The sequence below is a fragment of the Dendrobates tinctorius genome, unplaced genomic scaffold, assembly GCF_039654945.1.
Source record: "Dendrobates tinctorius isolate UK_male_01 unplaced genomic scaffold, ASM3965494v1 ptg000015l, whole genome shotgun sequence".
In the NCBI taxonomy this organism is placed as follows: Eukaryota; Metazoa; Chordata; class Amphibia; order Anura; family Dendrobatidae; genus Dendrobates; species Dendrobates tinctorius.
This window is the reverse complement of record NW_027361683.1, coordinates 22,250,801-22,394,979: the sequence shown is the minus strand read 5'-3', so window position 1 is coordinate 22,394,979 and position 144,179 is coordinate 22,250,801. Positions and strand designations below refer to the sequence as shown.

Genomic DNA, 144,179 nt, shown 5'->3' with positions numbered 1-144,179 from the left:
ACGCATCGGTGGTCAGGTGGACCTTGCTACTGACGGCGTTTAGTAGCGCATTTTTAATTTTTCCCTCCACATGCTTTTGCAGGGCAGGGACGGCTTGCCTGCTGAAATAAAAGCGGCTGGGCACATTGTATTGTGGAACTGCCAATGACATCAAGTTCCGGAAGGTGTCAGTCTCCACCAGCCTGAATGCCCGCATCTCAAGGGCCAGTAGTTTGGCAATGCCGGCATTCAGAGCCAGTGCTTGGGGATGGTTTGCCGAGTATGGCCGCTTTTTCTCCCATGCCTGTGCTACCGATTGCTGGTGAGTGGCCTGGGAGTGTGATGATGACTGAGAATGTGGTTCAGTGGGTGGAATTTCACTGGGTCTCTGGACAACAGTGGCAGACGTTCTTCCATGGTATTACAGTGAGGAAGCTGAACAAGCTGTGTGTGAGCTGGAGGAAGAGGCCCCAACACGAGCTGAAGAGGTGGTAGGTGTTGCTGAAGGTTGGCCTACATCTTCAGTTTGTCTGTGTAACGCCACCTCGTGCTTGGTATGCACATGTTTCCACATATTTGTGGTATTGAGGTTGCTCACATTTTTCCCTCGTTTATCTTTCTGATGACACAGCTTGCATTTTACAAAGCAAATGTTATCTGCAACTGTGTCAAAAAAAGACCACGCACTGCAAGTCCTGTGAGCGCCCGTTTTGTTTTTTGGAAGAGGATTGCTCCTCACGGGTGCCAAAGTGGAGGCTACAGGAAACCAAGTCTGCCCCCGCCCTCTCCCTCCTGTTTTGGCCATTTGGGGAATCTCTTCCTCAGAGCTGCTCCCACCACCTTCCTGTGGCTGACGCCATGATGGGTCAAGGACCTCATCATCTACTCTCCCCTCTTCAAGCACCGGCTGGTCCTGGGTTGTCTCGCCAGCACTGTACGCACCAGAAATTGGCAACTGAGTCTCATCATCATCAGATGAGTACTGAGGTGTGCTGACAATAGGCACTGGCCCACCCGCCTCTTCAGATTCAGAGGGACAAAGCAGTTGCGCATCACTGCATACTCCCTCTTCTTCACGCTCTAGAATGCTGCTTGGCTGGCCACCTCTTTCCAAGCCAACAGATTCTGAGAACAGAAGTAACGATTGAGATGGCTCCTGTCCAGGGCTCTCTGACTGCCTGGGCAATTTGGCAGGTGGTGAAGAGACAGATGGTTGCTCTTCAGTGCTCTGGCCCTGAGAGGATGCGGAAGTCATTTGAAGTGGATGCGTTAGCTGCCATCCATCCGACAACTGCTTCAATTTGTTCGTCACGCAGCAGTGGGGTACGGCGGGGTCTTACAAAGCTGCGCATGAAGGACTGTTGCCTGGTAAAAGTGGGGGATGCCGGGTCACTGGTGGCCGCAGCAGACACCGAATCCCCACATCCTCTCCCTGCTGAAACTCCACGGCCACGACCACGTGCCTTACTCCCTGCCTTCTTCATCTTGGTAGACTGATAAAGATAGGCAGAAAAGTAAAAAAAGGGGGGGCTTAGTGTTCTTATTCCTGAACACCTGCTAACCAGTATAATAAACACTAATTTTGACAAGAGTGTGTGTACTACACTTTAATATGATCTAATGTGGCCTACACAACTCTAAAGTGGAGTGTTGGGTGAACTTCCTTTTTTTTTTTTGGGAAAAAGAAAAGGATGTGACCAAAGTTTGAAAGCTATAGTATCACAAACATTTTTGGAGCGATTACAATGCAGGAAGCTAACCTACAATGCAATCGATGAGGCTCCAAAAAATAGGGTGTACTAGTCTGGCTGGCCCTGAAGGGCACAAGCCAGCAAAAAGGCTCCTCTATCTAATCCTATATAGTGTTTGCAACCAACCAATGACAATGGATGCGGATGGAAGCACACTAATATAGGAGCAAAAATCTGGACAAATTTGCTGCTATAAATAAAAAAAAAAAAGGACTGTGTATGAGGCAGTGATGCACACTGAGCGGACTACAACCAGCGGTGGCTGTAGAACCCACTGCAACGTGAGCTGCACTCACACACAGAGAGACCTATCAGACAGCCAAAAACAGTGCAGAGAAATGGGCTATAGCACTGAAAGGCTGCTGAAAGGCTCCGCTGTCCACTCCTTTAGTGTTTGCAACCAACGTATATGGATACGTATGGAAGCACACTGTGCAGGAGAAAAAAAAAAGCAGAAATAAAAGAAAAATGTGTATGAGGCAGACACACACGCTGGGCGGCCTACAAGCAAACGTGCCTGCAGGACATGCTACACAGCGTGGGTCTGCACTCACACAGCCCTTGCAGACAGCTATTAAAACAGCGCTGCTGGGCTACAAAAATGCTACAGTGGTGGATTATGTAGCCTGGGTAGAGCAATAGAAATAGCGATCATCAAAAATATCTAACTGTCCCTCAGTCTTCAACAGCAGCCTGTCCCTAACTGAATTCACAGCAGAGTGACCAGAAATGGCAGCTGCAGCGGTTTTTATAGTGCATCATGACATCATTTCAGCAGCTAATCACAGCCATGCCAGTAGTTAACATGCCTACATGCCTAACAGGATGTGCCCACACTTCTGAGGATCCCCATTGGCTGAATCAAATCGAGCGGGCTCCTAGCATTATGGGAACTTCCGATTCTGGTATTCGATATGAAAAAAGTATCGGAACTAAGTATCGGAATTCCGATACAGCTAATATCGGCCGATACCCGATACTTGCGGTATCGGAATGCTCAACACTACTAATGACGTACTACTCCATCCACGGGAATTAAGTCCCAGGTCACATGGATGGAATAGTAAGTTTAATGGCAGAGAGGGGTTAATATGTTTGGACACAGCACTCTGTGAACAGCCAGCTATTTAGTAATGATCTTTTGTGGCTTGCCCTCCTTGTGGAGTGTGTGAATGTCTGGCTTCTGGACATCTGTCAGTCTTCCCCATGATTGTAGAGCCTACTCAAACAGACTAAGGCTACTTTCACACTTGTGTTTTTTTGCGCTGCGCACCGTGCGCAGTGGAAACGCTCATAAAAACGCATCATGCGTTTGTGTGCTTTTTTTGTGGGTTTGGGTGCGTTTAAAAATAAACCGCATGCATTTTTTGCGCATACGTGTGCATTACCATGCGCACCCATAGACTATAATGGGTGTTTGGCTGTAAAAAAATTTATTTGCATGCGCAAGCTTTTTTGGGGGCAAGTCGGACGCACAAAAATGCAACAGGATGCATTTTGTGTGCCCGAGCGCACACTACAAAAAAACACATGCGCATACAAATGCATGTGTATGCGAATCCATGTAAAAGATAGGGAAAAAAACGCATGCGCTTTTTTGCGCTAAAAAGCAGCGCAAAAAAACGCAAGTGTGAAACCAGCCTTAGGGACCTTTATAAAATATAGGAAGCCTTTTGCAGGTGTTGTTTGTTAATTATTCTTATTTACTGAGAAAATGACTTTTGGGTTTTCATTGGCTATAAGCCATAATCATTAACAGAAATAAACACTTGAAATAGATCACTCTGTTTGTAATGACTGTATATACAGTGCCTTGCGAAAGAATTCGGCCCCCTGGAACTTTTCAACCTTTTCCCACATATCATGCTTCAAATATAAAGATACCAAATGTAAATTTTGGTGAAGAATCAACAACAAATGGGACACAATCTTGAAGTTGATCGAAATTTATTGGTTATTTTAAATTTTTGTGGAAATTCAAAAACTGAAAAGTGGGGCGTGCAATATTATTTGGCTCCTCTAATTTAAGTGCAGCAAACTCACTCAAGAAGTTCATTGTGGATCTATGAATGATCCAGTGTTGCCCTAAATGACTAATGATGATGATTACACATAGGTGGATTATATTTAAGTCTCCGTATAAATGCACCTGCTCTGTGATTGTCTCAGGGCTCTGTTTGATGCAGAGAGCATCATGAAGACCAAGGAACACAACAGGCAGGTACGTGATACTGTTGTGGAGAAATTTAAAGCTGGATTTGGATACAAAATGATTTCCAAAACTTTAAACATCGCAAGGAGCACCGTGCAAGCGATCATATTGAAATGAAAGGAGTATCATACCATTGTAAATCTACCAAGACCCGGCCGTCCCTCTAAACTTTCATCTGAAACAAGGAGAAGACTGATCAAAGATACAGCCAAGAGGCCCATGATCACTCTGGATGAACTGCAGAGATCTACAGCTGAGGTGGGACAGTCTGTCCATAGGACAACAATCAGTCGTACACTGCACAAATTAATTTTTCAGTCCTGAAAGTTTAGCATTTAGAGAAACTGATTTGTAATTCCAGTTTTCAAATTGAAGACTGTCATGTTATATAATTTATACATGATAGAAGCTGACAGCTGTAAAGCAAGTTTTATTAAGCAGCAACTGTGATAAACGAGGGCTATTAGCATCAGCCCCAGAAATTGGCTGACCTAAGCATAGGACGGCAAGGCCAAGGATTGTGCCAGTGTTAAAACAATCTTTCCATCTGTGAAAACAAGTTCTCTTTACACGAGGAGTTATTACTTTTAGTAAGTGCTGTCTGGAAATCTTAGAGCTTCAAATATTTCTTCCAAAAGGGTAAAGTACTATGTGAGCAAAGCACTACACATTTCACTTTTTACCCCTCCTACATATAAAAGGGTAATAAGAGGAATATATACATACATTTTTAATATCTAAAATATATATATATATATATGTACTGTATATGTGTGGGGAAGGTGACTTGACGGACAGACGTGACTGGCAGAAGGAGGGGACGGTTTGTGCACTAGTGACAGAGATGGACAGATTAGAAAGGTAACAGCAGGGAAAGACAGAAAAGGGAGTGCAGTACCGTGAAATGACCACAAGATGGCAGGGGAGAGTAGTACAGGACTTATCAGCTTAAAGCTTGGGAATCCGCTTAGTCATGGGGTGCGGGGAGATAGGAGCCCGGGTGGGAAATTCCCCTGTGAGAGAGGGGATAAATAGAAGGCGGGGCTCCAGGAGAGTTTTAGTCCCGGGAGGAGCTCAGAAGAAGACGGAGAAAGTGAGAAGAGCTCGGCCAGGGGGACGGACAAAGGAGAGACAGTCAGGGGGGTGGCCCTGACCCGACGGACTGCAGGACAGGCAAGGAGAAGAGGCAGCCAGGGGGGAGACCCTGACTCGACGTACCGCAAGACAGACGAGGCCCCGGGGGTACCAATTGTAAGACGACCTCGGGCAGGTGAAGCGCTGGGGGTAGATTGGTCTAGGACAGCCCCCAGTGAAAGATCCGCGAGGTGCGTTACTGTGACTGGAGCTGAAGAATAGGTACCCGGGCCTGGCAATACAGTGGTGTGAAGAAGCTGCGGTGCGTGTTTGGTGGTCGTCAGGAGGACGACAAATAAATCCGGAACTGTTACAAGTGGAAGCTGTCTCCGTCTCATCTTAGCCTCGTCTGGTAAGCAGTGGTCCACCCCCCTAGCCTGGCCAGCCCCTACTACATATATACAGTAGGGAAAAAAGTATTTAGTCAGCTACCAATTGTGCAAGTTCTCTCACTTAAAAAGATGAGAGGCCTGTAGTTGACATCATAGGTAGACCACAACTATGAGAGTCAAAATGAGAAAGCAAATCCAGAAAATAACCTTGTCTGATTTAGCAAGATTTAGTTAGCAAATTATGGTGGAAAATAAGTATTTGGTCACCTAAAAACATGCAAGATTTCTGGCTCTCACAGACCTGTAACTTCTTCTTTAAGAGGCTCCTCTGTCTTCCTCATAACCTGTAGTAATGGCACCTGTTTGAACTTGTTATTAGTATAAAATACACCTGTCCACAACCTCAATCAGTCACACTCCAAACTTCACTATGGTCAAAGAATACCAGAAACAAAATTGTAGCCCTGCACCAGGCTGGAAACACTGAATCTGCAATAGGCAAGCAGCTTGATGTGATGAAATCAATTGTGGGAGCAATAATGAGAAAATGGAAGACATACAAGACCACTGATAATCTCCCTCGATCTGCGGCTCCATGCAAGATCTCACCCCCGTGGTGTCAAAATGATCACAAGAATGGTGAGCAAAAATCCCAGAAGCACAGGGGGGACCTAGTGAATGACCTGCATAGAGCTGGGACCACCATAACACAGCCTACTATCACTAACACACTACGCCACCAGGGACTCAGATCCTGCAGTGCCAGATGTGTCCCCCTGCTTAAGCCAGTACATGTCTGGGCCCATCTGAAGTTTTCTAGAGAGTATTTGGATTATCCAGAAGAGTATTCGGAGAATGTCATATGGTCTGATGAAATCAAAGTAGAACTGTTTGGTAGAAACCTCATTGTGTTTGGAGGAGATTGGATGCAACTCAGCATTCTAAGAACACCATACCTACTGTGAAGCATGGGTGTGGAAACATCATGCTTTGTGGCTGTTTCCCTGCAAAGGGACCAGGACGACTGATCCATGTGCAGGAAAGAATGAGTTGGGCCATGTATCGTGAGATTTGAGTGCAAACCTCCTGCCATCACCAAGGGCATTGAAAAAGAAACGTGGATGGGTCTTTCAGCATAATGATCCCAAGCATAGCACCAGGGCAACGAAGGAGTGGCTTTGTAAGAAGCATATAAAGGTCCTGGAGTGGCCTAGCCAGTCTCCAGATCTCAACCCCATAGAAAACCTCTGGAGGAATTTCAAAGTCCTTGTTGCCCAGCGACGAGCCCAAACAACACTGCTCTAGAGGAGATTTGCATGGAGGAATTGGCCAAAATACCACCAACAGTGTGTGCCAACCTTGTGAAGACTTATAGAAAACGTTTGACCTCTGTCATTGCCAACAAAAGATATATAACAAAATATAAAGATGAACTTTGATTAATGACCAAATACTTATTTGCCACCATAACTTGCAAAATAAATATTGCCAAATCAGACAAGGTGATTTTCTGGACTTGTTTTCTCATTTTTACTCTCATAGTTGTGGTCTACCTATGATGTCAATTACAGGCCTCTCTCATCTTTTTAAGTGTTAGAATTTTCACAATTGGTGGCTGACTAAATACTTTTTCCCCCTCTGTGTGTGAGTGTGTATATATATATATATATATATATATATATATATATATATATATATATATATATATATATATATATATATATATAACACAGTAGTTTGACAATAAGTGGCTTAACCCAACCACTAACCATGAGCGGAGATAAAGTTTTGGTGTTATCATTCATATTCTCTGAAAAAAGGCCAAGAAAGCAAAACTTCTGCTGGGGTATGTAAACTTTTGAGCATAACTGTACAGAAGTCATTTTCTCTCAAAAAATGTTCACAAATTGGTCTAAATGTGTGTTGGTGAGCTCTTCTCCTTTGCTGAGACAATCCATCCAACTCACATGTGTGTCATATCAAGACAGCATGATTATTGCACAGTTGTGCCTTAGACTGGCCACAATAAAGGGCCACTCTAAAATGTGCAGATTTACAGTATTGGAGATATCCATGAGGAGCAGAAAACCAGTCAGTATCTGGTGTGACCTCCATTTGCCTCACGCAGTGAAACACATCTCCTTCGGATAGAGTTAAGGTTGTCGATTGAGGCCTGTGGAATGTGGATCAACTCCTCTTCAAGGGCTGTTCTTGCATGGCCAACATAATCATCGGACATGTCACCCATTGAGCGTGTTTCAAATGCTCTGGATCGGTGTATACAAAAGCGTGTTCAAGTTCCTGCCAAAATCTGGCAACTTTTTGCTCAGTATATTTATATATACACACATAAATACTGTATATACAAATCACAGTCTAGTTGCAGTGTTTGCATTGCGCTGTGGACTAACTTCAGTGTTTTTACAGAAAACTAGCCATAAACTGCTCATTGATTGCCTTACAGGAGCATCAATGATTGTTTGATCTTTTTTGGACCGTTGAACTTTGGAACACATTTGAGGAAACCAAAAGAGAGAATCAGTATATTCCTGATTGGAAGAGGACAACATTGATCTCTCTGGTAATGATATTTAATAAATTTATTATGTATACAATCTCTGAAGGATGGTGAATTGTGTGTCACAACTGTAATGCGCATGCTCACTGTGTTGTTGCTCTACTCCTTGTGTGAGGCTGTGTCGCTGAGTCCTTGTGCAGCTCTTCAAACTCTGCTGCATATCCCTTCTATCTTCCCTTGGCTACAGGTAGGTGTAAGGGATGTAAGGAGAAGGTATGACCCTGGCACGTGCTGAAGGCCGTAGGAGAGAGTACAGGGAAAGTAAAGAATGTGGACTGTATGGAACCCTATGCTGATGTTGTGTTAAGGATGTGCTGTGAAGAGAAAGAAGTTCTATGTTTTAAGTTACAATTGGACTGTGTCTCTGTTTGTACCCAAATGACCAGAGGCGGTCTTAAGCCATATAGAGAAGACTCAAAGGTGTGGAAAGTAAAGAAACAGGTACCCTGACATTGGGACATTATTTGTATGTGACGGGAGACCAGGGTACGCAAGAGACATTAGTCTCAGCCATGACTATGGCCCTGATGCTCCCTCACATTTGGTGTAGTTCAATAAATTTTACACCAGGCTATTTGCCCTCCCGTAGGTGTAGAATCCAAGGCTTCTTATTATCCAAAAAAGGTTTTTAATATTTATCAAGAAAAAGCACATACAACGCGGTTCGACAGTATAAAATGTCTTACTCAGGTATATTGTGATAAGTGTTCCAAAACTGTGGATTGCTTTATAAGAAATAGTATTATGCTAAAGAGGGTGTGGACCACTGAAATGAGTTCCTAACACACCCACTATAGAGCTGCTATATAAGTTAGAATTTTATAAGAGGACATAATGGTAGTAAAAGCGAATGCATTATATAAATAACATGATAAAATTAGATTACAACAGATAATATATAAAATATGTTGATGAATATCTTAAAATTACAATATAATTATATAGCGAATTTAAATGGTTATGTGACTAAAATACATTTAAAACACATAGATTATAAAAGTTATGGAAAACACCTTTTTTTTTTTTTTTTTTTTTTTTATATATATATACTCCCTCAATGATTTCATTTAATCCGTTCGGATGTAAAGTCCCCATTCTAAAAATTCAATAGGATTCTTCGCGATTTAATTTATCAGTGCGGCTAGAGCAGTTCACCGGCATTTGCTCAACTGGTGTAACTTTTATGTTGAATTTTTTGTTGTGCTTCAAACATAAATGCATTATATAATGCATTTGCTTTTACTATCATTATGTCCTCTTGTAGATTTCTAACTTGTATAGCAGTTCTATAGTGGGTGTGTTAGGAACTCATTTCAGTATTCCACACCCTGTTTAGCATAATCCTACTTCTTATAAAGCTATCCACAATTTTGGAACATGTGCTTTCTTGAGAAATATTAAAAACCTTTTTTGGATAATAAGAAGCCTTGGATCCTACACCTACGGGAGCGCAAATAGCCTGGTCTAAAACTTATTGGATAACATTCCTATGGTTACTTGATCTGAGTGACTTACTAGCTACCAGAGATTTGCAGCATACCGACCACAGAAGAAATCCACCTTTGAACACCTAATGGTCCAAAGTGACCTATATGTAAGATATCAAGATTTATAAAAGGTGAGTGCCACCTATATTCGCCTACGATCTAATTATACATTTAGATCAGTGCACTTTCTTTCCTACTCTTTTACCAGAAATTTGGTGTAGTTGGCAGGATCCTGCAGCCTTGCAAGCGGCGATGCCATGAAGAAAGAAGATATTGCAAGTCTGGAGGTGACTATTGAAATTTTGGACTTGACTGACACTGTTCGTGACTAAGATGGCAGTCTTGCAGATGATGGAACATGATGCCATTAAGGAGAATGACAACTATGATGACACCCTTCATGGGCGTGTGCTTTGATTGGGTCACCGAGGAGGAAAACAAGACCAAGCTAAGCTACAGAAAACCAGAGAGGTTGGTAACTAAGCTGATTGCAGACCCCTGATGCTATCCACACAAATAGCAGTAGCTGTGGAGCGTGCCTATGATGATTCCAGACGCCTCGACACAGCCGGAGAACTAAATAAGCCTAAAACAAGAAAAGGGGGAATCTAAACTGCCACAGAGCAGACCCCCAAAGGAATAGACAGCCCCCAAACATATATTGTTGGTGAGACAAGATGAAAACAAACACAGGTAGGAAAATAGGCTGAGCAAACGATGGGGCCCACACTAACTAGAAAGGACAGGAAAGGTAAGACACTGTCTGCAATCACGCAAAAAACCCTGCAAAAATGTCCAACACTTCTGATAGCAAAAACTCTGAAGTCACTAGACTTCTCCCATTATATCAGCACTCTGGCATATTCTGAAAGCAGAACAAAAAGAGGCCAATCTAATAAGGGACAAAAAACAACCTGACACAAACAGTAACATAAGGATGGAAATTCAGCACAGCCCCAGCCAGGGCTGGCTGACCACACAAAACTGAATAGACAAAACCAAATCAAATGTGAACAATAGCAAAGAACATTTAGCTTGAGCATGCAGGGACTGAACTGGAAAGTAAGACCTCATGAGGCAGGAAAAATCACCAGCAGGGATAGAGGGAGTCGGCTGTCTTAAATCCAGTCAGAGACTCCAGATGTCCAATCGTCGTCCTCATTATCAGGTGGCAGGCCACTGTCAATTAGATCAGCTTCATTACCTCCTGTAACCACCAGAGGGAGCCCGGAAAGAGAACTCGCGGCTCCTCTGTCAATACAACCAGCTCCACTACCTTCACTAGCAACCAGAGGCAGGCCAGAAAGTGAATTCACAACAGTACCCCCCCCTTGAGGAGGGGGTCACCGTACTCTCATCCACGCCACCAGGCCGATCAGGATGGGCCCGGTGAAAAGCACAAACCAATCTATCGGCATGAATGTCAGAAGCAGAGACCCAAGAATTATCCTCCTGGCCATAACCCTTCCATTTGACCAAGTACTGGAGTCTCCGTCTAGCCAAACGAGAATCCAATATTTTCTCTACCTCATATTCCACATTGCCTTTAACCAATACAGGGTCAGAAGGTGCCGCCATAGGAACTTCTGGCTCTACAAACCTCTTCAACAGAGATTTATGAAACCCGTTATGGATCTTAAACGTAGCTGGAAGAGCCAATTGAAAAGAAACAGGATTAAGAATCTCCAAAATCTTATAAGGTCCAATGAATCTTGGCTTGAACTTTGGAGACGCAACCTTCATAGAAATATTCTTAGACGACAACCAAACCATATCACCCACTTTAAACCAGGGACCAATGGTCCTATGCCGGTTGGAAAACCACTGGGCTTTTTCCTGAGAGAGGGACAACTTATCCACCACTTGGTCCCAAATCTGCTGCATTCTTTCTACCACAGTGTCCACACTTGGGCAGGTCGAAGATTCCACCTGCCCTGAAGAAAATCGAGGATGAAACCCAAAGTTACAGAAAAAGGGCGACATCAAAGTGGCAGAACTAGCTCTATTGTTAAGCGCAAATTCTGCCAAGGGCAAAAATGAGACCCAATCATCCTGATCAGCATATATAAAACATCTCAAATAGGACTCCAAAGTCTGGTTTGTTCTCTCAGTCTGCCCATTGGTCTGAGGATGAAACGAAGAGGAGAAAGATAACTGAATTCCCAGATTGGAGCAAAAAGCTTTCCAAAATCTGGAAACAAACAGGACTCCTCTGTCCGATACGATGTTCTCAGGAATCCCATGCAACCGAACCACCTGTTGTATAAACAAGGGCACCAACTCAGAAGAAGATGGCAACTTTGGGAGTGGTACAAGATGGACCATCTTAGAAAATCTTATCACAAATCACCCAGATAAGTCATTCTCTGAGAGACAGGAAGATCAGAAATAAAATCCATTGAGATATGGGTCCATGGCCTCTTGGGCATCGGCGGGGGCATCAGCAACCCACTAGAACGAGAACAGGGTTTAGACCGAGAACAAGTCCCACAGGACTGCACAAAATTCCTGACATCACGAGATAAGGCAGGCCACCAAAAAGACCGACTCACCAAATCTCTGGTACCAAAAATACCTGGATTACCAGCCAACGCGGAGCAATGAATTTCAGACATTACTCTCTTCCTCCACTGGTCAGGAACATACAATTTTCCCATAGGACAACGCTCAGGTTTGTCCTCCTGAAATTCCTCCAGGGCACGTCTCAAATCGGGTGAGATGACGGAAAGAACTACCCCCTCATTTAGAATGGTAGTAGGCTCGGTCACAATAAGAGAATCCACAAAGAAACTCCTAGAAAGGGCATCCGCCTTAGCATTCTTAGTGCCCAGAAGAAAAGAGACCACAAAATTAAAATGCGTGAAAAGCAAGGCCCACCTAGCCTGTCTAGGATTCAAGCGTTTGGCTGATTCAAGATGAATCAAATTTTTGTGGTCGGTGAGGACCACAACTTGATGTCTAGCTCCCTCCAACCAATGTCTCCACTCTTCAAATGCCGATTTCATGGCCAACAATTCCTGATTCCCCACGTCATAGTTACGTTCAGATGGGGAGAATTTTTGAGAAAAGAAGGCACAGGGATTCATCTTAGAAGTCACCGGATCTTTTTGGGACAAAACGGCTCCTGCACCAATCTCAGAAGCATCTACTGCCACCTGAAATGGGAGTGAGACATCAGGTTGCCGTAGAACCGGAGCAGAAGTGAATCTCCGCTTAAGCTCCTGAAATGTCTCTGGAGACCAATTTACCACATCAGCGCTCTTTTTGGTCAGATCAGTCAGTGGTTTGACAATACCAGAAAAATTACTTATAAATTTACGATAGAAATTAGCAAAACCAAAAAACTTCTGGAGAGCCTTCAAAGTGGGCTGAACCCAATCATAAATGGCCTGTACCTTGGCCGGGTCCATTTCAATAGCCGATGGGGACAAAATGAATCCAATAAATGAAATCCTCCGTACACCAAAGAAGCACTTCGATCCCTTAATATACAGGGAATTTTCCATAAGGATCCAGAACACAGTCCGGACATGTTCCACATGAGAATCCCAATCACTGGAAAAGACCAAAATATCATCCAGATAAATGATCAAAAACTTATCCACAAAGTCCCAGAAAATATCGTTCATAAAAGATTGGAAGACAGAAGGGGAATTAGTGAGCTCAAAAGGCATCACCATGTCCTCAAAATGTCCCTCCGGAGTATTAAACGCCGTCTTCCATTCATCTCCGTGTTTGATGCGAATAAGATTATATGCCCCCCTGAGGTCAAGCTTGGTAAACCAGCAGGCACTTTTAACTCTGGAAAATAAATCAGAAATCAGGGGTAACGGGTACTGATATTAAACCGTGATTTTGTTAAGGGAACGATAGTCAATACAAGGCCTTAATGAACCATCTTTTTTGGCCACAAAAAAAACCCAGCACCTAAAGGTGAAGAGGATGGTCTAATATGAGCCTTCTCCAACGACTCCTTGATATACGATCGCATAGCATCATTCGGGTACCGATAAGTTGAAAAGCCGACCCTTGGAAAATTTACACCCGGGCATGAGCTCAATTGCATAACTCCTATGAGGAGGCCAAGACACACACTTACTCTCACTAAATACATCATAAAAATCAGCCAAATAATCAGGAATATCATGAGACTGGGGAGAGGTGGAGAAAACAGGAGTGTCAGTAAGAACACACTGACAACCCCAACTCACCACAGACACAGGATTCCAATCCAAGACAGGATTATGAGTTTGCAACCAGGGAAAACCCAGAACAATAGTATCATGCAAATTGTGCAACACCAAAAATTTACAATTTTCTTGGTGGTCCGGGGCGACCCGCATTATCACCTGGGTCCAAAACTGGGGTTTATTCTCCACCAAAGGAGTAGCATCAATACCCCTCAAAGGGATAGGAGTTCGCAGGGGTAACATGGGAAAACCACAATGTTTTGCAAAGTCTAATTCCATCAGATTCAAAGCTGCTCCTGAATCTACAAAAGCCTTAGCAGAAAATGTAGACAAGGAGCAGATCAGGGTAATTGCCAAAAGGAACTTAGGCTGTACACTGCCCACGGCAAATGTGTGCGCAAAACATTTTTCTCATTTAGGGCAGACAGAAATAGTATGAAAGACGTATCCACAGAAAAAATACAGCTTATTACGCCTTCTAAACTCCTGACGTTGCGCCCTAGACAAAACCCTATCACATTGCATGAGTTCAGACGTTCGTTCAAAAGGTGGCAACACCTCTCGTGTAGTTTTACGTTCACGTAAACGTCGATCCACTTGAATGGCTAATGACATAGAGTCGTCAAGACCAGAGGGAACAGGAAATCCCACCATAACATCTTTTACGGTTTCTCCAAACCCTTCCGAAAGAGAGCTGCTAGGGCATTTAGTAAGGACCGCCCACTTTTGGAATTTTTGACAGTATAAGGCTGGTTTCACACTTGCGTTTTTTTGCGATGTTTTTTAGCTCAAACGCATGCGTTTTTTCCCCCTATCTTTTACATGGGTGCGCATACACATGCGTTTGTACGCGTTTGTATGCGCATGCGTTTTTTGTAGTGTGCGCTCGGGCGCACAGAATGCATCCTGTTACATTTTTTGTGCGTCCGACTTGCCCCAAAAAAACGCATGAGCACGCAATGCGTTTCTTTTTACAGCAAAACACCCATTATAGTCTGAGTGTGCATACATGTGCATTGTAATGCGCACGTATGCGCAAAAAAAGCATGCTTTTTGGAAAAAAACACACCAAAACCCGCAAAAAAACGCACAAACGCATGATGCGTTTTTTTCATGCGTTTGTGTGCGCAAAAAACGCACCGCAAAAAAACGCAGGTGTGAAAGTAGCCTAACTCTGCATAATCCTGACCCTGGTTCAATGCCAATAAGGTTTTCTAAGCTTGACCAATAGCATTAGGTTCATCATACAACAACCCCAAGGCTTGAAAAAATGCATCCACATTAGTCAGAATAGGATTTCCAGGTGTCAGAGAAAAAACCCAATCCTGGGGATCGCCGCGCAGCAAGGAGATGACAATTTTAACCTGCTGCACAGAGCTCCCCGATGAGTTAGGCTTCAAAGCAAGAAATAACTTACAATTATTCTTAAAATTCAAAAATTTAGACCGATCTCCAGAAAACACATCAGGAGTAGGGATTTTTGGTTCAACAGCAGATTGAGCGAGATAGGCGGACATTCCCCGCACTTCAGCAGCGAGCTGTTCAACACGATCAGACAATTGCTTAATCTCCATTAAAGAAAAAAAAATCCTCCTACAGCCTCAGAGAAAAAAAAGAAAAAATATATATATAAAAAAAATTCTGACACTTTTTTTTTTTTTTCTTTTTACAATTCTTACCTGCTTTTGAGTACCCTAGAATCTGTGGTTTAGGCTGGTGATTCTGTTATGATTGGGTCACCGAGGAGGAGAGCAAGACCAAGCTAAGCCACAGAAAACCAGAGAGGTTGGTAACTAAGCGGTTTGCAGACCCCTGATCCTATCCACACAACTAGCAGTAGCCGTGGAGCGTCCCTACAATGATCCTAGATGCCTCAACGCAGCTGGAGAGCTAAATAAGCCTAAAGCAAAAAAAGGGGAAATCTAAACTGCCCCAGAGCAGACCCCAAAGGAATAGATAGCCCCCAAACATATATTGTCGGTGAAAACACAAATGCAGGTAGGAAAATAGACTGTGCAAACGATGGGGCCCACACTAACTAGACAGGACAGGAAAGGAAAGACATTGTCTGCAATCACGCAAAAAAACCTGCAAAAAATGTCCAACACGTCTGATAGAAAAATACTGAAGTCGTACGACTTCGCCCACTATATCAGCACTCTGATATATTCTGAAAGCAGAGCAAAAAGAGGCCAATCTAATAAGGGACAAAAACAAACTGGCACAAGTAGTAACATAAGGATGGAGATTCAGCACAGCCCCAGCCGGAGCTTGCTGACCACACAAAACTGAAATAGACAAAACCAGATCAAATGTGAACAATAGCAAAAGAACACTTAGCTGAGCATGCAGGGACTGAGCTGGAAACTAAGACCTCAGGAGGCAGGAAAAAATCACCAGCAGGGATATCGGCTGTCTTAAATCCAGTCAGAAACTCCAGATCTCCAATGTCGTCCTCATTATTAGGTGGCAACCCTCTGTTAATCAGATCAGCTCCATTACCGCCAGTAACCACAAGAGGGGGCCCAGAAAGAGAACTTGTGACCCCTCTGTCAATATAACCAGCTCCACTACCTTCACTAGTAACCAGAGGTACAGTAGGCCAGAAAGCGAATTCACAACAGCTTCCTGCTCTGTCCTTGCTACTTTGTGAGATGGTACAGTCTCCACAGCTCCCATCCAGACCAGGAACCATAAAAGTCCTTCTGAGGTCGGTCCTCAACAGCAGGATCCCTCCACGTTGCCCAGCAGTCCAAGGCAGCTAGTGTCCCCCTCGACCGGGATACCCTCTGCTCCTGGCAGTGAAGAGCATCCTGCCTCTGGCAAGTTTGCCCAGGCTCTGCTGCAGGAATAGGAAATTCTTTTCATGTCTGTCTTACACATAAAACATGAGGGAACCATAAGGGTGCCACATGGGCCCAGTGTGTAGGAGAGAGGAGGCAACTGAGGTTCCCCGCTACCTCCTTACATGTATTCCACTATTTTGCATGAGGGAGAAACCTCCCAAATTTAGGAGTGGGAGCTCTCCCAAATGTTTGATACAGGGCCAATTGAGGGCCCTTACCAAACTCAGGTTTCACAGCACCTGCTGGCACTCTGCAAATTGTCAGCAAGTGCCACATAATGACATGGCGGTGGATATAGTGGTGGTAGCGAGCGATACCCAAAATTCAAATGGGCATGTTTGAAATGGCATTGTAAAGGGATGAGGAATATGTATTCCACTATCTTTCTAAGTATTTGGCATGAGGGAGGGTCCTCACAAATGTAGGAGTGAGAGCCCTGACAAATGTTAAAGTAAAAAATCAAGCCAAAACGCTCCATGTGAACATATGCTAAAGGGGAGGTATATATTTTTTTATTTTGCGTTATATACACATGTAATTATGAAGGAGATACCGTATTTTTCGGACTATAAGACGCACCCCAAATTTTCAGAAGTAAAATAGGGGAAAAAAATGTGTCAAATGGGGGTCCATATTACAGTCCAAATTCAGCTTACTGGGGAAGGGGGAATCGGCACAGGTGGAGGAGTGGTCACAGGGGTAGTTCAGTGGTCCAGGCTGGTGTGGTGACCTCTGGTAAATCCCCTCCCAGGCTGGTGCAGCGGTTGTGCTTTGGGGTTGCCGGTGGTTCTGTGGTGCTCTGTGGTGCAGCAGGGCTCTGCTGACATTTTGCGACAGGTGCGTCGGGCTCCGCCTGCATTTTATGAAAGCCCAGAGGCCCCCACAGATCCATCGCTGCAAATACTGGGGCCTCCAGGAAAAAGGCCGTATAGGTGGCACATGCTCAGATTGAGATTTCAGCAACGAGATCTTGGGATGAGATCTCGTTTGCAGAGATCTCAATCTGCTGCGATGTGGTGGCCTCCAGGAAAATGGCCGCCTGGGGCAGCGCATGCTCAGATTCCGACCTTGGCATCATGATCTCGTCCAGAGATTTCGGCTCTCGAGATCTCTGTGCCGAGATCTCAATCTGAGCATGCGCCTCCCCCAGCGGCCATTTTCCCAGAGGCCACCCCATCGCAGCAATGGATCTGCGGGGGCCTCCGGGCTTTCACAAATTGCCAGCGGAGCCCCCCTCACCACAGAGCACAACTACCGCACCACTGCTGCACCAGCCTGGGAAGGCAGGCTGCATCACCCTGCAGTGTCAGACCTGGACTGTCGCCTCAGTATTTTGTAAGTATATTCCGACTAGAAGACGCACCCCCATTTTCCCCCTAAATGTTTTTGGCAAAAAGTGTGTCTTATAGTCCGAACAATATGGCAATGTTTCTTAGCATTTTTCTCTTTAAAAATAAGTGTTTGGTTTGGAACGTCTTTTTAAAAATTCGTAAAACAATAGTCTGACAAAATTATACCATATGTGAGTCAGAAAGGCATGCAGGCATCTTCTCCATGTTGTTCCCATATAGTTTTAGCTCTTTCCCATGCCACCAGACCTGTTTGTTGGGTCCAGCAGAAAAATATTCGGCTTTCCCATTGACTTGCTTTGGATTCATTATTCGGTACGAATACCCGGATAATAGAAATTATTCATGCCAATGTTTCAGAATCCAAATATTTCACTACTAGCTTGACCCGTGCAAAATTTTCACACATTAGTCATCGGGGGCGAAGGCACTTTCAGAAAAAGCAAGCTGGTCAAATATAAATGTATTTCATGAGCTGACGAACACATACAGGTATTTATATATGTAGATTGGTAATACAATAACATGGTTTGATAAGTAGGGGCCAAAAAATGTCTTCCGGTTGAGGTGCCACCTGTAGGTCATTGTGTCTTTTTGCAGGTTTATGAAAATGAATGTTTAAACTGTATTTAGTGATAAAATCGTGAATGTGTGGTTTGTTTGGCTCTTTTTTTGCTGAAGGAAGCACGTTTACCTTTCAAATGGTGTATCATTTTTTTTTTTAAAGAGAAAAATGCTAAGAAACATTACCGTATTGTTCGGACTATAAGACGCACTTTTTCCCAAAAACATTTAGGGGGAAAATGGGGGTGCGTCTTATAGTCGGAATATACTTACAAAATACTGAGGCAGCGGTCCAGGTCTGACACAGCAGGGTGATGCAGCCTGCCTTCCCAGGCTGGTGCAGTGGTGGTGCTCTGTGGTGCGGTAGTTGTGCTCTGTGGTGAGGGGGGCTCCGCCAGCAATTTGTGAAAGCCCGGAGGCCCCCGCAGATCCATTGCTGCGATGGGGTGGCCTCTGGGAAAATGGCCGCCGGGGGAGGCGTGAAGTATTCAGCGAAAAAACAGTGCATGTTTACAAATATGTTCGCATATGTGACTCACCATTTGTGTGTGTGTGGCGAAGTAATCAGCGAAAAAGCAGTGCATGTATACAAATGTGTTTGCATATGTGACTCACTTGCAGTGAAGTGTGCAATCCTCTAAAGTGCCTGAAATAGGCTGGGCAAGCACTTGAGCAAGCCGGAAAGACTCTAAGGCAAATGTTTGGATTTGTTTGTGATGTCTGTAAGCAGCTTTGTGGTAGTGTGCTTTGGGGTACTGTGGTGCCACCTGCAGATCATTTTTCCGTACTGCAGGGTTAGGAAAATGTTTAAACTGTATTTTGTGATCAAATCGTGGATGTGTGGTTTGCTTGGCTACTTTCTTGCTGAAGGGGGCAAGTTTACCTTTCAAATGGTGTTTCATTTGTGTGTGCAGTATGACCGGAGATACAAAGTAATCACCGAAAAAGTGTTTAGAAATAATAGAATAGATTCGATCATCACTACTCATTATCCTTCTTTTTTCTTTGGGGCTGTGATAATGAATCACGGGTAAGTTTTTTTTTTTTTTTTTACTCTAGAGTATCCTGTTCTGATAGCAATAGATCTAAATCCCCTGGTTTTGAACCTGTCATGGAAGTCTGTTGTTTGGGACTCAAATTGGGATTCGGAGGAGCAGTGTTACACCGCTCCGCCATACTCACCCGGCCTCCGCTCCCACGTCGCAGCCTCTCTCCACTCGAAGGCCGCGGCGGTCACCTGAGACGGGCTTGCGACCAATGCCTTCCCTGTATGCTATGTTCATGCGCCATAGGCCGCGGCCACGCCTCCCTCCTGCTTCTTATGCTCCGGCTGTGCCCTGACCCGGAAGCACCTTTGGACCAATGGCTGACCAGATGGGGCCATATCAGGCCGCTTCCCCCTGAGGGAGACGCCTGATCGTTGTGTTTCCTAACACTCTGGCCTCGCTTCATCGTGTGCACTCTGCTCCTGCAGTTCCAGTGTCGGCTGCTCCTCGCAGCAGCTCCTCAGTCCTGCTACCCGTGTTCCTTGTTCTCTTCAGCAGTTCAGTCTCCAGTGTTCCTGCCGTCCTACTCCAGTCCTGCTTTCAGTGTTCCTGCTGTCCTACTCCAGTCCCGCCTTCAGTGTTCCTGCTGTCCTACTCCAGTCCCACTGTCAGTGTTCCTACTGTCCTTCTCCAGTCCTGCCTTCAGTGTTCCTGCCGTCCTACTCCAGTCTCAGTCTTACTCCGGTCCATCCTGAGCCGCCCCTCTCGGTACCGGCTACCGTGGTACTCGAATCCCTGGGCCTGCTCCTAACGGTCCCTGTATAGGGGTCGGTTCCACCTGGCAGCTTGCCCGGGGATCCTCGGTGCCACGGTCCAGAGGGTCCACTCCCGGAGGTTCCTGCTCCAGACCACCCACGCTAACAGTACGATCAAGCCATGGACCCCGCCGGTACTACGGCTGCTACCCAGAAAGAGTTGCTATTCCTACGGGAGAATCAGGGGCGCATTATGTCAGTCATGAAGTCGATGGACACCCGTTTGTCGGCTTTACAGGTGGCCGATCCTGGAAATGCCACTCAGCTGGCCAGTCTCCAACAGGAGCTGGGTCAGCAGCAAGATACTCAAGCCCACATTTTGTCCTACATGGCCTCCTTTGATAGTCGCTTGTCGGCCCTCCAGGCTGCCACTGCAGTGCCGACTCCTCCTCCTGCGTCTACTGCTCTCCCGACGCCCCGCCTCACCAAGCCGCCTCGTTTCACCTGGGATCCCAAGCTCTGTAGGGGGTTCTTAAATCAGTGTAGTCTCCACCTTGAATGGCTGCAGCAGCAATATCCCTCGGATCGGGCCAAAGTTGCCTTCATCATGTCCCATTTGGTGGGAGAGGCCCTGTCTTGGGTAAACCCGCTCTGGGAACGTGACGACCCGGTCGTCTCGAGTCCCCCGGTTTTCCTGGATACGTTTCGTAAGGTTTTCGATGAGCTGGGTCGGTTAGCCTCTCTCACTGAGTCACTCTTTAACTTACACCAGGGCTCTCTCATGGTCAGACAGTACGCTATTCGCTTTCACACTATCTCCTCCAAGCTCGGCTGGAATAACGCAGCATTGGTGGGGGCATTCTGGCGCGGTCTTTCTAGTAGAATAAAGGATGAACTCACAGGTCGAGATACCCCGTCCACCTTAGAGGACCTTATCTCGCTGGCTACCGGCATTGATCTGCGCTTTCTGGAGCGTGCTCGGGAGTCAGCGAGAGACAGGCTGTCCTCTGGGTCAGTTTCTCCTTTCACCCGGTCTGCCAGCTCCCATTTGGTTGGGTCCTCTTCCTTCTCTTCGGGTGAGCCCATGCAGATAGATCGTCTCAGGTTGGCCGAGTTGCGTCAGAGAGAGAGACGGGCACAAGGTCTGTGCCTCTATTGCGGTGATTTGTCACACTGTATCCGCACCTGTCCTAAGAGACAGGGAAACGACTCCACCTAGGTCAGGTAAGAGAGGCCTTCCTAGGTGATGATGATCCCTCTCAACCCCTTACGATTTCTGTGCTTTTGGTTTCAGGAGGGAGGCGTGGATTCAGGCTCAGCGGGTAACTTCATTCGGCCGGAAGAGGTGGACAAATACCAAATTCCTGTAGTCACTCTATCTAACCCAATTCAGATTGCCACCGTGGATGGCAAACCGCTACAGGTGACCATCACCTTGGTCACTGAAGAGGTGGAGTTGCAAGTCGGAGCTTTACATCGAGAGAAGATAGCCTTTTACGTTTTACCTAAGCTCTCTCACGCTATTCTACTCAGTCTTCCATGGTTAAGGACTCATCAGCCTGTTCTCGACTGGTCTTCTGGGGAGATACTCCGCTGGGGGCACCCGTGCCAAGCTCGCTGTCTGACTCCTGTCCGCCTGGCGGCCGCTCCTCGGTCACCTCCAGACCTCCCGGGTCTTCCTCCAGCTTACAGCTCCTACGCCGATGTTTTTGATAAGAAGGAAGTGGAGGTCCTCCCTCCACACCGCCCGTTTGACTGCCCAATTGAACTTGCTCCCGGTTCAACCCCTCCAAGGGGCAGAATCTACCCTGTCTCCCGCAGAGACCACCGCCATGTCTGAATACGTCCGAGAGAACCTCGCCAAAGGCTTTATACGGAAATCCTCTTCGCCCGCGGGAGCCGGGTTCTTCTTCGTCAAAAAAGACGGAACTCTACGGCTATGCATTGACTATAGGGGCTTGAATGAGATTACCATCAAGAACAGGTACCCTCTTCCACTCATTCCGGAGCTGTTTGACCGTCTCAGAGGGGCTCGGGTCTTTTCCAAGCTGGACCTCAGGGGAGCCTACAACCTGGTCCGTATCCGTGCAGGTGACGAGTGGAAGATCGCTTTCAACACTCGAGATGGCCATTACGAGTACCTGGTCATGCCCTTCGGTCTTTGCAATGCTCCTGCAGTGTTTCAAGAGTTCGTCAATGAGATCTTCCGGGATCTCTTGTACTCCTGTGTGGTCGTGTACTTAGACGACATCCTCATCTTCTCACCGGACCTTTCGTCGCACAGAAAGAGTGTCCGCCTGGTGCTTCAGCGTCTTCGGGAGAACCGCCTGTATGCAAAGATCGAGAAATGTCTCTTTGAACAGACCTCTCTGCGGTTTCTGGGATTCATTATCTCCGATGCTGGTCTAAGGATGGATCCCGAGAAGTTGTCTGCCATCCTCAAATGGCCTCGCCCCGTCGGATTGAAGGTGATACAACGATTCCTCGGGTTCGCTAACTATTACTGGCAATTTGTCTCCCACTTCTCCACGATCACAAGACCCATTTATGCGCTCACCCGTAAAGGGTCTACATCCAAGGATTGGTCTCCTGAGGCAGAGGAGGCCTTTCTGACCATAAAACGGGCTTTCTCCACGGCTCCGGTCCTGCATCGCCCTGAGAGCGATCGACCTTTTGTACTCGAGGTGGATGCTTCCTCGACGGGTACCGGGGAGGTACTGTCCCAGAGAACCACCTCCGGTCGCCTGCACCCTGGTGGCTTCTTCTCGAAGGCCTTTTCTCTATCCGAGTGTAACTACTCGATCGGCGACCGGGAACTTTTGGCCATCAAGTTGGCCTTGGAGGAATGGCGACACCTCCTGGAAGGAGCTGTCCATCCTTTTGTCATCTTCTCAGGCCAGATTCTTGTGGTCCATCTCCAGTCTGCCCGTAGACTTAACCCTCACCAGGCCAGATGGTCCCTATTTTTCGCCCGATTTGATTTCAAGCTCCGATTCCATCCTGGCAACAAGAATTCCAAAGCCGACGCCATGTCCAGGGTCTTCCAGCCACACTAATCCACGGAAGAACCTTCGCACATCATTGATCCCACTAGGATCATCACCGTGGCTCCGGTGAACTGGCTTACTCCCCCACCTGGCAAGACGCTTGTGCCAGAGAATCTCAAGCAAAAGGTTCTTCTATGGGGGCACTCCTCCAAACTGGCCGGCCATCCCGGAACTAAGAAGACCCTTGATCTTATCACGCGTCACTACTGGTGGTCCACGCTTCGCCAAGATGTACTCGACTTTGTGGCTTCTTGTCCATCCTGTGCAAGAAACAAAGTGCCACGGAGACCTCCGTCCGGCTTGTAGCTTCCATTGCCCGTCCCTACGGTTCCTTGGGAAAACATCGCCATGGATTTCATCACCGACCTACCCTGCTCTGCGGGCTGCACAGTCATCCTGGTGGTGGTAGATCATTTTTCCAAGATGGCTCACTTCGTCCCTTTGCCCGGTCTTCCCTCAGTGCCAGAGCTGGCCAAAATCTTAATTCGTCAAATCTTCAGACTTCACGGATTACCTCGACGCATTGTGTCTGACGGAGGGGTTCAGTTTACCTCCAAGTTCTGGCGTTCGCTTTGTAAGCTCATGAACATTTCCCTCGACTTCTCCTCGGCCTACCATCCACAGTCCAACGGACTGGTAGAGCGTGCCAACCAGACGCTTACGGGGTACTTACGGCACTTCTCCAGAATGATTGGGTCAACTTACTCCCCTGGGCAGAGCTCGCTTATAACAACCATGCTGGTGAGTCTTCGGCCAAGTCTCCATTTTTCATTGTTTTTGGCAAACATCCTGGTGTTCCTCTTCCGATAACTCCTGCCTCCGAAGTACCCGTGGCCAACGCTTTGTCCTCCGAGTTTTCCAAGATCTGGGCCGAGACCAACACGTCACTCAAGAAGTCCGCTGATCGGATGAAGAATTTTGCCGACAAGAGATTGGAGCCTCCACCCTATCGTGTTGGGGACAAGGTCTGGCTCTCATCCAAATTCATCCAGTTGAAACTGCCCTCCTACAAGTTGGGGCCACGCTACATCGGTCCATTTGAAATTCTTGGACGTATCAACGAAGTCGCCTACAAATTGAGGTTGCCTGCTTCGCTCCGGGTCCCGAACACCTTCCATGTCTCTCTCCTGAAACTTGTGGTGCTGAATCTCTTCCATTCCTCGCTTGATCCTGGTCCTCAGCCGGTGGGTGCCGACGACGTTTTTGAAGTGCAGGATATTCTCGCTGTGAAAAGGGTTAGAGGTAGGACTTTCTTTCTTGTTGATTGGAAGGGTTTTGGTCCTGAGGAGAGATCCTGGGAGCCTCGAGAGAATATCAATGCTCCCCGTATCCTCAGGAGGTTTCTTGCTAACCTCCGGGGAGGGCGGCTTGGGGGGGGTACTGTTACACCACTTCGCCATACTTACCCGGCTTCCGCTCCCACGCCACAGTCGGCCTCCGCTCCCACGCCGCAGCCTCTCTCCAATCAAAGGCCGCGGCGGTCACCTGAGACGGACTCGCGACCGATGCCTTCCCTGCATGCTATGCGCATGCGCCATAGGCCGCGGCTGCGCCTCCCTCCTGCTTCTTATGCTCCGGCTGTGCCCTGACCCGGAAGCACCTTTGAACCAATGGCTGACCAGACGGGGCCATATCAGGCCGCTTCCCCCTGAGGGAGGCGCCTGATCGTTGTGTTTCCTAACACTCTGGCCTCGCTTCATCGTGTGCACTCTGCTCCTGCAGTTCCAGTGTCAGCTGCTCCTCGCAGCAGTTCCTCAGTCCTGCTACCCGTGTTCCTTGTTCTCTTCTGCAGTTCTGTCTCCAGTGTTCCTGCCTTCCTACTCCAGTCCTGCTTTCAGTGTTCCCGTCGTCCTACTCCAGTCCTGCCTTCAGTGTTCCCGTCGTCCTACTCCAGTCCTGCCTTCAGTGTTCCTGCCATCCTACTCCAGTCCTGCCTTCAGTGTTCCTGCTGTCCTACTCCAGTCCTGTCTTCAGTGTTCCTGCCGTCCTACTCCAGTCTCAGTCTTACTCCGGTAAATCCTGAGCCGCCCCTCTCGGTACTGGCTACCGTGGTACTCGAACCCCTGGGCCTGCTCCTAATGGTCCCTGTATAGGGGTCGGTTCCACCTGGCAGCTCGCCCGGGGATCCTCGGTGCCACGGTCCAGAGGGTCCACTCCCGGAGGTTCCTGCTCCAGACCACCCACGCTAACAAGCAGATCCGCCTCGCTCTGAGGAATTGACCAACTGAGGTAGCCTTGATGGTACTATAGGGATGGCTTGAACCGGCATGCAGCAATGAATTGACAGAAGTGTATTTCCGAAATACATCCCCCTGCAAGTGCAGAAGTTCATCTGCTTCAATTCGGATATCAAGGAAATCCACCTCTTTTTTGCTTGATATGTAGGTAAGCTTGATGTTAAACTCTGGGAAAGAGGCCGTGGAGCAGACAGGACTACTTAAACATAATGGATTAAAACACATGAGACATGCAGAAGAATGAACAGGTCAGTAAGAAACTGTTCACACCACCTAAAGACTGAAACACAAAGAAAAAACGCAGTATGACAAAGATGCAAAAATACTCTGTGGTAAAAAATACATAACAGTAGACAGCCAGTACTAGTAAAAAATGATAACAAGAGCAGGGTATTTAGTTGATACGGTTTTTGCAAAAAATGGATACGAAGCCACTCCACCACGTCACAGTAACCCTTTTCGGAGCAGTCCTATCTAATGTATTTAAAACCTGATCATGTGAACAGTACCTACATGAGTAGGATTCAGAAAGGCACTGCACAATATGGGCACACTGGGCAAAATGGCTCTTGTGCATGTCCCACAAGAGAGGCGGGGATCTCCCAAAGCTTGCATAAGCAAGAAATTAGTAGATTAAAAACACATGTGACATGCACAAGAATGAACAGCTCAGTAAGAAACTGTTCACACCACCTAAAGACTGAAACACAAAGAAGAAACACAAAGAAAAAACGCAGTACGTCAAACGTGCAAAAATACTCTGTTGTAAAAAATACAGAACAGTAGACAGCCAGTGCTAGTAAAAAACGATAACAAGAACAGGGTATTTAGTTGATACGTTTTTTGCAAAAAATGTCTATGAAGCCACTCCACCACGTCACGGTAACCTTTTTCGGAGCAGTCCTATCTAATGTATTTAAAACCTGATCATGTGAACAATACCTACATGAGTAGGATTCAGAAAGGCACTGCATGGTATGTATGTACTTATGTAGGTATTGTTCACATGATCAGGTTTTAAACCATTACCTTCTAAAGACATAATACGTCCAGCATGAACCTGCCTTTACTTTCTAACAGACATTGAGCTATTGCCTTATTATCTAAACCTTTCCTATCTATGGATTACATTTTTCATTGACATCAGATTACTCATACAGTATGTCTCTTTTTTGAAATTTCAGGATTTTTTGTTACACGTATCTTTCTTATTATGTCCTGATCTACTACTTGGTCAAAACCTTTTTTTACCTTGGGATTACATCACAATTGTACCTATAATTTTGTATTGATACAGGGGCGGGCTGGACCGGGTGGCAGAGAGGCATTTTCCCCCCGGGCCGGATAATTGGCAAAAAACAGGGCCATGCCACTCGCTCGCCCGCCCGCCCTGCAGCGTGTGTGCATACATGACAGCACAGTATCACATCAAACATGGCCGCCACGGCGGCGCAGCCCGCGGTAGCTGAGAGAGAAGGAGGAGATAGCACTCACTCAGACAGTGTGGCTGGGCGTGTGGGCGGGCCGCCTCTCATAGCAGTAGCAGACACAGGAGGGAGGCATGCGGGTGGGCGGGCCACCTCTCAGTCATAGCAATAGCAGACACAGGATGGGGCAGGTGGGAGGGCGGGCCGCATAGCAATAGCAGACACGGGGCGGGCGGGCCGCCTCTCATAGTCTTAGTAATAGCAGACACAGGAGGGGGTGGGCGGGTCGCATAAGCAATAGCAGACACGGGTGGGCGGGCCGCCTCTCATAGTCATAGCGATAGCAGACACAGGAGGGGGCGGGCCGCATAGCAATAGCAGACACGGGTGAGCGGGCCGCCTCACATAGCAATGCCAATATAGCAGACACAGGGGTGGGCGGGCCCGGCCGCCTCACAGCCATAGCAGACACAGGGGCGAGGGGCGGTTCTCAGTCACTGCACTGACTGCAGGCTGAGACTGTGTTGCCACGGCAGCCAGCGGCGTGCTGTGATTGGAGTCGTGGTTCAGAGAGGCATGTGTACGGCGTGCTACGTAAGCATGCCTCAGAACCCCAGCCAGATCTGAGGGAAGGGAGCGGCCACCATTGCTCCCAGACAGTGCAGAGACAGGCCACACTGAGTGCTGCTGCCTGCTGCTCACCTCAGGCCGTGACCAGGGGTCCCGTGTGTCCTCCAGCCCAGGCAGGCTCCTCCAGAAAGGACAAGTATGGGAAAAAGTTAACAATGTGGAATGTGTACTGTGACCCTTTGTAATGGCCTTGTCTGTGACAACTTCACATCCACATTTTAGAGGGCCACATCCACCACATTACAGAGTCTGACTCTGTATTGTGGATGTGGCCCTCTAAAATGTGGATGTGACTCTCTAAAATGTGGATGTGGGTGACATCATCCACATTTTAGAGGGTCACATCCACATTTTAGAGGGCCACATTCACATTACAGACTCTGTAATTTGGATGTGGCCCTCTAAAATGTGGATGAGTCATGTGACCCTCTAAAATGTGGATGTGGCCCTCTAAAATGTGGATGTAGGTGACATCATCCACATTTTAAAGGGCCACATCCCCATTAAAGAGGGCCACATCCCCATTGTAGAGAGTCACATCCACATTTTAGAAAGTCACATCATGTGACCCTCTGTATTGTGGATGTGACCCTCTGTAATGTGGATGTGACCCTCTGTAACAGGGGTGGGAAACAAAATTTTCCTGAGGGGCCACATGAGAGACTGACTGTTGTGGAAGGCCGATCCAATAGGCCAAAATTAATCTCAATATTAATATTGATATTTTATTATATTATTGATAATTTTATTATTAATTGTATTAGAATTTTATATATTGAGCAGAATTAAGTATGCTGACACCCCCCTATATATCGTTTGAACCCAAGCACAGTCCCTTCTGTATATTGTATGAGCCCCCCCAACAGCCCCTTATATGCGGCATGAGCCCCACACAGCCTCCCTATATACACTGCATGAGCCCCACACAGCCTCCCTATATATACAGCATGAGCCTCACACAGCCTTCCCATATAGAGCATGAGCCCCACACAGCCTCCCTATATACACTGCATGAGCCTCACACAGCCTTCCCATATACAGCATGAGCCCCACACAGCCTCCGTATATACACTGCATGAGCCTCACACAGCCTCCCTATATATACTGCATGAGCCTCACACAGCCTCCCTATATATACTGCATGAGCATCACACAGCCTCCCTATATAAACTGCATGAGCCCCACACAGCCTTCCTATATATACAGCATGAGCCTCACACAGCCTTCCCATATACAGCATGAGCCCCACACAGCCTCCCTATATACACTGCATGAGCCTCACACAGCCTCCCTATATACATTGCATGAGCCTCACACAGCCTCCCTATATACATTGCATGAGCCCCACACAGCCTCCCTATGTACACTGCATGAGCCCCACACAGCCTCCCTATGTACACTGCATGAGCCCCACACAGCCTCCCTATGTACACTGCATGAGCCCCACACAGCCTCCCTATGTACACTGCATGAGCCCCACACAGCCTCCCTATGTACACTGCATGAGCCCCACACAGCCTCCCTATGTACACTGCATGAGCTCCACACAGCCTCCCTATATACGGCATAAGCCTCACACAGCCTCCCTATATACGGCATAAGCCCCACACAGCCTCCCTATATACGGCATGAGCCCCACACAGCCTCCCTATATACGGCATGAGCCCCACACAGCCTCCCTATATACGGCATGAGCCCCACACAGCCTCCCTATATACGCCATGAGCCTCACACAGCCTCCCAATAAATGGCATAAGCCTCACACAGCCTCCCAATAAATGGCATGAGCCTCACACAGCCTCCCCATATACGGCATGAGCCCCACACAGCCTCCCTATATACACTGCATGTTGCCCCCATAGCCTCCCCATGTGCAGCTTGTCACCCCCATATGCAACACCATGTGCAGCAGCAGCACCATATCACCCCCTCATGTCACCCACCCGAGGTGTGCAGCACCATGTCGTCACCCACCCCAGGTGTTCGGCACCATGTCGTCACCCCATAGCCTCTCCATGCCCACCCAAATGGCCCATACACAAGGAAAAAACACCACATACCGGTACTCACCTCGTCCCATTCCCTGGCAGTGTGCTTCACTCCCTCCCTCCAGTGCGTGGACTCTCCGGAGTAAACAGCTGACGTGATGACGTCATTTCATCGTGTCAGCTGTTTCACACACTGGTGGAGGAAGTGGCTTGAGGCCCCACCTCCACCAAAGAAGTCAGCAGCACCGTGGCGCACATGGAAATAGCGAGTGGCCAGGCGGGCATTGTGCGGCCCGTGGACCTCTGATTTCCAGCCCCATGGCTGTCTCGTTCCCGGATGTGGCCGCAGGCTGCACTTTGCCCAGGTCTACTCTATAATGTGGATGTGACCGTCTGTAATGTGGATTTGAACGTCTGTAATGTGGATGTGACCCTCTAGGTTACAGTGTACCACAGGCCAGTCTGTGTCCCACTCCTACTCCAGTCCCTGCTGCACAGAGCCTGCGCCCTGTGATAAATGGTGTCCTTGTCCAATATTATCCTTATTTGTTAAATGGGTGATTCATTATTTTCTACCTGTAATATACATACTGATGTTTGGGGAACTTCCTTGAGTTCACGGTAGATGTTTAATCCCTGGTGCTGTGTGCACTTTGGCAGCGTGGCTATATTAGACTTGCACATGCACTTGCGTTAAACTGCATTTTGGTGCCACAATGCACACATAATGGCTTGTGATATTGTGACTTTATTGTAATGACATTTATTCCCGGACACCCATGCTTTATTACCAGGGTCAATTGTCCTTTTTTTATCTATATTAACTCTATTTGTAATTATTATTAAAGTATTGTTTTTGTACGTAATTGTATAGAACTCCTTTTTGGGGGGGTTTTATACATACATACTGCTCCAGAGTGCTGCTGGGGCCATCTTAGGGTAGCGTTACACTTAGCGATGCACCAGCGATCCCGACAATGATATGTATCGCTGGTGCATCGCTAAGTGGTCGCTAGTGAGCTGCCACACAGGCAGATCTCACCAGCGACATAGCAGAGGTCGGGGGGTCGCTACTTACCTGTCAGACGCGGCGATCCTGACGTCCTCCCGCCCGCGTCCACGCATCGCTCGTCTGCGTCACAGGAAGCCCAGCAGGAAGCACCCGACGAGAAATGGTCCAGGACGTTCTCGCGCGACCAACGATGAGCAGCGGGGGAGCCGGTCAGAGGTAAGTATCAGACATAGCGATATCGCTAGCAATATCGCTGCTACGTCACAAAATCGGTGACGTTACAGTGATATTGCTAGAGATATCGCTATGTGTAACGGGGGCTTTAGTCTGTAGCAGTGCAGTGCTCATGTGATATTGAATTCTCTATTCTCTCATGTAAAGAAAGTGATTTGATGTCCACATGGAGTGTAATTAAATAACTGACTGCCTCTGTAGTGTGTTATAGTCCCGTTGTCTGGACTTTGCAACCTCTTGCCCCGACACGGAGGCTGCAAAGTCCAGACAACAGCACAGTAAGGCTGTGTGCACATGTTGCCAATTTTAGATGCGTTTCTGCAGCATTTTTGGTCCCACGGATTTGCATCAAATCTGCAGTGTAGTGCACAAGCAATGTTAGTCTATGGGAGATTGAGAATTGGTGTGCACATGCTGTGGAAATAAAAAAGTGCAGATTTGCAGTGTTTTATTTTCTGCAGCATGTCAATTCTTTTAGCGGATCTGCAGTGCTACTACAGGAGACCCAAGCCTTAAGATGGGCCGCGGCCCGCGTAACAGTGGGCCACTGCATTGTGCTTGCCCCCCAAGGCTAAAAGTTGCCAGCCAGCCCCTGTATTGATATATACTTTGTGAAAATGTTCTTTTGTGACTAATGAACTTTGATTAGGCTAAAAGAATATCAAACTCTAGCCTTCCTTATAAACATATGTTAATATGAGTCATTGCAATATATAGGTGCGCTAAGAATGTGATACTGGTATCCGTATATAATGTTTGTAGCTGTTGAGCTCCAGTGGTTTTTTTTTTTTGGAAATGGCAATATCTGGATACCTTTCTTTTTTTTTATGGAGATCATCTGTCATGACAACAAGCAGAAAAGTTCATCTTTAGGTATTATCTAGGTCCTAATAATTTATTTGCAATACAGTGGATTTAAAAAATATATAAAAACTATATTTTTATACAGTGGATATAAAAAAAACATACTAAGAAGAATTATTTCAGATTTTTTTTCTGTCTCTTCTGTCATTCATAATTTGTACAATTCAATTGATAAACACACTGAAATCTCGAAATGAAAAATAATAAGCTAAAATAATATGGTTACATAAATATGCACACCCTTATCCCCTTCACTACCAAGGGTGGTTTGCACGTTAACTCCCGGGCCAATTTTTACAATTCTGACCACTGTACCTTTATGAGGTCATAACTCTGGAACGCTTCCATGGATCCCGGTGATTCTGACATTGTTTTCTCGTGACATATTGTACTTCATGTTAGTGGTAAAATTGCATTCAAATAACTTGCGTTTTTGTGAAAAAAACAGAAATTTGGCGAAAATTTTGAAAATTTCGCAATTTTCCAACTTTGAATTTTTATGCCCTTAAATCACAGCGATACGGCACACAAAAAACTTAATAGATAACATTTCTAACATGTTTACTTTACATCAGCACAATATTGGAACCAACATTTTTTTTTGTTAGGAAGTTATAAGGGTTAAAAATTGACCAGCGATTTCTCATTTTTGCAACACCATTTTATTTTTAGGGACCACTTCACATTTGAAGCCACTTTGAGGGGTCTATATGATAGAAAATACCCAAAAGTGACACCATTCTAAAAAATGCACCCCTTAAGGTGCTTAAAACCACATTCAAGAAGTTTATTAACCCTTTAGGTGCGTCACAGGAATTTTTTGAATATTAAAAAAAAAAATGAACATTTAACTTTTTTTCACAAAAAAAAATTTCAGGTTCAATTTTCTTTATTTTACCAAGGGTAACAGGAGAAATTGGACTGCAAAAGTTATTGTGCAATTTGTCCTGAGTACGCTGATACCTGATATGTGGGGGGGAACCACTCTTTCGGCGCATGGCAGACCTCAGTAGGGAAGGAGCGCCGTTTGACTTTTTCAATGCAAAATTGGCTGGAATTCAGATCGGACGCCATGTCACGTTTGGAGAGCCCCTGATGTACCTAAACAGTGGAAACCCCCCAAGTGACCCCATTTTGGAAACTAGACCCCCCAAGGAACTTATCTAGATATGTGGTGAGAACTTTGAACCCACAAGGGCTTCGCAGAAGTTTATAACGTACAGCGGTACAATTAAAAAATCATATTTTTTCCACAAAAATGATCTTTGCACCCCCAATTTTTATTTTTCCAAGGGTAACAGGACCCTACAAGTTATTGTGCAATTTGTCCTGAGTACACTGATACCCCATATGTGGGTGTAAACCACTATTTGGGCGCATGGCAGAGCTCGGAAGGGAAGCAGCTCCATTTGACGTTTTTGGCTGGAATTGAGATCGGACACCATGTCGCGTTAGGAAAGCCCCTGATGTACCAAAACAGTAGAAACCCCCCACAAATGACACCATTTTGGAAACTAGACCCCCCAAGGAACTTATCTAGATGTGTGGTGAGCACTTTGAACCCCCCCAGTGCTTCACTGAAGTTTATAACGTCCGGGCGTGAAAATAAAAAAATCGTATTTTTTCCACAAACATCATCTTTTAGTCCCCATTTTTTTATTTTCCCAAGGGTAACAGGAGAAATTGGACCCCAAAAGTTGTTGTCCAATTTGTCCTGAGTATGCTGACACCCCATATGTGGGAGAAAACTACTGTATGGGGACACGTCGGGGCTCGGAAGGGAAGTAGTGACGTTTTGGAATGCAGACTTTGATGGAATGGTCTGTGAGTGTCATGTTGCCTTTGGAGAGCCCCTGATGTACCTAAAAAGTGGAAACACCCCACAAGTGACCCCATTTTGGAAACTAGACCCCCTAATGAACTTATCTAGATGTGTGGTGAGCACTTTGAACCCCCCAGTGCTTCACAGAAGTTTATAACGACTGGGCGTGAAAATAAAAATATCGTATTTTTTCAACAAACATCATCTTTTAGTCCCCATTTTTTTTATTTTCCCAAGGGTAACAGGAGAAATTGGACCCCAAAAGTTGTTGTCCAATTTGTTCTGAGTATGCTGATACCTCATATGTGGGAGAAAACTACTGTATGGGCACACGTCAGGGCTCGGAAGGGAAGTAGTGACGTTTTGGAATGCAGACTTTGATGGATTGGTCTGCGGGTGTCATGTGCGTTTGGAGAGCCCCTGATGTACCTAAACTATTGAAACTCCCCACAAGTGACCCCATTTTGGAAACTAGACCCCCCACGGAGCTTATCTAGATGTGTGGAGAGCACTTTGAACCCCCAAGTGCTTCACAGAAGTTTATAACGCCTGGGCGTGAAAATAAAAAATACATTTTTTGCCCCCAATTTTTTATTTTCCTAAGGGTAACAGGAGAAATTGGACCCCAAAAGTTGTCTTGTAATTTGTCCTGAGTAGGCTGATATCCTACATGTGGGGGTAAAACACTGTTTGGGCGCATGGCAGAGCTTGGAAGGGAAGGAGCACCATTTGACTTTTTCAACGCAGAATTGGCTGGAATTGAGATCAGACGCCATGTTGCCTTTGGAGAGCACCTGATGTGCCCAAACAGTGGAAACCCCCCAATTATAACTCCAACCCTAACCTCAACACACCCCTAACCCTAATCTGAGCCCTAGCCCTAACCCTAGCCCTAGCCCTAGCGGGAAAATGGAAATAAATACATTTTCTTTTAGTTTTATTATTTTTCCCTAACTAAGGGGGTGATAACGGGGGGTTTTATTTACTATTTATGGCGGTTTTTATGTTTGGCAGCTGTCGCACGCTAAAAGACGCTTTTTATTGTAAAAATAGTTTTTGCATCACCACATATTGTGAGCTATAATTTTTCCGTATTTTGACCCACCGAGTCATGTGAGGTCTTATTTTTTGCGGGACGAGTTGACGTTTTTATTGGTACCATTTTCGGGCATGTGACATTTTTTGATCGCTTTTTATTCCGATTTTTGGGACGCAGAATGAACAAAAACCAGCGTTTCATGAATTTCTTTTGGGGGGTGCGTTTACACCGTTCCGCGTGCGGTAAAATTGATAAAGCGTTTTTATTCTTCGGGTCAGTAGGGTTACAGCGATACCTCATTTAGGTCGTTTTTTTATGTTTTGTCGGTTTTTTGCAATGAAAACAATTTTATATTTATTTATTATTCGCTTTATTCTGCGAGCTATAACTTTTTTATTTTTTTGCGGATGATGCTGTATGGCGGCTCGTTTTTTGCGGGACAAGATGATGTTTTCAGCGGTACCATGGATATTTATATGCGTCTTTTTGATCGCGCGTTATTGCACTTTTTGTTCGGTGGTATTATAATAAATCATTATTTTTTGCTTGGTTTTTTATTTTTATTTTTTAAGGGGTTCGCTAAAGGGGTTAACTAATGGGACAGTTTTATAGGGCAGGTCATCACGGACGCGGCGATACCAAATATGTGTACTTTTATTGTTTTGTTTTTTTTTATTTTGAAAAAATGGATTTATTGGGGAATATTTTTTTTTTTTTTTACTAATTTATTTAGCGATTTTTTTTTTTTTTTTTTTTTTTTTTTTTTTTTTTAATTATTTTTAACACTTTTTTTTTTTTTTTTTTTTACTTTATTACCTTGTCCCAGGTGGGACATCACTGTCCTGTGACAGGTCGCTGATCTGTCACATCACAGATCACTGTGACAGATCAGCGATCTGTCACAGGCACTGCTGCAGACTTCCTCATGCCTGCGCTTTGCAGGCAGTGAGGAAGTCAGCTCCCTGCAGGCCCCCGTCGCCATCTTGGATCCGGGGGCCTGTAGGGAAAGAGCCCTCCGCAGCAGCGCTGCACATTGCGCTGCCGTGGGGGGCTCAGGGAAGCACGGAGGGAGCCCCCTCCCTGCCGATGCTTCCCTTTAACCCCCGGTACACCGCGATTGCATTTGATCGCGGTGTGCAAGGGGTTAACGTGTCGGGGGCGGTCCGTGACCGCCCCTGACACATTGTGCCGGGTGTCAGCTATGATAATTAGCTGACACCCGGCCGCGATCAGCGGCGCTCACCACGTGGGCGCCGCTGATCGCTGGGACGTAATATTCCGTCCATGGTAGTTAGGTCCAGGGTCACATGGACGGAATATTACGTCCTTTTGTAGGTAAGGGGTTAAACTAAGACTTTGTTCAAGTACTCTTTGATTTTATGACAGCATGCAGTCTTTTTTTTGTAAAGGTCTATCAGCATGGCACATCTAGAAGTAGCAATCTCTAAACATTCTCCTTTGCAATACTGCTCCAAATAAGTCAGATTATAAGGGCATCTCCTGTGTACAGTCCTCTTAAGATCATCCCACAGATTTTCAATTGGACTTAGGTCTGTGCTCTGGCTGAGCTATTTCAAAACTTTGATCTTCAGTTGAATCCATTCTTTTGTTAATTTGGAGATATGATTTAGGTTGTTGTCGAGCTGGGAGGTGATATTCCTCTTCACATTTAGCTTTTTAGCTGAGGTCTAAAGATTTTTATATTAAATTGACTGATATTTAGAAATGTTCATAATTCCCTTGACTAAAGCCAAGTTCCACCTGCTGAAAATCAGCATCAAAGCATAACACTGCTACTTCCATGCTTCACTGAGGGTATATCTTTCTTTTGGTGGTGTGCAGTTTTTGCTATGCACCAAGCATACCTTTTGGAATAATGACCAAAAACATCAACTTTGGTTTCATCAGACTCTAACACAATTTCTCACATGCCTATGGCAGACTTGATTTATGTTTTGGAAAAACATAGCCATGCAATGATTGAGGACTTAGATGTGAAATGCGTTTGTGACTGCAGCCACTCTCTAGGCTCTGCAGATCTGCTTATGTAGAATTCATGATTTGCTGAGCTCATTGTTTGGCTGCAGTGGTGATGTGTGTTGTAAATGTGATGTCACCACTTATGCCAAATCAAAGTCAGAATCAGAAATGTAAGCTAACACTGGACCCAGGGAGGGTGAATACTATCTGATTTTGATACTTTACACAAGTTTTAGAAGTTGGATACCCATTTTTTCAAATGGAAATCCCCCTTAAGGTAAAATTTGCAAAGTGTGAAATGATGAACTGAGATTTCCCCCCAGTAACAATATATCTGTGTTGTTAAGAAATGAATTAAATAGTTAGCATTTTTTTTTACGTTATATGGCTAACCACTTTGAAATCTTACCTCCTGCATAGTCCAGGCTAAATGGAAGCTGAGATGTGTTTTTGTAATGTCCCCATGAAGCTGCTGAGTGATGTGAGAGTGGAAACTGAAGCCAACATCTCTAAGATTTCCATTAAGCTCCCCATAAATCCGCATTCCCTTTTGGTTCTTAACCTTGCCCCAAGTGTGAGAATGTCCCTGCACACTTGCTTCCTCTGTGTAGGTGACATATGTGAGTTATAGCTACGATATTCAACACTCGGCAGGGTTATAAGAAAAATAGCATATTAATTACACAGACTCTCATTCTTCTGCTGACATAATATCCTTTTCAGAGGGATTTGAAAGGAGAGTTTAAACTTAGTCCCTTTGGATCTTGTTAAAATGCAAAATCTGGAGAGGTGAATATAAAGTAATTGGTTTATTTTTAGAAAGTGGGACTTTTCATGTATTTCAAAGTACTGTACCTTCTCTTAATCTCTGGTTCTATAGTATCCATACCTTTATTTTTAGATATAAAGGCCTTCAGGCCATCTAGAGATTCTTACATATCATAAAAAGACAGTTCACGCACATGCAGTATATGTTAGCAAAACATCTATGAGAGAATCCTTCAAAACTTCCTTCAAAATCTTTGCCTATTACTTGTAATTACTGCTACATATCAAACATCTGCAAAGATTTCCTGGAATTTTCTGAAAAATTAGTCCTTAGATTCCCCTTGCATCATATATTTAAAACTTATTGCCAGAGACTAAAGAAAAACAGAAAACACAGTGATACTTCATTGAGACACTCACCCAATATTGTAGTGATCAGTGTCAAAATGTCTAGCCCTGTTTATTTTATCCCAAAATGCCTCAATTTGTTTTATTTTTAATTATATCAAATTATGAAATTTCTGCCAGTCCACTAACTCAATAGACTCATTAATATTTGATTCCCACTTCACAATGTAAGGCAATTCTACCTACAGCTCAATTAACGATCATAAATTAAAGAGAATTCTTTTGTCTCCAATCAATATGTCTCATGTTTAGATTGAGATTCAGTATCCCTATGACTCTCCATGGCATAGCAATATTGGGTAGACCATGAGTTGTTTTAAAATAATGAAGAATATGCTTATATTGTAATGTTCAATGAACCATTTTAGTACTTTCCGGGAGATTCTGCCAAAAACTACGCTTTCTTGTCTTGCTGGTAGTTAATAATAGCCAATCAAATTTCTCCTCTCAGGGAATGTAATGCAGTAGCACTGCTGCTATTTTAAGCTTGATAGCAGTTGTTTAGAAATACCATCAAATCATAGAATGTTGACTTGGAAGGGACCTAAAACCCCCCTGCTCAATGCAGGATTCACTAAACCATCTCAGACTGATGTCTGTCCAGCCTCTGTTTGAAGACTTCCATGGAAGGAGAACTCGCCACCTCTCATGGCAGCCTGTTCCACTCATTGATCATCCTGTCAAAAAAGGTTTTTCTAATATCTAATCCGCATCTTCTCCCTTTCAATTTCATTCTATTGCTTCTTGTGTTTCCATGTGCAAATGACAATAAAGATTATCCCTTTCTTGTGCTTTGCCAATGCAATGGACAGTTTGGGGGTCGTGGTTTCTTAGTTTCTCGACCATTGAAGCCACATTCACACTTTCAGCATAAGCTCTTGTCCCTTGAAATTTTGTGTGAGAGAGGAGGAGGGGGATTGTCTCCACACTGGTGTGTTATGGATCTTAAGGTTTTCTATGACACCAATAAATTATTTACACTGTGGAATGGTGAAAGTAGCACTTTAGCATGTTATTGTTAAATATTAAATACCTGAGTCTGAGACTTATCTGGTCTATAATGAGCATGCAATTGGAGGATGGTGAATCCTCCTCCTAGCCTTAGTCATAATGTGTAGATAAGGACATAACTGTTTACCATGACGTCCCACAGCAAAACCTGAAATGGCATGCCACCATGTCATGACTGCTGTAAGTAGGAATTGAGAAAATTGGAGGTATCTGTTCCTGGGGCCATAAAGTAAGTGTGCCAGGTCAGATGTCAATGTACAGTGGGGAAAAAAAGTATTTAGTCAGTCAGCAATAGTGCAAGTTCCACCACTTAAAAAGATGAGAGGCGTCTGTAATTTACATCATAGGTAGACCTCAACTATGGGAGACAAACCGAGAAAAAAAAATCCAGAAAATCACATTGTCTGTTTTTTTTCATTTTATTTGCATATTATGGTGGAAAATAAGTATTTGGTCAGAAATAAGCAATCAAGATTTCTGGCTCTCACAGACCTGTAACTTCTTCTTTAAGAGTCTCCTCTTTCCTCCACTCATTACCTGTAGTAATGGCACCTGTTTAAACTTGTTATCAGTATAAAAAGACACCTGTGCACACCCTCAAACAGTCTGACTCCAAACTCCACTATGGTGAAGACCAAAGAGCTGTCAAAGGACACCAGAAACAAAATTGTAGCCCTGCACCAGGCTGGGAAGACTGAATCTGCAATAGCCAACCAGCTTGGAGTGAAGAAATCAACTGTGGGAGCAATAATTAGAAAATGGAAGACATACAAGACCACTGATAATCTCCCTCGATCTGGTGCTCCACGCAAAATCCCAGCCCGTGGGGTCAGAATGATCACAAGAACGGTGAGCAAAAATCCCAGAACCACGCGGGGGGACCTAGTGAATGAACTGCAGAGAGCTGGGACCAATGTAACAAGGCCTACCATAAGTAACACACTACGCCACCATGGACTCAGATCCTGCAGTGCCAGACGTGTCCCACTGCTTAAGCCTGTACATGTCCGGGCCCGTCTGAAGTTTGCTAGAGAGCATTTGGATGACCCAGAGGAGTTTTGGGAGAATGTCCTATGATCTGATGAAACCAAACTGGAACTGTTTGGTAGAAACACAACTTGTCGTGTTTGGAGGAAAAAGAATACTGAGTTGCATCCATCAAACACCATACCTACTGTAAAGCATGGTGGTGGAAACATCATGCTTTGGGGCTGTTTCTCTGCAAAGGGGCCAGGACGACTGATCCGGGTACATGAAAGAATGAATGGGGCCATGTATCGTGAGATTTTGAGTGCAAACCTCCTTCCATCAGCAAGGGCATTGAAGATGAAACGTGGCTGGGTCTTTCAACATGACAATGATCCAAAGCACACCACCAGGGCAACGAAGGAGTGGCTTCGTAAGAAGCATTTCAAGGTCATGGAGTGGCCTAGCCAGTCTCCAGATCTCAACCCTATAGAAAACCTTTGGAGGGAGTTGAAAGTCCGTGTTGCCAAGCGAAAAGCCAAAAACATCACTGCTCTAGAGGAGATCTGCAAGGAGGAATGGGCCAACATACCAACAACAGTGTGTGGCAACCTTGTGAAGACTTACAGAAAACGTTTGACCTCTGTCATTGCCAACAAAGGATATATCACAAAGTATTGAGATGAAATTTTGTTTCTGACCAAATACTTATTTTCCACCATAATATGCAAATAAAATGAAAAAAAAACAGACAATGTGATTTTCTGGAATTTTTTTTCTCAGTTTGTCTCCCATAGTTGAGGTCTACCTATGATGTAAATTACAGACGCCTCTCATCTTTTTAAGTGGTGGAACTTGCACTATTGCTGACTGACTAAATACTTTTTTTCCCCACTGTATGTCTTATACATGGGTGGTATAAACCTGTACAAGGCACTCGCTCCATATGAACCTTCTGTTCCTTAATAAAAGTGTCATGATCCAGTGTTGGATCTGGCGGTATTAAAAGCACAAAGTGAACTTTTTTTACTTTGGTTAAGTTCAAAGGTATTTTGACTGTCCCCGGTGGTGGTTAGTGGTATTGCACCTTAGGTTAGGTTGCACTTAATTATGGTTCAGGTGTGACACTCTATAAATGGGTCTCAGGGTGTTCACTCACGGCTGGTGATATTTCTTGCTGAGTTGTTGGAGAGCCTGGTGGAAGGATGGAGCTGGATAGGAGTCCTGCGCAGTCAGCCAGAGAGAACGAGTGCCAGCTAATGGTGTCTGCAGGAAGGACTGGCATGGCCTGGTGGAGTCGCAGTTTATGGTGTCGGCGGGAAGTGCGGGCATGGCTTAGAGGAGTGGCGACTAGGAAGAGAGTTGCACTCAGCATGCTCGACTTGGTTGCTGAGAACTGGGCTCGAGCATGCTTGGATTCTTGGCAGAGGCTGGACTCATCTTGGGACTCTGCTCCTAGGCTCCTAGGCTGCACGATGGTGATGGATCCAGTTATGGTGATGGATCAGGGTGGAGGAGAAGATGCACACAGGTGGTGGGCTCTGTTGCTAGGAGCGTACGCAACAGAGCAAAGATAAGTGGTGTTTCCCCTGTATTGTCTCTTTCCTCATGTGTATTGTTAGTGCAGTGGTGGGATTAGTCTCCGCACCGACCTATTCCCTAGTGAGGGTTTAGAGGCAGGGCGAGCAAGGGGTTAAGGTTCGCGTGCGGCGACAGGTGCGGAGCCTGTATAGGGAACGTAAGGAGTGCAGGAACACTGGCTCAGGGGAGCTTAGGAGGTCTCCACGTCCCCCATTCCCTATCGCAGGGCCCACCATTGTTAAAGTTACCCAGGTTCCCCCCTTATTATTTAAATTCGCCGTACTGGAGGCGGTGTTTCCAGAAATGTATATGTTAACGTGTAAATCCTAAATTCGGCAGGTGGAGGCGGCGTATCCACCTGCACGTTCTATCATTTAAATTCGCCCCACTGGAGGCGGTGTATCCAGGGTCACGTGTGTTATGGGTTCGCCTTGCGGCATCATCTGCGACCAGACACACGTGATCATGACAAAAAGTAATAGGTTCACAAATCTTAGGTGAAGGTGCAGTGTCAGCAGTCATTTCTCTCTGAGGTTTCACAGCCGTCTATCAATATGCATTTCCAGGGACATGGCGGAGTCAGGAAAAGGGAACTGTACTAACATGTCTCTTATTTGGTCAGGAAGACCAGTACGAGACTGATGGTGAAGTGTCTGGTCATTCCAGTGTGAATCAGTGGCCAGTCGCCAAATTTTATTGCAATACTCCTCAGCAGTCGGTTGCCCCAGGCAGAGGACTTCTAATTTCCTTTGTGCAAAACCTGCTTGGGTAGGGTCGTCATATAGTAGCCTTAAGGCCTAAAAAATTGAGTCAACTGTGGATATTTCTAGACCATCAAGGGGTAAGAAAAATGTAGAATCCCGGTAAACGCCCTGCAGCATGGAAATGAAATCCACAAGTTGGCTGTCAGAACCAGACAAATGTGGGCAGAGCATAAAATACAGATGATAGCTTTCTGTAAAGAGAACTTTATTTTATGGTCACCTGAAAATTGATCAGGAAGGTTAACCTTAGACTCAGAAATGGTCAAAGGTTGTGCTGATGTTCCTTAGGTGTGAGAGGTTTCTTAACGCTGAAACTGCTCTGCAATGCCCTGTAATGACTGGGCCATGTCTTGCATTTGATCCAATACCACTTGGAAGGAATCCATAATTTGTCAGGCCACTTATAATGTTACGGGAACTATCTGGCAGCCTTCCACAAACATGCTTAGTGCTAGCCTCTCCAACCACCAGAACTCAGAGGTTGACTTATCATTTACCCTTTAACTCCGTACAGGATTGTGGACTTAAATGAGACCAGGGAGTAGGCTACTGGCAGGTGGCGTGAGCAGGCAAACCTGTGAAGTAATTAGCAGGAACAGAATTGCAAGGTCAAAAAATAATCAATAAATGGGCTAAGGTCACAATCAAGAATGTAAACAGACTAAAGCTTTTTACACACTGTGCCTGTTCCCACTGTCAAGAGCATATGTTCAAGAGGCATGCACCCAAAATTGTGCACATTCAGGATGGATGCAGAGATATCTGTCCTTAAAAGGGACCCGTGGTAAATAAACATATTCTGCATGGCATACATTGTTATGGGCTTGCGGAGCGCACCAAATAATAAACATGGATTAAGGTGCGTTTGCAGCCCAGGGTCCACCGTGCGAGATGTTAGTTCTCTGCCATTAACGTGCAGCAATTTAAGTGAACACCGGGGAGATATCCGCTGACCTGGTGTGCACAGGGGCGAACTCTATTACCTCACAGAGCCGCTGAAACAAATGCTGGAGCCTGTTAATAGTCACAGGGCTCGGCTGGGTGAGCACTAGCTAATGGTCACTGAATTCTGCCTCAGAGACTCGGGGCTAGAGTCCCTCTAGACCACTAGCGCTCAGCACCACAGCTGCGGTGCCAGCAAGAGCACGGAAAATATAAATCGTACCAAGTGCACACTGCACCGCTCCGGCGGACGCCACCTAGAGCAGGGAGGAAAGCTCTTAACTAGAGCATGGCGCCGCTGTAAGGAACACTGCTGCTCGTGCGCTGCAGAGGTGCCTTGTGCTGGATGGCACTATATGGCGCTAAAGCTCGTATGGTGAGCGGGATACTCTGTGGCACATAGACTATGCCACTACTGGCGCCGACTCTGACTCTGTAAGCCCTATACCATACACAACCAAAGGGAGGGGATCTTAATGAGTCAGTCACCAGTCTCATGCATCCATCTTTATACACACAACTACCCATAAGAGTCTATACTAGCACATGGATGAGCGGCCATGTGGCTCTTTTATAGCGGCGTCCTTCCGGGACCTTCCCAGTAGTGGACCAATCCGAGCAGGAACGGGACCTGCGCATTTGACCTCTGACCTCCAATGAGAGGTCGTCCCACGGGCATGCTCAGTACTCAAAAGACAGGACTTAGTGCCAGAAGCGTCTTCCTGCTGCTGATTCAAGCATGGAGTTATAGCAGAGCCAGAAGGAGCAAGCAGACGCCTAGCATCAGCCTGGGCAAGACATCTGGATCGACATCTCTGCTGAGCAGGAATCTCTGCGGCTGCAGAGGAATGGGAGACCGCAGAGAACATGGCTTGAGATTCCCGCTGTGCATTGTGGGAAACTTGACGCCTAACATACATTTCTTGGAAGTAGCCCTCTGGATAGGGAAGAAGTCTTCTGCACTTTTTTATGTAGAGGGCCTTCTGACTGGTAGATGGTTGCCTATGTTGATTGTGGAGACACGTGGGTGGTCGGCGGGCGCCTGAGTCCGCTAGTTGAAACCATATGGACCATGGATCGTCATGCTGAATACCTGCTTTCCTTTTAATGTGGGTATAACGCTACTCACACAACACAGGTGATGGTAAAACAGTGTGACAATGCTTTATTGAACCACAAAACAGGCATGTAACACTTAAACCAGTCCCAGCAAAATACTACAAAATGGTGCATATTACAGATTCTGCTGACTCGCCGGGATAATGACAGCTGTTACTTCGGAGCTCCCAGGTTCGACTGTCCTACCTGTGGCACACACACAGAGATAAGGTAACAACAAGCTTAGGAAGATGACAGTCCATTGAGGTACAAGGCCCGTTGACCCAAGGGTCATAACCTGGCTTCACTGCACATCTCCATGGAGCCAGGTGACCTGCGGGTCCCAATCCTGGCTTTCTCCAAACATATCCATGGTTCAGCGATGGTCAATGGAGCCGGTCTGTATTCTTCCAACCGGGGCCATGATCCATTAAATTGTTTCCTGTAGAATAATAGATCCGTGTCCCTCGTGATGGAGTCATGATGTATTGTCAGCAGTCCTGTAGGGTCCCCTGGATGTTTGGATGTCTTGGCAGAATCTCTCTCTCTCTCTCAGTATCTCTGTCTGTCTCTATAGAGGCATGTGACCTCTTTTTATTCTTAACAAGTGTCCTTCATTCAGTATTGACATAAAGGGTAATAATGGAGATGAGATCAAGCAACATTACTTGATTATTTAATCTATTTACATAGTTTTTTCTCCTGTCATCCAGATAGATGAGCGTGACCTCAAAGTTCAAATCACCTAAGCACCTCTCCATCAGTCGTTGGAACGTACCGAGGGCATTGGCCAGGCCGAACGGCATCCTATTTAACTCAAAGAGGCCCATGGGAAGTCTTTGCCCGATCCTTTTCTGACACGAGCACTTGCCAGTAGCCATTGGTGAGATCCAGCGTCGAAAAGAATTTGGCCTTCCCCAATGCGGACAGAGATTCCTCAATCCAGGGCAGAGGGTATGAGTCCCTTACAGTGCAGGCAATGAGCTTGTGGTAGTCCATGCAGAACCTCAGTCTCCCATCCTTCCTCAGCACCAGCACAATGCAAGCCGCCCACGGACTATGGCTTTCTCTAATGACGCCCGCCTGCAGCATCTGACCGAGCATCTCTCTCACTTTCCTGATATGACTGAGGGGGAATCTGCCACTAACACATGAGTGATCGCTGTGGTGCAGCCAAGGTCATCCTCATAATTTGCAAAAACAGACTGATATTGCCACGGTAACGCTTCCACTTGTTGCACTTGGGTGGGCGTGAGTTCAGACAGTTCAGCACGTAACTGTTCCAGTATGCGCCAATCCTCTTGGAAGTATTAAGGTTCAGCTGTTGGAAAAGTAGTGACTTTTACCGACCACGGGTCTTCCAGATTCATTGCCAACTGTATGACTTGGGGCGCTATGACTTCAGGCATGCCCACTACCCACGTGACTTCACCCTTGTGTGGAATGACAATCTCCTGGTTGGTCAAATTCATGCAACGTACAAGCACCATCCCTTCTCGTACCATGGCCAGCGTTCAGGCCACTAATAATCCTGCAGACAGTTGTTCCACTTCAGAGGGTTCCAATTATACTTCCACCCTCTCCAGTGGGGCATTTGCTCGGACCAGCAGGCTTTGTACGTTCTGTCCTGGTGATAGGGTTAGCTGAGTGGAGGCCAGCACAATCACTTTTCCTAATGTTTCCCCTTGACTGGAGACTTTCTGCACCCAAGCTGTATGGATTAACTGTTGGAACACCCGCCGCTGGGGAGGTGCACGGACTTCACTGGTTTAGAAACAAGTGAGATGGTTCATCACTCAGCAGTTTCCCGAATTCTTTCTTGATATTCATCCACAGCGTAACGATATGACCCTGGGTCAACACGATACCCCTCTGTCCAAGATCCTTCCCGCACAAGGAGACCTGCATCCACACCACTCCTGCGACTGGGATGGGCAGGTGATTTGCTGCCATCAGTTTTACTACCAGACCCCACTTAGGCCTGAGAGTCTCTGGGAAGTGTCAGCGGAAATATACTTCAGGCATCATTGTCCCTTGAGACCCAGAATCCATCAGGCAATGCCTGGCCATCAAACTCAGCCCAGACTAGGGGGCATGTAGATACCAGATTTGTGGGACTTTCACTACTCCTTCCTTTCCATTCTGGCTTCGGGTGAGGTTCCTCAGGTTCGGAGCCCGCTAGTTTAACGGGTGGTGCGATCGGGGCCCGGCCTGTCACGGACATTCCCTAGCCATATGTCTTATTTCTCCGCAGTTATAACAAGTGAAGGACCTCTGTCAATGGAACTTTCGGGCCTTGTTACCAACATTTGCTTCACCTTGGCTTCCGGCGGAGTCCTAAGTTACCCTACGTCAGTTGGGTCCCCATAGGTCGACTCCAGGATTTGGGCACTTTAGCAAATGTATCATGGTTAGTGTTGAGCAATGTCTTCCGATATTGGGAAATATCGGATCGGATTGGATCGGACTGATACCCCAAAAATATCGGATATCGCCAATTCCGATACCGGAAACCAATGCAAGTCAATGGGACACAAATATCGGAATAAAAATAAACCCTTACTTTCCTTGTAGGTTAATTCTACATGAAGAAAAACAACTAAGAATAATTAGAATGTATTGGGGGAGGTGGAGGAGACATTAAAGGCATAGAGGTTTAGCCCAATCAAATGGAATAGCAGGAATTAAATTTTTTTTTAAGGCTTTCAGAGTTACAAAGATATTTACTATTTTTTATATTTTGCCAGATATTTGTTTCACTACTTCCATGCTCTTCACCTTCTTTTTTCTTCTCCCATACTTTCTCCTTCATCATCCTCAGCAGCAGCATCTTTTTCATCAAGTTCTTCTTCACCTTATTCATCTTATTCTTCTTCACCTTCTTCCTATTATTCTTTTTTTTTTTTTTACATTCTTCATATTCTTCTTATTCAACTATTATTCTTCTTCATATTCTACTTCTTCATCTTCTTCATCATATTCTTATTTGTGACAGGCATTCCTGTAGTTATCTATAAAAGTTTGAAGATTACACCTTCCGTTCTGCCTGTCACAAAAGATTTACCACAGGATTGGTCCGCGTTCGGTTTTGCCTGCAGCAGCAGGTATTTTCCAGGGGCACCACGAGGAGGAATGGACTCACCCCCATACACCGCTTAATCTTCTTCTGCTTATAATTTAGATATCTTTTTGCTCTGATTTTTAGTCTTATGCTTAATGTTCTTCTGCATTTTGTTCTGCAGCTTCTTGTTCTTCTGCTTCTTGGTCTTCTATCTCTTGTTCTTCTGTATCTTGGTGGTTGTCGTCTTGTTCTTTGGCCTCTTGGTCATCTTCTTCAGGGTCATCTTCTTGGTCTTCTTCGGGGTGGTCTTCAGGGTCGTCTCCATGGTCGTCGTTTTCGGGGTCGTCGTCTTCTTCGGGGTGGTCTTCAGGGTCGTCGTCTTTAGGGTCGTCGTCAGGGAGATCCAGAGTGATTACCAAAAACCATTTCAAAAAGCTTGAACTTGGAAATGTAGCAGAAGGTACAAGAAGGCTGAGGAACTGCTGAGAACCAGCTGATGGTACTGGAACCTGGATGGGTAGCCGAAGGTACAAGAGCCAATGGAACTACCGAGAACCAGCTGATGGTACTGGAAACCGGTTACTAAGCAGGAGGTACCTGTGCCAGAAAGCACTACCAAGGACCAGCAGACGTGGTGGAACTCAGATACCGAGAAGGAGGCACCTAAGCCAAAGGCTCTGCCTGGAACCAGCTGACGTTACTGGAACCCAGGGGGACATATTCAAGATTGACTTCCAAAGAACCAGCTAATGGTACTGGAACTCAGATAGGCAGCAGAAGGTACACATGAAAAATAAAGTTGCAAAGCCGCGAGCTGGCCGGAGTTACCAAAACCCACAGTCCTACAGAGGGAGCTTGTCCTATTGGCACTACGGAACCAGCCTTCAATGCCAGATCCCACATAGGAAGCACCTAAACTGCAGGCACCATAGTCAGCTAACCCGACCGCAACACGACAGGACAACGTATTGGAGGCAAAGTGACATTGACACTACCCGGAAACAGCTGGCATGCTGGAACCAGGCTGGGCAGGAGGAAGTACCCGTGCCAAAGACACTTCTGAGCAGCAACTGGCGGTGTTGGAGCCCAGGGATTACAGTTCAGGTGGTAGAAACATGAACACAACAGGAGACCTGGATACTGTTGCCAACCAATTATTTAATCTGGAAGAGGACTGGCAAATTCCTGCGAGATCCAGGCCTTGTTCATTTTCAGAAAAGTAAGCCGATCAATGTTATCGGAGGATAGTTGCATGCGACGGTCTGTTAGTACACCACCTGCGGCACTAAAAACGTGTTCCGATAATACACTAGCAGCAGGGCAAGCCAGCACCTCCAATGCATACTGGCTAAGCGCTGGCCATGTATCCAGCTTAGAGACCCAAAACTTGAAGGGGGAAGAGCCATCTGGGAGTACACTGACAGGGCAAGACATGTAGTCTGTCACCATCTGACGGAAACGTTGCCTCCTGCTGACTGGAGCCATCTGTGATGGTGTAGACATTTGTGGCGGGGGCACAAAACTTTGCCACATTTGGGCCATACTGGTCTTGCCTTGTGCTGAGGCGCTGCTTCTGCTCCCTCTTTGTGCAGAGCTTCCTCCGCTGCCTCGACGCACTGAGCTGCTTTGTAAAGCACTAGCAGCACTGCTCTCGGGTGGAATGGAGAACATGATGGAATGCACCAGTGTGTCTTGGTACTCCCGCATTTTACGCTCCCGGTTCAACAGTGTCATGAGGCTTTGTAAGTTGTCCCGGTAGTGAGGATCTAGGAGGGTGTACACCCAATGATCAGCCATGTTGAGAATGTGGGCGATGCGGCGGTCGTTTCTCAGGCACTGCAGCATGAAATCAACCATGTGCTGCAGACTGCCAACTGGCCAAGAAACGCTGTCCCCTACTTGAGGCGTCATCTCTGCCTGCTCTGCATCACCCCACCCTCGCTCTACATACTGACTATTAGAGCAATGTGTACCTCCCTCCTCTGGACAGATGTCTTCCTCCTCTATTGACTCCTCCTCATCCTCCTCACAAAGTGTCCCCTGCCTAGGCCTTTGTGAGGAACCACGCTGCGCAGACTGTCTAGAAGCAGATGACATTTGTGACTCCTCATCCTCCACCTCTTCCACAACCTTCTCCCTTAGTGCTTGCAGTGTTTTTTTTTTTTCAAGCAGGCAGATAAGGGGGATAGTCATGCTGACTAGTGCATCATCTGCACTCGCCTTCTGCGTGGAATCATCGAAGGCACGCAAAATGTGGCAGATGTCCTTCATAGAGGCCCACTCAGTGGTGGTGAATAGAGTTGAGCGATACCGTCCGATACTTCAAAGTATCGTATCGGATGGTATCGGCCGATCTTTAAAAAAAGTATCGGTATCGCCGATTCCGATACCGGAAGTCCCATTCAAGTCTATGGGACTTCCGGTATCGGAATAAGAAAAACCCTTTCCTGCCCTTGTACAGCCTCTCTGGGGTCTGTACGGGCCTTTCGGGGGGCTGTGCCGGCCTGCCAGGGGGTCTGTGCAGGCTCCGGTGGTCTGTGCCGGCCTGCCGGTGGTCTGTGCAGGCTCCGGGGGGCTGTGCCGGCCTGCCGGGGGGCTGTGCAGGCTCCGGGGGGCTGTGCCGGCCTGCCGGGGGGCTGTGCCGGCCTGCCGGTGGTCTGTGCCGGCCTGCCGGTGGTCTGTGCAGGCTCCGGGGGTCTGTGCAGGCATCGTCCGATGGGACTACAAGTCCCATCGGGCGATGCCTGCTACCATGACAGTGATTGACACATTAGCCAATGATGGGACAGTAGTAGTCCCATCATTGGGACAAAAAAAAGTCCCTAGTCTCACTTTATGCCATTGCTGTGTGGGAATTTCCCACGCAGCAATGGCATAAAGTGAGACTAGGGACTTTTTTTTTTTTTAAGTGGCGGAGGAATACAGTGCGGAAGGATACCTACCTTCCGTCATTGGATTCCTGCAGCCCGTAGAGAACGGCAGCAACAGCTGATGCTGCAGTTCTCTACCCAAGATCGTCGTGGGACACACTCGTGGACTGCTTCGGATCGTGGGTGAGTATTTTTGTGGTTTGTTATGTTAATATTTATTCCGGAAAAGACAATGGCTTCGGGGAACAATGTGACAAGTATTGGTAAGTATGTTACTCTATGTTATATGTACTGTATGTCTATGTATGTATTGTATGAATGTATTGTATGTATGTAGTATATATGTGGTATGTATGTAGCATGTAGTATGTATGTAGTATGTATGTAGCATGCATGTAGCATGCAGTATGTATGTAGTATGTATGTGGTATGTATGTAGCATGTAGTATGTATGTAGTATGTATGTAGCATGCATGTAGCATGTAGTATATATGTTGTATGTATGTGGTATGTATGTAGCATGTAGTATGTATGTAGTATGTATGTAGCATGCATGTAGCATGTAGTATGTATGTAGCATGCATGTAGTATATATGTAGTATGTATGTAGCATGCATGTAGTATATATGTAGTATGTATGTAGCATGTAGCATGTATGTAGTATGTATGTAGTATGTATGTAGCATGCATGTAGCATGTAGTATGTATGTAGCATGCATGTAGTATATATGTAGTATGTATGTAGCATGCATGTAGTATATATGTAGTATGTATGTAGCATGTATGTAGTATGTATGTGGTATGTATGTAGCATGTAGTATGTATGTAGCATGCATGTAGTATATATGTAGTATGTATGTAGCATGTAGTATGTATGTAGTATGTATGTAGTATGTATGTGGCATGTAGTATGTATGTAGCATGCATGTAGTATGTATGTAGCATGCATGTAGTATGTATGTAGTATGTATGTAGTATGTATGTAGCATGCAGTATGTATGTAGTATGTATGTAGTATGTATGTAATATATATGTAGTATGTATGTAGTATATATGTAGTATGTATGTAGCATGTAGTATGTATGTAGCATGCATGTAGTATGTATGTAGTATTTTTTTTATTTTTTTTATTTTTTTTTTTTTAACATTTAACACATTAGCCGGATGATGGGACTACTACTGTCCCATCATTGGCTAATGTGTCAATCACTGTCATGGTAGCAGGCATCGCCCGATGGGACTTGTAGTCCCATCGGACGATGCTTGCACAGACCCCCGGACATCAGCACAGCCCCCCGGCAGGCCGGCACAGCCCCCCGGCAGGCCGGTACAGACCCCCACAGGGTGCACAGCCCCCCGGCAGGCCGGCACAGCCCCCCGGCAGGCCGGTACAGACCCCCACAGGGTGCACAGACCACCGGCAGGCCGGCACAGCCCCCCGGCAGGCCGGTACAGACCCCCACAGGGTGCACAGACCACCGGCAGGCCGGCACAGCCCCCCGGCAGGCCGGTACAGACCCCGGGCAGTCCGTACAGACCCCGGGCAGTCCACACAGCCCCCCGGCAGGCCGGCACAGCCCCCCGGCAGGCCGGCAGAGACCCCCGGAAGGCCCGAAATGACGGCGCATCATGATGCGCACACACCGCGCATCATGATGACGTCAGTCTGTCAATCAACTTTGAACTTCCGATTCCGATGCCGAATTCCGATATTGAAAAAATATCGGAAGTCGGTATCGGAATTCCGATACAGCAAGTATCGGCCGATACCCGATACTTGCGGTATCGGAATGCTCAACACTAGTGGTGAAGTGTGAACGGCGCGCAGTGTGACTTTTTTGCGCCTGATGCAGCTGGTACTCCATTACTGCTTGCTGCTGCTCATACAACCTCTCCAACATACGTAACATTGAATTCCACCTGGTGGGTAGGTCACATATGAAGCGATGTTCCGGACCTTGTGCAGCAGTGCATCAATATCTGGATAGTCCCTCAAAAAACTCTGCATGACCAAGTTGAGCACATGTGCCAGACATGGGATGTGAGTGAGGTTGCCTAGGCCCAGAGCTGCCACCAGATTTCGGCCATTGTCACACACTACCATGCCTGGCTGGAGATTCGCTGGCACAAACCACACGTCGCTCCCTGCTTGATGGCATTCCAGAGCTCCTGCGCTGTGTGGCTTTGATTCCCCAAAGAAATTAATTTCAATACGGCCTGTTGACGTTTGGCCACGGTTGTGCTCATATAGGTTGTAATAGGTAAACGTTCACGGGTCCATGTGGAGGTAGACTGTGACGGCTCCTGCAGCACTGATTCAGAGAAACTGGAGTATGAGAAGGAGTCATTGTGTACAGACTGGAGTCCTGCAATCCTTGGAGTTGGCAGAACACGTACAGCGCCACTCTCAAGATCTGTACCTGGCTCCACAACATTTACCCAATGGACAGTGAGGTTACTGGTCCACTCATCGGTGGTCAGGTGGACCTTGCTACTGACGGCGTTGAGCAGCGCATGTTTAATTTTTCCCTCCACATGCTTTTGCAGGGCAGGGACAGCTTGCCTGCTGAAATAAAAGCGGCTGGGCACATTGTATTGTGGGACTGCCAATGCCATGAAATTACGGAAGTGTCAGTCTCCACCAGCCTGAATGAGAGCATTTCAAGGGACAGTAGTTTTGCAATGCCAGCATTCAAAGCCTGTGCTCGGGGGTGGTTTGCCAAGTATGGGCGCCTTTTCTCCCATACCTGTGCTACCGATGGCTGTAGACTGGCCTGGGAGTGTGAGGATGACAGGGAATGTGGTGCTGTGGGTGGAATGACACTGTCTCTGTACAAACAGTGCCAGAGGTTCTTCCATGGCGATCCTGTGAGGAAGCCGAACCAGCTGTGTGTGAGCTGGAGGAAGAGGCTACAACACGAGCTGAAGAGGTGGTAGGTGGCGCTGTATATTGGCCTAGGTCTTCAGTGTGTCTGTAACTCCACCACGTGCTTGGTCCGCACATGTTTCCACATATTTGTGGTATTGAGGTTGCTGACACTTTTCCCTCTTTTCACTTTCTGATTACACAGCTTGCATTTGACAAGGCAAATGTCATCTGCAACCGTGTCAAAAAAGGACCAGGCACTGCAAGTCTTGGGAGCGCCCGTTTTGGGTTTTGGAAGAGGCATGCTCCTAATGGGTGCCGAAGTGGAGGCTACAGGCAACGGAGTCTGCCACCTCCGTCTCCCTCCTTTTTTGGCCGTTCGGGGAATCTCTTCCTCAGAGCTGCTCCCACCATCTTCCTGTACCTAACGCCATGATGGGTCAAGGACCTCATCATCTACACTACCCTCTTCAAACGACTGCTTCTCCTGGGTAGTCTCGACAGCACAGTACGCACCAGAAAGTGGCACCTGAGTCTCATCATCAGATGCATACTGAGGTGTGCTGACCATAGGCACTGACCCACCCGCCTCTTCAGATTCAGAGAGACAAAGCTGTTGTGCATCACTGAATACTACCTCTTCTTCAAATTCTCGAATGCTGCTTGGCTGGCCCCCTCTTTCCAAGCCAACAGATTCAGAGAACAGAAGTAGAGATGGCTTCTGTCCAGGGCTCTCTGACTGCCTGGGCAATTTGGCAGGTGGTGAAGAGACAGATTGGTGCTCTTCAATGCTCTGGACCTGAGAGGATCTGGAACTAATTGAAGTCGATGCGTTAGCTGCCATCCATCCGACAACGGCTTCAATTTGTTTGTCCCACAGCAGTGGGGTACGGCGAGCTCCTACAAAGCTGCGCATAAGACTGTTCCCTGGTAAAACTGGGGGATGCTGAGTCACTGGTGCACGCAGCAGGCACAGAATCCCCACGTCCTCTCCCTGCTGAAACTCCACGCCCACGACCACGTGCCTTACTCCCTGCCTTCTTCATCTTGGTAGACTGATAAAGATAGGCAGAAAAGTACTAAGGGCTTAGTGTGCTTATTTCTGAACAGCTGCTAACAGGTATAAGAAACACTAATTTTATATAGTGTGGACTAGACTTTAATATGAGCTAATGTGGCTTACACAACTGTAAAGTGGAGTGTTTGGTGAACTTTATTAAAAAAAATTTTTTCACAAAAAGGCACTGGATGTGCCCAAAGATGTAAAATCGATAGTATCACAAACTTTTTGTATCTATTACAATGCAGGAAGGTAACCTACAATGCAATAGATGAGGCTCCAAAAAATAGGCTAATACTAACCTGACTGGGGCTGCAGGGCATAAGCCAGCGGAAAGGCTCCTCAATCTACTCCTATATCGTGTTTGCAAATATTCTAGCTGGATACGGATAGAACCACACTAATAGGAGAAATCTGGAAAACTGAGCAGCACTAATGCAAAAAATGACAATGTATGAGGCAGTGACGTACGCTGAGCGGACTACAACCTGAGGTGGCTGCAGAACACACTACAGCATGAGCTGCACTCACACACAGACCTTGCAGACAGCCGTGAACAGCGCTGCAAGGCAAAAGAAAGCTTCTCACACAGCGGTTGCTAAAGTAGCTTGGGTAAAGCACAATAAAGCAAATTGCTAGCTCAAACTGTCCATCAGAATCAGAACAGCAGCGTCCTGTCCCTAAGTAAATTCACAGCAGAGTGAACCCAAAATGGTGGCTGTGGCTTTTATAGTGCATCATGACATCATTTCAGCAGCCAATTACAGACATGCCATTAGTTAACATGCCTAACATGCATAACAGGATGTGCCCACACTTCTTAGGATTCCTCATTGGCTGAATAAAATCAAACTGGCTCATTGCATTATGGGAGCTTCTGATTCCGGTATTTGATATTCTAAAAGTATTGGAACTCCGATACCGCGAATATCGGCCGATACCTGATATTGCAGTATCGGAATGCTCAACACTAATCATGGTCTCTGTGGGGTACGCAGCATCACAGAGTCTCGAGCCTCCCCATCCAAATCCATAATGGTGACCTCAGCCTCGAGTGCGGGGGTCATAGGGTGCATTCTCATCATACCCCTCATGTGCTCAGTCCAACTCCACAACATAGCATTGGACCCCGTTGATTTTGGCAAGTTACTCAGCATGGCCCCCAGCGAGATACTGGTTTGGGGCCATTCTGCCTGTTCTACCGCCTCAGTGCTATTAGACTGCATCCTGCCGACTACGACAAAATGTATAGGGAAAAGATTCGTTGGATGCAGTGAAGAGTCAGTGGTGGAGAAGGGGTTACCAGGATTTACTGCACAGGTATTTAAACAAGGAATACTCCACACAGGGAGGCAAGACTAAAAACGGCAACGACGGGAACTGCACACAAACACAATTCCTAGGGAGAAAGATATACAAAAACAAGATAACTTATCGCTTTCAGTTCTTGCAAGGGAAAGGCTGGAATATCTCCCGACGCCACCGCAAATCATGGGCAATGTCTCTGACTCTTTTGCAAAGGAATGAGAAGCACTGTGTCCCGACGGTGCTGATGTATTGGGTCCCACTTGGCTTAAGTGCGCTGTAATGTAGAAACAGTCCTTTGTGTAGATTCCTCATTGATGGTGCAGAACACGAACTGTGGGCATGCTCACAGACCGTGGCAGCTGGCGGTCCTCTGGAGTAGTCTTTAAGAATGGAGCAAGTCAGCTTATCTGCAACTACAGATGGGGAAAAAGCCATCCAGAAAGGCAGGGTCAGGAGATGGCTCAATCATGACACAGTGAACTTTAGAGTAAGTAGGCTGGGGGATGATTGGCGTGGAGTAGGCAATTGGAGCAGTGGAGAGGGAGACAACCTTCTCCTGTCGCTTTCCTGCCAAGTCTCTCCCGTTCCCACGCTCAGTCCCTTTAATATTCCCCATGCCCCCTGCTGTCCAGCGTGAAGGTCCTTTTCCCCCCAGAAGAACCCTCCCCCAGGCAACAGTGGCATTAGTCCCGATAGTTCCGGCCTCAAAGTGCACCGGAAACCGCTGACTGTCTTGGCTCATCTTCTTACATAATGTCTGTATACTATCTTTTTCTTCCCCAAGGAGCTGTGGTATGATCAGGTATGACCCTAGGGCACATTTATAAGATTATCTCAGCACAGGAACTTTTTTTAACATATCCCATTGTGGAAATTATTATTTCAAAATCTATTGATTAAAATGAACTTTTGTTCATGGGAAAACCCCTTTAATGCAATAGAGTTGTTTTTCCATAGGTTGGCCTAAGTTTAATAGTTCCTGAGAATTCCTGAAATCTTAGTTCTTCAGCATACCAAGATATTTTGGACAATTGTTAGCTTCCAACTTTGTGGGAACTGTTTGGCATTCGCTTTCCTGTTTCAGCATGACTGTGAGGCACATTGTGTCACAGTGAGTTTGGTGTGGAAGAACTTACTGTAACTAACACTCAAACAGCTCTGACCTCAACCCTATCAAAAACAGCCACTCTAAAATCTTGTAGAAAGCTTTCCCAGAAGAGTGCAAGCTATTATAACTGCAAAGGGGGACCAATTACACATTAATGATTGTGGAGGTAGAATGGGATGTCAGAAAAGTTCCTTTAGGTGTAATGTATACTTGTGCAGTACTCTTATCCATATATTGTCTATGGTAACATAGATGCAAATGCAGCTATGTAGAGATGTACCTTTTGTTCAATTACCATATCTCTTTATCCACTGCCTAAATGTTGATGATGTAGCTATGATAGTTCACATTAACCATATAAACTGTTAAATTCTTTACATTACTATGAATCTTTATTTTTGTGTTCATTACGTAATCCAGATTATATTTAATCAATTTAAAGCTTCTTTTACACTAACCGTGTTTTTGCGGCCCCAATAGATTTCTATGGGGCTGGAAAAACGGTCCGCAATAATTCCACGGAGAGCTGTGAGCCGTATGGCCATGAGGGCCGTATTTATGGCTGTGAAAAAAGATCGAGCCTGCTTGATCCTTTTCACGGCTTACGGACACGGCCCCCATTGAAAATCAATGGGGCCGCCAAAACAATGGAAGTTTGTTTTTGCGGTGCACCGTGATTTCCAGTTTTGCGGAACGCCGTTTTTTTTTTCCAATACTTTTTCCATAGTATTGGAAACCCGAAAAACAGTGATCCGCAAGTTTTTTGCATTCCGTTTTTGTGGCAGACCGTGAAAATTGCGGCGCTACGGCCCACAAAAAAGGCCCGCAATAACAGGACGCAAAAAAACGGTTAAGTGTAAAAGATACCTAAGACATAAAATTGGCAAATTATCTGTAATTTGATTGACAACTTCCATATAAATTAGGAAACAAGCATCAATTAAACAGATATATGAGTGGGTGATGTATGGGAATTTGAAGAAGCAACACATTTATTTTCTAATGGTGATGTTTGCTTCATCTTTAGGAAAGCAAATGACTCCAATAAGTGTTTATGAAATGACCTGATGATCTGTTACGGTTGTGAGCCCTTCCTTGTTGGTTCCATGAACTAATCTCTGTGCTCTGTGTAACTCAGTGTTTGACTGCAGAGACTAGTTAGGGAGTGTTCTCCAATTTTCATGCTTACTCTACATGTTTGTTTACTTTATTTTGTAAATCTTATTACCTCTACAAAAGAGAATATAGAAACAGGAGACGCTTTGCCAGCAGACATAGGAAAGAAACTCTGAAGGCACATTTGGGCCCTGTTTCTGTTGTGGTTTGACCTTTCATCCCAGATCCCGCCTGGTTTAAAATCCCATTATGAATTCTGAAAACTATTTTCATTTTAGAGGAGTGGATGGATTTCTTACTAGTTTGCTTGCCAGGCACCAAAAAAAGGGGTGGGTGCATTTTCTTTAAAAGAGGTTATGTTCTACAAGTTTTGACTGTTTGAAGCCCTTGTTTATATAAAATGAATGATGTATGTTTAGTGTTAGAATGGCAGGAAATACCATCCTCCCAGGAAACACAAATTAAAGCTTTCTTTATATTCACAACTAAAAATAACAAAATAAAATATAACATGAAATTTGTGATTATATTAGTGTGTGCTTACTCATTAGATTATCAAGATTGGTGATTTATCTTCAGGTAATTCTTCTACAATTAGGCTTTGTGCGCACATTGCGTATTTGCTTGCAGAAATTTCTGCAAGGTTTCTGCATCTCTTGGCAGAAAAACGCAGTGGAAAATCTGTGGGGTGTTTTTGTGCTTTTTATGCGTTTTTAATGCGGTTTTTCATGTGTTTTTTGTAAATCCATAGAGCTAAATAAAGATATCTTATTAAAAAAAAAAAAGAATTGTGATGTCATTTCCTTGTTCAATCTCTTCTTTTTCATTCTCCAAAGGTATCATTACATACCATGTTGAAATTTATAATGTTTACACACACACAAAACAAGTATATTTGAATATATATACACTGCTCACAAAAATAAAGGGAACACTTAAACAACAGAATATAACTCCAGGTAAATTAAACTTCTGTGAAATCAAACTGTCCACTTAGGAAACAACACTGATTGACAATCAATTTCACATGCTGTTGTGCAAATGGAATAGACAACAGATGGAAATTATTGGCAATTATCAAAACACACTCAATAAAGGAATTGTTCTGCAGATGGGGACCACAGACCACATCTGAGTACCAATGCTTTCTGGCTGATGTTTCGGTCACTTTTGAATGTTGGTATATAATACCAAGCCTGAGGTTTAATAATGAACAGGTTTCAGCCAGATACCTTCATTAATAAAATGGTACATAAAGAGTTAAATAAAGACACACACACACACACACACACACACACACACACACACACACACACACACCAGCCTATGTAGGAGCATTAACAGGAGCATTAACATAATTAACCTACATATGCTGAGACAGCTGCCAGAAATCTGTGTGAAATGCAACATCTGTTGTTTTTTAAAAAACAAAATTGCATGGGCTCCTGCATAATTTTCATAACCAGCGGAGGGAAAGCTGATGGCACCCCCCCAGGCTAAAAACAGTTCTCAGCCGCTTCAGAAATGGAGCATCTTATAGATGCACCATTTCTGGCACTTAGCCTTGCTCTTCCCACATGCCCTGTAGCGGTGACAAGTGGGGTTCATATTTGTGGGGTTGATGTCACCTTTGTATTGTCAAATGACATCAAGCCTACAGGTTAGTAATGGAGAGGCACCTACCCCTTGCTAATCCTATAGTTACATGGTAAATAAAGACACAGCCAGAATAAAGACCTTAATTCAAAATAATCACACAGACTCCTTTATTAAATCTAAATTTAACATACTTAATGAATACCTAATCCCCTCGTCTCCTGCAAACAATCAAAAAATAGTAAACCAACATATAATACTATCCTGTCCGACGTAGTCCACTTAATACCTAGTGTCCCATGGCGATCTCTCTTGTAGAACTGTCATATCTGGAGATTTGACTGCTCTACCCGGCCTCCGGAGATACACTGACAGGAGGTAATTGCTCCCGCAGTGTATCACTGCGCTGCCGTGAGAGTTCACAGGAGTTCTTCAGCTCCAGTGCTCTCACTAACGGCACTACTGCTGTGTGAGAACTTTATCACACAGCGGTGCCATAAGTGAGAGCACCACAGATGATCAGCTGATGTACTACGGTGAACTCTCACGGCGGCTAAGTGATACACTGCAGAAGCGATTACCTCCTGTCAGTGTATCGCCGGTGGCCGGGTGAGATCGCCGTGGGATACTCAGCATTTAATGGACTACAGCAGACAGGAAGTATATGTTGGTTTATTATTTTTGATTGCTCACAGGAGACGTGGGAGTCGGGGATTAGGTGTTCGGTGAGTATGTATATTGTATGTGATTATGTATGTAATTATGTCAGTGTTTTGATTGTTTTACAATTGAACTCAGGCGCCAGATGATGAGACTATTCTCCCATCATCGGCTCATGCTGTCTCTGTTATATGTGACAGCAGACCTAGCCGGATGGGAGTAGTAGCCACATCAGATGACGCCTAAGTACAATCACTATGGGCTGTTCGTCGCATGGGTACACAGACACAGACACCTGCAGACAGACAGACACCCGCAGACAGACCTAGACACACACACAGACATATGCAGACAGACACACAGACAACCACAGACAGACAGATGCAGACAGACACAGTCAGACACACACATTGTCCGCTCACACACCTATTCTTCACCCACACACTCTTCCGCCTTCTGACATCATTTCCTCTGACAATTCTGCAGAGTTTTTGGCAGAAAATCTGCAGCAAATACGCAAACCTTTTTATACCTGAGTTTTTGCTGCAGATTTGACTGACTCAATTGAAGTCAATGAGTCAAAAACGCTGCAGAAACGCAAAAGGAATTGACATACTGCAGAAAATAGAACGCTGCAAATACGGACGGAAATTTATGGATAATGTGCACAACACTTCGCGATTATCTTTGTATTACCTTGCTTTCGTATTCCATTGCATTTTTTGGAGCATTTCTGTGCATAAAAAAAGTTGCAAAAACACATCAAAAATGCATTGTGTGCACATAGCCTTAGAGGCGCAGATAGCGATACTGAACTTTTTATTAGTTTCATCAGCCAAGTTTGGATTCCCAAATCTGAAACATGTAATTGGTAACAGAGGATCCAAGCTGTAGAATTGTTGTGGGTGGAGTCATTACAGGAGATGTTTTCTATTATGCTTTCCATCGGAATCAATTGAAAAAGATTACCTCTTGTTACTTATTGTAGATGAAATTGTAAAAATGTGTATCTATACAGCGAACAACAGTTCAGATACCATGTACTTACATATTGTTACACCTCTCGTTGTAATTGACATCTCTCAGTTGTGTTCCAAAATGGTGCCTGATGCCGGTCAGATACTGACATTAAGCCCTGGGTTACACTTGCAAGTAAAATGCGAGAAACTCGCACAAGTCTCTTGCATCAATACCCAGCACTGCCGCCGGCACTCGGGACCGGGGTGTGCGGCTGCATGTATTTCTATGCAGCTGAACGCTGTGGTCTGAGTGCCAGCGGCAATGCTGGGTATAGATGCGAGAGACTCGCGTGAGTTTCTCGCATTGCACTCGCAAGTGTGACCCCGACCTAACAGCTGTACTCATACATTAGATCAGGGTATCTAACATTTTGGCATCTCTGGGCCACATCGGAAGAGGAACAGTTGTCTGGGGTTGTACATTAACCCCTTTTTGACATCAGACGTACTATCCCATCCATGGGACCTGGGCCTCTATGCCCATGGACGGGATAGTACGTCTAGAATCATAGAAACAGAATTGTAGAGTTGGAAGGGACCTCCTGGGCCATCTGGTCCAACCCCCTGCTCAAAGCAGGATTCGCTAAATCATCCCAGTCAGATGTCTGTCCAGCCTCTGTTTGAAGACTTCTATTGAAGGAGAACTCACCACCTCTCGTAGCAGCCTGTTCCACTCATTGATCAGTCTAACTGTCAAAAAGTTTTTTCTAATATCTAATCTGTCTCCTCCCATTCAGTTTCATCCCATTGCTTCTAGTCTTTCCTTGTGCAAATGAGAATAAAGATGATCCTTCTACAATGTGACAGCCCTTGAGATATTTGTAAACAGCTATTAAGTCACCTCTCAGTCTTCTCTTCTGCAAGCTAAACATTCCCAAATCCTGCAACCTTTCCTCATAAGACAGGGTTTGCAGACCGGTCACCATTCTGGTCGCTCTTTTCTGAACTTGCTCCAGTTTGTTGATGTCTTTTTTAAAATGTGGCGTCCAAAACTTGACACAGTATTCCAGATGAGGTCTGACCAAAGAGGAGTAGAGGGCAATAATGACTTCACGTGATCTAGACTGTATGCTTCTGTTAATACATCCTAGAATGGCATTTGCCTTTTTTGATGCTGCATCACACTGTTGACTCATATTCAGTCTGTGATCAATTAGTATACCCAAGTCTTTTTCACATGTGCTGTTGCTTAGCCCTATTCCTCCCATTTTGTATATGCTTTTTTCATTTTTATTGCCAAGATGTAGTACTTTGCATTTTTCCCTGTTAAAAACCATTCTGTTAGTTGCTGCCCACTGCTCCAGTTTATTTATATCTTTTTGAATCCTCTCTCTCTCTTCTCTAGTATTAGCTATTCCTCCTAGCTTTGTGTCATCAGCAAATTTAATCAGTTTACCCTCAATTCCTTCATCTAAATCGTTGATAAAGATGTTGAACAATACAGGGCCCAGGACAGAGCCCTGTGGTACCCCACTTGAGACATTCTTCCAACTGGATGTGCAGCCATTTATGACCACTCTTTGGGTCCGATCACTAAGCCAGTTATGAATCCACCTAACAGTTGCCTTGTCCATTCCATACTTAGCCATTTTTTCAATAAGGATTGTGTGAGATACTGTACTTTGTCAAATGCTTTGCTGAAGTCAAGATATACTATATCTACAGCATTTCCCTGATCCACCCAATCAGTGATTCTGTCATAGAAGGAAATTAAGTTAGTCTGACATGACTTATTAGTTACAAACCCATGCTGACTCTGTTTAATCACTTCATTCTTGTCCAGGTACTTGCATACATGTTGTTTAATAATTTGTTCAAAGATCTCTCCTGGTATAGAAGTCAAACTCACTGGCCTTTAGTTCCCTAGGTCCACCTTCTTCCCCTTTTTGAAGATAGGAACAACATTTGCTCTTCTCCAGTCTTCTGGGACTTCTCCTGTTCTCCAAGAATTTTCAAAGATTATGGAGAGGGCTTCAAAAATGTATTCTGCTATCTCCTTCAGAACTCTGGGGTGTAATTAATCTGGACCTGGAGACTTGAATTCATTAAGGTTAGCTGTTTCCTCACTAACTTTCTGTTTATAGATATCCTGGATTCTTCTATTCCCTTAATAGGACAGTGAAGAACCATTGATGTTACATTTCCTTTCTGAGAGAAAACAGATGCAAAATAGGAATTTAAAAGTTCGGCCTTCTCAACATCCTGCTGTTACAACCACTGGCCGCTCTCCCCCTGCGGCGGGTCACGCCACTGTTACCTCTGTGCCCGCTGCTGCCCACTCCTCTGTTCCTGTCCTTCGGTCCTGCCATGCTCCCCACACTGCTGGAGGCTCCAGGACTCGGCACTTGCGCTCTGGCACTCTTGGAGGGCAGTCACGCCTCCTCCAAGGTCCTGTAGCTTCTCTGATGTCCTGACCCGGATAGCCACGCCCCCTCCCAGGTCCTTTATACACTTGGATATGCTGACCCGGAAATCCCAGCAGCCAATCTGGGTGAGGTGGGGGTTATTGGAACCTGCTTCCTCTTTCCTATGGTGCCTGCTTATTGTTTAAGCTCCTGCTTCTGTGACCCAGGCCTGTGTCTATATTCTGTGTGCACTATCTGCATTTCCGTGTCGTTGCTCTCTGCCTGTTGCTCTGTTGTGCCACCTGGCACAAGCTCAATCCCTGTACTCTGCCTTGTGCTCTGTTGTGCCTCCTGGCACAAGCTCAATCCCTGTACTCTGCCTTGTAATCTGTTGTGCCTCCTGGCACAAGCTCAATCCCTGTACTCTGCTTTGTACTCTGTTGTGCCTCCTGGCACAAGCTCAATCCCTGTACTCTGTTGCTCTGTTGTGCCTCCTGGCACAAGCTCAATCCCTGTACTCTGCCTTGTGCTCTGTTGTGCCTCCTGGCACAAGCTCAGTCACTGTATTCTGTCTTGTACTCCGTTATGCCTCCTGGCACAAGCTCTGTCCCTGTACTCTGCCTGGTGCTCTGTTGTGCCTCCTGGCACAAGCTCAATCCCTGTACTCTGCTTGATGCTTTGCTGTGCCTCCTGGCACATGCTCTGCTATACTCCTGTGCTCTGTTCCGTATGTCCGTTCCTAGTGCTACTGTTTGTCAGTCTCCTCAGTTATCCTTCTGTTCTATGTCTTTCCCGCTATCTGAGCCGTCCCTCTTTGTACCAGCTACCGTGGTTTTAGAGAGCACTAGGCCTGTCCCTGACAATCCCTGTATAGGGGTGGGTCTTCACTAGGTCGGCTCGCCCTGGGCAATCTGTTTCACGGTCCAGAGGGTCCACTCTTATAGCTCGCCTCACTGAGGCGTTACAGAATAACCAGGCCATGGACCCCGCCGGCACCATGTTTTCTGTGGCTTCCGTTCAAGTAGCATCCCGTGACGCTGGCCTTGTCTCCCTGCCATATTTCCTGCCTCATCAGTGCAAGCCACCTAAGTTTTCTGAGGATCCCAAACAGTGCAGGGTTTTTTTGACTCAGTGTAGCATCCATTTTGAACTCTTGCCCCTGCAGTATCCCACCGACCGGGCAAAGGTGACTTTCATTGTATCTCTTCTAGAGGGAGAGGCCTTGGCTTGGGTGAATCCCCTGTGGGAGCATGATGACCCCATTGTCTCCCAATTGGCAACCTTTTTGGGAAATTTTCGCAGGGTCTTCGGTGAGCCGGGAAGGCTGGTCTCTATAACTGGGGCCCTTTTTAACCTTCACCAAGGTTCCCTGTCACTAGCTCAGTATGCCATCCGCTTCCGCATTCTAGCCTCCGAGTTGGGGTGGAATAATGAGGCTCTGGTTGGAGCCTTCTGGCATGGGTTGTCAGGCCAGATTAAGGATGAGCTCGCTGGACAAGATACTCCAATGTCCTTGGAGGATCTCATCTCCCTGGCCACACGCATAGATTTGCGTTTCCAGGAACGATCTTGCGAGGCTTCCAGAGAAGCTGGTTTACTTCTTCCCCTAGGACAGGTAGGGGGGCCCTTCTTGGGAGTTCCTGATTCCTCATCCCCCTGGACTTTGTCTATTTTGATATACCAGGAGCAGAGACGTTACTCCGTGGTGGCTTATGTGGATTCGGGTGCGGCAGGAAACTTCATTTGTCTCGAGACTGTCAGGAGGCTTCAGATTCCTGTTATTTCCCTGGACAGACCACGTCTCATTGAATCGGTGGACGTCAGACCTCGCCAAGAGTCCGTCACCATGGTGACTGAAGAAGTAGTACTACAAATTGGGGCCCTTCATCAGGAAAGCATTGCTCTGTACGTACTACCGAACCTCTCACATGCCCTGTTGCTTGGGTTGCCTTGACTCGGGCTCCATGAACCTATTCTTGATTGGCGCTTGGGTGAGGTGCTTCATTGCCAGAGACAGTGTCTGCAGCCAGTTCGTCCTGTTAATCCCCCACATTCCAACTCTGCTCCCGCAGGTCTTCCTTCGGCTTATTTGGGCTATGTGGATGTCTTCAATAAAAAGGAGGCTGAGGTCCTGCCTCCGCACCGCCCTTATGATTGCCTGATCGAGCTTGCTCCCGGGTCCTTGCTGCCTAGGGGAGGATTTACCCTTTGTCTCCGGCGGAGACTCAGGCCATGTCGGAGTATATTCATGAAAACTTGTCCAGAGGCTTCATCCAGAAATCATCCTCTCCTGCCGGAGCGGGATTTTTCTTCGTCAAGAAGGACGGTTCGCTCCAACCCTGCATTGACTACAGGGGACTGAATAACATCACAATCAAGAACAGATATCCTCTACCTCTTATCCCGGAACTCTTTGACCGGCTCAGAGGGGCTCGTATCTTCACTAAACTTGACCTCCGGGGCGCCTATAACTTGATTCGTATCTGCTCCGGGGACGAGTGGAAGACTGCTTTTAACACCCGAGACGGCCACTATGAGTATCTAGTTATGCCGTTTTGCCTCTGCACGCCCCAGCAGTCTTCCAAGAATTTGTCAATGATATTTTTTGGGACCTCCTATATTCCTTACCCTTCCTGGGTAACATCATGTCTGATACAGGGCTAAGGATGGATCCCGAGAAGGTGTCTGCTGTCCTCAACTGGCCCCGACCCTGCAGAGTGAAGGCTATTCAGCGATTTCTCGGCTTTGCAAATTACTACAGGCAGTTCATTCCCAATTTCTCCACCGTAACCAAGCCTATCTCATCGCTCACCTGTAAAGGTACCGGCTCCAAGGTTTGGACTCCGGAAGCAGAGGACGCCTTTCTTCTTTTAAAATGCTCTTTTTCTACGACTACTGTATTACATCGTCCCGAGTCTAATAAACCCTTTACTCTGGAAGTGGACGCTTCTTCTATGGGGGTCAGTGCCGTGCTCTCAGAGGACCTCGCAGGGTCGCTTGGTTCCTTGTGGCTTCTTCTCCAAAGCGTTTTCGGCAGTGGAACGTAACTATACCATCGGAGACTGCGAGCTGTTGGTCATTAAACTTGCGCTGGAAGAGTGGCGATATCTCCTCGAAGGTTCCGTATATCCGTTTGTAATTTTCACTGACCACAAGATTCTGGCCTATCTCCAATCTGCACAGAGACTTAACCCTCGTCAGGCCAGGTGGTCCCTGTTCTTCGCTCGGTTTGATTTCGAGCTTCGCTTCCGGCCAGGCGACAGGAATGCCAAGGCGGACGCACTTTCTAGGTCATTTCAGCCTGGGGATGTGGAGGAGGATCCAAGGATTGTGGATTCTTCTAAAGTCATCAATGTGGCTCCTTTAAAGTTGACCGTCCCACCGCCTGGTAAGACCTTTGTAGCTGAGAGCAACAGGAAGAATGTGTTACTCTGGGGACATTCTTCCAAGTTGGCCGGGCACGCCGGAGTAAAGCAGACTTTCCTTTTCATCGCTCGCTACTACTTGTGGCCCACCCTGTGCCAGGATATTAACGACTTTGTCGCCTCGTGCCCTTCCTGTGCCAAAAACAAAGTTCCTTGACATTTATGTGGCACCCCTGAGGCTCAGTCGCCACAGAGGTACTGCACCTTCTCCTAAGGTGTAGTGCCCCACCAACTAGGTAAGTTGGGAACTCCTTTACACACTCCAACACCTGCATCCCACACACAGAATAGTTCAGTAGGTCCACCTAGCAGCTTCAGGCTGGGGGTAGCAGAGCACCCTTCGTGAAACCCTGCTTCGTAACACGAGATGTGCTGGGAGGTGGGTGGAGTTAGTATAAAAGAGGGGGAAAGTGAAGAAGTGTAGGTCAGTCTGACAGGAGGTCAGGCGAGAGGAGATCAGTTCTGAAGTTAGTTTTGAGTTCAGTTTGAGTTCAGTTTAGAAAGAGTGCTGCAGCTGCTTCAGTGATCTGAGCCAGCTGGCACGGGAAAGAGAAGAGAAGGAGAAAGACGTAGACCTGCAACCTAAGCTTCCATAAGAGAGAGAAGGAACAGCGTGGAATGAAGGAGTAAGAGAACAGAGAGGAGTTGTACGTTGGAAGAGGAACCCTGCCTATAGGTTCTCAGTGCAAGGCCGGGGCCCGGTCCCTGAGGTTGTATGGACACTTATGGTTCTGCAGCAGACACCGGTGGAGTAGTTGGCTGTAAATGCACTACTCCCATCCAAGACTTGGGACACAACAGCAACCAATTTGCGAGCCAGGACTCTGAGAGGAGTCCCCGATAGAGGCTACAGCTGTCAGTCATACAAGTAAGGTTCTAGGAACATCTGACAGGAGGAATTCCAGAGAACTACGGTACTGGAGCTCTTCACATTAAAAGGCGCAATAGAGGAGTCGTTCAGGAAAGGCACATGTTGGCGGAGTTTTGGAGAGGAGAACCCTGACTTGCCCGGGAAGTTGATTGAGTCTCTATCCCGGAGGACACGGCACGGAGGCGGGCACCAGTGGGTACCATGAACTGTGAGTAAAGCTTTGAAACTACAAGCCCTGGTGTCCTATATTCATTTGTCGCTAACACCTTCAGCACCGCTACATCTGGGTACCAGCATCTATACCATTCTGCACCTCTCCTCATCCATTGCACCTACACTGCCCTGGGACTACAGCTCCACCTGTGGGGAGCTGCACCACACAATCAGTCCCAGTGGATCTGCATGCAGCGTTGGCTCAACATCTTACTTGCCAAACACCACGGGTGGCGTCACGAACTATTCAACTAAGCTATAACACTATTGACATCACTGCCATTGATATTGGGCGCCCAGGGCCACGGACCGGGTCGCCGCTGCTGTGACACATCCCCCTGACACCCGCCCGGTTCCGAGTACCCCGCTGCCCCGGGTGTGAGGGGCGACCCATTTACCTCATGGTTCCTTCTGCTCCTTGGCCAAATATTGCCATGGATTTCATTACCGACCTTCCGAATTCAGCTGGTTGCACAGTTATTCTCGTGGTTGTGGATCTGCTATACTCCTGTGCTCTGTTCTGTATCTCCGTTCCTAGTGCTCCTGTGCTTGTCAGTCTCCTCAGTTATCCTTCTGTTCCATGTCTCTCCCAATATCTGAGCCGTCCCTTTTGGTACCAGCTACTGTGGTTTTAGAGAGTCCTAGGCCTGTCCCTGACAATCCCTGTATAGTGGTCATTCTTCACTAGGTCGGCTCGCCCTGGGCAATCTGTTCCACGGTCCAGAGGGTCCACTCTTATAGGTCGCCTCACTGAGGTGTTACACCTGTCTTATCGTTTTCATCCTGTAAAAATCCTATAGCATCTTTGACTTTTCTTTTACTTTTGACATATCCCCAAAATCCTTTATTATTGCTTTTGACATCTCTTGCAAGCCTCAATTCATTGTCAGCTTTAGTAATCTGATTTGTACCCTGCAATTTCTGCAGACAGCATTATATTCTTCTTTAGATAGGCCTCCCTCTTTCCATTTTATAAACATTTCTTTCTTCCTTTTTAGCATGTGCTTAAGTTCTGTGTTCATCCATCCTGGTTTCCTTAAATGCTTCCTATTCTTCCCTCTTTTCGGAATTGTTAACAATTGTGCTTTGAGAATTTCATTTTTCAAGATTTCCCATCCTTCCTGGACATTTTTGTCCTTAAGGATATCCAGCCATTGGATCCCTCCAATTCTCTTTCTGAATCCCTTAAAATCTGCCTTACTGAAATCTAACCTTGAAGTCTGAGTCTTCACAGGTCTTCCTCCTCTAGTTATCCAAAATTTTAAAACAGCATGGTCGCTTCCTCCTAGGGTCCCAGCCACTTTTACCTCTTCAACCATTTCCTCCCTGTTTATAAGGATTAGATCCAAGGTAGCAGTTCCCCTTGTTTTCTCCCCTACCTTTTGGAAGATAAAGTTGTCAGCAAGAGAGGATAAGAATTTCCTTGACCTGTTAGTTTTGCCTGAGAGAGCTTCCCAACAAATGTCAGGATAGTTGAAATCTCCCATGACAACTATGTCATATTTTTTGGAGAACTTGGCCATTTGATGCATAAAGAGTTCATCCGTATCTTCAGCTTGAACAGGCGGCCTGTAGTAAATGCCTACAATGGTGTCCTTTCCATTGTTCTGTCCTTGTATTCTTACCCAAACAGTTTCCACAGAACTCTGTCTCTGAAGCTTCAATCTCTGTGCAGATATACGCATTTCTAACATACAATGCAACACCTCCTCCTCGTTTATCAAGTCTGTTTCTAGCAAGAAGGAGTGCCGTTTGACTTTTTCAACGCAAGATTGGCTGGAATTGAGATCAGACGCCATGTCGCATTTGGAGAGCCCCTGATGTGCCTAAACAGTGGAAACCCCCCACAAGTAACCCCATTTGGAAACTAGACCCCCCCATGTAACTTATCTAGATGCTGGTACACACATTCAACCCACAAGTGCTTCAAAGAAGTTTATAACGTAAAGCAATGAAAATAAAAAATCATATTTTTTCAACAAAAATGATCTTTTAGCCCCCAATTTTTTATTTTCCCAAGGGTGACTAGAAAAATTTGCACAACAACTTTTGTGGTCCATGTGTCCTGAGTACGCTAATACCCCATATGTGGGAGAAAACTACTGTTTGAGTGCACGGCAGAGCTCGGAAGGGAAGGAGCGCCGTTTGACTTTTTCAATGCAAAATTGGCTGGAATTGAGATTAGACACCATGTCGCAATTGGAGAGCCCCTGATGTGCCAAAGCAGTGGAAATCCCCCACAAGTGACCCCATTTTGGAAACCGCTTTGGAACTTTTAAACTTTTGCGAAATACTTGGAGGTTCAAAATACTCACCACACATCTTGATAACATATAGCAATTAGACCCCACACGTTGATGTGCAATTTCTCCTGAGTACGCTGATACCCCAAATGTAGGAGAAAACTACTGTTTGGGCGCATATCTGGCTCGGAAGGGACTTTTGGAATGCAGACCCCTGATGTGCCTAAACAATAGAAGCCTCCACAAGTGACCCCATTTTGGAAACTAGACCCCTTAAGGAACCCATCTAGATGTGCCTAAACAGTGGCAATGCCCAACAGCCTTTATCCAGCAGTGGGTGCACCAAATCACACACAATTTTCCCACTCACTTCCACTACAGGGGGGCATTCAGAGGGTTCAATACAGGTGTTATTCCCTTTATAAACTCTATACCTGTGGGTGTACCCTGAGGTACTCTCACACAGCTAATAGTTTAATTCCATACCTGGCCCTCATACTGGGCAGGTACTGACAGAATTTGAGCCTCCCATTGAAATGAATTAGGGACTCATCCACGCAGATGTCCCTTTGGGGCATGTAAACATTTTCAACAAACTTTTTGATGAAGTGTTTGATGACTGGCCGAACTTTGAACAGATGGTCATCTCGGGGAGGACACCGTGCCTTATCATTATAAATGCAGGAATTTGTGGATGGCCTTAAAACGTGTCCAGGCTGTTAGGAACGGCGGAATGCACTAAATAAAAATATTAATGTGCGTTCGCCACTCGGGGTCCACCGTGCAGTAAGTGTTACACCGCTGCTAGGTAATGACAGAGGAGCAATATGGCGGTATAAAGCACACGGATTCAACTTCACCCAGAGTGCGTAGAGCGGGCTCTGTTCACACACAGAGGTGCCGCAACAAAAACATACAAAATGCTGAGCCTGTTAGTGACACAGGCCTCAGGTAAATGCACACACGGTATCAGGCCACAGGAGCAGGACCCAAGACAGAGGAGCTGCGTCCCTCTAGACCTACTGTGTGTGCGGCGTCGCTTCTGCGAGTGCCAAGAAAGGCTGCAACTGCAGCGCGGCGTAGGTCACTGCCGCTCGACGACAAAGCCAGAAAGCAAGCACAATGTCGGATGCTACTGTAGCGGTGCGGTGTGCACAGTGGCTTAAGGCTTGCCACTAACTAGCGCTGACTGCTAAACTAATTCCCTATCCACATGCGTAATATCAGAGGGAAGGGGTTTTATAATGAGTCAGTCACCAGAAACATACATCCGTCACCATTCACACATAGCAAGTATAGTCTATACTAGCGCATGGCGGAACAGCCATGCGCACTTTTTAGAGCTGTGTGGAACCTTCCAGAACTCCGAGATGGACCAATGAGATCTGGAACAGGACCTGGACACATGACTCCCGATCTCCAATGGGAGATCATCTCGTGAGCATGCCCAGTAGGAGCACAGAGGGACTTAGTCTCTGGAGCGGTCTGCTGCAAAGTAATCTCCTCTGCAGTACAAAGACAGCAGGAGACCGCAGAATGTGAGGCTCTGGATTCCTGCAGAGCAGACGCAGAAACCTGACGCCTAACACAGGCCATGACCATTTGGAACACTGGAGTGTTGTATAAAACATCAACACTCCAATATTGCCAAAATTCTGGATTCTTCAGGATCCCCATGTTAACCCATTTACTCCCAAGGGTGGTTTGCACGTTGATGACCGAGCCAATTTTTACAATTCTGACAACTGTCCCTTTATGAGGTAATAACTCTGGAATACTTCCATGGATCCCAGTGATTCTGACATTGTTTTCTCATGACATATTGTACTTCATGTTAGTGGTAAAATTTCATTCATATAACTTGTGTTTTTTTGTGGAAAAAAATGTAAATTTGGCAAAAGTTTTGCAATTTTCCAACTTTGAATTTTTAGGCTGTGTGCACACGCTGCGGAAAAGGTGTGGATTCTTCCGCGCGGATTTTGTACAATCCGCAGGTGAAACCGCAGGTCAAAAGACCTGCGGTTTTACCTGCGGATTGCTCTGCGGTTTTGCCCTGCGGTTTTTCATCTCCTCAATGGAGGAGATGGCAAACCGCAGGAGAATCCGCAGAAAGAATTGACATGTCAATTCTTTCTGCGGATTGAAAACCGCAGATAATCCGCGCGGAAAATTCCGCACCGTCTGCACTGCGGTTTTTGATTCCCATAGGGAATCATTGTACTGTACACCGCAGCAGAAACTGCTGCGGGTCCGCAGCGGCCAAAACCGCTGCGGAACCGCAGCAAAATCCGCAGCGTGTGCACACAGCCTTATGCCCTTAAATCACAGAGATATGGCACACTAAAACTTAATAAGTAACATTTCCCACATGTTTACTTTACATCAGCACAATTTTGGAACCAAATTTTTTATTTTTTTAGGAAGTTATAAGGGTTAAAAGTTCACCAGCGATTTCTCATTTTTACAACACCTTTTTTTTGGGGGGAACACGTCACATTTGAAGACACTTTGAGGGGTCTATATGACAGAAAATTCCCAAAAATGACACCATTCTAAAAACTGCATCCCTCAAGGTGCTCAAAACCACATTCAAGAAGTTTAATAACCCTTCAGGTGCTTCACAGGAATTTTTTGAATGTTTAAAAAAAAAATGAACATTTAACTTTTTTCACAAAAAATTACTTCATGTCCAAGTTTTTTTATTTTACCAAGAGTAACAGAAGAAATTGGACAGCAAAAGTTATTGTACAATTTGTCGTGAATACACTGATACCTGATATGTGGTGGGGAACCACTGTTTCGCCGCATGGCAGAGCTCCGAAGGGAAGAAGCGCCGTTTGACTTTTTCAGTGCAAAATTGGCTGGAATTCAGATTGGACACCATGTCACGTTTGGAGAGCCCCTGATGTGCCTAAACAGTGGAAACCCCCCACAAGTGACTCCAGTTTGGAAACTAGACCCCCCCAAGGAACTTGCATAGATATGTGGTGAGAACTTTGAACCCCCTAGGGCTTCACAGAAGTTTATAACATACAGCTGTACAATTAAAAAAATCATATTTTTTCCACAAAAATCTTTTCACCCCCAATTTTTATTTTCCCAAGGGCAACAGGATCCCAAAAGTTATTGTGCAATTTGTCCACAATATGCTGATACCCCATATGTGTGGGTAGACCACTATTTGAGCGCATGGCAGAGCTTGGAGGGGAAGCAGCGCGATTTGATTTTTTTTGGCTAGAATTGAGATCGGATGCCATGCCGCATTTGGAAAGCCCCTGATGTACCTAAACAGTGGAAACCCCCCACAAATGACACCATTTTGGAAACCAGCCCCCCAAGGAACTTATCTAGATATGTGGTGAGCACTTTGAACCCCCCAAGGGCTTCACAGAAGCTTATAACTTAGAGCCATAAAAATAAAAAAATCATAATCTTTTTCCACAAAAATGATTTTTGCCCCCAATTTTTTATTTTCCCAAGGGTATCAGGAGAAATTGGACCCCAACAGATGTTGTGCAATTTGTCCTGAGTAGGCTGATGCACCATATGTGGGGGTAAACCACTGTTTGGGCGCATGGCAGAGCTTGGAAGGGAAGGAGCACCGTTTTACTTTTTCAACGCACAATTGGCTGGAATTGAGATCAGACGCCTTGTTGCATTTGGAGAGCCCCTGATGTGCCTAAACAGTGGAAACCCCCCAATTCTAACTCCAAAACTAACACCAACACACAACTAACCCTAACCCTAGCTCTAACCCTAACCCTAGCCCTAATGGGAAAATGGAAATAAATACATTTTTTTAATTTTATTATTTTTCCCTAACTAAGGGGGTGATAAAGGGGGGTTTGATTTACTATTTATGGCTGGTTTTTATGTTTGGCAGCTGTCACACTCTCTATAATATGCTTTTTATTGTAAAAATAGTTCTTGCATCATCACATTTTGAGAGCTATAAATTTTCCATATTTTGACCCACCAAGTCATGTGAGGTCTTATTTTTTGAGGGACGAGTTGCCGTTTTTATTTTATATCGGGCACGTGACTTTTTTTTGATCGCTTTTTATTTTGATTCTTGGGACGCAGAATGAACAAAAACCAGCATTTCTTGAATTTCTTATGGGGGGTGCATTTACACCGTTCCGCGTGTGGTAAAATTGATAAAGCGGTTTTATTCTTGGGGTTAATATGATGACAGCGATACCTCATTTACAGTCATATGTTAAAGTTTGGGCACCCCTATTAATGTTAACCTTTTTTCTTTATAACAATTTTGGTTTTTGCAACAGCTATTTCAGTTTCATATATCTAATAACAGATGGACTCAGTTATATTTCTGGATTCAAATGAGGTTTATTGTACTAACAGAAAATGTGCAATCTGCATTTAAACAAAATTTGACCGGTGCAAAAGTATGGGCACCCTTATCAGTTTCTTGATTTGAACACTCCTAACTAGGGTTGAGCGAAACGGGTCGAAAAGTTTCAAAAGTCGCCGACTTTTGGCAAAGTCGGGTTTCATGAAACGAAACCCCACCCTAGGATGAGGTTGGCCACGAGGTCGGCGACTTACGCGCCAAAGTCGCGTTTCAAAAGTTTGTTTTGCGCTCTTTTTCAGCCAATCAGGATCCACGGACACTGTGGGCAACGTGATGACATAGGCACGGGTCACCACCATCTTTCAGAAGGGCATGCAAGTGATTGGCTTGCTTTGGTGGGCGTCACAGGGGGTATAAAAGGGCGTGCACGCCGACCGCCATCTTACTTCTGCCGATCTTAGTATAGGGAGAGGTTGCTGCTGATTCTGTAGGGAGAGCGTTAGGCAGGGAAGAAGACAAAAAAACTGCTTCTGCTGCTAGCAATTTGGCCTGCACAACACACCAGTCACTGTGTGTGCAGTGCAAGGGGAGGCTATATAGTGGTGTATCAGTGGTGTTGGTTGTTGGGCTGCCTTCTAAGGCTTCCTGACATTCCTGCATTGCTGTTTACCCACTGCTCCGCAAACTGCTTTTTTAAAAGCAATCCAATCTCCCTTATCCTCTAGTCACTTTTGTCACAGCTGTGCCATCGAGCCTATCACATAGCGCTCAGATATTCATTGGGCCTCACACAATCCAAACGTGTCCAGTGTCCAAAAGTGTGTGCAGAGATTCAAAATCTCCCTTATCCTCTAGTCACTTTGGTCACAGCTGTGCCATCGAGCCTGTCACATAGCGCTCAGATATCAGTGGGCCTCACACAATCCAAAAGTGTCCATCCAGTGTCCAAAAGTGTGTGCAGAGATTCAAAATCTCCCTTATCCTCTAGTCACTTTTGTCACAGCTGTGCCATCGAGCCTGTCATATAGCGCTCAGATATTCATTGGGCCTCACACAATCCAAACGTGTCCAGTGTCCAAAAGTGTGTGCAGAGATTCAAAATCTCCCTTATCCTCTAGTCACTTTTGTCACAGCTGTGCCATCGAGCCTGTCACATAGCGCTCAGATATCAGTGGGCCTCACACAATCCAAAAGTGTCCATCCAGTGTCCAAAAGTGTGTGCAGAGATTCAAAATCTCCCTTATCCTCTAGTCACTTTTGTCACAGCTGTGCCATCGAGCCTGTCACATAGCGCTCAGATATTCATTGGGCCTCACACAATCCAAAAGTGTCCAGTGTCCAAAAGTGTGTGCAGAGATTCAAAATCTCCCTTATCCTCTAGTCACTTTTGTCACAGCTGTGCCATCGAGCCTGTCACATAGCGCTCAGATATTCATTGGGCCTCACACAATCAAAGTGTCCAGTGTCCAAAAGTGTGTGCAGAGATTCAAAATCTCCCTTATCCTCTAGTCACTTTGGTCACAGCTGTGCCATCGAGCCTGTCACATAGCGCTCAGATATCAGTGGGCCTCACACAATCCAAAAGTGTCCATCCAGTGTCCAAAAGTGTGTGCAGAGATTCAAAATCTCCCTTATCCTCTAGTCACTTTTGTCACAGCTGTGCCATCGAGCCTGTCACATAGCGCTCAGATATTCATTGGGCCTCACACAATCCAAAAGTGTCCAGTGTCCAAAAGTGTGTGCAGAGATTCAAAATCTCCCTTATCCTCTAGTCACTTTTGTCACAGCTGTGCCATCGAGCCTGTCACATAGCGCTCAGATATTCATTGGGCCTCACACAATCCAAAAGTGTCCAGTGTCCAAAAGTGTGTGCAGAGATTCAAAATCTCCCTTATCCTCTAGTCACTTTTGTCACAGCTGTGCCATCGAGCCTGTCACATAGCGCTCAGATATTCATTGGGCCTCACACAATCCAAAAGTGTCCAGTGTCCAAAAGTGTGTGCAGAGATTCAAAATCTCCCTTATTCTCTAGTCACTTTTGTCACAGCTGTGCCATCGAGCCTGTCACATAGCGCTCAGATATTCATTGGGCCTCACACAATCCAAAAGTGTCCAGTGTCCACAAGTGTCTGCAGAAATTCAAAATCTCCCCTGTCCTATAGACACCTTGTACCTTGTTTTACATTACTATATAGTTTGTTGGATTTTGTCTACATTTCTACCAAAAATGAGGAAGGCTGGTGGAAGAGGCCGTGGAATTGGGCGGGGGTTGGCAGCTGGTAATGATGGTGTTGGTGGTGGATCTGATGGTAGTGGCAAGAGCAAAATAGGACCGAATGCAGGAGGTGCTGACCCTGCATCATCGTCTGGCTACATAAGGCCTCGAACGCTTAGTTTTCTAGGAGTTGGCAAACCGCTTTTAAAGCCAGAGCATCAGGAAAAAGTTTTGTCTTACATTGCTGACTCAGCCTCCAGCTCTATCGCCTCCTCTTCTTCAGTTGTAAAAAGTAAAAGCACTGAGTCGTCATTGGAGGCTCATGTTCATGAACCACACCTTTCCTTGTGTCCTTCACCCCAACCAAGACTGAAGGATGACGCAGGCCATACTACTGATTACTCCATGGAGCTGTTTTCACATACCATGCCTGGATTATCAAGTGAAATGGTGAATTACCCAGGCCAAGATGAATCTGACATGGAGTGCACTGATGCACAGCCGCTGATGGATGATTCTGCTGGTACATTCACTCAGTGCACAACATTGTCCTCGCAGTGTACAGAGCCAGATTCTGACCCTGATGAGACTCAGGTGCCCCTTCCCGCACACTATACCACCATACACGGTGACACAGAGGAAGGTGCACATGACATAGAAGAGGAGGTGATGGATGACCCAGTTGTTGACCCAGATTGGCATCCATTGGGGGAAGAGGGTGCTGCTTCCAATAGCTCAGATGAGGAGCATCCACAGCAGACATCGGCATCGCAACAGCTGTTATCTGGCAGGCCCGGAGCACTCCAAAGACAGGTTCCAAACATCAAAAGAGTTGCTGGACAGCTTGTCCAGAGGGTCAAAAGATCACAGCGTGCTAGGCCGCAAAATGTCTGCCAAAGTAGGAAGAGTGCAGTGTGGCACTTTTTTGAACAAAATCCTCATGATCAGGCCAAGGTTATCTGTAAGAAGTGCGCAAAGACCTTTAGCCGAGGGAAAAATCTGAAAAATTTGAATACCAGTTGCATGCTTAGACATTTAACCAGCATGCACTTGCAAGCGTGGACACAACACCAAACCTCAAGTGCCACATGTGCAACTGATCACAACAAAGGTAGTCAGCAACGCTACATTGTTTCCCCCACTGTAAGCCCACCGGTTAGCACAGCAGCAAATGTTGAGGTGTCGTTGCAAGGCCACAGCAGTCAGGGAATCCCACTGTTATATCAACGAAAGACTGATTCTAGGCTATCAGAAAGAACACCAACTCCATCACCATCATCAACCCTCTCTCAGTCCGCCCTGTCCACTGCTACTTCCACCATATGCAGCTCTCAAGTCCAGCTCACCCTCCCAGACACTATGAGTAGGTCAAGAAAGTACTCAGTCTCTCATCTGCGTACACTGGGTTTGAACGCCCACATTGCCAAACTAATCTCGTTTGAGATGATGCCCTTTCGGTTGGTGGAAAGCACAGCTTTCCGCGAACTCATGGCCTATGCAGTACCACGCTATGACCTACCCAGTCGCCACTTCTTCTCTCGCAAAGCCATCCCAGCCCTCCACCATCATGTGAAAGACCGCATTGTCCATGCACTCAAGCAGTCAGTGAGCGGAAAGGTGCACCTCACAACTGATGCATGGTCCAGTCGGCATGGCCAGGGCCGTTACGTGTCCATCACTGCGCACTGGGTTAATGTGGTGGATGCAGGGTCCACAGGGGACAGCGGTGGTGGGACAGTGCTGCCTAGCCCACGGTATAGGAAACAGTTGGCTGTAGGCGTTCGACCCTCCTCCTCCTCCTCCTCCTCCAGAAGCGAAAGCTCGTCCACAGAGCGCCGTCGTACGAGCACTCCATCTGCAGCTGCCACTGTTGCACACGATGTGTCCCCCTATCGAGCAGCTAGTGGAAAGCGTCAGCAGGCTGTGTTGCAGATGATGTGTTTGGGCAACAGACACACCGCCGAGGTGCTGGCCGAGTACTTGAAGCGACAAACTGAGTCATGGCTGGGCAGTGTACATCTTGAGGCAGGCAAGGTAGTTAGTGATAACGGCCGTAATTTTGTGGCAGCCATAGCCCTTTCAAAACTCAGCCACATACCTTGCTTGGCTCACACCTTGAACCTGGTGGTGCAGTGCTTCCTCAAAAATTATCCGGAGTTAACAGCCCTGCTCCAGAAGGTGCGAAGACTGTGCGCGCACATCCGCCGGTCGCCTGTACACTCCGTTCGTATGCAGAAGCTGCAGCGATTGCTCCACTTTCCCAACCACCGCCTCATTATCGACATTGCAACAAGGTGGAACTCCACCCTGCACATAGTGGAGCGGCTGTGCGAGCAGAGGCAGGCCATAATGCATTTGTGGGAGGATACACGGCCAGGCACTTTGAGAGCAGACATGGAGTTGACAGGTGTGCAGTGGTCGAAGCTGAAAGACCCTTGTAAAGTCCTTCAGTGTTTTGAGGAATGCACACGGCTGGTAAGCGCAGACGACGCCATCCTAAGCATGAGCATCCCACTTATGCGTCTGCTCATGCAAACTTTGACGCACCTTAAGGAGCAGGCGTCTGCAGCCAATGTTGATGAGGAGGAAGAGGAGGAGAGAATCCTTCATGACATTCAGCCATTGTCTGCTCAGGGACCTCTCCTGGACGAGGTGGAGGAAGAAGAGGATGATGATGGGGATGATTACTTAGGGGAGGAGGATGCATCTCGTGGGGCAAGTGAAAATGTTGGCGTGGCAAGGTCTGGTACAGGGTTTGTGCGTGACTGGAGGGATGTGGATTTGCCAGAAAGTGCTCCTCCACCCAGCACTCGCAGTGCATCATTGACACCGGGAACATTGGCCCACATGTCAGATTATGCCTTGCGGATCCTAAAAAGGGACCCCCGCATTGCCAAAATGATGAACGATGATGACTACCGGTTGGCCAGCATCCTGGATCCACGCTATAAAGGCAAATTACAAAGCATCATGCCACAGGAGAACCTTGACCTAATATTGGCTAATAAACAAGCAACTCTGGTAAATCGGTTGCTTGAGGCATTCCCAGCACACAGCAGCGGTGATGGTTCTCACACGAGCCGTACGGGCCGGGGGCAGCTTGGCAGAGGTGTTCGTGGTGCACACAGCAGAAGTGGCGTTGGAGACAGGGGTTTCATGACAATGTTGTGGACTGATTTTTCAAATACCGCTCACACAACTGGTAATACTGCATCGATGGAAAGTGACAGGAGACAGCAGTTGTCAACTATGGTTACGAACTACTTTTCCTCCCATATCGATGTTCTCCCACACAGGTCATTCCCCTTTGACTATTGGGCCGCTAAACTGGACACCTGGCCTGAATTGGCCCAATATGCCTTACAGGAGCTCGCTTGCCCAGCTGCAAGTGTGCTATCGGAAAGAGTCTTCAGTGCAGCTGGATCAATCCTGACAGAAAAAAGGACCCGTCTGTCAACCCAAAATGTGGATGATCTAACCTTCATTAAAATGAACCACGCATGGGTTTCCAAGGATTTTGTCCCACCTTCCCCTGATGACACATAGGGTGACAGAAAAATGGCTTGCTTTGGTCCACCTCTTCCTGGTACTTCACCTATTTCGCCTTTTGCATCAGCTGAATGTCCAACATCAACATATGCCACTTTCTAAAACTCCCTAACTGTGCTGCCTCCCCCCCATGGCCGGGGTCACCACCTAGCGCACGACACCGTGCGAGTGCCGTTGCCCTGGACAGGTGGGTAGGCCGACTGTTGGGCGCGGGCACTGGCACAGGGTCCCTCATAGTGCAATCAAGTGTCTCTGACGGTGGTGGTGCACACCCGCCGTCAGACACACCGCTGTACTATGAGGGGCCCAGTGCCAGTACTGACGCCCACGAGTGGGCCCCCCTTGCTTGGGCAGGGCCCCAGCATTTGCAATCTTTACCTCTCCCTGCTCCTCCGCTGTGTAATCTGGGCCGTCAAATCCATACTGTGCCTGACACCGTCTGAGCCTGCCTCCTGATGTATAGACATATATTTTGAATGTGTACGCTATCTATACATGTTATCCGGGGATACGGTACCCTTTCTAACCTTTGTGCAATCACGTGCAATCCATACTGGGCCTAACACCGTCTGAGCCTGCCTCCTGAGACATATATTTTGAATGTGTACGCTATCCATACATGTTATCCGGGGATACGGTACCCTTTCTAACCTTTGTGCAATCACGTGCAATCCATACTGGGCCTAACACCGTCTGAGCCTGCCTCCTGAGACATATATTTTGAATGTGTACGCTATCCATACATGTTATCTGGGGATACGGTACCCTTTCTAACCTTTGTGCAATCACGTGCAATCCATACTGGGTCTAACACCGTCTGAGCCTGCCTCCTGAGACATATATTTTGAATGTGTACGCTATCCATACATGTTATCCGGGGATACGGTACCCTTTCTAACCTTTGTGCAATCACGTGCAATCCATACTGGGCCTAACACCGTCTGAGCCTGCCTCCTGAGACATATATTTTGAATGTGTACGCTATCCATACATGTTATCCGGGGATACGGTACCCTTTCTAACCTTTGTGCAATCACGTGCAATCCATACTGGGCCTAACACCGTCTGAGCCTGCCTCCTGAGACATATATTTTGAGTGTGTACGCTATCCATACATGTTATCCGGGGATACGGTACCCTTTCTAACCTTTGTGCAATCACGTGCAATCCATACTGGGCCTAACACCGTCTGAGCCTGCCTCCTGAGACATATATTTTGAATGTGTACGCTATCCATACATGTTATCTGGGGATACGGTACCCTTTCTAACCTTTGTGCAATCACGTGCAATCCATACTGGGCCTAACACCGTCTGAGCCTGCCTCCTGAGACATATATTTTGAATGTGTATGCTATCCATACATGTTATCTGGGGATACGGTACCCTTTCTAACCTTTGTGCAATCACGTGCAATCCATACTGGGCCTAACACCGTCTGAGCCTGCCTCCTGAGACATATATTTTGAGTGTGTACGCTATCCATACATGTTATCCGGGGATACGGTACCCTTTCTAACCTTTGTGCAATCACGTGCAATCCATACTGGGCCTAACACCGTCTGAGCCTGCCTCCTGAGACATATATTTTGAATGTGTACGCTATCCATACATGTTATCTGGGGATACGGTACCCTTTCTAACCTTTGTGCAATCACGTGCAATCCATACTGGGCCTAACACTGTCTGAGAATGATAGATGGGGCCCACCATACACTGGAACATTCCAAAGGTGGACATCAGACACTGGAGCAGCATTTACAGGGCCCATTATACACTAGAGCATTAGAAATGGGGCCCATTATGTTTGGAGCATTATTTGGGCCCATAAATCAGTGAAGCTTCATCCATGGGGACCAACATATACTGTAGCATTATGTGGAGCTCATCATATACTGTTTCAAACATTATATGGGACCAATGATTCTGTATGGAGAAATAGATGGGCCTCGTCATGAGATGTAAAAAGTGAGGTATTTTTCATTGTACTATACCGCTATTTCTCTGCCGTATCGGAGCATGATGAGTTGTGGTATGTGTTAAAGGGGCTCTCTTTCTCCCAGGGCACATGAAAACCTGGAGCCAGCCCTCCCCCCCCCCACAGTCTGTAGCCAAATAACCCCCATTTTTCAGTGCGTAACTTGTATTATGAAGTTAATTAAGGTTGACAAGCTTAAGTAAGAAGAATTGATGCTTTTGGCATTCAAATGGGCACTGTTGGTGTGTTTCCTGTCCTCCTCTCACTGCCGACTTTTATTCCCCATTGACTTACATTGGGTTTCGTGTTTCAGGACGACACCGACTTTTCCCTATAATCGGACGATCTTGCTCGACCCGACTTTTGGAAAAGTCGGGTTTCACGAAACGAAACGCGACCCTAAAAAAACAAAAGTCGCTCAACTCTACTCCTAACTACTTTTTACTGACTTCCTGAAGCACTAAATCGGTTTTGTAACCTCATTGAGCTTTGAACTTCATAGCCAGGTGTATCAAATCATGAGAATAGGTATTTAAGGTGGCCACTTGCAAGTAGTTCTCCTATTTGATTCTCCTATGAAGAGTGGCATCATGGGCTCCTCAAAACAACTCTCAAATGATCTGAAAACAAAGATTATTCAACATAGCTTTTCAGGGAAAGGATACAAAAAGTTGTCTCAGAGATTTAACCAGTCAGTTTCCACTGTGAGGAACATAGTAAGGAAATTGAAGAACACAGGTACAGTTCTTGTTAAGCCCAGAAGTGGCAGGCCAAGAAAATTATCAGAAAGGCAGAGAAGAAGAATGGTGAGAACAGTCAAGGACAATCCACAGACCACCTCCAAAGACCTGCAGCATCATCTTGCTGCAGATGGTGTCACTGTACATTGGTCAACAATACAGCGCACTTTGCACAAGGAGAAGCTGTATGGGAGAGTGATGCGAAAGAAGCCATTTCTGCAAGCACGCCACAGAGTCGCCTGAGGAATGCAAAAGCACATTTGGACAAGCCAGTTACATTTTGGAAGAAGGTCCTGTCGACTGATGAAACAAAGATTGAGTTGCTTGGTCATACAAAAAGGCGTTATGCATGGAGGTTAAAAAACACAGCATTCCAAGAAAAACACTTGCTACCCACAGTAAAATTTGGTGGAGGTTCCATCATGCTTTGGGGCTGCGTGGCCAATGCCGGCACTGGGAATCTTGTTAGAGTTGAGGGTCGCATGGATTCAACTCAGTATCAGCAGATTCTTGACAATAATGTGCAAGAATCAGTGACGAAGTTGAAGTTACACAGGGGATGGATATTTCAGCAAGACAATGATCCAAAACACCGCTCCAAATCTACTCAGGCATTCATGCAGAGGAACAATTACAATGTTCTGGAATGGCCATCCCAGTCCCCAGACCGGAATATCATTGAACATCTGTGGGATGATTTGAAGGGGGCTGTCCATGCTCGGCGACCATCAAACTTAACTGAACTGTAATTGTTTTGTAAACAGGAATGGTCACAAATACCTTCATCCAGGATCCAGGAACTCATTAATGGCTACAGGAAGCGACTAGAGGCTGTTATTTTTGCAAAAGGAGGATCTACGAAATATTAATGTCACTTTTATGTTGAGGTGCCCATACATTTGCACCAGTCAAATTTTGTTTAAATGCAGATTGCACATTTTCTGTTAGTACAATAAACCTCATTTGAATCCAGAAATATAACTGAGTCCATCAGTTATTAGATATATGAAACTGAAATAGCTGTTGCAAAAAAACCAAAATTGTTATAAAGAAAAAAGGTTAACATTAATAGGGGTGCCCAAACTTTAACATATGACTGTATATCTTTTTTTATGTTTTGTCGCTTTTATGCAATAAAAACAATTTTATATTAAAAAATAATTATTTTTGCATCGCTTTATTCTGCAAGCTATAACTTTTTAATTTTTTTTGCTGATGATGCTGTATGGCAGCTCGTTTTTTGCGGGAAAAGATGACATTTTTCAGTGGTACCATTTTTATTTATATACGTCTTTTTGATTGTGTGTTATTGCACTTTTTGTTCGGCGGTATGATAATAAAGCATTGTTTTTTGCTTTTGTTTTTATTTTTAAGAGGTTTTCTAAAGGGGTTAACTAGTGGGACAGTTTTATGGGGCAGGTCGTTACGGACGTGGCGATACTAAATATGTGTACTTTTATTGTTTTTTGTTTTTTTTTCCAAAAAATGAATTTATTAGGGAATATTTTTAATTTTTTTTTCTAAATTTATTTAGTGATTTTTTTTTTTTTATAAACTACTTTGACACTTTTTTTTTCGTTTTACTTTATTTTATTGTCCCGGGGGGACATCACTATCTAGTGTCAGATTGCTGATCTGACAGTTTGCACAGCACTCTGTCAGATCAGCGATCTGACTCGCGCTGCTGCAGGCTTTCTCAGTGCCTGCTCTCAGCAACCAACCAACCAACACAGCAACAATCCAATAGTGTGACCACCCTGCACAAATCCTCAGCTACTGTGATGATGTGCAAGGTGGTCACACACAGGTCACAGATCAGTCACACCACTTCTGTGCCCAGTAATTGGTGGGCCTGATGTTGGGATAGTAAAGATTTCTTAGAACACCTGATATATAGATCTGTGAAGTCATTTATAATGAAGGTTTTTTAAATCAAGACATGGGGATTTATGGTGTATTTATGCAGATAGTGTGCCACATGGTTAAAATCCACACTGTAAAACCATACATGATTCACCGCACTTTGCTGAGAGTTAGCAATGGGTTTTTGGCAACAGATTTTAGGGTGGACGACAGCCATGGTAGCAGTAGTATGCAATATAGTTTAGAGAGTTTTTTTTAGCAATAAACAAATAAGAAAATGAAACCCATCCAGTTCTATGATATATTAGAAATTTCTAGTATTTTGCACTGGCTTCTGATTTAGTTAAGTGAAACCTAATAAAAGATGTTTTTTACTGTATTACAGAAACATCTTTTCATGTTCATTATTATTTTTCAGCTGTATTTACTTCTGCATTTTTCTGCTCTATACGTTCTTTGTTAATTCTTTTATTATTCTCTCAATGGTCTGTGATGGAACCCACCTTCCCACTGAGAACCTTAGATAATTTACTTTCCCTCGGTGTCTGTATGGTCTATTTCCCTTCCTTTCAAAGGTTTGTGCAGCTGTTCTTAATATCTTTCTTCTTTACTAATAGCCAAATTTGTTCAGAAATACACAAGTTACCTTAAGGTACATGTATGTAGATGTTCAGTGCATTGTACTCCTCTACTTTACTTTGAACAGTAAATAATGCCTTATCAGGTCTATTTAGAAACTTTAACAAAGTTGTAAAGTGGTCGGTAGGCCATGATCTTCTGATGACATCATAACTCATTAGCATGTTTCATTTATTTTCTACCATGTCTATAAAAAATAAAGTTTTTAAAATAAGATTTTCTAATAGTTACTAACTATTGATTAACAGTGGCCATTGACATAGACAGATCTAGGTTTCCTGGCACCTGGACAAAAATTCAGTTTGGCACCCCTCCTATACACAGTTTAACTGGTTTGAGTAGCCTTGATGTGGCCTCTTATTTGTGATTTTCACACTTACAGGCATGTGCTGACTAGCTACATTTCAAAATTATTTCAATGTTTAGTGAAAAAGCTACACCCCCTGCTTTATTGAGTGAAACAGGAAGAAAACTAATTTACAAGTGAACATAAGCATGAAACTCATATATGAATGATCATGGAATGGCTGCTGCAACTGGCAAGCAGAGTCAAATCCTGACAGTGAATATATTATTCTTTGTTAGGATAGGGCATGATACAGGCCTTAGGCTACTTTCACACTTGCGTTTTTTTGCACTGCGCACCGTGCTCAGTGCAAACGCACATAAAAAACGCATCATGCGTTTGTGTGCTTTTTTTGCGGTTTTGAGCATTTTTTTTTGCGCTGCCGTGCGCTTTACCATGCGCACGGCAGCGCACCCATAGACTATAATGGGTGTTTGGGTGAGAAAAAACACATTGCGTGCGCATGCGGTTTTTAGGACAAGTCGGACGCACAAAAAATGCAACAGGATGCATTTTTTGCGCCCGAGCGCACACTACAAAAAAACGCATGTGCATACAAACGCGTACAAACGCATGTGTATGCGCACCCATGTAAAGTATAGGAAAAAAATGCATGCTTTTTTTGCGCAAAAGACAAGCGCAAAAAAACGCAAGTGTGAAACCAGCCTTAGTGTTATAATTAAAGGGTTGTCCAGGTTTGTGATGAAAGTCTGCAGTCACTCTGTGTGACTATAGACTTATGAATCCTCACTGTTAGGATTCTTCCGTGCTCTTGAAATTGCAAGAAAAAATGTGGTTTTAACTAGAGATGTGCGAATATTTCAATGTTCAGTTCGGATTACGGTTGCCAAATTTGCAATATTCGACTATTTATTCGCCGAACATAACCGAACAGCATTCAAGGCAATGGGAGGCAAAAACAGACGCATGCACAACACCTTTTAGTGGCCCCAAAAGCTGCCAAACACATCAAATTATGGGGAGACACCAGGAAAGTGGCCTCAATTCACCCACAGTGCATATTGTAGCATGGCACTTCAGCAATCAGCTGAAATTCAAAAAACAGATACAAATGCGATAATTCAATAAATATAAAATAAATCATTGCGAAAATTCATGCCATTCGGGAATTTTGTATCAAGTTTTAAAATCCAAAAAGCTTCCCGTATATTCAGCAATTTTTGTCTGTCACCTCCCCGTTCAGGGTTATAAACCCTTTCTAGAGCATAAAATACAAATGAGCTAGTATCGCCCTAGTGTGTTCTGACAAAATGTTTTACCGCTCCAGAATAAGCTGCATTTTTTAATTCAATATTCCTTAAATGTTCTGCTATCCTTTTTTCATTTTTCGTATAGTGCAACCAATGTATTGAATTTTGCACTGTGTGCAGCATATACAGTAAATGACATATTGAGTATTGCAGTTCAAGAAAGAAACATTGTTTTGTACAAAACCATTGTATGAAAAAATGGATTTTGTTTTGTCAATGGCATACGTGCAAACATTGCACCTAGAGGACGCACATTTGAAAAAACCTGTGGTTCTCAACTATGAACTGCAATTCGTGTTAGATTTTAATAGACTGGGAGACAGATAATTGCCCAAGCTAATGCCTCTGCGTGCGACATATCGGCAACCCGATTGTATAATTTGTCTCAGTTTATCGTCTTGGTTTATTACTGGCAAATATTTCTTTACAATCTCCTTGTAGAATCCGCACCGTGTGCACATAGCCTTAAGGAATATTGAATTAAAAAATGCAGCTTATTCTGGAGCGGTAAAACATTTTTTCAGAACACACCAGGGCGATATTAGCTCATTTGCATTTTATGCTTTAGAAAGGGTTAATAACGCTGAACGGGGAGGTGACAGACAAAAATTGCTTAATATACGGGAAGCTTTTTGGATTTTAAAACTCGATACAAAATTCCTGAATGGCATGAATTTTCGCAATGATTTATTTTTATATTTATTGAATTATCGCATTTGTATCTGCTTTTTGAATTTCTGTGTGTATACTCTTTCAGGTAGCTACTTTTGTTTGTTGATTGTTTGCACATTCTGATTGGTATATGACCCCTATATAACTCCTGTGTATTTGTTTATAATATACCTATGACTAAGGGTGCTTTCAGTGCACCAGAAACCCGTCAGGTTGTTTCACTCTTTTAATATGGCTCAATAGCCGAATAAAGTTTTCTAATATTTTATACATGGGATGGTCTGCCGTTTTCCTCCTCTAAAAATAGTATAATAGGGACTGACAGGTCTTCCACTATTCTCAATCCAGCAGATGAACACCCAGCCAGGAGTTTTCAAATTTGAAAAAAATGAGGGCCTGACACCACAGATGTGGCATCAATTTCACAAGAGTAGAAACAATATAATTAGGACCGACACTTCTTCCACTACAGCCAACCCAGCAGATGTAGACCAACCATGACTGTTCACATTTCCACAAATTGGTGTTAACATCTCCAGCAGCAGCAACAGCAGGCACAGAAGCCACACTAAATATATCACAGAGTGCAGTTTTGCGACATTAATGCAGCATACTAAAAAATGCAATATCGCCTAGTCTGTACAGTCTGCGACTGGGATTCAAAAGTTCTTGGAGATCCATGACTTGTGCATCTTGATGAAAGTTAGGCGGTCTACACTTTCAGGGGACAACCAGCTGCACATATCTGTCAGGATACCTCCAGCAGCTCTGAAGACACGTTCTGAGAGAATGCTGGCTGCAGGGCACGATAAAACCTCCAAGGCATGAGAGGTGAGCTCGGGCCACTCATCCATTTTTTGAAGACCAAAATGTGAAAGGGTCCAAACCCTCCCTGATGGTATTGAAATTCAATTCTAGATACTCCTGCACCATCCTCTCCATTCATTCACCATGTGTAAGACTTGGACTCTGGTATGCTGGTGCACGATCTGATCTAAAAAAAAAAGTGTCAAAGGACTCACAGAAATTGCTTCTTCCACTTACACTACTGCTGCTGCTAATGTTTTGGCATTGATGAATGGATGGGCCAGAGGTTGGAATTCTAGAACCGAGTGCTTCACTGCTGTCTCGGGGAAAAGCTCTCTTAAGGTTGTGTAAAAGCGTGTTTCGATACTCCAGCATTCGCAGGTCCCTTTCCAGGGCAGGAAGCATCTGGCAAAATTTAGTTTTATAACAATTTGAAAATTGGGTTACAAATAGAGTTGAGCGAAATGGGTCGAAAAAAATCAAAAGTCGCCGACTTTTGCCAAAGTCTGGTTTCATGAAACGAAACCTGACCTTAGCGTGAGGTCGGCCACAAGGTCGGCGACTTTAGCACCAAAGTCGTGTTTCAAAAGATGCTTTAGCGCCCTTTTTCAGCCAATCAGGAAGAACGGACACTGTGGGCAACGTGATGACATAGGCAGCGGTCACCACCATCTTGGAGAAGGGCATGCAAGTGATTGGCTTGCTTTTGTGTGGCATCACAGGGGGTATAAAAGGGCAGGGACGCCGACCGCCATGTTACTCATGCTGATCTCAGAATAGTGAGAGCTGCTGATTCTGTAGGGAGAGCATTAGGAAGGCAAAAAGAAAAAACTGCTTCTGCTGCTAGCGCTTTTCACTGTAGTTACTGTGCAGTGAAAGGTGAAGATTTTTGCTTTTGTGCAGCAGCGCTGGTGGTGATTAGCCTGCCTTTTAAGGCTAGCTGCATTGCTGTGTGCACACTGGTGTTCAAACTGCTTTTTTAAAAGCAATCCAAATTGTATTGTTTTGTCCTGGTGAGGTAGTGAGCATTCATTTTTTCACACACCGTACAGCGGTGTACGCTCCTCACACAGTACCGTGTAGCGGCTGTTATCATGGCCAAATTGAAGCTATCTACGTGTGTGACTCTGTAAGGAAAAGTTGAGTCACTTTGTCCGTTCTTACTGACCTACACCTTATAGTGTTGTCCGTTTTTCAAACAGTTTAGTATATTTGCTGTTTGATTACATTCAAAACTAGAGAGAGACAGCGTGTGTCAGTCCGTATGCAAAAACACGGAGCTTGACAATTTTACATACACCGTACAGCGGTGTACGTGCACGCTCCTCTCTCAGTACCGTGTAACGGCTGTTATCACAGCCAAATTGAAGCTATCTAAGTGTGTGACGCTGTAAGGAAAAGCCGAGGAGTTTGTCCGTTCTTACCGACCTACACTCTAGGGAGATTCCAATTCTGCCCAATTCTATATACACCTTGTAGTTTGTCATACACTAGGCAATTTCTGCCGGTCACATTGCGGTGTTACAGACACAGGGCCTGACAGAATCCAACTGTGTCCTGAAGTCTACAGAGATTCCAATTCTCCACAGTCCTCTATCCACCTTTATTACACCATCCAGAATCTGCCTGTCACATTGCGGTGTAAAACAAACAGGGCCTGACAGAATCCAACTGTGTCCTGAAGTCTACAGAGATTCCAATTCTCCCCACTACTATATAGACCTTGTACCTTGTTTTACAGTACCATATAGTTGGTGGTTTTTGGGTACATTTTCCCCAAAAATGAGGAAGTGTGGTGGAAGAGTCCGTGGAAGTGGGTGGGGGTTGGCAGCTGGTAATGATGGTGTTGGTGGTGGATCTGCTGGTAGTGGCAAAAGCAAAATAGCACCTAATGCAGGAGGTGTTGAGCCTGCATCATCGTCTGGCTCCACAAGGCCTCGAAGGCTCCCTTTTCTGGGAGTAAGTAAACCACTTTTAAAGCCAGAGCTTCAAGAACAAGTTTTGGCTTACATTGCTGACTCAGCCTCCAGCTCTATCGCCTCCTCTTCTGAAGTTTTAAAAAATAAAAGCAATGAGTCATCATTGGAGGTTCATGTTCATGAACCACACCTTTCCTTGTGTCCGTCACTCCAACCAAAATTGAAGGATGCGACAGGCCACACTACAGATTACTCCATGGAGCTGTTTTCACATACCATGCCTGGATTATCAAGTCAAATCGTGAATTACCCAGGCAAAGATGAATCTGACATGGAGTGTACTGATGCACAGCCACTGATAGATGATCCTGCTGGTACATTCACTCAGAGCACTACATTGTCCTCGCAGTGTACTGAGCCAGAATCTGACCCAGATGAAACTCAGGTGCCCCTTCCCGCATACTATACCACCATACACGGTGACACAGAGGAAGGTGCACATGACATTGAAGAGGAGGTGATGGATGACCCAGTTGTTGACCCAGATTGGCATCCATTGGGGGTAGAGGGCGCCGCTGCCAATAGCTCAGAAGAGGAGGAGGACCATCCGCAGTGGGCATCGACATCGCAACAGCTGTTATCTGGCAGGCCCGGAGCAGTCCAAAAATGGGTTACAAAAACCAAAAGAGTTGCAGGACAGCTTGGCCAGACAGTCAAAATATTACAGCGTGCAAGGCCTCAAAATGTCTTCCATAGTAGGAAGAGTGCAGTGTGGCACTTTTTTGAACAAAATCCTAATGATCAGGCAAAGGTTATCTGTAAGAAGTGCGCATAGACCATTAGCCGAGGGAAAAATCTGAGAAATTTGAATACCAGTTGCATGCTAAGACATTTAACCACCATGCACTTGCAAGCGTGGACGGACTACCAAAACTCACGTACCACATGTGCTACTGCTCCCAAATAAGGTAGTCAGCAACCCTACATTGTTTCCCCCACTGTAAGTCCACCGGTTAGCACACCACCAGCAGCAAATGATGAGTTGTCGTCGCAAGGGCAAATCAGACAGGGAGTCACACTGTTATTCCAACGAAAGACTGAATCTAGGCCATCAGAAAGAACACCAACACCATCACTATCATCAACCCTCTCTCAGTCCGCCATGTCCACCGCTAGTTCCACCATATGCAGCTCTCAAGTCCAGCTCACCCTACCAGAGACTTTGAGTAGGACAAGAAAGTACTCATCCTCTCATCTGCGCACACTGGGTTTGAACGCACACATTGCCAAACTAATCTCGTTAGAGATGATGCCCTATCGATTGGTTGAAATCGCAGCTTTCCGCGAACTCATGGCCTACGCAGTACCACGCTATGACCTACCCAGTCGCCACTTCTTTTCTCGCAAAGCCATCCCAGCCCTACACCTTCATGTGAAAGACTGCATTGTCCATGCACTCAAGCAATCAGTGAGTGGAAAGGTGCACCTCACAACTGATGCATGGTCCAGTAGGCATGGCCAGGGCCGTTACGTGTCCATCACTGCGCACTGGGTTAATGTGGTCGATGCAGGGTCCACAGGAGACAGCTGTGATGGCACAGTGCTGCCTAGCCCACGGTATAGGAAACAGTTGGCTGTAGGTGTTCGACCCTCCTCCTCCAGAAGCGAAAGCTCATCCACAGAGCGCAGTCGCACGAGCACTGCATCCGCAGCTGACAGTGGTGCACATAATGTGTCCCACTATCGATCAGCTGGTGGAAAGCATCAGCAGGCTGTGTTGCAGATGATGTGTTTGGGTGACAGACACATGGCGGAGGTACTGGCTGACTACTTTCAGCAACAAACTGAGTCATGGCTGGGCAGTCTACATTTTGAGACAGGCAAGGTAGTTAGTGATAACGGCCGGAATTTTGTGGCAGCCATAGCCCTTTCAAAACTCAGACACATACCTTGCTTGGCTCACACCTTGAACCTGGTGGTGCAGTGCTTCCTCACTAATTATCTGGAGTTAACAGGCCTACTCCATAAGGTTCGAAGAATGTGCTCGCACATCCGCCGGTCGCCGGTACACTCCAGTCGTATGCAGAAGCTGCAGCGATTGCTCCACCTTCCCAAGCACCGCCTAATTATCGACGTTGCAACAAGGTGGAACTCCACCCTGCACATGGTTGAGCGGCTGTGCGAACAGAGGCAGGCCGTAATGCATTTGTGGGAGGATACACGGGCAGGCACTTTGAGGGCAGACATGGAGTTGACAAGTGTGCAGTGGTCGAAGCTGAAAGACATCTGTAAAGTCCTTCAATGTTTTGAGGAATGCACACGGCTGGTAAGCGCAGACGACGCCATCATAACCATGAGCATCCCACTTTTATGCGTCTGCTCATGCAAACTTTGACGCACATCAAGGAGCAGGCGTCTGCAGCTGAGGATGATGAGGTAGAGGAGGAGGGAAGCCTTGATGACAGTCAGCCATTGTCTGTTCAGGGAACTGTCGTGGACGAGGTGGAGGAAGAAGAGGAGGAGGAGGATGATGATGAGGATGATTATTTAGGGGAGGAGGATGCTTCTCGTGGGGCAAGAGAAAATGTTGGCGTGGCAAGGTCTGGTACTGGGTTTGTGCATGACTGGAGGGATGTGGATTTGCCTGAAAGTGCTCCTCCACCCAGCACTCGCAGTGCATCATTGACACCGGGAACATTGGCCCACATGTCAGATTATGCCTTGCAGATCCTAGAAAGGGACCCCCGGGTTGCCAAAATGATGGTCGATGATGACTACTGGTTGGCCAGCATCCTGGATCCACGCTATAAAGGCAAATTCCAAAACCTCATGCCACAGGAGAACCTTGACCTAATATTGGCTAACAAACAAGCAACTCTGGTAAACCGGTTGGTTGAGGCATTCCCAGCACACATCAGCGGTGATGGTTGTCACATGAGCCATAGGGGCCAAGGGCAACTTGAAAGAGGTGTTGGTGGTGCACACATCAGAAGTGGTGTTGGAGACAGGGGTTTCATGACCATGTTGTGGACTGATTTTTCAAGTCCCGCTCACACGACTGGTAATACTGCATCAATTGAAAGTGACAGGAGACAGCACTTGCCAACTATGGATACAAACTACTTTTCCTCCCATATCAATGTTCTCCCTCACAGGTCATTCCCATTTGACTATTGGGCAGCTAAACTGGACACCTGGCCTGAATTGGCCCAATATGCCTTACAGGAGCTCGCTTGCCCAGCTGCAAGTGTGCTATCGGAAAGAGTCTTCAGTGCTGCTGGATCAATCCTGACAGAAAAAAGGACCGGTCTGTCGACCCAAAATGTGGATGATGTAACCTTCATTAAAATGAACCATGCATGGGTTTCCAAGGATTTTGTCACACCTTACCCTGATGACACATAGGTTGCCAGAAAAATGGATTTCTTTGGTCCGCCTCTTCCTGGGACTTGATCAATTTCGCCTTTATCAGCAGGTGAATGTCCCACATCAACATATACCATTTTGTAAACCTCCCTAACTGGGCTGCCTCCTCCCCCCCATGGCCGGGGTCACCACCTAGCGCACGCAACCGTGCGAGTGCCGTTGCCCTGGACAGGTGGGTGGGCCGACTCTTGGGCGTGGGCTCTGGCACAGGGTTCCTCATAGTGCAATCAAGTGTCTCTGATGGTGGGGGTGCACACCCGCCGTCAGACACCGCCGTACTATGAGGGGCCCAGTGCTAGTACCGACGCCCACGAGTGGGCCCCCCTTGCTTGGGTAGGGCCCCAGCATTTGCAATGTTTACCTCTCCCTGCTTCTCCGCTGTGTAGTCTGGGCTGTCAAATCCTTCACTGGGACTGACACTACAAATTTGGTGAACTTATAGAAGATGATGTTTAAGACGTAGCTATGCCCTGTCCCGCTGGCCGGGATCTAGCTTCAGATGATCAATGGCTTCCATTTCTTATAGACGTCGACTCACAATGACATGCAGTGGTGGTTTCTCATGAGCTTTCACAGTTTTCCTACCCACAGACGTGTGACATTCCAGCGCACATTTTTAAATGTGCCCTCTCATGCCAATCCAAATGAATCGCCTACGGCCTGTGGCTTCTGTCTTTTGCACTCCAAAGTTACGTGACAGAGCATGATAGGCAGTGAGCACCATGTTTACATCTCTCCCTGTGATCAAAATTATATGGATATGAGTAATGGTGATGGGATCAACGGTACTGCGATACAGCAACACTTTCTTCACAAAGAAAGGTTTTCGCTGTCTCCACACACTAATTAATTGAGGGTCTGCATCGCCTTTGAGAATTGTGATGGAAGTTTATCCTGTGAATAGGAATTCCTAGATTTCTGCAATCACTAGAATTTATGTCAGTAATTGTATGCATCTCATTTCCTATTGCGGAGAGTCTGGATTGTCTTACTGAGACAGAAATATATATGAAGATTTAAAAATACCACCAAAAGTGTATACTGGTGTACGCTTCAAATACATTTCCTTTTTTCTACTTTTTAGATTGTTTATATAATCCATACTGAGAACATGGAGACTTTAAATATTTAAACTATGCTATATATACCTGCTATCCAGTGATAATGTACCCTTTCTCAACTTTGTACAAGCTGGTCAAATCCATACTGGGCCTGAGACCGTCTGAGCCTGCCTCCTGATCTATAGACATAGGTTTTTAATGTGTAAACTATGCTATACATACCTGTAATCCGGTGATACATTACCCTTTCTCACCTTTGTCCAATCACGTCTAATCAATACTGGGCCTGAGACCGTCTGAACCTGCCTCCTGTTATATAGACCTACGTTTTTAATGTGTAAACTATGCTATACATACCTGTTATCCAGTGATACGGTACCCTTTCTCTCCTTTGTCCAATCACGTCTAATCCATACTGGGCCTGAGACCGTCTGAGCCTGCCTCCTGATATATAGACATAGGTTTTTAATGTGTAAACTATGCTACATATATACGTGTTACCCGGTGAAACTGTTCCCTTTATCAACTTTCTAGAATCTTGTCGAATCCATACTGGGCCTGAGAACGGCTGCCGAGCTGTTAAGCAAGCTACAGCAACTGTTTTTTGGACACGTAATTTTTTGCTTATTTTCAGGAATGCCGGTTAGGCCTAATTCAGGAATTGCGGTTGACCTGCACTTACTGGGAAATCATCGTTCGCGGGGAATAATTGGAATCACAGATCCCCATCACTAACGGTGTTCTGCTGGTTATCTGCACCTGTAAGCGACAAAAGCTGGTCCTTTCAGTGTAGCGCGCATGCAGCCCTGGACCTGTAATGCCATGATAGACCATGATAGTGCCAGAGCCTCGCGTATCCCTCTAGTAAGCTTGACGCGTACCGCGGGGGCATGCCGGAGTCTCGTTCGTTAACGGAATAAAGCTGACAAATTGCTAGCACAACTACAAACGGACATACCACACCACACACACAATCGACAAAGCTTTCAATATGTGCATCTTTTCTTGAGGTGGCATGGTTGTGGTTTCCTGGGTGGAGTCCAGTTAAGCCGCAGGCTCCACTCCCGGTGGTGCCCTTTTGGACATTCCTTTAAGGTTCAGCTTTGCAATCATACTGCCCCCGGAAAGCAAACTCTTTGCCTTCATGGACTCTGTTTGGAGGTTCGTGGGAATAACGCCACCCGATCGCCAGTTGGCATAATTTATTGGTGGGAAGTCCGACGGTAAATGATCTTGCTCGATTTCAGAATTTTTTTTTTTTTGGTTGGTATTTTACATTTTTATTCCAGCCTTTCTTGACTTCATAAGGGCATGACAAGCCTATATCTGTGTCTCCTCCACCTCCTCCTTTTACTCCTCCACCTCTTTTCTAAATGTAGTTGCCCTTTTCCATTTGTAATTTTTGTCTTCTGAGCATTTTCTCTGCTTTGGGACACCTTTTTAAGGTGTTTTGTAATTGTTTTCTATGTGTTTGTGTTTGCCTGCCATTGTTTTCAGTGGGGTTCGACGAACATTCCACGAACTTGCCTCCTGTGTGACGAACCAAAACACTAGCGTGGTGGCTCAACACCACTACTGATATATAGACGTACATTATTAATGTTTAAACTATGCTATATATACCTGCTATCTGATGATACTGTACACTTTGTCTACTTTTTATATTCTTGTCTAATCCATACTGAGCCTGTGAGCATCTGTGTGACTGATGGAATATATATGGAGATTGACAATTATCCTTTGACTGAATAGAGCTGTACATTTCTGATACAGTGCCATATATCTGATGTTATTTTGTGTCTATTTTGTGCAAAATTTTGAAGTTTGGTGGAAGAGGCCACAGACGTGGGTGCAGGGGGCCAGCTGGTGATGATGGTGGTGGTGCATCTTGTGGTAGTGGCAAAAGCACAATAGCAGCTAAGGCAGGAGGTGTTGAGCCTGCATCATGGTCTGGCTCCGGAACGCCTGAAATGATACCTTTTCTGGGAGTAGGTTAACCGCTTTTAAAGGCGGAGCATGAGGAACTGGTTTTGGCTTACATTGCTGAAACAGACTCCATCAAATATGCCCGCCTCTTCTGAAGTTTCAAAAAAATGCAAGCACTGAGTGGTCAAGGGTTGGCTCCTGGTCAGGAAGAACCCCTTTCCTTGTGTCCTGCAACCCCACCCAAACTGAATGAGGCAGCAGGCCACACTTCACATTAGTCCATGTAGCTCTTTCTGTCATACCATGCCTGGGTTATCAAGTCAAATTGTGACTTCCCCAGTCCAAGATGAATCTGACATGGAGTGTGGGTGGCCAGCCAGGGCAGTGAGGTTAATCGGTACCGGGCTGGTGTCTCACAGGGATGTGTCACGGTGGTGGTGACCCGTTCCGTGGCCCTGGGCGTCCATGCAAAGGGGTGAATTACGTTTATAGGTGAATGATACGTGACGCCACTTCTGGTTTCTGATTAGATTGACCAGCGCTGCAGTGTCGCTTCTGTGGAACAGATGTTGTGGTGCAGCTAAGATGTAGAAAACCTGCACAGGTTGGGCCGTAGTCGCAGGGCAGATGAAAGAGTTGGGAGATGGTGTGCAGTGCAGGATGTAGCTGGGCCGTGCTCCAGGCGCAGGAGAAAGATGACAGACAACAGTCGTGCAGTTCCTTTACCTGTACTTGGTAGGTGCTGTCCAGGACCCAGAGTACAGATGGAGAAGGAGTTGGTCAGCCTGGAAGCCAATTTGGATTTCTCTCTCTGCAGATAGGTAGTGTGGCCTCCGTTCTAGCGCTTATCTGAGGTACTCACAGTGCTGAGTTCAATGAAGTTCCCCCTGTTGACTCTCTTTTGGAACTTTCTCATATGGTTGGCAGCCGTAGCCTTTTCCTTCTGGCTCACACACGTCGATACTGGGGCCTCTGAGCCTCAGTTGGGTATAGAGAATTTACAGCTGCTTCTTCCTCCGGATTCTGCTGCAGGACCGTCAGTGTCCCTACAATCTCAGAGACCGGAATCTGGACCATGCGCTCCAGCTAGGAGTGAGCCTTAACTCTGCTCATCCTCCAGCTCCCCTTCTCATGTCCACACACTTCCCCTTCCCTGCACAGAAGGCCTAACTTACCTCCTCCCGACCACAGAGAGCAGCTCCTCAGCAGTCATGTTCAGAGGTCTCCCTGCTGTCGTGGAGTGGGAAATGTGTTGTGTGTTGGTTTCACTGCTAGAGAGATCCTTCATTGCTCCCAAGCATGACATCACACTCCCTAGGAGGAAGGTAATGCCACTCTGGCGACCGTACTCCTGGGGACGCCACAAGTGCACTGATGCCCAGCCACTGCTAGATGATTCTGCTGGTACATTGACCCAGACCACTACATTCCCCTCACACTCTACACAGCCAGAATCTGACCCTGAGGAAACTCAGGTTCCCCTTCCCGCATACTATACCACCTAACAAGGTGACAAAGAGGAAGGTGCAGATGAAAGTGCAGGTTCCTTGAGCAGGTGGGGGGCATACTCATGGGCGATGGCACAGGGCCCCTCATAGTACGCAAAAGTGTCTCTGCCGGTGGGAGGGCTCACCCGCCGGGCCGACCCGCCATCAGACACACCACCACAAACCGCCGTACTATGAGGAGCCCTGTGCCAGTGCCGTCGCCAATGAGTGGGCCCCCCCTGCTTGCTCAGGATCACAGCACTTGCAAAGTTGAAATACTTACCTCTCCCTGCTCCACCGCCATGAGGTCTTCCGCGTTTCCTGACAGTGATAGTCTGATCAGAGAGCGCAATGACATCATGTCTGTGCGCCCTCTGCCTAAACAGCCTAGTGCAGTGAGATGGACGATGGGGACGACGAGGAGTCCAGACTAATACAGGGATTCCATAGCGAGGAGACTTATTTAATTGTTTTCAATGTTGGGACACCAATTTTTGGGGAGCACTATTCTCTGGAGAATGATATATGGGGCCCACTGTAAGAAAAAGTTCTATTGAGAGCTGGAAGAGTCGGGAAGAAGTTCCACAGACGATCTCTTATCAAGCTGAGGTTGAAGGTTTATTCGGAGATACACGGCAAAACAGATACAGAATAACAGAGGAGTTGGAATATGCGGGCAAAAACAGGAATTCAGACAGGCAGAGATTTGCTAGGAGGTCTAGCGGTGATAAGGCTCTGTGCCCTGGCCATGGTGAGGCACAGCGGCATGATGGCGATGGAATGGCCCCGATCGACAGTAACAGGGGCTTCTTATACATTATCAGAACAAAGAAAGCTGCATTTTGCCGCAGAGGGCGTTAACATTATAATTCTAAGGCGTTTTCATGGTAATCTACAGAAACTTGGTTTAGAACAGAGAATATAATGAAATAATACGAAGATATTAATTAACATTTCTTCAAGCAACACTAAAACCCATAAGTCATTGGTATCTATGGCTACTGTCCTAAAATCTTATCATTGTCTCCAGTCTAGGTCCCTAAATTCTTACATCCTGACATTTTAACTACTCTACACTTCGCTACCACACTATCACGTATAAGCATACTGACCATATATTTGGTGACCCTATTCCCCTATTGATCCAATCTTCCTCTACGCACATCGGCTGAGGTTGCTAGGAGACATGATCTCATTTTGCCATCCTCCATCTATTAGTTCTTTTGTAGAAGTAGATTCCTTTACAACTTGTGTAATTCTGACAAAATGGCTGCTAGAGACAACATGGCCGCTCAGTATATTATGGCTGACCATTCTCTTACAAGTCCCCCTCTTGTACTCTATCCAGAGTACAACATACAGTACTGTAATATTCATGGGTGAATTACTGAAAATAAGAATATTGAGGTAATTCAGCACTTTATGCACATGTGTGTAAGGCAAAAGTCCCTAAAAATAGAACAAACACATAATAAAAAAAATAATTCAAATAGTCCCGAAAAAATAAGTTGCACAATAGTCAAGTCTTTTGATCTTTTTCTTCTCATTCTTTGTCTTCTGGATTTTCCTGATCTTCTCCCCCTCTCATACTATCAGAGTCCCACTGTATAGTGTGAAACATCTTCTCCTGATCATCTAATAGGTTCATGGTCCCAGGAGTCGAATATGAAAATCTTCAGCTGACCTGGAGGAAATAGAAAAAAAAAAAGTGGAGTATCAGTCCTTACCAGAAATCTCAGTAAAATAATTAAGAAGTCTACACTGATTGATATGAACCATTTTAATCACCTTTTTAGCTTGAAAATTTGAGCAAAGACTTAATCATTGTTGTTGGGATGTAAAGCACTAGTCTATCATTAACCCGTTTGTAGTACAAGCACTCACCCTCAATGGGCAGGGACTCAAGGGAATTGAACAGAGATGAGTCTCCATCCTTCTCCTGTGCTTTTACGAGATCTTGAAGAGAAGAATAAACAAGGGGGGCTCTCGGGGTTTTTTAGTAACTGCAGCGATGACTTCTTGGGGATATTTGTCCTCGCCTGTGAGTGCAGCTTCCCTGGCTGCGTGATCTACATATGCATTGCCAAGGATGTGGGGGTCAGGAATCAACCTCTGGTGTCCTTTGATTTTACAGAAGGACCATAATTTTGGGAATTCTTTACCCCGTTGCTCAATTTGTTTTAGAATGTCTGCATGCTGCAAGGGCTTGTTCTGAGAATCAACCATCCCCCTAAGGGCCCATACATTAAGATATAGAGTGAGTGACGACACAACATATGCGCTATCACTGAAGATATTCATTGGCTCTGGACACACGAGAATGACCTGTAAAGCTGCTTCCAACTCAGCTCTTTGAGCGGAGAAATGACCAGGGAGTTTATACTGCAGCAGCAATGGCTGAGCTGGAAACCACACAGCGAAGCCTGTGACGTAATGCCCCTCATGCCAATAGCGAGCTCCGTCAATATAGGCACAAGGGATTCCCTCTTGAAAGTCTGCTCGGAAGGGAGAGGGAGTAACATTAGCCTGTTTAATTCGACAATCGTGACTTTTTCCTGCATACTGCATCATCTGGGCTAAGTGATATTTCTCACCTACTTCAACTTGTAAGTCTCTAGTCTCAAAATCAATGATCCATTGGGACATTCTCTGTGAATTAATACCTGAAGCTTTTCCCTTCAGCAAAGTTTTTAAAGTGACATGCGGGGTCTGTATAATTAAAGGAGCAAATCCCACTATATGCTTCACTTGATTCATAGTCCAGTGCACGCCCAGTAGGTGCTTCATGCACTGAGTGAATCCTTTTTCCACGGGGGTCAGCAACCTGGAGTAATAACCTAAGGCATACAACTGACTAGATACCTCTGGGCTGTCTTTGGGCCATTTTTGTAGGAGCACTGAAGAAATAGAGATATCACCAGTGTGAGTCTGAATGTAGAAAGGCTGGGAAGGGTCAGGGTTAATCAATGCAGCAGCTGCCGTAAGGGCGCGCTTCAATCCCTCAAAAGCCTGTAACGCCTCTCCTTCTACAGTTACAGGGGTAAAGTCATCATCAGCATTTTTCAATAAATCATACAGTGGTTTGGCCAAATAAGCAAAATCTTCAATGAATTCTCTGGAAAAATTAATAAGACCCAAAAATTTTCTGAGTTCAGTAATATTAGTTGGTATGGGGACAGCCTGAATAGCTTTAACCCTATCATGCATGGGCTTCTTTCCTTCTGCTGAGACAGACACACCCAGAAATTTAACCTTTGATTTCATCAATTGTACTTTATCTAGACTCATTTTGAGTCCTGCCTCTTTTAAGCCTGACAAACATTTTCAAGGGTTTCTCTGTGTTCACCTTCATCGACAGTTTGAATCAATAAATCATCCCCTTACTGTAAGACTTTGTCTCCGTAACCAAGGGATTCTAACATCTGAGCCAATGCCTGATGGAAATACACAGGAGAACTGTGAAATCCCATGGGCAGCCGCGTGAACAAGTATTGCACATTTTCAAAAGTGAATGCGAAGCGGAGTGCAGATTCAGGTGTTAGGGGTACTGAGAAAAAGCCATTTGCAATATCCAAACAAGAAAATACCTTACAATCACTCCTCAGCTGCGACATAACCTCAGGGACAGATGCAACAAGGTGAGCAGCTGAGGGAGTGTACTTATTTACAAGTCTCAGGTCTACTACCATTCGAAAACTGCCATCTTCCTTTTTTACAGGTAAAATAGGACTGTTACATGGAGAATTTCCTTTCACAACAACACCTTGTTTCTCCAATTCACTGACTGCAACCCTTATGTAAGGGATGGCGTCCTCAGGAATACGGTACTGACGCTGGAAAGGTGGCAGTTTTTCACCATCAATTTTAACCTGAGTTTGCATTAACCCACAATCAGTTTTCTTTGAGATCCACAATTCAGGGAACTTTTGCTTCAATTCATTCTTTAACCCCTTCACCCCCAAGGGTGGTTTGCACGTTCATGACCGGGCCAATTTTTACAATTCTGACCACTGTACCTTTATGAGGTCATAACTCGGGAACGCTTCCATGGATCCCGGTGATTCTGACATTGTTTTCTCATGACATATTGTACTTCATGTTAGTGGTAAAATTTCATTCAAATAACTTGCGTTTATTTGTGAGAAAAACGGAAATTTGGCGAAAATTTTGAAAATTTCGCCATTTTCCAACTTTGAATTTTTATGCCCTTAAATCACAGAGATACGGCACACAAAAAACTTGATAACTAACATTTCCCACATGTTTACTTTACATCAGCACAATTTTGGAACCAAAATTTTTTTTTGTTAGGAAGTTATAAGGGTTAAAAGTTGACCAGCGATTTCTCATTTTTACAACACCATTTTATTTTTAGGACCACATCACATTTGAAGCCACTTTGAGGGGTCTATATGATAGAAAATACCCAAAAGTGACACCATTCTAAAAACTGCACCCCTTAAGGTGCTCAAAACCACATTCAAGAAGTTTATTAACCCTTTAGGTGCGTCACAGGAATTTTTTTGAATATTTAAAAAAAAAAAATGAACATCTAACTTTTTTTCATAAAAAAAATACTTCAGGTTCAATTTTTTTTATTTTACCAAGGGTAACAGGAGAAATTGAACTGCAAAAGTTATTGTGCAATTTGTCCTGAGTACGCAGATACCTGATATGTGGGGGGGAACGACTGTTTCGGCGCATGGCAGAGAATGGAGAATGGAAGGAGCGCCGTTTTACTTTTTCAATGCAAAATTGGCTGGAATTCAGATTGGACGCCATGTCACGTTTGGAGAGTCCCTGATGTACCTAAACAGTGGAAACCCCCTACAAGTGACCCCATTTTGGAAACTAGACCCCCCAAGGAACTTATCTAGATATGTGGTGAGAACTTTGAACCCACAAGGGCTTTACAGAAGTTTATAACGTACAGCGGTACAATTAAAAAATCATATTTTTTCCACAAAAATGATCTTTTCACCCCAATTTTTATTTTCCCAAGGGTAACAGGACCCTAAAAGTTATTGTGCAATTTGTCCTGAGTACGCTGACACCCCACATGTGGGGGTAAACCACTATTTGGGCGCATGGCAGAGCTCGGAAGGGAAGCAGCGCCATTTGACGTTTTGGGCTGGAATTGAGATCGGACACCATGTCGTGTTTGGAAAACTCCTGATGTACCAAAACAGTGGAACCCCCCACAAATGACACCATTTTGGAAACTAGACCCCCTAAGGAACTTATCTAGATGTGTGGTGAGCACTTTGACCCCCCCAGTGCTTCACAGAAGTTTATAACACCCGGGCGTGAAAATAAAAAATTCGTATTTTTTCCACAAACATGATCTTTTAAATCACCATTTTTTTATTTTCCCAAGGGTACCAGGAGAAATTGGACCCCAAAAGTTGTTGTCCAATTTGTCCTGAGTATGCTGATACCCCATATGTGGGAGAAAACTACTGTATGGGCACACGTCGGGGCTCGGAAGGGAAGTAGTGACGTTTTGGAATGCAGACTTTGATGGAATGGTCTGCGGGTGTCATGTTGCCTTTGGAGAGCCCCTAATGTACCTAAACAGTGGAAACCCCCCACAAATGACACCATTTTGTATACTAGACCCCCCAAGGAACTTATCTAGATGTGTGGTGAGCACTTTGAACCCCCCAGTGCTTCACAGAAGTTTACAACGCCCGGGCGTGAAAATAAAAAAATTCGTATTTTTTCCACAAACATGTTCTTTTAGTCACCATTTTTTTATTTTCCCAAGGGTACCAGGAGAAATTGGACCCCAAAAGTTGTTGTCCAATTTGTCCTGAGTATGCTGATACCCCATATGTGGGAGAAAACTACTGTATGGGCACACGTCGGGGCTCGGAAGGGAAGTAGTGACGTTTTGGAATGCAGACTTTGATGGAATGGTCTGCGGGTGTCATGTTGCCTTTGGAGAGCCCCTAATGTACCTAAACAGTGGAAACCCCCCACAAATGACCCCATTTTGAAAACTAGACCCACTAAGGAACGTATCTAGATGTGAGGTGAGCACTTTGAACCCCCAAGGGCTTCACAGAAGTTTATAATGCCAGGGCATGAAAATAAAAAAATCGTATTTTTTCCACAAACATGATCAATTAGTCCCCAATTTTTTCATTTTCCCAAGGGTAACAGGAGAAATTGGACCCCAAAAGTTGTTGTCCAATTTGTCCTGAGAACGCTGACACCCCATATGTGGGAGAAAACTACTGTATGGACACACGTCGGGGCTCGGAAGGGAAGCAGTGACGTTTTGGAATGCAGACTTTGATGGAATGGTCTGCGGGTGTCATGTGCGTTTGGAGAGCCCCTGATGTACCTAAACTATTGAAACTCCCCACAAGTGACCCCATTTTGGACACTAGACCCCCCACGGAACTTATCTAGATGTGTGGTGAGCATTTTGAACCCCCAAGTGCTTCACAGAAGTTTATAACACTCGGACGTGAAAATAAAAAAATCATTTTTTTCCACAAAAATGATATTTTTGCCCCCAATTTTTTATTTTCCTAAGGGTAACAGGAGAAATTGGACCCCAAAAATTGTTTTGCAATTTGTCCTGAGTAGGCTGATACCCTACATGTGGGGGTAAAACACTGTTTGGGCGCATAGCAGAGCTTGGAAGGGAAGGAGCACCATTTGACTTTTTCAACTCAGAATTGGCTGGAATTGAGATCAGACGCCATGTTGCATTTGGAGAGCCCCTGATGTGCCCAAACAGTGGAAACCCCCAATTCTAACTCCAACCCGAACCCCAACACGCCCCTAACCCTAACCCTAGCCCTAACCCTAACCCTAGCCCTAACCCTAGCCCTAACCCTAGCCCTAGCCCTAACCCTAACCCTAGCCCTAGCCCTAACCCTAACCCTACCCTAACCCTAACCCTACCCCAACACACCCCTAGCCCTAACCCTAGCCCTAACCCTAATGGAAAAATGGAAATAAATACATTTTTTTAATTTTATTATTTTTCCCTAACTAAGGGGGTGATAACGGGGGGGTTTGATTTACTATTTATGGCGGTTTTTATGTTTGGCGGCTGTCGCACGCTAAAAGACGCTTTTTATTGTAAAAATAGTTTTTGCATCACCACATATTGAGAGCTATAATTTTTCCGTATTTTGACCCACCGAGTCATGTGAGGTCTTATTTTTTGCGGGACAAGTAGACGTTTTTATTGGTACCATTTTCGGGCACGTGAAATTTTTTGATCGCTTTTTATTCCGATTTTTGGGACGCAGAATGAACAAAAACCAGCGTTTCATGAATTTCTTTTGGGGGGGTTGCATTTACACCGTTCCGCGTGTGGTAAAATTGATAAAGCGGTTTTATTCTTCGGGTCAGTACGGTTACAGCGATACCTCATTTAGGTCGTTTTTTATGTTTTTGTCGGTTTTATGCAATGAAAACTATTTTATATAAAAAATAATTATTTTTGCATCGCTTTATTCAGCGAGCTATAACTTTTATATTTTTTTGCTGATGATGCTGTGTGGCAGCTCGTTTTTTGCGGGACAAGATGACGTTTTCAGCGGTACCATGGTTATTTATATGCATCTTTTTGATCGCGCGTTATTACACTTTTTGTTTGGCGGTATGATAATAAATCATTATTTTTTGCTTCGTTTTTTATTTTTATTTTTTAAGGGGTTTGCTAAAGGGGTTAACTAATGGGACAGTTTTATAGGGCGGGTCGTTACGGACGCGGCGATACCTAATATGTGTACTTTTATTGTTTTTTTTTTTTATTATTTCCAAAAAATGGATTTATTGGGGGAATATTTTTTTTTTTTTTCTAATTTATTTGGCGATTTTTTTTTAATAATTTTTACACTTTTTTTTTACTTTATTAAATAGTCCCAGGTGGGACATCACTGTCCTGTGACAGATCGCTGATCTGTCACATCACAGATCACTGTGACAGATCAGCGATCTGACACAGGCACTGCAGAAGGCTTCCTCATGCCTGCGCTTTGCAGGCACTGAGGAAGCCAGCTTCCGCAGGCCCCCGAAGGCCCCCGTCGCCATCTTGGATTCGGGGGCCTGGAGGAAGGGAGTCCCCCGCAGCAGCGCTGCACATTGCGCTGCCGTGGGGGGCTCAGGGAAGCATGGAGGGAGCCCCCTCCCTGCCGATGCTTCCCTTTAACCCCCGGTACACCGCGATCGTGTTTGATCGCGGTGTGCAAGGGGTTTACGTGTCGGGGGCGGTCCGTGACCGCCCCTGACACATTGTGCCGGGTGTCAGCTGTGATAATCAGCTGACACCCGACCGCGATCAGCGGCGCTCACCATGTGGGCGCCGCTGATCGCGCCGACGTACTATCCCGTCCCCGGTCATACGGGCCCGGGTACCGTGGACGGGATAGTACGTCAGATGGCAGGAAGGGGTTAAAGCATCATTGTCAGTGTTTTCAACATTTTCATTAGCACCTAATCCGAAGCTAGCAATGGGTAATTTATGACTCTCCTCCTCCTCTACAGGGACAATTACAGAACAGATAGTGGCTTCTTTCTTCCGCCACAAGACTTTGTTACATAAATCAACAACAATTCCCATTGCTCCTAAAACATCAGTTCCCAAAATTGTGTACCGTAACTGTGGGTTCACCCAAAAAGCGCATCGAAGACCCCTTTGCTTCGATCCCCCTGTGTCCTGAAATCTCAGGTTTACTGGACGACTTTTTACTGCTTGAATACAGGAGCCCCCAAATTCTACCCAAAATGGTAGTCTCAGGCAGTCCAGGGGGTGACTGCAATTTGTGTCGTGTTATTGAAACTGAGGCTCCTGTATCGATGAGGATGTCTTCCCAAGGCAGCCCCTCTATTCTCCCTCTGACATAAGGTCTACCGTCCCTGCCCAGGGAAAGGGGGGCAAGGAGGGTAAGGGGAACAGGGGGAGCACTCCATCAGTGTTACCTGCCGTGGGAAGCCCGAAAAATCCATCATCCCCATCTGGACACGGCTTCCGTCCAACAGCTGCCACCTCCTAACCATTTGAAGAACGTTGTACTGCTGATACTGCCTAGGGTCATTCACTGCTGGATACTGAGGTCTAACTCCGAAAGGTGGTCTAGAGAACTCCCTGGGATGTTGGGAGTTAAATGGCTCCCGGGGTCCTCGGGGTACAATCCCTGGCACAAGGCTGGGACAAAAACGTCTAACATGTCCCAGATGTCCACAAAAATAACACAAGGGGGGGGCCTCTCATGGGATCCCTTGGGGGCTCTGCCGAACGGGACCTTCCCATTCTTGGTACCAGGCCATACCCCCCCGGAACCCCTGGCCTCCCCGAATCAGCAGATACACCCCGAGGTGAATGGTATGCAAAAACATTAGACTCATCACCCCTCACCTCGGATTGCATCGTCCTAACAAAACACTCACTTACTTTCCTCCCAATTAGGCAACATTTTTTTAATAAATTTAAGATGGACCAGGAACATTTGGCCTGGGATTTTTTTCTCTCGGGGTTGAAGCAGCATCACACCTAACCTAGGGTCTGCATGTGCTGGAGCTGTCGGGACATATCTTTCCTCAACTGTGTCTGCATAAGCTGGAGCTGTTGGGACACTATATCTTGTTATGTACTACTTTACTCATTCTCCTAACTCTTCTCCATTCTACAACTGTATTTACATCAGCACTGTGTCTTGAAGCTGCAGTGTCCATCTGTGACATAACTGCTCTCAGCTGCTGCTGCTGCTCGCACCCCTCCTCTCTGTGCTTCCGTGCTAGCTCCAGCATCTCACTGAGCTTTTCTGATCTCTCCCTATACGCTGCCCCTCCCCGGGTGATCATGTTAACATATTGTTGTGTAGACTATTTATCAAGAGCCTGATCAAAGGTTATGACTGTCTTACACAAAGCCACTACTTGGCTATTAGCTTAACCTAGCAAATTTTTTCCTATCTAGTTCCCTGTTCTCTGTGGTAAACCAACGCATACAATTTAACCACGTGGTTTCCACATTAACCCCCTCCAGCTGGGGTGTGCCAGCATATTTCTCTGCCTGCTTCCGTAACCACTCCATATTTACAGTGGTCTACAAGGACGAGTTTTACTCTGTTCTAGTATCAACAAATGCAATTTAAGCAAAGTTAGATACTCACACCTCTCTCGAATGGAAGACCTCCTGCAGGCTGGGTCGACCAGATATCAAAAGAAGTGCAGCCGTGATTCCAGCCTCACTCGTTAGCTTGCCAGGCGTCTCCCCACGCCCTTTTAAAGCTTCTTGCTACCGGGCACAAAAAAATTCTCACGTCCTTGTAGATAGCTTCTTCTTAGTTACTCATCTTTTTATAGTCTTTTTCTTTGTCCATGGTTTTATTATAAAAAAATCGGGCAGGCGGTTTCAGAGCGATCACGAGAGGTTCTCCTTCAGGCTGGCTTCCTTTGACCGGTTTAACGTATGGCCACACACGTTTCTTTTATTTTTTCTCTTTCTCTTCCCACCTCCAAGCCCTCATCTGCAGCTTCTTCCGGTGGTTCTTCTGGAGGCAGCTCTCCGGAGCTGCTCCTCCTGGCTGGCAATCGCCACTTGTAAGAAAAAGTTCTATTGAGAGCTGGAAGAGTCGGGAAGAAGTTCCACAGACGATCTCTTATCAAGCTGAGGTTGAAGGTTTATTCGGAGATACACGGCAAAACAGATACAGAATAACAGAGGAGTTGGAATATGCGGGCAAAAACAGGAATTCAGACAGGCAGAGATTCGCTAGGAAGTCTGGCGATGATAAGGCTCTGTGCCCTGGCCATGGTGAGGCACAGTGGCATGATGGCGATGGAATGACCCCGATCGACAACAACACTAAAACCCATAAGTCATTGGTATCTATGGCTACTGCCCTAAAATCTTATCATTGTCTCCAGTCTAGGTCCCTAAATTCTTACATCCTGACATTTTAACTACTCTACACTTCGCTACCACACTATCACGTATAAGCATACTGACCATATATTTGGTGACCCTATTCCCCTATTGATCCAATCTTCCTCTACGCACATCGGCTGAGGTTGCTAGGAGACATGATCTCATTTTGCCATCCTCCATCTATTAGTTCTTTTGTAGAAGTAGATTCCTTTACAACTTGTGTAATTCTGACAAAATGGCTGCTAGAGACAACATGGCCACTCAGTATATTATGGCTGACCATTCTCTTACACCCACCATACACTGGAGCATTCCAAAGGTGGACATCAGACACTGGAGCAGCATTTACAGGGCACATTATACACTAGAGCATTAGAAATTGGGCCCATTATGTATGGAGCATTATTTGGGCCCATAAATCAGTGAAGCTTCATCCATGAGGACCAACATATACTGTAGCATTATGTGGAGCTCATCATATACTGTTTCAAACATTATATGGGACCAATGATTCTGTATGGAGAAATATATGGGCTTCATTACTCTGTATAGCGCACTATGCGGTGCCCATAATACTGTATGGAGAAATATACTGTCCGCTTTTGGAGCTATTAAATATGGATATCAGTCATGAGATATAAAAAGTGAAGTATTTTACATTGTAATATGCCGCTATTTCTCTGCGGTATCGGAGCATCATGAGTTGTGGTATGTGTTAAAGGGGCGCTCTTTGGCCCGGGGCACATCAAAACCTGGAGCCAGCCCTACCCAACCCACAAATTTAGCCAAATAACCCCCATTTTTCAGTGCGTAACTAGCATTATGAAGTAAATTAAGGTTGAAAAGCTTCAGTAATCAGAATTGATGTTTTTGGCATTCAAAAGGGCACTGTAGGTGTGTTTCCTATCCTCCACTCCCTGCCGACTTTGCTTCCCCATTGACTTGCATTGGGTTTCGTGTTTCAGTCGGCCTTCGACTTTTCACGATAATCGGCCGATTTCGTTCGACCCGACTTTTGCGAAAGTCGGGTTTCATGAAACCCGACTCGACCAGAAAAAAGGCAAAGTCGCTCATCTCTAGTTACAAACAATTTGAAAGTGAGATGTCCCCTACTGTATGACGTTAGTAACAAAATAAATTTTTGGGGCCTGTGGATCAGGACTCTGTAACACACTAGATGCTGCAAACTGTTTGAAAGTGAGATGGCCCCTACTGTACGACGTTAGGAAAAGAAGAATTTTTTTGGTGGCTGTGGATTAGGCCTCTATAACAGACTAGACTAGGCTACAAACAATTTCAAAGTGATGTGTCGTCTACTGTACAACGTTAGCAATAGAATTTTTTTTGAGGCCTGTGGATTAGGCCTCTATAACAGACTAGCTGCCACAAGCAATTTCATAATGAGATGTCCCCTACTGTGCAGCATTAGTAACAGAAGAATTTTTTGGTACCTGGGGATAAGGCCTCTATAAGGGTACCATTACACATAACGATGTCCCAGCGATCCCACCGACGATATGACGTGGATGGGATCGCTGGGACATTGTTAGCTGATTGCTGGTGAGCTGTCACATACACAGCCCCTCCAGCAATCAGGACCAGCGAGCACGCTGGTTACCAACGTAAACATTGGGATTCTAAGGGCCGTGGGACCCTTAGAAACCTGATGTTTACCCTAGATACCAGCGTGCACTGCAGGCAGGGCGGGAGGTGGAGGCAGAGCGGCGCAGACAGACCGGCGCAGCTCTGCTATCTGCTACTCTGACAAATATGCCAAGTATGACTAGGACACATGGTAACAATTATTGTATATAATTCATTATAGTCCCCATGTGTCCACTTGGATTAATAACGCCTATCATCAAATACATAACATGTCCACAGAAAAAAGATGATTAAAAGGCTTCTTTTACTAATATGAAAAAAGACTTTATTGTTTAGAACCATAGATAAAATACTACATATCACCAATTAGGGGAATAAGGGGAAGTAAACATACACATATGTATATTGTGATTACACATCTAAAAAGGACGCACACATCCAGCACCTGGAAGATATAGACTGTTATACAACTCCAATTATATGGCTATCTAAAAATAGCAGTTTTACTCAAAATAGTACATCAACCTCAAAGGAAATAAGTAATTAACAATACAATATTGTATCCTCACATACTGCAACGTAATCTGAAGAGCTCATATTATAGGTGTTTATTGAATTAAGCCTCCACCGCTAAAAAAATAGCCGTTATAAATAGTAGACGCTATCACTTATAGCAGTAAACATATATAGAGTGATACCTAAATGCAGCCACTTATCCTGGCTAATCACACATAGCGTTATCTATAATACCGCCAGCAAGTGGTCGCTAAACATCCATACTATAATGATTATTACCGGCAGTAGCCGTTATATATACAGAGAGCAACTTCCATACTATAATGATTATTGCCGGCAGTGGCCGCTATATATGCAGAAAGCAACGTCCATACTATAATGATTATTACCGGCAGTGGCGGTCAGGAGGTGCTCCGGTGCCTTGATAGCGCGTCCGCCCCTGCCTTTTTCAAGGGGCCTGGCCGGTATGTAAACCGGCATCCTTAAATAGTGTGCCCGGAAGCGGCGTTACCGGAAGTAGTGTCCGCGGCCCGGAAGTGACGCGCTCCGTCACCGAGGCAACCACAACGCCGGTCTGCATCAGCGTCACACAGTGGGAGTGGCCAGGGCGGGCCTCCCCCACCATGTGGAGACGCCACATGCAGACAGGGGCAGCGGTGACAGGGGGACAGGCGCGTTCAGGGTCGGTGGCACCGACTCACAGCTACATAAAGCACACACATATTGTAAACATACAAACAAATTGTGCCAACTAATAATATACACATAAATACAGATTACATATGGGATCAGCATACACATAAATACAGATTACATATGGGATCAACAACCATCTATGGGGACAATATCATGTATATTTTTAAAATACAAAACTTTTTTCACCATAAACAATAATCATTGCATATCAATATTAATCTAAGGATATATATAATAAATGTCATAATCCTTGTTGACTTCTTCATTTCTTGGTTGGCAACAATTATTCACCCACAATGGGCTGGATTATATATATATGATGTCCATAGATATATAGTTCACTTTATCCATCCTTATAGTTCCCAACACTAAAGTTATAAAATAAAACATTAAAAAATAGTTAAAATTGGGAAATCACAAATCATAGGTGATGTTTACTTACAGAGCAGTATTCATAGGAATGGGGCATAACTGATGTTTTCATTGAGTCCAGAAGGATGGACTGATCCAATTGTCCATATCCATCTGGACTCAAGTTGGGCCAACTTCCTAGAGATCCCACCCCCACGAATCCCTGTCTCAACCATGTCGATACCCCTCACCCTGAGAAGGCTGCCATCGCAGCCATGGTATCTCCAAAAATGGCGGGGAATGGTCTTTAATGATGTTATATCTTCCGCGGTCGCTGCTGCCTCTATGCCCAAAACATGTCCCCGCACTCTGACCTTTAGCTGTCTAGTAGTCATGCCCACGTAAATCATATTACATGGGCAGACAGCATAATATATTACATTTTTGCTGGTACATGTGATATGTTTTTTTATTTTAAACTCCTGAGATCCATTTTGGGTAACAAAAACTTCGGTGCGATCCATGTTTGGGCAAGCGACGCAGCGATCACACGGAGTACTACCACAACGACCTGCCATTTGATCTAAAAAGGTGACCGTTGGCTCACCCACATAGTGGCTTTGAACCAACTTGTAACGCAAATTCCTTGATCTTCTGGCTGCGATAGCAGCCCTATCCGGCAGGGGACTCGACAAAACCGAATCAGCCTTCAATATGTGCCAAGATTTATCAAGAATCTTACGCATACACGGGAAGTGTGAATGATAATTTGTAACAAATCTCACTTTACCCGACTCCTTGTTGGATCTTGTACTATATAGGAGACGAATATCTGGCCCTATTGAATGCCTTTTTGATCATCCAGTTACTAAAACCGCGTTCAAGCAGCCTTTCTTTCAAGTCCTCCGCCTGCCTGAAAAAATCTTCATTGGTTGAGCACAACCTGTGTAGTCGCAGGAATTGTCCGGTGGGAACAGACTGGACCATATGTCCCGGATGGGAAGATGATGCATGGAGCAACATATTGGTGGCAGTTGGCTTACGGAAAATATCCGTTTGTATCTCCCCCCTATGATCTTTCTTCAAGACTATATCTAGGAAATCTATTGACACCGGATCATATTTATAAGTGATGTAGATGTTTAAATCATTACTATTTAAGGATAGCATAAAGGACTCAAGGTCATCCCTAGACCCCTGCCAGATCAACAGTATGTCATCGATGTACCGCATCCAAGAAAGATCAGGGTCATCTATGACTACTGGATCAGGATTGATGAGACAGAATCAAAGAGAACGCACGTTTCATCCATACAGACATCATGACCGCTCCCCTGTATCTACTAGATATGGTAACAAGGTAATTAACCTTAGTGATCATAAATTTACTGAGATTGATTTGAAGTTATTGGAGAAAGGTTTTTCATTTTCTCCATTGGCATCTTTTGATGCATTTTTGGCAATTAAGGATTTACATCTGTTTGCCCGCTCATTGATCTATAAAAAACACTTTTTTGATGGCAACCTCTTCAATTTATTTCCAACAGAGGAAGAACAAATAGCGTTGCAGACATTGGAGGATCTAGCCACTGAACACAGTGTTCCAGAGGGAGGTAAGGTTCCACCCTCGATACGGCCTAAATCTAAGAGGTTTCCCCTTATGTCATCATGTCCCAATGTGGACTTGTTTGTACAAATTGTAAGCAAAGAATTTTTGGAAATTCCAAAATATATTCGTGGTGATAACCTTACAAAGGAAGAACGGGGACGTCTGCGTGTCCTTCAAGACCTAAAAGATGTAGTTTTAAAACCGGCGGACAAGGGGAGCAATGTGGTAGTTTGGCCAAAGGTGTTATATGAAAAAGAAGCCTTTCGCCAACTAGATAATAAGATCTGTTATAAAAAACTCACATTTAACCCCTTGTCCGCCTATTCCTTACAACTACACACTATTATTAATAAAGCAAGGGAAGCAGGAAGCATCAATAAGGAGTTGGCTGATGCCCTGATTGTCGTGGAACCAACTATTCCAACTTTTTATTTACTCCCTAAAGTCCACAAGGACGCGCAGACGCCCCCTGGCCGGCCTATTATATCTGGTAGAGGTAATTACCTGGAGCACGTAAATAGGTGGATAGACTCCAAACTACAACCGCTAGTGGAGGGGTTGCCATCATTTTTAAAAGATACAGGTGAGCTGTTGATGCGAGTGGATGGCTTGCAATTGGAAGATGATATGATGCTGGTGACAGGAGATGTTGAATCCCTGTACACCAGCATCAGGCATGAGGATGGCATCAGGGCTACAACATTTTTTCTTGGTATGTCTAATCTACCTGCGGAAATTAAAGAGCTGGTCATCGAATTATTGCGTTTCACATTGACGCATAATTTTTTTGTTTTTAAGGGGTCTTTCTTCCTGCAGCTCCAGGGAACAGCTATGGGGGCGTCCTTTGCCCCTGCATATGCTAACCTGTTCCTGGGGCTGTGGGAGAGAGACCTCTCCCTGCCGGATCAGCAGGCGCCGATGTGCCGTATCCTCTCTTGGACGCGGTACATCGATGACATACTGTTGATCTGGCAGGGGTCTAGGGATGACCTTGAGTCCTTTATGCTATCCTTAAATAGTAATGATTTAAACATCTACATCACTTATAAATATGACCCGGTGTCAATAGATTTCCTAGATATAGTCTTGAAGAAAGATCATAGGGGGAGATACAAACGGATATTTTCCATAAGCCAGCTGCCACTAATATGTTGCTCCATGCATCATCTTCCCATCCGGGACATATGGTCCAGTCTGTTCCCACCGGACAATTCCTGCGACTGCGCAGGTTGTGCTCAACCAATGAAGATTTTTTCAGGCAGGAGGAGGACTTGAAAGAAAGGCTGCTTGAACGCGGTTTTAGTAACTGGATGATCAAAAAGGCATTCAATAGGGCCAGATATTCGTCAAGAGATACACTCCTATATAGTACAAGATCCAACAAGGAGTCGGGTAAAGTGAGATTTGTTACAAATTATCATTCACACTTCCCGCGTATGCGTAAGATTCTTGATAAATCTTGGCACATATTAAAGGCTGATCCGGTTTTGTTGAGTCCCCTGCCGGATAGGGCTGCTATCGCAGCCAGAAGATCAAGGAATTTGTGTGACAAGTTGGTTCAAAGCCACTATGTGGGTGAGCCAACGGTCACCTTTTTAGATCAAATGGCGGGTCGTTGTGGTAGTACTCCGTGTGGTCGCTGCGTCGCTTGCCCAAACATGGATCGCACCGAAGTTTTTGTTACCCAAAATGGATCTCGGGAGTTTAAAATAAAAAAACATATCACATGTACCAGCAAAAATACAATATATTATGCTGTCTGCCCATGCAATATGATTTATGTGGGCATGACTACTAGACAGCTGAAGGTCAGAGTGCGGGAACATGTTTTGGGCATAGAGGCAGCAGCGACAGCGGAAGATATAACATCATTAAAGACCATTCCCCGCCATTTTTGGAGATACCATGGCTGCAATGGCAGCCTTCTCAGGGTGAGGGGTATCGACATGGTTGAGACAGGGATTCGTGGGGGTGGGATCTCTAGGAAGTTGGCCCAACTTGAGTCCAGATGGATATGGACAATTGGATCAGTCCATCCTTCTGGACTCAATGAAAACATCAGTTATGCCCCATTCCTATGAATACTGCTCTGTAGGTAAACATCACCTATGATTTGTGATTTCCCAATTTTAACTATTTTTTAATGTTTTATTTTATAACTTTAGTGTTGGGAACTATAAGGATGGATAAAGTGAACTATATATCTATGGACATCATATATAATCCAGCCCATTGTGGGTGAATAATTGTTGCCAAGAAATGAAGAAGTCAACAAGGATTATGACGTTTATTATAGATATCCTTAGATTAATATTGATATGCAATGATTATTGTTTATGGTGAAATAAGTTTTGTATTTTAAAAATATACATGATATTGTCCCCATAGATGGTTGCTGATCCCATATGTAATCTGTATTTATGTGTATATTATTGGTTGGCACAATTTGTTTGTATGTTTACAATATGTGTGTGCTTTATGTAGCTGTGAGTCGGTGCCACCGGCCCTGTACACGCCTGTCCCCCTGTCACCGCTGCCCCTGTCTGCACGTGGTGTCTCCACATGGTGGGGGAGGCCCGCCCCGGCCACTCCCACTGTGTGACGCCGATGCAGATCGGCGTTGTGGTTGCCTCGGTGACGGAGCGCGTCACTTCCGGGCCGCGGACACTACTTCCGGTAACGCCGCTTTTGCGGCGTCCGGGCACACTATTTAAGGATGTCGGTTTACATACCGGCCAGGCCCCTTGAAAAAGGCAGGTCCGAAACGCGCGTCTGGGCGGACGCGCTATCAAGGCACCGGAGCACCTCCTGACCGCCACTGCCGGTAATAATCATTATAGTATGGATGTTGCTTTCTGCATATATAGCGGCCACTGCCGGCAATAATCATTATAGTATGGACGTTGCTCTCTGTATATATAGCGGCTACTGCTGGTAATAATCATTATAGTATGGATGTTTAGCAACCACTTGCTGGCGGTATTATAGATAACAATATGTGTGATTAGCCAGGATAAGTGGCTGCATTTAGGTATCACTCTATATATGTTTACTGCTATAAGTGATAACGTCTACTATTTATAACGGCTATTTTTTTAGCGGTGGAGGCTTAACACAATAGACACCTATAATATGAGCTCTTCATATTACGTTGCAGTATGTGAGGATACAATATTGTATTGTTAATTACTTATTCCCTTTGAGGTTGATGTACTATTTTGAGTAAAACTGCTATTTTTAGATAGCTATATCATTGGAGTTGTATAACAGTCTATATCTTCCAGGTGCTGGATGTGTGCGTCCTTTTTAGATGTGTAATCACAATATACATATGTGTATGTTTACTTCCCCTTATTCCCCTACTTGGTGATATGTAGTATTTTATCTATGGTTCTAAACAATAAAGTCTTTTTTCATATTAGTAAAAGAAGCCTTTTAATCATCTTTTTTCTGTGGACATATATGTTACTCCGGTCTGACAGACTGGAGTAGCAGATAGCAGAGCTACTCCGGTCTGTGCGCCGCTCTGCCTCCACCTCCCGCCCTGCCTGCAGTGCACGCTGGTATCTAGGGTAAACATCGGGTTTCTAAAGGCCCCACGGCCCTTAGAAACCCGATGTTTACGTTGGTAACCAGCGTGCAGCATCGCTCATCGCTGGGTCCCGATGCCACATGCAGTGATGTGCGCTGGCGAGCTGGAGACCAGCGATGAAAAAACGGGCCAGGACGATCCAGCACGATCAGCGATACCCTGCAGGGGGGCCGATCGCTGCTGGATGTCACACACAGCGATCTCGCTGGAGAGATCGCTGATGTGTCATACAATCAGCGATCTCGCCAGCGAGATCACTGTGTGTAACGGGCCCTTAACAGACTAGATGCTACAAACAATTTGAAAGTGAGATGTAGCCTACTGTATGACATTAGAAACAGAATAATTTTTTTGAGGCCTGTGGATTAGACCTCTATAACAGACTAGATGCTACAAACAATTTCAAAATGAGATGTCCCCTACTGTACGGCGTTAGTAACAGAAGAATTTTTAGTGTGGGTGACACCTGTATAAACTAGAAAAAATGCTCCAATCAATTTCAAATTCGGATTTAGCCTGCTGTATCACATTTGTAAAATCCAAAAATATTGTTTTTTACTATATGCAACAGCTCTGCACACATAACAATTTAACCGCCACAAAATAACAATGTGGGGCTCTGTGTGTAGGAGAGAGGAGCAAACGAGGGTCTCCGCCACCTCCTTACATATGCAATGAAAATGGCATGTCTGCCTCCGACATGAGAAGGAAATTTCTCCTTGTTCCATGGGTTAAGAAAGTTGCACAGCCAGTATTTTATGGTGGACAAAATATCTTTCACACGAGGGTCTTGGGAAAGGCATCTGGACATGAACTGTGCCATGTGTGGCAGACTACAAAGAGTGAAACGTTCAGTGTCCTCACCAGGAAGAACACTAACCATCCTCTCCTCCTCACGAAACATAGCCTCCTCCTCTTCCACCTCCTCTTCTGGCCATCCATGTTGGACAGGCATGAAGCTGCGTTTGGGAGTCCCCTCTGTAGCACAGACCAAACACTCCTGTTCATCTTCATTCTCCTCCTCCTCCTGTGGCCTGAGAATATTGTGTGAGGCTGGGCTGTGTGGTATCAGCCACTGTACAATCTTGCTCTATAGCCACCTGCTAGGCATTCAAAGCTTCCTCACTTATGTCAGCGATCCACACCCACTCGGCTGTTGTTATGTATGAGGGCTGAGTGTTACTCTGACAGGCATTAAGAAGCTGGAACTCAGACACTGCACTCTCCTGCTCACTGAACCTTGCCAACATATGAAAGGTCAAATTCCAGCATGTAGGCAGGTCACAAAACAATTGGTGACGAGGCAAATTAAAGGGCTGCTGCAGCGAAGCTAGACCAGCGAAAGCCTGAGATGACTTTCGGAAATGTGTGCTGACACCGCGTATCTTGGCAAGTAGGTCAGGCAAGTCAGGGGATCTGTTTAAAACAGCTGTACAACCAAGTTCAGCACGTGGACGAGCATTAAAGCTGCCACCAATTTGCGCCCATTATTGTACACAACCAGACCTAGTTGGAGGTTCAGCGGGGAGAGCCACTGATTGGTCTGTTCTTTTATCACTTTCAACAGCTTAGGTGAGCTTTGTCACCTAAACAGATGAGCTTCAGCAGGGCATGCTGCCGCTTCATCAAAGCAGTGCAGCAGACTTCCCAGCTGGGGAGTGATGGGGAGGCTAGTTCCGCTGAGGATGAGGAGGAGGAGAAGAGACAGGAAGTGGAATACGAGGAGACTGAAACCCTGATGGAAGTTGGGCCCGCTATTCTTTGTGTGGGTAAGATGTGCGATGTCCCAGCATCTTGCTCTGTTCCAGACTCCACCAGGTAAACCCAGTGTGCCGTCAGGGAAATGTAGCATCCCTGTCCACAAGAACTTGTCCACGTGTCTGTGGTTAGGTGGACCTTCCCTGTGACTGCGTTGGCCAGAGCACGTCTGCTATTGTGTAACAGGTGCTTATGTAAAGCGGGGACAGCACACCAGAAAATATAGTGTTGGCTGGGAATCGAGTACCGGTTGCCACTGCCAAGAGGTCACACAAAGACAAGATTTTCAGGACTAGCAATCTGGCAATGTGGGTGTTTAGCATTTGGGCCGGTGGGTGAGTGGATATTTCTGCTTTCTATTAAATGTCTGGGGCAGGGACAACTGAAAGCTGCACTAGGACAATGAATTAGACGTGGTTGTTGGCTGTTGTGTCTGTGCAACTGCCGGTTGTGTGCAGGAGGCATCAGCATATGCTTCATGGGTAGCAAATTGGGAAGGCCATTACACAGGGGAAGAGCCAGTGGTTTCATACTCAGACACAGATTTTGTACCCAGGCGTTCCGTCCACCTACTGAGGTGCTTGGCTGCCATGTGCTTTTTCATGCTGGTGGTACTCAGGTTGGCTGGGTTATTGCATCTTCTTAGCTTGGCTTGGCAGATGCTGCAAATTACAGTTGTTTTGTCTGAAGGACTTTCAGAAAAAAATGCCATACAGGGCAACAATGCACCCTTGGCCTGTTATATTGCCGAGTGGGGGGCTCTGTGGAACAGTTGACCAAGTTCTTTCTCTGATCAAAACACTACTTCTTCTTGCCTGCTTTCGTGCTATGGATCCATCCCTCTCTGCACTGCTGTCCCACTGTGTCAAGTTGAATCAGTGGCCTCGTCATCGACCACGTTGTCTTCCAATTCATCAATCTGATCCTCCTTCTGAGTGGAGGTTTTAGACTGACCTGATGGCAACTGTGCGTCATGATTATCCTCCACCTCTTCAGACATGAATTGACCTTCCCCAACAAGGCTTTACCTTGCCTGTGGGTGCTCAAATGTTTGGGCATCACTGCACTCCACCTCCTCATGACCCTCTTTAATGGTGTGCATTGAGAACCCTGAAAAATTACAAGGGAGCGTAAAGAGTTTCTCAGAGTGGCCAGCGTTAGAATGTGTGCACACGCTGCGGATTTTTTCTGCAGAAAAATCCGCATTCCTTGGCAGAAACCGCAGGGTAAAACGCATGAAGTTTTCCCTGCGGATTCCTAAACTTTGTCCAGCGGATTGTAATGTGGTTTGGGCTGTGCGGATTGTGGAAGGAGAGAGATTTGTATGTTTGTTCATCCCGGAACGAAAACTGCAGCTGCGGTTCCGCAAAAAAGAAGTGACATTCTGCGGAAAATAAACCACAGCAAATCTGTGCGGAAATTTCCGCCGTATGTGTCCAGTGGATTTGGTTTTCCATAGGTTTATATGGTACTGTAAGCTGCATGGAAAACTGCTGCAGATCCGCAGAACCAAAACCGCTGTGGATCCGCAGCAAAAACCGCAATGTGTGCACACACCCTAGGCCTGTGTTCACATGCTGCGGATTCTGCTGACCCGCAGCAGTTTTAGCTGTGGTATACAGTACCATTAAAATGAATGGAAAAAAAAAATCCTCTGTGTAGACGGTTCAGATTTTTCCGCGCGGTTTTCCTGCGGTTTTGAAACCACAGAAAGAATTGACATGTCAATTCTTTCTGCGGAATCCGCAGCGGTTTCCTATCTCCACCGTTGTGGAGATGGTGAAACCGCAGGGCAAAACCGAAGGCTAATCCGCAGATAAACCGCAGGTCTTTTGACCTGCGGATTTATCTGCGGATTTTGCAAAATCTGCGCAGATGAATCCACAGCGGATTCCGCAGCGTGTGCACATACCCTTAGGGTTATATGCCTCCTTGAACTCTTTATGGTGGGAGGAAGGAGGATCAGGTTGAGGAGTCAGAGACCCAGCCTCTTGATTACTGAGACTGGACCATGTGAAGGACTTGGTGGTGCTGCTTGTCAACATGTAAGGAAGGTGACCTGACGGACGGACTTAGTATTTTTGTATCACCTTGCTGACACTGCAAGAGCGGACTAATGAAAATTGTTACCACTGGTAAATTGTGATGTTTGCTTATATCTGCCCAGATTGCACTAGTCGCCCAACTTCTAGATAAAGATACACTATTTATTAAACTAATAGAAAATTTGTATTTTTTATATTGCTTTGCTGACACACTGCAACAGCAGACTAATGAATTTATTGCCACTGGTAAATTGTGATCTTTGCTTATCTCTGCCTGGATTGCGCCAGTCACATAACTGCTAGATAAAAGTGCGCTATTTATTAGACCAATAGAAAATTTGTACTTTTTTACATCGTCTTGCTGACACACTGCAAAATCGGACTAATTAAAATTATTGTCACTGGTAAATTGTGACATTTGCTTATCTCTGCCCAGATTGCACCAGTCACACAACTGCTAGATAATGACATGTTGTTTATTAAACCAATAGAAAATTTGTATTTTTTTATATCACCTTGCTGACACACTGCAACAGCGGACTAAGGCCAGGTTCACACTTGTGAGAAACTCGCACAAGTTTCGCATCTCAATACCAGGCACTGCCGCCGACACTCAGGAACAGAGTGAGCAGCTGCATGTATTTCTATGTAGCTGAGCGCTCCGGTCTGAGTGCCAGCGGCAGTGCCGGGTATTGAGACGCGATGTTAGGCGTCGGGTTCCTGTCGCTGCACAGCGGGAATCCTGAGCATTGCTTCCGGCGGTCTCCCATTCCTCTCTAGCTGCAGAGGAGGTTGTTCAGCAAACTCGTCGGTCACGGCGCTCTGCCCGGAACAGCTCCGTGCGTTTGCTTGCTGCTACCAACTCTGGCACAGCTATGGCAATGCATGCTGCTCAACAGCGAGATTCTCCAGGGACTAAGTCCCCATGTCGGTCCACTGAGCATGCCCGTGGAGTGATCTCCCATTGGAGATCGAAGGTCACGTGCTCAGGTCCTGCTCGTGTTCGGATTGGCCCATCTGAGAAGCCAGGAAGGTCCCGGACGCTCGCGGCTATAAAAGGCTTGCATGGCCGCTCGGCCATGCGCTAGGATAGACTGTATTTTCAGACTATGAGGAGTGAGTGATGTACTATGCACGTATGTATGTCTCTGGTGAATGACTCATTAAGAAACCCCTACCCTTGGTATGCATGTGTTGTGCAGCCTAACCTGCTAGCGCCCAGGCGTAGGTGGGTCAGAGTTCGAGTCAGGCATTAGTCCTCACCAGTGACTCGGCATGCCTCAGTGCACGCGCTCCACACTCCTTAGCCAGCGTCTATAGCGGCGTTTGCGGCAGCGACGCCGCGCCCTCAGTGGGCCTAGAGGGACTCTAACCACGTGTGACTGTTTTCACACCGCTTAATTCTTCCGCCATTATCTAGCAACAGTGTACCACCTCTGCACGGTGAACCCCGGGCTGCGAACGCACCTACTACTATTTTATAACTTGGTGCATTCCGCCAGCCCTAACACGCGAGACTCGTGCGAGTTTCTCGCAAGTGTGACCCTGGCCTAATGAAAATTATTGCCACTGACATTTGCTTATCTCTGCCCGGATTGTGCCAGTAGCACAACTGCTAGATAACGATATGCTATTTATTAAACAAACAGAAAATTTGTAATTTTTAAATCGCCTTGCTGACACACTGCCACAGTGGACTAATGAGAATTATTGCCACTGGTTAATTGGGATGTTTGCTTTTATCTCTGCCCTGATTGCGCCAGTTGCACAACTGCTAGATAAAAATACAATATTTATTTTACCAATATAATTTTTTGGGATTTTGTAGATTGCCTTTATGAGACACACCAACAGCAGACTCAGGGAAATTACTGGTAAATAGTGTCATGGTTTGCTCAGCTTGTGGGATTAGGTAGTTTAAAGGTTAATCTGTTCAGCCGTGGCAATTCACAGGCGCTGACAGGATCCTGATAAATAGTGACGTTTCCGTAGCTCAGCAGGTTTTGCGCCAGTCGTACAACTGCTAGGTAAATATTAGCTATTTAAGCTATATGCGAGGAATATTATTTAGCAATTAGCTTTCAAAAAGGATGTTACTATATGCTGGCACTGAGGAATATTATTTAGCTGTGAAGAAAAAAAAATGATATGCGGCTATGCAGGAATATTGTGTAGCTCCAAAAAATTTGGTTTTGTATTTGCTGATACTACTTTATATTATTTGCCTATAAAAATAGCTAATTTGCATATTATGGTAGTGGATGAAAGCCTGCCTATATCTTTAATCCCACAGTCTGGTCCTAATCCTAAACTATACAACACTCAATGCAAAATAGCAGAGATCTCCAGCATGTACTTGCAATGATGATGTGAACTGATAACACCCAGGTGCCTGCCTTTCACTCTCCCTCCTATTAAATCTCTCCCTGCGCTATCTCCACCTAACAAAGATCTTCACTCTTGTGAGCTCTTAAAGAGCTTTTTGGAATTAAAAAAAATCTCCATATATGCTTCTTTCACTCTCCCTACGCTCACACTTCGCTGTCCCTACTCTGTTTCCAGCTGCAGTGTGCGCAAGATGGATAAATAAAATATTACCTATGACTAGAGTTGAGCGAAACAGGTCGGTCAGATTCAAAAATCGCCGACTTTCGCCAAAGTCAGGTTTCGCCAATTGAAACCCAACCCTAGCGTGAGGTCGGCCATGAGGTCGCCGGTCAGCGCGCCAAAGTCGCGTTTCAAGTTATGATTTCAGCGCCTTTTCTCACCCAATGATGGAGGACGCACACTGTGGGCAACGTGATGACATGCGCAGTGGCCAGCACCATCTTAGGGAAGGGCATTGAAGTGATTGGCTGGCTTTGTGTGGCGTCACAGTGGGTATAAAAGGCTGTGAACGCCGACCGCCATCTTACTTCAGCCGATCTTACAATAGGGAGAGGTGCTGCTGCTGATTCTGAACAGGGAGAGCGTTAGGCAGGGAAGAAGAAAAAAAAACTGCTTCTGCTGATATCGCTTTTCACTGTACAGTTAGTGTGCAGTGAAAGGGGAGGATTTTTGTTGCGTGCAGCAGCGCTGGTGGTGATTAGGCTGCCTTTTAAGGCTATCTGCTAGCTGCAATGCTGTGTGCATACTGCTGTTCAAACTTCTTTTTTCAAAGCACTCCATATTTTATTATTTTGTCTTGGTGAGTTACTGAGCGTTCATTTTTTCACACACCTTCTAGCGGTGTACGCTCCTAACAAACTACCGTGTACCGGCTGGTATCACGGACAAATAGAAGCTATCTGGGTGTGACTCTGGAAGAAAAAGCCGATGAGTTTGTCCGTTTTTCCAGACCTACACCTTAGAGTTATGTCCGTTTTTCAAACAGTTTCGTATATCTGCTGTTTGATTACAGTCAAAACTAGACAGAGACAGCGTGTGTCAGTCCGTATACAAATACACAGAGCTTGACAATTTTCCATACAGACACCGTCTAGCGGTGTACCCTCCTCACACACTACCGTGAAGCGGCTGGTATCACGGACAAATAGAAACTAGCTGGGTGTGACTCTGGAAGAAAAAGCCAAGGAGTTTGTCCGTTTTTCCAGACCTACTCCTTAGAGTTGTGTCCGTTTTTCAAACAGTTTCATATATCTGCTGTTTAATTACCGTCAAAACTAGACAGAGACAGCGTGTGTCAGTCCATATACAAATACACGGAGCTTGACAATTTTCCATACAGACACTGTCTTGAGGTGTACGCTCTTCTCACACTACCATGTACCGGCTGGTATCATGGACAAATAGAAGCTATCTGGGTGTGACTCTGGAAGAAAAAGCCAAGGAGTTTGTCAGTTTTTTCCATTCTACATGACGGCACCACGAGAGAGGGGATCCGCCCAATGAGGACAGGAAACCTTCAAGATAAAAGGGGCGGCTCCTCTCTCCGCATCAGTTGGTTTCCTGTCCTCGATGGGGAACCCTCAAGATGAAGACCTCTTGAAGATTCTTGAAGAAAGAAGAAAAGTAAAGGATGCCTGGGCCTGGGTCGGGTGATTACTAGCAGGCACTGGTCTGCTACACCCGTCACCAGGTACCGGTAGTCGCCTCGGGGGACATATATTCCTATGTCCCCCCTGAGCGACTGCATGGCCACAGCCCATGAGGCAGATGCCCGGGTGAAGACTGGACCTCGGAGACCACGATACGTGTACCCTTCCGGTAGACCGACATGCCCCGTAGATGTCCACGGAGGCCACTTTGTGCTCCCTCCCTGTTGACAACCAGTGGTCATGCAGCCCGTGAGGCACATCGGTGCCCGGGCAGATGAAAGTCTCCTCGGAGGACCCTTGGGGGACAACTCCCTGTCATGCACAGGTCTGACACCAGGGCTGCCCAGAAGAGTACCTGCACAGTATGGAGGCTTCCGTAGAAGACCAGGTCCATGGGGGCTGCAGGTATGAGGGCAGCAGCAGGTGTCATGGCGATAGCAGCATGGAAACGCTGCAGTGACCTGGGCGCGTACTGGAAGGGGAAAGGCCAGGCACATGCAGCTAATGGGGACACCTGAATGCGGGCAGCGGTTGGAGCTGGGAGTGTGCACAGGAGGCAGCAGCAGGCAGCACGCGATCCAGCAGTAAAATCCGGGTGCAGCGGCACATTGTCCCGAGGAACCGATGGAGATGCCGGCAGTGCGCAGCGGAAGTAGATGAGGTGCGACCCGGAAGTAGAGTCTGCGACACCCGGGAGGCAGCAGCAGAGCAGAGAGCGTGCGCAGGAACAAGCGCGGTACGGCCACATGACAGTGGGCGCGCACCGGATACAGTCCGGGTGCGCGCAGACACAATGTTCAAGCTGGCACAAGGAGCACGCACTGAAGGGGCTCCAGAAGGAGAAGCACAGCAGCCTAAGGACAGTATGTTGGCAGTGCTGGAGGCGCGCGCAAATATCCCCAGGCCGGGTAATATTCTGGGGTGTCTAATGTGGCGGAATGAGAGGCTAATCTTAAAACACATGCTCAAGTGTTCGAACACAGACACATGGCACTACTAGCACTAGATAATACAGCACGCACCGGACGTGGTGCCGGGTGCATGCATAGACCAGCGCAGCAGTGCGCATGAATGGGGGCAGAAGTGCTGGCAGGGGTCACCAACCATTCTAGGTTGAATGTGACTGTTCTCATCTGGAAGCAGTAGCAGCTAACTTGTTAAGATTGAGAGCTTTTTTCGCCAGAGCACTTATAGCCGTACCAGGAGGTGCAGGAGTGGCTGTCTCGCTCAGATGAGGAGCCAGACACGCCATAACTACAGTGGAAGCCGCTCGGACAGCGTACGGGAGGATCATCATGGTGTTTAAAAGGAGGGGTCCACAGTCCCGATGGGAGACATATACAGACCAGTCAGCCTTCAGATCCGTTACCTGTCCTGTGAAGCGTCCGAGTGGTGAGTGAGCTTCGAGAAAGTCCAGTATGATCATGTCTGTTCTTTCTCTCTCTCTTGTCTCCTCTCTCCCCTCTCTTTACAGACATTGGTGGGGTAGAGCGTAGGAGGTCCCTAAGAAAGGTGTAGATCTAAGGCTAGGAATATTCCTTATGCAAAAAAGTCCCTTAGGAATAAGAGGTGGTGTCAGGCCTGCATTGATAAAACAGTAGCGGAGGAGACACCCTCTTTGCTGAGAGCCGGAGATCCCTGTTCCAGTCAAAGGGCTTTTTCAGTCTAACTGATAGCAAAATAAAGGCCAGCCCTCATTTGGTCTCACGGGAGGACTCCGTAGGGATCAGAGGAGGACTCAGCTAAATCTCGTTACTGAGAAAGTAGCGTTCCTAGTAGAGGATACAGTATGGACAAGCTTATTAAAGCAGTCCGGCTGACCATGGGGCTGGTAGATAAGAAAGCCATAGAACTCATGTTCGACAGCTTGGTATAAGGAAAACGTAGAGCCTTCCCTATTTACTAACAGTGGCAAGGACTCATTAAAAGGGAATGGGAAAAACCAGAGAGGCAGTCCCAGAGAATCAATTCCCTGAAAAGAAATATCCGTTTGAGGAAGAGACATCCTCATCCTGGGATGAGGCTTCAAAAATTGATGTAGCGATCTCAAAGGTCGCCAGAAAGTCCTCTCTGCTCCTTAAATGATGTAGGTTCCCTGAAAGAACCTTTGACAGACAGATAATTCTCTTAAAACAACGTGGGGCGGCCACTGGTGTGGTTAGATCCCTTAAGATATGGTCAATAACCTAGACCTAGAGTAAAGAGTCCCCAGGGAGACTATCCTAGTCTCAATACCGGCCATAAGAGCAGTGGCAGTATTCCGAGCTGAGACTTCAGCAGGATTCAGCAAGGCTATACAGCAAAACTAGTAACTTTGGCTAATATAGGACGCCGTGCAGGATGGCTTAAATGCTGGCCGGGGGACACACAGGGAAAGATGTAACTCTGCTCTTTACCGTGTGATAATATATTCCTAATTTGGTCAGACATTGGATGATGTATGAGGAAAGACCGACAACAAAAAAATAAAATTTTACCAGAAAACAGCCATGTCAGGCCTTTTTCGGCGTTCCTTTTGGAAGGGCCGGAATTCCAGGAGATGGCAATATAAGGTTCGAGACAGAGACAACTCTGACTAGCAATCCAAAGGTGGGAGAGGCTTCTACTTTAGCAAGCCCTCCAGGACACCAAAAAACCCTTCCAGTGACAAGCCTCCTTGGTTGCAGTTCCTCCCAGCTTGGGAGCGTATCTCATCCAGCATGATCTGGCAAATTGTGGGTCAGGTCTGGAGTTAAGGTTCCACCACTGGTCTCCACGAGGATATATGCAGTCTTCTCGAGAAAGACAGGCTGGAAAGGAAAGCAATCTCACTCCTAGACAAACATGTCCTGGAAGAGTTTCTGATAGTAGGATAGGAGTTTTACCCCCCGTATTTAAAAAAAAAAAAAAAACCCAGATAATTCCTGGAGGACAATCATAAATCAGAAAAAGCCTCAACAGATATCTGTTAATCCTGTCTTCCAAGGTGGAGACGATAAGGTCAGCAGTGGAACTCCTCCTTCCTGAGGGTTATATAACAGTCCTGGGCCTCAAGAATGCTTATCGCCACACTCTGACCGGCAATAAGACCGCAAATGTAACAGACTGGTAGTCAAGATGAGGTCTCAGTGGCCTAACTTTCAATACGGGAATCTTCCCTTTTGGTGTAGCAATAGCCCACGAGTTTTCACAAAGATTAATTGCAGAAGTCACACCTCAGAGAAAAGATACTCGGGTGATACCATATCTGGACAACTTCTTGATAGTGGGAAGAACTCTCCCTTACTACCAAGTACAAGTCAGGATAGTGATGGAAGCACTACAGACTCTGGGGTGGCAGTTGAACCTCAAATAAAAAAAAAAAAAAATCCAAACTGGTACCGGGAAAAAAGAGCCAGAAATGGCTCTGTGAAGGACCATGTCGGTATTGGGGTCCCTCACCTCCTGCATACCAGCAGTGAAATGGGCCCAGTTCCACAAAAGGGAACCATAAGGGTGTGTGCTACGAAACAACCGGGAACTTCAGGGACGGTTAGAGCAGAAGCTCACCCTCCAGACTCTGTACTCCAGACACTCAGGTGGCGGTTACAGATAGTCATCTCCGAGAGGGGTACCCTGCACACACACACTGCCTCCAAGGCGGCCATAACGGACACTAATCCTTGGCGATGGGGAGCCCACCTAGACACATTATGGCTCCAGGATCCCTGGGCCCAGGAGGAAATGAATCTATCCTCGAGCGATTGAGAACTTCTAACTATCGAAAAAATGCCAGAGGAATTGTTACAACACTTAAAGGGGACACCACGTGAGAGTCCTATCAGGACAACTAAGCAGTGGTTGCATAGGTAAACCACCAGGGAGACACCCGTTCTCAATCCTGGATCCAGATAGTCACCAGTCCTTTTAGGCTGAAGGTGACTGCTCTTGTCAAAGGGCCTCCACTAAGCAGCGTAAGGCTGGATCATGACTCTGGCAGGAACACCAGTTCCTCTCATTACCGGCCCTGCATATCCGCGGTATAGACAACCTGAAGGCAGTCTGGATGAGCAGGAACCACATGAGGCAAGGAGCATGATACCTAAAGGAATCCATTTCTTAACAAATAATGCACATGTGCGAAAAACCCAGAATACATCTTTCTGCCTCAAAAAGCCAACAGGAAAGTTCAGAAATTCTGCTCCTTAAGTCCAGCAGACAGACCTTTGGCAGTAGACGCCTTCAGAATAAGAGTAGACATCAGGTCTTCCGTACGCCTTCCCTCCAATACACCTCATCCCAGTGGTTTTGAGGAAGATCAGGGGAGACAGAGCTGGAGTGGTTATGATAGGCCTTCTGGCCGATAAGGCCATGGTTCTATTGACTGAGAGTAAGGTCAGTGACAGAGATCTAGGGCCTTCTAACAGAGTCCCTTCAATCGCCCTCCGAGATCCGGGCTGCAGTCGACAGCATAAAATTTAAAAGGTCACCACTAGAGAAAAAGGGATTCTCAGCAACGTTAATATCCACCTCACTCAGTAGCAGAAAACCAGTGACTACAAAAAAATTTGTAGGAGGATATGTAAAAAATTCTTATCTACCTCAGACCCAATACGGGAAGGGAAGTCCCGATAGTGGCAAAACTGGAATTTCGGCAGAAAGGTTTAAGATTGGAGTTAGCTGTCAGTACCCTCAAAGTACACATCTCAGCCTTGGCAGCCTTATTCAACTGCGACCTGGCAAACAATAGTTGGGTGACCAGGTTTATCCGGGCCTGTACTAGAACTGACTCTGTCCCGCCCCTACTTCTCCTCCTTAGGATCTACATTTGGTCCTATCATCTCTGACAGAGAGTCTGTTTGAACCACTAAACACAATATCAAATAGTGTTAACCTTAAAGACAGCCTTATTAGTGGCTCTCACATCGGCCGTAGGTTGAGGATTTACTCGCATTTTCAACAGACCCTCCCTACACTCAGGCCATGGGCAATAGAGTTGTGTTAAAATTAGATCCAGCACACTTTCCCAAGATGGTATCAAAATTTCATAGGGCTCAGGAGATAATCTTGTCATCCCTTTGTTCTAACCCGAACTACCAGAAGGAGGAGAGGCATCATTGCCTAGATGTGAGGAAATGTATCCTGCAGTATTTAGCGATAATGGGACCTTTGAGGAAACAGAGGGCCATATCTGTCTCATTCCAAGGGGCAAGGAAGGACAGACTATAAGCTAGAAAAAAAAAGCCATTATGCTCACACATAGCAGTGTAGGCAGGGCTATTCCAGAAAGTATAAAAGCCCACTCCACGAGGGCTGTGATGACTTCCAGGACGGAGAGAGCATACGCTACCCTTTACCAAATCTGTAAGGCGGCCACTTGGTCCGCTCCATCTACCTTTGTCAGACATTATAGGTTAGACCTATTTGCTACCTCTGATCTCGCATTCGGGAGAAGAGTGTTACAAGCAGTGATCCCTCCCTAAGAGAATACAAATCTCTGTAACTCTCTCATGGTGCCGTCATGTAAAATGGAAAAACACGGGTATTACATACCTGGTAATGTGTTTTTTTCATGAAACATGACGGCACCCTTATATACCCTCCCTATTGATCACATTGTTAGTGGGATACATTATTAGCATTATACACTCTCTTGGGTGTCGGAAATTTAGTGTAAAGGATGTATTATTTATATGTACACTAACCTGCGGTGTTCCTCTCGTGCTCTGTAAAACAACTGATGCGGAGAGAGGAGCCGCCCCTTTTATCTTGAAGGTTTCATATCCTCATTGGGCGGATCCCCTCTCTCGTGGTGCCGTCATGTCTCATAAAAAAACACATTACCAGGTATGTAATACCCGTGTTTTCCAGACCTACACCTTAGAGTCGTGTCCGTTTTTAAAACAGTTTCGTATATCTGCTGTTTGATTACAGTCAAAACTAGACAGACAGCGTGTGTCAGTCCATATACAAATACACGGAGCTTGACAATTTTACATACACACCGTACAGCGGTGTACGCTCCTCACACACTACCGTGTACCGCCTTCTAGCACGGACAAATAGAAGCTACCTGTGTGTGACTCTGGAAAAAAATACAGAGGAGTTTTTCAGTTTTTCCAGACCTACACCTTAGTCATGTCCGTTTTTCAAACAGCTTCGTATATCTGCTGTTTGATAACGGTCAAAACTAGACAGACACAGCGTGTGTTAGTCCGTATATAAATACATGGAGCTTGACAATTTTACATACACACACCGTACAGCGGTGTACGCTCCTCACACACTACCGTGTACCGCCTTCTAGCACGGACAAATAGAAGCTACCTGTGTGTGACTCTGGAAAAAAAAGCAGAGGAGTTTTTCCGTTTCTCCAGACCTACACCGTAGAGTCATGTCCGTTTTCAAACCGTTTCGTATATCTGCTGTTTGATAACGGTCAAAACTAGACAGATACAGCGTGTGTCAGTCCGTATACAAATACATGGAGCTTGACAATTTTACTTACATCGTATAGAGCAGTCCGAATCTCCAACAGTATTGTATATCTGCCGTTCGCATTACAGTCACTTTTATACCTAGTCAGCGTGTATGTGTGACACTCCGTAAATACATATATGGAGATTGTTAGTTGCACAAAAATCGTATACAGCTGTACACTTATGATACAGTTCCGTATATCTGCTTGTTGGTTTACGGTCCAATACATACTGTGAGAGTGTCTGTGACTAACATAATATATACGTTGATTTAAGGCTGTGTGCACACGGTGCGGTTTTACCCGCGATTCCGCAGCGGTTTTAACCCTGCGGAACCGCTGCGGTTTCCGCAACAAGGTACAGTACCATTAAAGTTAATGGTAAAACGAAACCGCTGTGCACATGGTGCGGTAAAAACCGCACGGTTTCTCGGCGGATTACAAAACGCAGCATGTCAATTATTTCTGCGATTCCGCAGCGGTTCTTCACCCATAGACTTATATAGAGTCTTTACAATCCGCAGCAAATTCGGCATATGTGCGGTTTTTGCTGCGGATTTGGGTGTCAAAACCGCTGCATAGGGAAGTGATGTCAGGCAGGAGGAAGTGTGTGGGCGGTGTGTAGTGTTGGGAAAAAGCAGGAAGTCGCTGTCATGGAAGGCTACCGTCGCATGGGGATCGATGTGGGGCGTCTGATCGATTTGGTATGTATGTATGTTTGTGTGTCTATCTGTGTGTGTGTCTGTCTGTAGTGTGCGTCAGTCTGTGTGCGTCAGTCCCCATGCGACAGTAGCCCCACAATTGTGCTCAGGCGCCGTATGGGACTGCTACCCCCATCCGGCTATAGGATGGGGGAGTAGTCCCTGCGGTGACTGAGCACAATTGTGCATGTAAAAAAAAAAAGTACAATGCATGTAACATTACACACATGTAAGACGTGACATACAACATAAAACATACATTACATACTCACCATACAGCACATGTTGTTCCCGAAGCCATTGTTCCCCTACAATAAAATGAAAAAAATAAACAAAATCTATACTCCCTGTCCACAGAAATCCATAATCGATTGTCCCACGGCGATCTTTTCTGTCCTCGGGCGATACACTAGCAGGAGCGGTGCTCCTGCAGTGTATCGCCGAGTTTCCCAGTGTTCGGCGGCTCCGGGACCTCGCTTTACGGCCCTCTTGCTGCGTGTGAAGTTTCCCACGCAGCAGTGCCGTGAAGGAGGTTACCTGAGTCACTGAACTCAGGTAAACTCTGGGCACATGCACAGTAACACACTACACGAGCTGAGCTCCTGGCAGTGTTTCTGTTGCCATGGAGAATGGTCACATCACCTGATGTGACTGTTCTCCATGTCAGATCATCGTGGGACACTCGTTTTATGGACTGCGACGGAACGGTAGGTATAGAATTGGTTTGTTGTTTTATTTTTTCTCTAGGTTGATCAAGGGCGTCGCATAGGATTGCGCGCAAAATAAATTTTTGGTAAAAAAAAAACTGTTTTATTTCATTAAAAATTTTTTTTTAAATGTCTGTTTTTTTTCAAACTTTCTCTATGGGCTTAATAATGGATCGGCGTCTTATTGACGCTTCTCCATTATTAACCGGGGTTAATGACACCTGTCAATCAAAGGTGGCATTAACCCCTTTATTACCCCACATCCCGCCGCCGTGGTGCGGGAGTGGGAAGAGAGGGGCTAAGTGCCGGAATTGGCGCATCTTATAGATGCGCCATTTCTGGGGCGGCTGCGGCCTCATATTTGTAGCCGGGGGGGCAATATCCATGACCCCTTCCTAGGCTATGAATATGAGCCCGCAGCTGTCTGCATAGCCTTTCTGGCCCTAAAATATGGGGGACCCCCACGTCATTTTTTTTGGGGGGGGGTCTCCCTTTTTTTGGAGCCAGAGAGGCTACGCAGACAGCTGTGGGCTCATATTCGTAGGCTGGGAAAGGGGACATGGATATTAACCCCTTCCCAGGTTGTAAATATCAGCCCGCAGTTGTCTGCTTAGCCTTTCTGGGCCCAAAATATGGGGGACCCCCACGTCATTTTTTTGGGGGGGTCTCCCTTTTTTTTGGAGCCAGAGAGGCTACGCAGACAGCTGCGGGCTCATATTCGTAGCCTGGGAAAGGGGACATGGATATTAACCCTTTCTAAGGCTGTAAATATCGTCCTGCATGTTTATTCTTTTTTTTCTGGCCCTCCCTTTTTTTTTTTTTTCCTTACAATTATTTTTATTGATGTTGGGGTTATTTGCTTTTGAACAGTTTATGATTTAAAATAGATCTGCGTCTTATTGACGCTTATCCATTCTTAACCGTGCCTAATGTCACCTATCAGAAAAGGTGACATTAAGCCCTATTTTACCACATATCCCGCCGCTACATGGTAGTGGGAAGAGAGTGGCTAGGCCCAAGTATTTCCGCATCTTATAGATGCGGACTTTCTTTGGCAGAGGCGGACTCATATGTACATGCGGGGGGGGGGGATCAAGATCCATATGCAAACATCGGTGGCATATCTAGAGCATTGCAGAATGCTGTAGATAATCCTCTGATGGCGGTACAGGCAGGTAATTGTACTCAAAATCGGTGGCATATTCCCTAAATTTAAAATATCAACTATTTTGTGTTGGTTACAGCATGTTAACACATTACTGTCTATACATTTTAGGTCCGGGACTATCCAGCTGTCTGGGACCAGGCAGAGGAGACCTACAAGGACCGATATTATAGGGACCTGTGCTGGACAAAAATTTGCCGCCAGATGTTTCCCGACTGGGATCAATTAACGAATGCCGTACAGTCTCAAATTGGTAATTTGCAAACTTTTTATGATGTCTAATATTATATATATTCGAAAATGTACTCAAGTTTTTCTTTTTGTTTGTTATGTAGAGAAAGATCTCAAGCAGCGTTGGCGTCGGTAATGGACCGTTTTACCAAGATTCTGGTTAACTGTTCCAAAAGTGGATCATCGCCAAGCAAGAAGCACTTTCCCTTTTTTTGAAGAACTCCAGTTTGTTATATCAAGCAGGAATGTGCGGAGGTATTTTTTTGAAAAACCCCCAAAAAAACTTGTAATGTGTTTAGCCATGTGTACAGTAAAAATTGGGTGCGTTGCGTAATTAACGCTGCGTCATGTTACATCGTTCAATTGCCAGGATACAGATGTTCCAGGACATTTAAGTGTATTTCCGTAAATGCTTTCAACACTATGCGTCCAAAGATGTAGGGATGAGGACTACCTATCACGACATGTTGCACGTTTATTGTACAACGCAGCATGTCTAGCTAGCTTGCGTAGGTGTTTTTGCTACGCAAGCTAAGTTTAAGCGTCAAATTATAGCATCATGTTATTTGTCATGTCTTTATTGAAAACAGGCTTTATCACCATGGTGCAAGAAAAAGGGAGCAGCACTTTTCGATGAGTGGGATGTTGGCTGTGTCCAAAGTGTAGCTTCTATGCCGCAAGGCTACATACCATGCTAATGTATTTTATTTTTTCTTTCCAGCACTCAAGGGAACATTGAACCGTCTAAACAGACCGGACAAGAGTCAGAAGATGGAGCAGGATCCTCTGGAGCTGGGGAGATCTGTTCACCAAGTGTCGAACAACCTTCTGCCGTTGCCACATGCTCTGCATCTGATGTAACATCTGCAACACCAGCTGCAGGAACATCTGGTTCGGCAGAACCTGTTGTTCGACACCAACCTGCCTGTCCGGTGGCAGGAGAGCCGACAAAAAAAAAACAAAAAAAAAAAATGAAGATCCTACTGTCAAGGCAGCGACGGATACTCTGGAGTTGATTAAAAAATCCACTTCAGAGGACCAGTATGATTTCTTTGCGCTGCAAATTGCAAGCCAAACTCGATCATTGCCACCGGACAGGCAGTCAATTTTCATGAGTGTGGTCCAGATGTCCCTAACGGCTCTAAAGGACCCTGCTCCGATCTTCAACTATGAACAGATTTGGATGGGGCTTTTTGGCCTATTCAGGGCCAGACAACAAGGCCCGCAACCTACAGCCCCTGTGCGCCAAGACAGTCAACACCACAGCTTCACCCAGCAGTTGCAGGCAGCAGGAGACTCCATATCAGATTGCAGTACTGGGTATGGCTATTACCCCCAGTACTACAACTTAAATTAAAGTTATCTTTTTGTTTTATCAGTTTTTGTTCTGTTGTTCTGAAATGGACTCATTTGTGTCCACAATGTTTTTTCAAATTGAAAAAAAAGAGGTTGACATGTTTGTCAAATGGTATTTATCCATAAATAAATTTATACGTTTCCAAAATTATTTTGTTGTCCTTCTTATGATCTGTCTTTTCCAGTCTCTATGCTCTACCTTACGTTATGCTTATTTGTCGTAGACTCTGCTCTGTTCTTCAGGTTACGTTCCCTAGCTCTTGTACCTTGCCTGTGTTCCTAGTGTACTTTTTGTGTATGCTTTTGAAGGCACGTGCATTTTCACTTTCACCTTTTGGAACAAGCTTTGCCGTGACGTCTTACACGCGTCTTCTGTACCTTAGCCCTACGTTGTCGCTGTGTGCCCCTTGCATGCGCCTGGTTGTAACCGTGCCCTCCTCTATGTGCCTCAGCCGGGTTTTCCATGCTTTCTTGCACCCACACTGTTTCTCGCACTGTGCGTTTTGTGCTTCTTTATCAGAAGGCTTTTTCGCTTATTGCTACCTTTAATCTCTGTTGTGTTCTGATCTGTATGAGCTGCGTTGAAACCTTATGTGTTGTCCGTACCCACCTGTTACTGCCTATGTTCTACTCTTTGCCCAGAAACCTGCCCCTGACATGTGTCTCTTCAGGACGTTGTGTTGAATCCTGCCTTGGACCATGTCTTGAACTGACGACCTCCTTGAATGAACCCTTGAACCCTGGATTGCCTGCCGGATGCACGTAGTCTGGCGTTGGCTGACATAGGTCCGGAGAGTGATGACTGCGGCCTGATGTCCGGAGATGATGTCCACATCATGATGTCCGGACCTGTTGATCGTTGCCAGATGTCAGGAGTCATATGCCACCTAACCCTTGTCTGAACCCAGGCGTGCCACCTAGCATAACATGCCTTGGATGTTGGCGTGCAGTCGCACGCACCTTGATGTGTATCACTTTGTCCTCATCATTAAGTATTTACACAGTTGTTACCCTTAATACAAGCTTTAATGACGAGAATAATGATCTTTAATAATAATCTTTATTTTTAGATAGCGGAAACATATTCCACAGAGCTTACAGTTTGCACACATTATCATCACTGTCCCCAAGGGGGCTCACAATCTAAATTCCCTATCAGTATGTCTTTGGAATGTGGGAGGAAACCGTAGAAGCTGGAGGAAACCCACGCAAACAGGTGGAGAACAGATGTTGGCCTTGGTGGGATTCGAACCCAGGAGTCCAGCGCTGCAATGCTACAGTGCTATCCACTGAGCCACCGTGCTGCCCTGTGTCCACACTAGGTCTTGTCTTGTATGATGCACATACTCTTTAGTCAGACACACTTGTGTCTTTCTTGAGCCGGCCTTCTAGATACAGCAGTCATAGTGCCTCACACCATTTTTATTGCCCCTGAGACACTCCATGTATTTGTGGTGGTTCCTCATAGTGTCAGCTCTCCCTGGTTGAGTGTGTGCCACAACCTAGATCGTCAACAGCAAAAGAGACCGTCATATTAACCTTAAACTATGGGATGTGTCTAAGTACATGTGTGAGTACATGTGTGAGTATGTGTGTGTGAGTACGTGTGTATGTGTGTGTGAGTACGTGTGTGACTGCATGTGAAGTACGTGTGTGAGTATGTGTGTGTGAGTACGTGTGAAGTACGTATGTGCGTACGTGTGTGTGAGTGCATGTGAAGTGTGTGAGTACGTGTGTATGTGTGTGTGAGTACGTGTGTGTGAGTGCATGTGAAGTACGTGTGTGAGTATGTGTGTGTGAGTATGTGTGAAGTACATGTGTGCGTACGTGTGTGAGTGCATGTGAAGTACGTGTGTGAGTACGTGTGTGTGTGAGTACGTGTGTGTGAGTCCATGTGAAGTACGTGTGTGAGTACGTGCGTACGTGTGTGTGAGTGCATGTGAAGTATGTGTGTGAGTACGTGTGTACGTACGTGTGTGTGAGTGCATGTGAAGTACGTGTGAGTCCATGTGAAGTACGTGTGTGAGTACTTACGTACGTGTGTGTGAGTGCATGTGAAGTGTGTGAGTACGTGTGTGTGTGTGTGTGAGTGCATGTGAAGTACGTGTGTGCGTACGTGTGTGTGTGAGTGCATGTGAAGTACGTGTGTGTGTCCATGTGAAGTACGTGTGTGAGTACGTGCGTACGTGTGTGTGAGTGCATGTGAAGTGTGTGAGTATGTGTGTGTGAGTACGTGTGTGAGTGCATGTGAAGTGTGTGAGTACGTGTGTGTGAGTGCATGTGAAGTACGTGTGTGAGTATGTGTGAAGTACGTGTGTGCGTATGTGTGTGTGTGAGTGCATGTGAAGTACGTGTGTGAGTACGTGTGTGTGTGTGTGTGAGTACGTGTGTATGAGTCCATGTGAATGTGTGTGAGTACGTGCGTACGTGTGTGTGAGTGCATGTGAAGTGTGTGAGTACGTACGTGTGTGTGAGTGTGTGTGAAGTACGTGTGTGCATGTGAAGTACATGTGTGAGTACGTGTGTATGTGTGTGAGTACGTGTGTGTGAGTGCATGTGAAGTACGTGTTTCTAAGTACATGTGTGAGTACGTGTGTGTGTGTGTGTGTACATGTTAAGTACGTGTGTGAGTACATCTTTGAGTACGTGTAATGTGAGTATGTGTGTGTACATGCGTCTGACTATATTTAGCAAAGCAAAATTGCAAACAAAAGGGTTGGACCAGGAAATTATCCTTTTTTTTTTTTTTTGTTCAAACAAGTCTACTTTGTAAAACTTTATTGATATGTGATGCTGTTGAAAACGCAGACAATTCCAGATTCCAAAAACGCAGCTAAAAACGCATGTTTTCCGCAGCAAAACCGCACCTGCGGTTTCTGCCAGCAGATGCGGTTTTTAGTGCGGAAAAAAACGCGGGATAATCCGCAACGTGTGCACATAGCCTAATTTGTTTAATACACCTTACACAGCTGGACACTCCTCATACAGTACCATCTCTCTGCTGGTATTTTTGGTACATTTTCCCAAACATGAGGAAGTATGGTGGAAGAGGCCGTGGACGTGGGCAGGGGGGCGCAACTGGTACTGATAGTGGTGGTGCATTGGCTGGTTCTGGGAAAAGCACAATAACAGCTAAGGCAGGAGGTGTTGAGCCTGCATCATCCTCTGGCCCAAGAAGGCCTGTAAGGTTGCCTTTTCTTGGAGTAGGAAACCCGCTTTTAAAGCCTGAGCATCAGGAACAGGTTTTGGTGTACATTGCAGAAACAGCCACCAGCTCTATTGCCTCCTCTTCTGAACGGTCGAAGCCTGCAAGCACGGAGTCGTCAGTGCAGGGTTCTGGTCATAAAAAACCCCTTTCCTTGTGTCCTTCACCACCATCAAAAGTTAAGGATGTGGCAGCCCAAACTTCAGATTACTCTATGGAGCTCTTTTCACATACCATGCCTGGGTTATCCAGTCAAATCCTGAATTCCCCAGGCCAAGATGAATCTGACATGGAGTGCACTGATGCACAGCCACTGCTAGATGAATCTGCTGGTACATTGACCCACAGCACTACATTGCCCTCGCAGTCTATTGAGCCAGAATCTGACCCTGATGAAACTCAAGTGCCCCTTCCGGCATACTATACCACCTTACACGGTGACACAGAGGAAGGTAAAGAGGAAGGTGCAGATGACTTTGAAGAGGAGGTGATGGATGACCCAGTTCTGGACCCGGATTGGCATCCATTGGGGGAGGAGGGTGGCGCTGGCAATAGTTCAGATAAGGAGAAGGATCCGCAGCAGGCATTGACATCGCAGCAGCGGTTATCTAGCAGACCCGTAGCTGTCCTAAAGTGTGGAACAAAAACTAAAAGAGTTGCAGGACAGCTTGACCAGACGGTCAACATAGCACTGCGTGCAAGGCCAGAAAATGTTTACCATAGTAGGAAGAGTGCAGTGTGGCACTTCTTTGTCCAAAATCCTACTGATGAGGCAAAGGTTACCTGTAAGAAGTGCGGAAGGACCTTTAGCCGAGGTAAACAACTCAGAAATTTGAATACCAGTTGCATGCTTAGACATTTAATCAACATACACTTGCAAGCGTGGACAGACTACAAAACCTCAGGTAGCACATGTGCTCGACTGAAGGTAGCCAACAATGCTCCATCGCTACCCCCACTGTAAGACCACCGCCACCATTAAGCACGCCACCAGCACTAAATGTGGAGGTGTCGTCGCAAGGCCAAAGCACTCAGGGAATCACAATGGTTTTGCAACACAACACTGAATCTAGGCTATCGCCACCAATACCATCACCAACCCCCTCTCACTCCATCGGTCCACCACTACTTCCCCCATATGCAGCTCTCCAGTCAAGCTCACCCTACCAGAGACTCTGAGTAGGACAAGAAAGTACTCATCCTCTCATCTGCGTACACTGTGTTTGAACGCCTACATTGCCAAACTAAACTCATTAGAGATGATGCCCTACCGTTTGGTTGAAAGCGAAGCTTTCGGTGACCTCATGGCCTACGCTGTCCCATGCTATGACCTACCCAGTTAGCACTTCTTTTCTCGAAAAGCCATCCCTGACATCCACCGGCATATGAAAGACTGCATTGTCCATGCACTAAAACAGTCAGTGAGTGGAAAGGTGCACCTCACAACAGATGCATGGACCAGTAGGCATGGCCAGGGCCATTACGTGTCCTTCACTGCGCATTGGGTTAATGTGGTGGATGCAGGCTCCACTGGGCCCAGCAGTGGTGGAACAGTGCTGCCTAGCCCACGGTATAGGAAACAGTTGGCTGTAGGCTTTTGCTCCTCCTCTTCCTCGTCTATCAGCGAAAGCTCGTCCACAGAGCGCAGTCGCACAAGCACTACATCCGCAGCTGGCAGTGTTGCACACGAGGTGTCCCACTATCGAACAGCTAGTTGTAAGCGTCAGCAGGCTGTGTTAAAGATGTCTTTGGGCGACAACAGACACACCGCAGAGGTACTGGCCGACTACTTGCAGCAACAGAGTCATGGCTGGGCAGTCTACATCTTGAGGCAGGCAAGGTAGTCAGTGATAATGGCTGTAATTTTGTGGCAGCCATAGCCCGTGCAAAACTCACACACATACCTTGCCTGGCTCACACTTTGAACCTGGTGGTTCAGTACTTACTTAATAATTATCCGCAGTTAACATCACTGCTCCATAAGGTTCAAAGACTGTGCTCGCACATCCGTTGCTCGGTCGTACACTCCAGTCGTATGCAGAAGCTGCAGCGGTTGCTTCACCTCCCCAAGCACTGCCTAATCATAGATGTTGCAACAAAGTGGAACTCCACCCTGCGCATGGTTGAGAGGCTGTGAGAACAGAGGTGGGCTGTAATGCATTTGTGGGAGGATAGACGGGCAGGCAGTTTGAGGGCAAACATGGAATTGTCGGGTGTGCAGTGGTCAAAGCTGAAAGACCTCTGTAAAGTTCTTCAGTGTTTTGAGGAATGCACACGGCTGGTAAGCGCAGACAACGCCATCATAAGCATGAGCATCCCACTTATGCGTCTGCTCATGCAAAGTTTGACGCACATTAAGGATCAGGATGCAGCGGAGGAGGAGGAGGAGGGAACCCTTGATGACAGTCAGCCATTGTCTGGTCAGGGAACTGTCCTGGACGAGGTGGAGGAAGAAGAGGAAGAGGAGAAGGATGAGGGGGATGATTATTTTGGGCAGGAGGATGTTTCTCAGGGGGCAAGAGAAAATGTTGGCATTCCAAGGTCAGGGACAGTGTTTGTGCGTGACTGTAGGGATGTGTATTTGCCAGAAACTGCTCCTCCACCCACCACGGGCAGTGCATCATTGACACCTGGAACATTGGCCCACATGATTTAGCGAATCCTGCTTTGAGCAGGGGGTTGGACCAGAAGGCCCAGGAGGTCCCTTCCAACTCTACGATTCTATGATTCTATGATTCTATGTGCAATTATGCCTTGCAGATCCTAAAAAGGGACCCCCGCATTGCCAAAATGATGAGGGATGACGACTACTGGCTGGCCAGCATCCTCGATCCACGCTACAAAGGCAAATTACACAACATCATGCCACAGGAGAACCTAGAGATAATATTGGCAAACAAACAAGCAACTCTGGTAAACTGTTTGTTTGAGGCTTTCCCAGTACACAGCAGCGGTGCTGGTACTCCCACGAGCTGTAGTGGGCACAAAGGAAGAGGTGTTTGTGGTGCACACAGCAGAAGTGGCGTTGGAGACAGGGCTTTAATAACCATGTTGTGGAATGATTTCTCAAGTACCGCTCACACGACTGCTAATACTGCATCGATTAAAAGTGACAGGAGGCAGCAGTAGTCAACTATGGTTACAAACTACTTTTCCTCCCATATCGATGTTCTCCCTCACAGGTCATTCCCCTTTGACTATTGGGCCTCTAAACTGGACACCTGGCCTGAATTGGCACAATATGCCTTACAGGAGCTCGCTTGCCCTGCTGCAAGTGTGTTATCTGAAAGAGTCTTCAGTGCTGCTGGATCAATCTTGACAGAAAAAAGGACCTGTCTGTCGACCCAAAATGTTGATGATCTAACTTTCATTAAAATGAACAATGCATGGGTTTCAAAGGATTTTGTCTCACCTTCCCCTGGTGACACATAGGTTACCAGAAAAGTGCCTCGGTTTTATCCTCCTCTTCCTCAGACTTGCCCAATTATGCCTTTTGCAGCAGCTGAATGTCCAGCCAACACATCTACATATGCCAATTTTTAAACCTCCCTAACTAGGCTGCCCACCCCTCCCCCAACGGCTGGGGTCAAGACCTGGCGCACCCGAGCAAGTGCTGTTGCTCTGAACAGGTGGATGGGCCCACTGATGGCCGACGGCAATGGCACATGGCCCCTCATAGTACAATACAGTGTCTCAGACGGTGGGAAGGCCCACTCGCCATCAGACACACCAGTGTACTATGAGGGGCCCTGTGCCAGTACCGTTGACCACGATTGTGCCCCCCCCTGCTTGCTCATGGCCACAGCACTTGCATGTTGCAATACTTACCTCTGCCTGCTCCACCGCTGTGTAGTCTGGGCAGTTAAATCCTTCACAGGGATGGCCACTAGAAATTTCGTGTATTGATCAATGATGGTTAAGATGTAGCTATGGCCTGTCCTGCTGGCCTCTACCTTCAGATGATCAATGGCTACCATTTGAAATGGACGTCAACTTACAAGCGGATGCAGTGGTGGTTTATGATCACCTTTCACAGTTGTGATAGTCACAGACGTGTGACATTCCTGCCACCATTTTTCAATGTCTCCTCTCATGCCTATCCAATAATATCGCCTACGGCCTGAGGCTTTTGTCTTTTGCACTCCAAAATGACCAGATACATCATGTGAAAAAACACTCCGGGATCGCCTTTGCTGGGGTCAAAGGTCACGTGCATTCAGCATGAAACTCAGGCGCAGAGCTGGGATTCGTGTATAACTGACCCGGGGTCAGGTTTATTAACGGTGAAAGCAATGCAAAAGGAAATAAAACATAAAACAAATCCTTGCCTGTCCGGCACTAACTAAACAATGGACAACCTAACTACCAACTGGCGGGCTTCTCCCGTCCAGCCAAACCACAGTTGCAGTGGGCACTGCTTCCACTCATGTGTGTCTCTCACACAGACAGGCTCTCTGTGTTCCAAGGCTGAGACACTCACACAACCACCTTGCATCCTTTTATATCCACCTCCCATTATTCATTAGCAAGCAGGTGCGATACTGACCAGACTAGGCCACATAGGAAAGGTATCTGGGCGAGATATACCTGCCCTCATCCACTATTCCCACATGATTCTCACATATCCCCCCCCCCTCTGCTCAGACCACTCTGGTCGAGCAATGAGACCCGCCAAACAGTGCACCCGGGACAGGGCATCTGCATTCCCCATCTGTACCCTTGGGCGGTGCTCCACCGTAAAATTGTAGGCCTGCAGGGCAAGGAACCACCGGGTCACCCGGCTATTCCGTTCCTTGCTCAAGTGCATCCACTTGAGAGGGGCATGGTCAGTGATCAGCCTGAACCTTCGGCCCACCAGGTAATATTTGAGGGCCTCTAGAGCCCACTTAATGGCGAGGCACTCTTTTTCTACGACTGCATACCTTTGCTCGTGTTTATTCAGCTTCCTGCTGAGATAGAGGACTGGGTGTTCCACTCCGTCCCTCACTTGTGAGAGTACGGCCCCGATACCGGTATCAGAGGCATCCGTTTGTACCACAAACTCGCTGCGGAAGTCCAGAGTCACCAGTACGGGCTGAGAGCAAAGTGCCCGTTTTAGGCTATGGAAGGCTTCTTCAGCCGCTAAACTCCATTTAATCATGATGGAGTCTTTCCCTTTTGTAAGATCCGTCAGGGGGGTAGCGATGGCTGCAAAATTGGGTATGAACCGGCGATAATAACCGGCGATCCCCAGGAAGGCTTGCACCTGCTTGTTGACAGGTTGTGGCCAGTCCTGAACCGCCTGAATCTTATCAACCTGGGGTTGAACAACACCCCT

General features: G+C 45.9%; 1 long non-coding RNA gene across 1 annotated transcript; it reads left to right on the top strand.

The window, feature by feature from the left end:
- The first annotated feature begins 27,412 nt into the window (after positions 1–27,412).
- LOC141075710 (uncharacterized) lies at positions 27,413–135,796 on the top strand. The gene is made up of 4 exons (XR_012227326.1): positions 27,413–27,640; positions 134,182–134,323; positions 134,406–134,556; positions 135,023–135,796. It is a non-coding gene; the product is annotated as an uncharacterized lncRNA (long non-coding RNA).
- The last annotated feature ends 8,383 nt before the right edge of the window (positions 135,797–144,179 follow it).